Source organism: Magallana gigas, chromosome 7 (genome assembly GCF_963853765.1).
Source record: "Magallana gigas chromosome 7, xbMagGiga1.1, whole genome shotgun sequence".
Taxonomy (NCBI): Eukaryota; Metazoa; Mollusca; class Bivalvia; order Ostreida; family Ostreidae; genus Magallana; species Magallana gigas.
In genome coordinates this window covers 28,452,210-28,567,448 of record NC_088859.1, presented here as the reverse complement: position 1 = coordinate 28,567,448, position 115,239 = coordinate 28,452,210, and the positions used below count along the sequence as shown (strand labels likewise).

The window sequence follows — 115,239 nt, the reverse complement described above, 5'->3', positions numbered from 1 at the left end:
TTCAGTGAAAACGCATAAAATCAAAATATTTGCCAGATGGAGACTCATGCAGAAAAACACCAGCTACCATATTGATCATCTAAAACGTCTCCGGATTTTTTTTTTATATTATTTGAATGAAACTTGACTTTTGCAACACCGCTGTGCAGGCGAAGAAGAAACAGCAAATACAATGTAAATGTAGAAAAAAAAATGTGGCTAAATTTCATAATCTGGTAGTCAGTTTATCTGCTTATTTTACTGTTTCACATGTACTAGCTCATGAGGTATTTTTCATCTTAAAAGTCAAAAGTTGCTGATTCGAAGGTAAACGCGGAGATCAAACGCTCGGCTATTTATTTACGAGCAATTAACCCCTTATGAGACATAACGAATACCTATAAATCAATTAACCATTTCAAACAAGAAAAATTCTAGTAGACCAAAGAAAGTCGACGGTGCAATAAATGGTATATTGATAAACTTGTAAGTTTTATCAAAATCAAAAAAAAGTATTTCATTGTTCTCAATTTATGAAATTAAAATGAATAGAAGCTTCTATTCTTATTCATCCAGCTTATTTTCACGACTTTTAATTGTGTGAAAATATTAGTTATATAAAAATTCGGCCGGAACCTCAATTTTACAGAACTGTATTAATTTTGCTTATATATCAAAACCATACTTATAAATTAACCATTTGTGAAAACTTGATAGACATGGAAACTTCATTTTGCAAACATTAATCCGTGCACAATTGAAGCATATTGACGCCAAACAAATGGTTTATTGATGTAAAATATAACGTTACATTGAATGAAGGTCGTTCTTAGAATGTGACGACTAAAGCCAAACTTTATGTCCCATGTTTTAAATGTAATGTGGCATTTCCATGTAAATACTACTGTCTAGTAATAGTATTTCTTATATTAACGTATCTTGGGACACTCCACAAATTATATCTTCAATACTAGGGAAATAATCGATCAATTTATGACTCCATCAAATTTACTCTACATGTTTATGCCACATTATCAGCGATTCATTAATTGTAGCTTGTAATTATTCTATTTATTCCTGTATTTCCTATTTATTGAAATGTCCACAAAAATCTGTGTAGAAAAACCAATAAAAAGGGCGCGGTTTTCAAATAAGGTAATTAGTATCCAGCGTGCCATCACATTTAAGTCTACTTTGTATTCAGTTCTAAATTTGTTACTATCGAGCAAGTCTCGCACAGGTCTAATACGACCATAAATCTGGTGTTTTACGAGCTAAACAAAGTTTTTATGTGACTTAAATTCGTTACTTAACTCAATACAAGGTATTTATGCTTAATATCAATGAAGAATAAGTCCACCCTATTGTCATGTTATTTTGTAAACAACGACGAATTAAATTTTATATAACTTCACCCTACCAATTTAGAGATTAATGTGTCCGATTGATATGATTATTAGTTTATAAGTGCAACGACAACCTTCAATATTTAATAATTTATCTCTGAGCCAAACCCATTGTTGATTTCAGAAATCTATAAAGATCTAAGATGATCTATACCTAATAGCTCGATTAAATGACATCATCCATGATGAGATACGATGTGATGGTCGCAATTATAGTATTTTTATCGTAAAATATTTATAGAATGGACTGTATTGATAATTAATGGGCGCTGTAAAAGTTCTCGGGGGTAAATATGTTTACTGATATTGAAGAGTTCACATAAACGTCAAATGCAAAGCATTATATTTTTTATTCACTTTTAAAAGCGGTTAAAGAGGGAGTGTTTTTATTTTGGTTATTTTTTATTCATTTGTTGTTTTTTAGATTTTTTTTTGAAGGGACGGAATGTTTGTTTTTCGGATTTTTTTAGGGCTATATTTACTCCACTGTCTGGTTTCATTGTATAAGAAGACAATGCACATGTAATAACGAATTTAACTCCTATAAATAACTGTAAGTCTTGATGATGCAATTAATCATTACATGCGAATGTTTAAAGTTTATGTTCAATGCTTCATAACTTCCATATTTTAAAGTTGTTGCGCATTATAAATCAAGAATTTGGAAACAAATATAGTTTTACGTATACCGTATATGCAACCAATGAGTTGATAATTATATTAACGACCCGGCTTATCTGTTAATGTTCTATCAGTCAGTAGTCGTGAAAATTATTTCTATTGAATACATTTTCTTTAAAAATGTCTACAAAATTGACCTCCAAATCTTCATTTCGTATGCTTTTCATTTAGACTACCATTTTTCGGTTTGATTAAAATTAAATCAATTCCAGGTACAAGCTCAGTAATGTTAAAGGTCTTTGACTCCAGGTTCCAAAATCAATTAAACTACATCATATTATATTAGCTTTCTATCAGCGTCAACCATTGTAATGTAGAAACAGAAGCTATACCAATGTCCATTTTGTGGAAAAGCTGAATTAATGAGCTGTCACGCTTTCGAGTACATCGCACGTTCGATCTCGCACTAAAACATATTCTCAGTGACATCAAATCGGCTTGATAATTGATTTTCACGTAGTTTTCTGAATATTAAAATCAAATCATCCCCACAATATTATTGTAGGACAAAGGGCACTTCATCAATAAAACCCCAATCTGATTGTGTTTCTCCAAGACCAGTTTACGTCCGCTGTTAATCCGAGAAGGAATGCTTCGTAATATTCTTCCGCCAGATTTAGAGGGGTGATAACATGCCGAATGAAAAGCTGACAAAAGTTCGACAGAAGCAATAACACTAAAATAATCAATGTAAGCTTGGGGATGAAAATAATCCCCAACAATTATAACATTACCTTTATTGCCAGCCAATACATGTTTAACGACCCTCCCCGCTGATTGCAATGCAGGAATATTTTGGTTTCATGTTTTTGTTGGGGGTGATAATTGACACGTAATAGTCAAATCGTGTTGTTTTGCCTCATACATCAACGTTAAGGACTTAACATAGAAATAAAAGAAGTTGAAAGCCCGATGAATGTTGATTTTTGAGTTCACTTCCGGTCTTTACACACCAGTTTTCATTTTAAAAACGTGACTAAATTAAGACAGATCAATTTACATCAACTGCATATGGTCACTGGTTATTTGCAATTATTAAAAGCCTTTCAGCAGATTTAACTTATTCAGTGATGATTTGAACTTCATCTGCACCTAGTCTCAAGAACGTGAACATAATTTGATAAAATCTAAGTTTAAATCTATTACTGTAATGTTTTCTATAAGTAATGACAATATTGGCAAAGAGAGTGCTTACTAACTATATTTCTCATATTAAATATTTTGGGTTTTTTTTTTAATATAATTTATTTTTACGAGAACAGGATGCTATTCTAATATCTTTCATTTTATCTATATGTGTAACTTAATTATTTGATATAAAGTCCCAATGATAAGAGATATCATACGGGAGAAAACATGATAATGGATAGACAACCGTTGCAATGTCCCTATGGAGGACCAAGAACCAGCCGGAAATGTGTTTGCTTATTTTTTCTCTCATTTATAATCTTTAAAATCTATAGAAAGCCCTGAGCCATTCATCCAATTCTACTTTTTTAAAAGTCTAACAAACACTTCTTTTGTTAGGTCAAGTGACCTTGTTAGGTCAAGTGACCTTGAAAATTAGCGTGTCGAAACAACTCTGACAATTGTAGAGTAAAGACATAAAGTAAGGGTTTTTCCTGTTACAGATGAATTTAGGCAAAGAGGTATCAGTTGGAAGAAAGATACTAATTCGATTTTGAATATGTGGTATTTAGAGAGGTATGGAGAGAAATTTCATAAAATGATAAGAAAGAAAGGATGCAAGTGGCGTTGTTCAATAATCATAAAGTAAAGATGAAAGTCAGAAAAAAATTGTTTTGTTGAAATGTCATATTTTTTTCCTTTAAAAATATATTGCTCTTAAAATTTTATTTAAAAGCTTCATACTGTGTTGGATACTCGGTAGTGTCAATATTCAATGTCATTTTAAACTTTCAATTTAGTGTTTTTAAGAAAGATATTGCTCTACATGTTGTTAGGCTGTTTTGCACTGTGTACACACTCTATGTGAGCTTGGTTGGATATCTTTAATATCAATTTCATCATTGACGACTGGATATTTAAATATTTATATGGTTGGCTATTAAACTATCCAACTGATTTAGTTAAGCATAAAAGCATAATCATGAGTGACTTCTCCAAAGTTTTTTTTAAAGCAAGATAAACTGTAAAACTAAGTACTGGTATAAATAAGTGATAAATTAATCGAAAATTGTAAATTGCATGTAATGTTGAATTATATATTGAAAGAAAGAACCAGGCTGTTAGAAGCCTGTTTTTATTATATTAGATGTATAGAAATATGTACATTTTGACTTGCAATACACCGAAATTCAATACTTAGTTCATTAGGTCGCATTAAAAATACTAGTTTTGATAAAATAACTTATACTGAATAGGGAAAAGTTATGAATAGTGTATCTAAATATGTATGTATATTGTAACAATTATATTACTTACTGTAGACAAATGTAAATCGAATGCTGTAAGTATTTTTTTCTCCTGGCTGTACATTTGTAAATACGTTTATGATATATTTGCTTCGTTTTATAGTTTAATGTTCCATTGATGTTTATATACAGAATACTCTTCATTGATACAGGAAATAAAGAATATTTTGTCTTTAATTATTTTATTTCAGGCAAAAAAAAAACAAAAAAAGAAGAAAACAAATCAAAAAACCTCAGAATATACCTGTTGCACATACATGTTTTTTGGTTCGATTTGATAATGTAATTGTGCCAAAATTGTGTAAGATGTAAAGGTATTTTTTCAAATACATACTGTTGCTAATGTCTTAGGTGTGTGTTAATTAAAACCTTTTTTCACTAAATTGGGTAGTACCAATGAACTTAGAGTCGGTAAATGTCATCAGTTTCTAATTAAGCTTAGGTGGACTGTAAAAAAAAATCAAACAAATAGTCCATTTATTTGACCACCTGCTACACTCCCACAAGCTCAAAAAAGAAAGTTTCATAACTGTAACATTCTCAAGGCCGCTAAATGAACTAAGTACACTTCGATTTACTTTCAGTATAATATATGTTTATACATAACCTGTTGTCTTAGGTTAAACAACTGTATTGTGAACTTAATTTGTGTACAATTCTTTTTGTTTTGTTAGACCAATTAGTATTATATCTGAAAATAAATTTGCCGACAGCGTTCAATATCTAAGTTGGTAGAAAAGTTGTTACAAAACGCACGAAAAAAATAATGATTGATAAAAGAACGACACTCAAAAAATTAACTTAGGATAGACGAATACAACTTTGTTCAGTCTCTTTAAATCAACATAATTATGTATGAAAATGGTTATCCTCTTCGTTACTTTAACAATGACGCAACTTTATAGAAAGAAAAACGTAAAATGGCACTTTCACGATTTGTAGGACCTAAAACAAAGTTTAAATGATGAAAGATGAGAAAGAATTAATTATAAAGTATTTTGTTTACTAGAATTCTGTATTCACAAGCATGATTTTCTAATTTGCGTAACTCTGCCTATGTTAATATTCTGAATAGGCCTAAAAATCAGATTTTCTTTGTAAATCTTAAACTAAATTTTGAATAATTAAAACAATTGTATTTATTTAACACTCACTATTTTTATTACCATATGTTTGAACTGTTTTCCGTGGTTTTAATTATATTAACAACATATCATTTGTTGATTCAATCTACACTTGAAAACATCAGTAACTATTCCATAACTCTAGGATTAGATATATCTATCACAAACTCTCCATTTTAAAAGATAAGCCATTCCCTGTGAAATATTGATAACAAGGCTTATAAGTCTATGAAACACGTAAATGGACATCCCATTGTTATATTTGATTGGTTGATTCTTTTGCAGGAGATTTCTTGTAAAAGGAGCAGTGCATATACATATTTAATCTTATAAAACAAGTTCTTGAATTTAAGTGATTTATTCAACATATCTTAATTGTTCTTTTGTGTTGATATCGCCAAACTTTGTTCAAACTAAACGTCGGTCAACATTAAACTGAAGCTATAGCACAAATGAGAGTGGACACTCTCGATCGATGGGAAATCTGTACTACGTTTATACATACGCATAATATCGATGTTTTTCGAATTTCTATTGGCTGTTCAAAGTGTTATGCGTAGTATCTAAAATTTCGTGCTAAATGTCATTAAAATATTGTTTGAACTTCATCAAGATATCCTATAGTTTTTGTCAAATATCGTTGAAAATTTAGGAAAGCCAGAGCTTGAAAAGTAGGGAATTTTGTTAAGACGAAGATTTGTTTTGGCATGGTCTGAAGCCTTGTTCAACTTTTTGGGAGCTGATTCAGTTACGGTGCCTATTGGTGTTTTTATGGTTTTATTAGAATTGTTTCTGAAAAATACATGTCATACTTAAAGTTAGACCAACATTCATAATATTTCAGACATATTTGCATTTTCGGCCAGTGTTATGTGGATATGCTAATTTGGAAAAATGAATCAATAAAAGGAGAAAACACCAATCTGTAGTGCAAACACATCAGCACATTCGCATTTATTTGAAAATGCAAATGTAATAATTTAAATTCTTTGCAAGTAGTAAAGCACACACTTCGCTCATTCGACATACTACGTCTGCACTGAAGACCGAACCAAACATTGATTTTACAACGAATCTGATTGGCTAACGGGTACCAGCATCGTACGGTTCCAAGTTCTATCTACCAAGATAGACCAGCATCTGATAACGGGGTTTAGTTACTCGCAATGGATATACCGGCTGGGATTGCCCTCTGTTTTCTACTTGTAAGTACTTATTTTGAAGGCGTTTATTTCTACTCACCTGTTAATATATTGAAATAAATTTTGTTTTTCATGGAACTGATAAATATTTTGATGATTTTAAGGTCCATTTAACACTTTTATATTGCAGTTTGAACTTTAAGAATAGATAATTCGTCCATTTTGAGGCTGAAAACCTTGTTGAATGATTCAATGTACTGAATTTAAAATAACAAGTTACGTTTTATTACGTAAATATCAAAATAACAAGTTACGTTTTATTACGTAAATATCAAAAGAAATTAAGGGATCTATTCACATAGAAATTTTATTCTTTTTTAACATTGGCAAAGACTATTCTTTAAGGGTTTTTCACATTAATATGTTAAAGTATATTTTCTTTTTATACGATTTCTGCATGCATTCTGATTAATTATTTCTGTAAATTAAAGTGCAATCGCTTTGTCAAATATTAGTTAATACCGATATAGAAACTGTATTTTACGTAGGCTTTTAAGCTATAGAAGCTTCTGAACATAGAAAATAACACTAATTTCATTGATTATCCCACTGCAACTGAAATAGAATGGAAAAGGTGTGATATTTTTCATGCTGTATAGAATCATGAAAGGGCGATGACAACAAATGTGTAAATGTTTAAAATAACACAACCAAAGCAATGTCATCCGATAAGCTTGGGGCCTCTGGGGGTCAATGCTTTTCTGAAAAAAATCTCTTGCATTTTATTTCTTAATGTTCTTAATACCAAAATAAATTTCCTCGTTTGTTAATTATTACAAAGGTTAAACCTTTCAAAATTCAAATTTTTTTTTTTATTTCTAAATGAAATATTGTCGGTCCATTTCAAAAAATATTGGTTTAAGGTCCTTATCTTGTCGTTGCAACAAAAACACCAATCTAACACAAACTACAAACTCAAAATATCTTTGCTTCTCCTTTAAGTATTATTTTTGAATTGACTTTTTAGACAATGCTAGTGAAAATTCCTGAAGGCACAAAAACTGATACCAGAAAGAAGTTATTTAATTATAATACTTGTTAAACTTTAAAAAAAATGAAACATCCATAAAAACAATTAACCAAACTTTTTTTTTGTTATTACAGAAAGGAATCAACATTTGTGTAAACTTATTTGTATGTACTTGGTTAAGAATGCATGCGGATGGTTAAAAAACCTCTTTCATACATAAGTTAACTAAAACATATATTAACAGAAAAGCATAATCAATTTTGCTTTTCACCCTTTTTTCAATTTTATTAGCAAGATCGACCGATATTTCTTTTTATCTCAAGACAATTGAATAGAAAAGTTCATATTCAAAATTGACTGCTGCACGAGAAACGAAATTTGTTTGAGAAAGAAAAACCTTAATCGTTTGGCCAGTTAATGAAAACTCTGCGAAAATAAACTACGACACACTTTTACCTTACTAATATGACATTTCAAAGAGTTGAGCAGATTTTTCCAAACTGCACATTTTATAGACAAAATACAACTGTATGATGTTATAAATGGCGCTTGTTTATTTTGTTCGTGTTCTGTTTTATTTTCAACATCATTGTATGATATTTGAATATTCTGTATTCATCAACTTTTGTGCGTAGCGAATTGTTATATAAGATTTCATAGCAGAAGTTTTGTTCTTCTAATTTTGTCTATGTACATATCAGCAGTATATCCTTTTTTAAACTCTTTTTTTTTTTGCTTTTGCTTAGCTCTTCCTAACTTAATAATTGATTAATGATAACAGTTCTTCTATTTTAGTTTTCCCCTTTCATGTACAAATTCTAGTATACATTAATATTTATTTGCAATATATCAAGAATTATCAAACCGTCAAGCGAATATGAAATACAAAGAACCTTCAAATTTAACTATAACTTCGTCATTATGAAAACTTTCCAAAATATTCTCAAGATCAGGAATCCCAAACACCTGAAACTACTACATGTTCATGTGAGTTTATACATTGTAACATGTTCGATTCAACGTGATAACAAATAAGCAATATACTTTCATGATGTACCAGTTGTGTTGAATGAAATCAATAAAATCTTCTTTGAAATATAAGATAAAAATGGTCATAAATTAACAGAAAAAAAATACAATTGTACAAATTAGCTTTAAATGATTATAACACATTTGATAAATATTTTATATTTCAGTGGCAAAAATTGTCGTATAACATTTAAGTACTAAACAGGGAATAGTATTTGTAATATCCGTAAATATTTGATAGGATTCTACTTTAGAGAATTAGTTTACGGATGCAGGCATGGTTACAAATGATGGAAATAAAATCATAAAATCTTTCCGTTGAACACAAAGCTCTAGACCTTCTTCTTAAAGAGAGAAAACGTTATATGTTCAACACTCTCAGACATATTTCCTCACTTCTTGTAACCTAAGAGTTGTTCAGTTTTATACTCAAGTGCATTGCCTATAGCCAAGGTCTTTGCTGTTCTTTGATATGGAAAGGAACCTGTATATTGACCGTGGTTTGCGACGTTGACGATGATTCAGTTGTACATATGTATTTATTTTATAACAACACAAGAATTACAATTTGATGATGCGCGGTTTTTCAAATGTCTGTAATGTTATAGGTATGTAACGAATATTCCTGCTTGATTCGAACCAAGATGATCTACACATAGTAAGTCTGCTGACGTGGCCGCTGGTCTATAGACAAATAATATTTACACTTTTATCTATTTAGTTCCGATGACTCTTCATTGCTGATGAAGTATTGGAAAACTTCTTAAAAGAGAAATTCTTTTATTTTTGTAAAACACACGTATACGGATTTTAGGCTGTGCACAAAGAGTATAAAATGTCAACATAGGCCTACTTTCTTGAGATGGATATTTTTATTCCTTTTATGCAAATTTATTTTACCAATCCATACCTTTTGCAAAAATCATTCCACTGTACTTAGTCCTCCAATAGCTTTTTCTTTCTGCCCTCTTGTGAAGTATTGAATTGATTTCAGAAAATACTGAAACAAAATCAATACATACCCCTTAAATGTAAATATACATGAGATATAGTCTTTAGTATAAAAGGGTTCGATGGAATACACACATATTTTGTTAACAAACATCATTAAAATTCTAAATCTATACGCTCGAATCTTAAATGTTCGAAATTTACAAAATAAACTTTAATACATTTTCACTGTTTTTCAAAAAGAAAAATTCATATAAAATATTAATTTTTTTTTATTTCATTGAAAAATTGTTAACAATCAATGTTTCGTACTATCATTTCACTATGATACATCATTGGGAATCTCTCTCTCTCTCTCTCTCTCTCTCTCTCTCTCTCTCTCTCTCTCTCTCTCAAAATAAACTAACATTAAAAAAAGCAAACACAAAAGAAACTCATCGACGGTTCCCTGTAATACAATTTTCCGAACAGGAAGAAAGGTGTCAATTTATTTGACAACACCCATTTTTTGTTAGAACTCTTGTCGTATACGAACTAAATCCCTCTAACTAACCAGAGGCAATTGAACGGCGGCTGCTTGTCATACATTGATTTTAATATTGATAAATATTGAATAAAGAAAGGTGGTTCAGACATTACAGGAAATCAAAGTTCTACAGCCGATGTCTCCGAGGGTTCTGCAATTGATTCATCAACTACAGTTTTAGAAGTCGTTATTGATTTTGATTTTGCAAGCCGATGCAATTTAAAGCCGCCCCTGGTATTCATAAGTTCAAGTCATCTTCATTTTGAACAATTACATACAAATTTTTCTTTTTTTTTTCGTTTTGTTTTTGTGGGTTTTTTTGTTTGTTTGTTTGTTTGTTTGTTTGTTTGGGTTGAATCGTCAGGTTCAAAACAGTGCAGCCATTACAACCTATAAAAGAGGGTTGAATGGTCGTTGCCATTTTATACTATTTTGATCTCCTTGAGAAGAGAAGCTCTGTATAAAGACAATAATAGTTCATGGCTTAAAAAAATTTAACGAAGATTTGATGGGTATTTTGTTGAGGATCCAATCTTCATATAATCAAACTGAAATAAGAAGATCTACTATCCAAAAAGTGCAAAAACGTAGTCTGTTTGAGACTCGTTCTCTTTTATAACTCATCTGCAACAATTGGTATTTAATAAGACAGAGATAAAACCTTGTCTCGTCTCTTTAAAATATTAATGATGCAAAATAGTCATGCTGTAACATCATCTCATTGATATATTGACCATTTGTAAATTCGTTTGTTAAAAGAACAAAACACAAAGGGCATTGCTTGTTTTTGGGAGTTGATTTTAATCAACTCTCCTATGCAGTAACTCTGGCAAACCGAAAGTGAAACAGTGTTTGGACCTAAGCACAAATCATCACCGCTGACAAGACTTAGTTCTCGAAAATAATCGATAAATTCGCTGTAATGAATTCTGAAACACTGTTTTATTTATAAATACCGTGAAAATAGTCAGATTTTAAATAATAGGAACAATTTAAATATTTTTTGTAGTGGTATGTATTCCTACGCTAGAGATTACTATAGTCTCGTTCAACCAGACGATCGGTGGTTTTCGACAAGCAGAGAATCTCTCTTGCTTGTCGGAGATTAACGGAGATTAACGGAGAAAGACGAGCGTCTGGTTGAACGAAACTAGAGTCCAGAATTGCTTGGATCCATACAATTTTTCAGAAATATTTCGATTACTGATACATACATGTACCTTGATGGAATTAAGAGTATCTTTAAATAATTACACGTCATGATTCATATGAGTTTTATCGAAATTCTTTTCGGAAAAGTCCGAGTATTCATATTATAAAAAATGTGCGTTATTCAAATACATACATGTATAAGCAGAGACATAAATATTTACGTCTCTGGTATAAGAAACTACTTGTCATGCAAAATAACGTGTCGTTGATTCTAAAATAAATAATAATCGATAAAATCAAAAAATCAACTCCCGTCAGTACTTCAGTACTTTGATTTTTCTTCAATTTCATATCACTCTATGAAAATTGTTCCAGCTTATTTAGATGAATTATTTAAGCAATTAATGATATTAATACATGAAAGACATTTTAAAAGATAGTACCTGAAGATATGTAAATTGTATATATTGTTTATTTTTTATAGATATTTTCAACAGAGGCTTCAGGTAAGTTTCATTCTATGTCAATTCTAGTAAAACATTTATTTGATTTCCACAAAGCTAATTATTTAAAATCACACTTTTAAAAAAATATTTCAAAAGTATTGCATGTTTAATTTTTTATGTACTTCAACGAAACGTTATTGCTGACAGACGCTATAATGTTCAGTTTTATTTTGTTGTGAATCGCGCTTGCTGTCACCGATATCCAAACGTTCTGTAGGGAATACCACATTAAGCAAACCGGCAATTTGTTGATTGGCCACAAATGATTAGAGAAAAAAAGCAAGTAATGTGCTCCAAGTCCTCTGTTTATTGACTGTTTATGCATCAATAGACTTTTAAACTCTTGATAGTTAAGTCTTTACACTATAACAACGGATAGCATTGACATAGAATTGGTTGGGGACGAGAAGAAATAATTGGGGCAATCTTTTTTGCGAAGAAATCGGGAACAAAACGGTGTCAAATATGACGGAATTTCTTTACAAAATAGTCCACGATCAATTCTGGTCGATCAGCCAAAAACATTGCCTCAAAGCAAAATTCTATTTTAATGTGCGATAAGGATATTGCGTGGGGGTAGATTTGAAGTCGCATTTCCATAAAAGTTTCGATATATCTATTTTCACTGACGTACTGATATTTCAAAGAGAGAAAGACAAATTCTGTTTAGTCCAGGGGGAGAGAGATAAGACAAAATTGATAACGCAGTTCTTTGTCATCCAGTCATTCCTAAACCTATCGTCATAGATTAATTATTAGTCATATTTTATGACAATCGGCGCACATGATATGCGTACAGATGATTCCATGAATCCCTTTGCAAGAACAAAAGCAAGCGGGCAGTGTACTGCCTAATTACATGTTTTATTTAAATCACTTCAAGAATCTTCTTTAAGGTCCCCTTTAAAAATGTTCATTTGCACTCTCTCAACCGACTGCCGGAAAGTACCAGACAAGATTTTTACATGATTAAAGAATTTGATTACAATATCAATATTTCTTTTTAAAATTCAGTTGTTCATAGATAAATTTTTTTTATCTTAATTCATTTTGTAGTTCAAATTTGCACCTTTAAAAAAGCTTTTTTCCCAACTTACCAACCTAATGATTAAACAATGAGTTTGCAGAGGGCAAATAAACATTTTCAAAATATCCTTAAAATGAAAAACACCAGTTTACCTTCGTAAAAAGCTTACAATTCAGGCATGTTTATAGTGTTTACAACGTAATTCAATTTGAACCTGCTTATTCGTCACACAAACCATTCAATGATAACTCCAAATCTTTTTGGATTGGAAAGAGAATACATTTAATACTAATGCAAGAATATGATTCAAACATAAAAGCATCATGAATAAAAAAAAATCCCAACGTAACTTCATAATCAATATTGCCCATCTGAAAGCTATCCTGATTAAGATTTGTTTGTTTGTAAAACAAACTAAATATTCGCTGTTTGTATGCAATGGCAACTAATTATTGTTAATGATCGATGGTCGGATTAATCGATAACCAGGCTTCAGTGAGGGTTTGTTACCCTCTTCTTTCGACCTCTTGATTTGGTACTCTCTTTCTTCAAATGTGTATGATGTTCAGTGTAGTTTTTTGGTCACTGAATGCTATATGACGTCATTGGTCTTTTTTTCTTCTTTTTTCTCTTGTTAGTATTGTTGGACCAAAGAAATTCAAAAAAAATTGTCTGGATGACTATTTTCATTATGTAAAAGGTTCGCATGAAACCATTTCAATTTATTCTAAAGTTACTGGTTGGACATCTTCATGAATGCTTAATAAGTCTGAGTGCTCTTCACCAGTTATATGTGCACTGGTAAATACATATATTCATCGATCAAATTGTTAATGTTTGAGCTCAAACGGTAGTAGATTACGGTTGATACTTGGCAGTTTATATTTTGTTTCTTTAATTTCATATCTGAATTAAAAGCATCTGTTACGTAATGTCCCTTCAGAGGTATTCTATTGCAATGAAAAGAGAAGGGTCCTTGGTTCTGGTGTCCGCCAAGGTCTTTAGTCTCTTTTTCCTCTGCTAATTGATTATCGATTCCTAGAGGGTCATCAATAAACATTCGCACCAAAGTATTCTAATTATCCACCGATTGGATCTTAATTGAGCAATTTGAAAATATCATGTTTACTCTTTGTCCCATTTAGTGAGCAAATAGCTATATGGATCACGTAATATTTCCGAGCTCTTTCTTTTGCCTTGTTCGTTAGTTCAACATCAAAGATGTCTTGATTAGTTATATAGGCAGGTTTTTACGATAGAATGAAATCATTACCCTTGAAATGAGACGCGAGACCGTAGATGTCGGCCCTTATCTGTCATTCTAAGACATATTCTCAATTGAAGCAGTGAACCAATAAGCAAAGTATCTTATTTCAGTGTTATCCTTAATATACCGTTTTAACCTTATCTTAACACTTTGTAATGTTTCGGTATCATCTTTTGGGATACTGAATCATTCAAGTTGAACCAAATTATGAATTTTTAATGTAAGAAAGCAAAGACTGAAATCTCTTTTGAAACCGTTATAGCGGGTATCAATCACGATAATTGACACAAGGTTTGTAACGCTTTCAAAACATAGTTTTCAAGCGATTAAGTACCCACTAAAAATGTTACCAAGGTTAAAAATGCTTTGACGGTGCTGTCTGAAATTTAAACACAAACCCTAAATCAAGATTGATGATAGTGAATCGATATATAAATTTCATGAACAAAAGAACAAAATGATTGGCCTTATCTATTATAGAATATTTTGATCCGAAGAAGATGCCCCAACTATGTATAGTTCTTACTTTATCTTCCAGACCCAAAAGGATGTTTCAAAGAAAACAAACGACAAAGACATTTCAGCATCACACCAGGGGATTTTGTCCCAAATCAAATGACACCAGCAATATGTGCGTCAAAATGCGGGAGTTTTAAATTTAATTACTGTGCTGTTACGCAAGGTAATTAAATTATACTTTTTTTTCAATGGTACCTGTAATGTTTTACACACATCGCTAATGACTAATATCTCTTCATCATATATTTTTACCAAATAAAAAGAATAATTTTTTAAATATCACCATCTATCTAAAAAAAACCCTACATATATATCTTTAAAACTATCCAAATTGGTTCTTATCTTAACAGGGCAGTTTTGTTTTTGTGGCCATTCGCTTCCCCCTGCCTCAGAGCTGGATTCGGGGGCAGGTTGCTCCGATATGTGCCATGGGGATATGACATTAAAATGTGGGGGCATAGACCACGTTAATGTGTACAGTACATCTCCACCAATCGAAGGACTTGAGGTCACACCGAGTATTACTCAAATCGAGACAGGAAATGACGTTTCATTTACTCCCAGCTACGAATCCGCTGGAGAGGACCTTACGTTCCAACTTGATTTTGGCAATGACGGAGGTAAAACTGACAAGAATCAGACTAGTATGTGGTCCACGAAGTACTTTACACCAGGACTTTATCAAGTCACATTGTACGGGAACGATAATCAAAACTCTATTTTGGTAAGAAACGAAAAACTTCGGTTTTTTTAAATTTCAAAATCGTTTTCAATATATTTTTAAAAGAGTACGAGGGGTGTTCATTTGTGATATCATTATGAAAAATGCCTTCAAGTGTTATGTTGAAAGTCATTATTGTCGTTGCTTGTTTTATTTATAATGTCTATCTTTCGCATTGTCATAGGAGAAGCAAGCCACCACTGCAATATTAGTTGAAGCACGTCCACAAAATGTTTCACTGTCATGTCCTAACAATGCCGCTACATACGAGGACACTGTTTGTATTTTGGATGTGATGACTGGCACGAACTTAGAGCTTACAGTCAATATTGATGGAGCCCTGCACTCGAAGTTTTTCATTTCAGGTATATTGTCGATTCTATACTTTACTAAAACAATACAGTAATACTACATTTTCAGTACCGAATGACACTCAGATGCAATTAAGTTCCATTTTAAAAATCTTAGTCATTCAAAATATTATTTTTTGCCAATGTGTTGTAGTCGGTGTTGAATCTGTTTATACCCATTCTACTTGCGTATTGATTACACTATAGATCCTCCAATTTACACGGCGGGTCGCGCAATTGTCTCCATGTCATCCTCACTGTTGGCGGGGGAATCGACGGCTGATTACATTATAATGCCGGCAGCGGAAATCCAAGAGTCCGGGACACTGATAGGATTTGAGTATTATACAGACACACCAGGAGCCGTAGAATTCTATGTCAGTATTCTTTCATGTCTCTCTGTAAAATATATAGTCTCTGTTGTTAACTTCACAGCAACACACGTGTTTTTCAATTAACTCTTGATCTCTCTTCGGGGTTTCATTCATTCATTAATTATTTTGCAGATATTGCGACCATCGTGTCCAACTTACTGTTTCGATAAAAACGATTGCTCAGGAGGAACATGTGAAAATATCAATGAACGCACATGTTCAGCAGGTGTTCAGTTTTGTCCTGCGTCTGGGGCTTGTTGGGACTCGATAGCTCCTTCATGCGCGGCGCCAAATGCAAGATACGATGGCACACAGAGAACACCTTTAAACCTGGTGGCAACAGTTGCACACACTTTAGCAGCATCTCCGTTATATGACTATTTTGCTCTCGATCTTACAACCAATGACATCAATGTACAACCGGGTGACATTTTGGCATACAAAAGCACAGGAGGCGGAATTTTAAAATCTTTTGCATCGAACACATCCGAGTCTGATTTGAAAACCACAGATTTTAGCATAACAACAAATGCAGTTAATTTAGGATCTTCTAAGAGACATTTGTTGAGAGCTGTTGTATCAGCAGGTAGCATTGTTAAACTGCCATTTTTGTTCACGACATTCGGTACAAAAACTGTTGATATCACTTTGAAGAACACTGCTCTAGCGGTATCGGTGCCTTTGTCGGAGACAATAAATGTCATTGAAGGAATAGACATGTGTGCACTCGACGTTGTGGAGTATGCCGAAACGGGAAGTGTTCTCCAGATTCAAGTATTACAACACACAGGTAAGGATAAACCTATAAATGCATGAATAAATGGTCAGTTTGTCATTGCCTTATTCATCAATAAACCAGTTGTGTATTGACTTGTATAACCAATAGCCAGTTGGGCATTGCCTTTATTACTCAATAACTTATTCGGCACTACCTTCATCAATTTATTTTTATTTCAGGATCGAGCGTGACGTATTATTGGAATTATGGAGATGGTACAAGTAACAATGTGTCAACAATTCAACACACGTATACTTACAGTATTCCAGGGACTTATTTTCTGAACGTCACTTGTTCAAATGCATTAAGTTCTAAGTCAAACTACACCACGATCAAAATTGAAACTAAAATAAACAACCTTGTTTTGGCATCTTCTCCTGCAATCACTTCAGAAGTGACGTCGTTTACCCTTGGAATGACCACCGGATCTGACTATACATGCGCATGGAAGAAAAATGGAGTACTTTTTGCCATTACAACGGCCATCACAACGCCTCCAAATGGAAACTTCGACTACACATTCTCAGAGGATGGAACATACGAAATTCTTGTAACATGTGCAAACAATATTAACAGTGAGAGTAGTTCCATTACCTTGATTGCCCAGAGAAGAATTCAAGGCCTTGCTTTAGTCCGAACTGGGGCCCTTTTAAACAATCCCTACACTGTGGACTTCGTTTGGGCAGATGGAACCAATCCTCAATTTTTGCTTGAGTTCAATGGAGTAACACAGACCCTGACTGTTGACACATTTTCGAGGAGAGGATCGTCTTCTGTTTTACCTGCAGAGGCTTCACCGACATTCTTCCCATTTAATTTGACCGGTTACAATTTGGTTAGCAGTGAACAAATTACAGGGTTGTTTGGAATTGAATCTGAAATAACCAACCTTGCGATAAATTCGGACACTCCTATTAACCCAAGTTTAGGGTATGGAACTGTTGCTAAAAGTACAGTAGTGACTCTATCCATCGATGCCACTGGAGGAACAAACGTCAACATACAATGGGAACACACGGTTGATAGTTCACCACCAACAGTAACATCGCAATCCATAGCCTCTTGGACAACTCAAGTAACGAAGTCATTTACACTCTCCACTTTAGGAAACCACGAATTAAAAGTGACGGCTAGTAATGCATACTCCTCTTCTACCTCCACATTCAAGTATCTTGCTATTGCTCCCGTCAAGGACATTCAGTTCAAAACAATTGCTCCTGTTCTGTTTCTACCACCAGCAGACGTTGTTTTTGAGCTTGAACAAGTTCCAAGTGGAGATCCACCGAACGAAGCGACGATGATGATTGATTATGGGGACGGTCATTCGGACACGTTTCCATTTAGTTTGTCCAACACTTACTTATACTCATACAGGGAAGATGGGACGTTCACAGTTAGTGCCAACATTTCCAATGTCGTCAGTCACCAAATCGTAACTATAACAGTAGAAGTTGTGGAGTCAATAGTTGATCTCGTTATAGAACCCTATCCGCCACACGCCCCTCGTAATGATCCCGTAGACTTGAGAGTAAAAATGAAACGAGGAGGTACTGGCTCAAAACTTCAGCTTCGCTGGCAGTTTGAAACTGCTGGTGCTTGGACAACATTCCAAGATCGAACCGGTAAGATACTAGATTTTATATGCTTTGAACACGTAGCAAACCAATCTTCAAGGTATTTTTTATGCATTTTATTTCATATTTCTCTGATATGTGTTCAAGATGTGTGTAAATACATCTTTCGAAAAAGGCTTTTACAAGGCTATGACAGTATTATTTCAAATATACTTTGAATTATACATTTTTGGGAGTTGATTTTAATCAACTCTCCTATGCAGTTACTCAGACAAACCGAAAGTGAAACAGTGTTTGGACCTCAGCACAAATCATTGCTGCTGACAAGACTTAGTTCTTGAAAACAATTGATAAATTCGATGTAATGTATGCTAAAGCATTGTTTTTCAAAGAAACTTATTTATAAATACCTTGAAAATAGTAAGTTTTTAAATGGTACGAACAATTTAAATATTTTTTGTAGTCGTATGTATTCCTACGCCAGAGTTCAATATAGTCCGCTCGGTTGTCTCCGTAAATCCTTGTCGGGGATTTACGGTGTCAACCGAGCGTTTGATTGAACGAGACTAGAGTTCAATATTGCTTGGATCCATACAATGTTAGAGAAATATTTCTATTGCTGATACATAGTTTGATTAAATTAATTTTATCTTTAAATATTATTTAACATGATTCATATGGTGTTTTTTCGAAAGTCCAAAATTTCATATTATAAAAATGTGCGTAATTCAAATTAGAAACTATACATGTACTTGTCATGCAAAATAACATATCATTGATTTTAAAATAAATAAACATCGACAAAATCAACTCCCGTCAGTTCTTCAGTACTTTGATTTTTATTTGTAATTATGTTGTTACAATATCTCAGGTCCTGATAGTGTTAAATTAATGAAATAAACGTTTCAGGGTCCAGTCCCGATGGTTATGATTCACAATTCAACACGTATGGGACCATTGGTACCTATACTGTCACAGTGGAAGCAAAGAGTCTGCTACAAACGAAATCAGCAACTTACACAATCGTCTGCGAGGAAAAAGTTACCGGAAACTTTGATTTGACTTCAAATTTCCCACTAGATTTTGATATTTGTGAGTAAAACCATGCAAAAAATTTTTTTATCATTAAAGCAATTTTACATCACAGAGTATACATGCATTTGATTAGTGTTAAAACTGCGGCCACATTTTTTATTGTTTCTCTTGCCTGAATTGCAATTTTAACAAGTATTTTTAAATGTTTTCTTTCAAACAGTGCAGACAATAAGTTACACTCTGACTTATAATGATGTCATACCTACTAATGCAAAAATGAGGTACGAATATGGGAATGGTGATTCTTCTGGGGATATCGCCTTTCCAATCATAACCACAGGGAGTTCGGATCAAAAGGACCACACATATACTGAGCCTGGTCACTATTCCACTACACTCACTCTGTTTAACACAGTATCGTCTGTAACAAGAACCGTTATGGTAAATAGTGAACAGTACTGTATAGAGGAAAATATTCGCATCCACTTTATTTTCGCCCCTTTTGTCCTTGTTGTCAGCGTGCGAATTTAAGACTGGGGAAAATACACAATGTCTAAATATATCTATCTACATGTATATCTAAACAGAACTATATCTGGGTGAATTCAAAACGAGGCGAAACTGTTTGTAAGTGTAGATGGACGAAAATTACATGGGGCGAAAATAATACCGTATATAGTATTACTAAATGATGTAAATATTGTGATTTGTAACGGCCTAACCATAATGATTTTTTTTTTTAAAATAAAGCATTAAAAGTTTAGCATTTTTCATACTTTAATTATAGAGTGGGGTATATAAAAAGTTTTCGGGCTGTGACGCTGTTCTGAAATGGAAACCCATTGTACCTTTGAATGGGTCGGACCTGGACGGGTATGGTCCAGCCAAAAACATATTTCCACGTGACAGGCCATTGCGAGTACATATAACATGCACAACAGGTCAGTAGTTGGATGTTATAGAAATTGTTCAGTTGTGTGTTTATTTAAACAGTGTTTTCTTATATGTATTTAGCTTGGGTCTTACTTCCATTAAATTTATTTTACCTCACTTCAGGTACCCTAGTTTACTATGATGTTTTTGCACAAGGAACGGTAAACATGCTGTCATGCAACAAAACGGAAAAAACATTGTTCGAGCTGGACTTTTCCAACCTTGCGGTTAGCTTATCTATTCGTAAAAATATATTCTTTTTAAACATAAATGTAGAGCCTTTGTTGTTTGATGAGTATTGCAATATAAGTGAACGGTTAAACTTTATATTTCAGGCTGAACGTTATGATCTAACAATTAAAGCCATTAACCCAATCCATCAAGAATCAATTCGGAAATCCATCGAAATGCAGGACCCATGCAAAGACATCGTTATAGATGACGGGGGCCTAAAGACGTCCGCATACCAATGGAAGAAGTTCAACATTACATTAGGAATGATGGGCACTCAGACCTGTGTCCATATAGATTTTGGTGACGGATCCGTGGGTGAACTTTATGGAAACCAATCAATGTGCGATACCTTCACTGGACAGGCTCTGTATGTTGGACCTTTATCTACCATCACTGAAGTCAAGCATGAATACATGACCATGAACACGTACATTGTTTTTGCGAACGGATTTAACGCCTATTCCACCTGCTCGGCTAATTTCACTCATGTAATATCTGATGTGGATTGCTCACAGCCCAAAGTCAGCGTCAAAGATTTAAAGCCAGTCTTCTACTATCCACAGGAAGTTAAAAGAAGTAGTATGGTGAGGGCTGTTGGGGTAACAGATATATACTGCACTACCACGCTTGATAACATCAAGAAATGGACGGTGTACAACATAGATGAAAACACTGGGGAGGATTTACAAGAAATTGACGTCTCAAGTTTGCCATCTTACTCAACAGCAGAGTTAGCATTGCCTCCCCTGTTCTTAGATTACGGCTCCTACAGACTGAACTATAGATTAGAAATGGTATCGACGGGCTTTGTCAAAAACGAAAACTTTACTGCAACAGTTGATCACTATGTTCGAATCATTAAGAGCGACCTTATTGCGGTGGTATATTCCGGAGGAGTGAGTAAAATACAACGAGGATACGCCAAAATGATCACCATTGAGCCCGAGTTGTATTCATTTGATCCTGACGTGTCTGCTGGTTTACCCCAAGTATGTTTTTCTTTACTACTTTATACCCAGATAGACCAGTAGATATATTTTATGTTTGTTAAAACAATTACTACTTTTTAAAAATCCTGATAATCCTTGGCCTGGTTGAAATGGTGGATTAATAGTTCATGCCAAGGAATTTAGATTTATATACATGTACGTGTATATCGTCTTCAGCAGTATGTCTAGATCGTCGCCCATCACTGATACTAAAAGCAAAGTACAAATATTTCAAAAGTAACTTATTTCTTTATAGTTGTTCGATAACTTTACCTGGTGGTGTAGACGAAGCGACGAAACTCTCCCCGATCCCGACGTACTTTCTATGCCATACACAACCACAGAACTAGGTGCCAACCCTCCAGACAATGGCGGCTGCTTCCGCCAAGGTCCTGGTAAGATTGATACGAACAACGGGACGCTGAGTTTCGACACCGCCAACATGCAGATAAACCAGACATACATCTTCAAGATCCAAGTTCGAAAAGATGACAGGATGGCAGAAACAACAGCTGAATTGGAAATAGTTTCCGGTGATCCACCGGAACTAACTGTTAGGTAATTGTATATACAAATTGCAGCTACCTAGTGAATTTTTAAGAACTTCATTAATTCATTAATAGCCTTTTTTTCAAAATATACATCTTTGGAATTTGTCTACAATAACATATAAACACCGTATCTTTAAATTTTTATCATCTAGCTGTGGAACCGCTCTCTGCATTCCCCGATCTGGCGGACAACTTGTACGTCCATCAAGTCGATTGAGTCTGCTCAGCAGTTGCACAGGTTGTACGCTAAACACCCAGTTCCAATGGAAAATTTATCAAAGTAACTACCAGTGGACTTGGAAGGAGATTATAGAACTCCCTACATATGTTGATGGTATGTTACTTGTTAAAGCTTCTTGATTCATGTATAATTTAATGTCGTGAATGTACACTACACTGTCAGTGGAGTATAAAATATAGTAATTAACACTTCATGTATATTGGTATGCTGAAAAACTAACATTTTTGTAACGCACCCCCCCCCCCCAAACTATTAAAAAAAGAGAACCGTCTACGTGAAAATCTTCGCCTCGTCGATAATTAATTTACCAGCATGCCCAGTACATGTATATATTTTTTAAAGCTCCAATTTCGTATTATTTTATGTAATGGTACAACGATATGAAAAATATCAAAGAGATTTACAATCTTTGGCGATTGTCATTGTGCTATATCCGATAATTTTTTTTCTTGAAAGTGTGTGTATCTTTTATTTTAACTAATGCAATGATAATTTATATTTGTTCGAGAATGAGTTTTCTCTTTCAATCATCACACATTATGTTCAATTGTTGTTGTTTGGAATAATATATACTCATGCATGTGTTTGTTTGTTTTTTAATCATTCACCACTAACATACTCACATTGTGCATGCTTAATTATGTATAATCTGCTACATTTCAGGAGTGATTGGTAAGCGATTATTTGCATTTTTTAATAACTATTTGATTAGACTTTTACATCGTAACCAACATCCCAATTTTCCCGACTGTGATTTACACCTATATTCAAAACAACAATATCTCTCTCTCTCTCTCTCTCTCTCTCTCTCTCTCTCTCTCTCTCTCTCTCTCTCTCTCTCTCCAGGGGTTGAAGTAGCAGTTACTTTTGATCACGCGCTCGAGAGACAAAACTCTTAATTTTTAGCGAAATATTTTATTTAAGGAAACCTAGCAATTTAGATCTTTCTACTGAACTACATTAGTATGCACACATCAATAGAGAAGTTTGTTCACTGTAGTCAAACTAGTAGAACAAAACGACTGGTATTGTTATGATCCCCACAAAGCAGTCTTATTTTGTGGAATTCGAATTTTCCCTCCATAATTCCCATTGGATAATCGAACACACGTAATGTTATTTATACAACATAATTGCGCAATAATACTTTGCTGAGCAAAATTTATCTCAAAGTATTAGCATCTTTGAACAAAAACGTATACCTTTTCTATATCCAATATCTTCCGTTAAGACTCAGCTAATGAGAAATCTTCCACCATCTGGTTGCTAAGTCCTCATGTTATTTTAACGTGTTCGTTTTTTTTAAATATAATTCACTTTGTCGAGTTTTACTTGCCAATGCGCAAATCGTCCTTGGATACAGAACGTTTGGATGTTTCTCAGCAATTGATTTTCCCGTACTATTCAGTAATAATTAAAAAAAAATGGAAATAGAACTCGTATACTTTAAATTGCTTTTTGCTTAAATCTGATGGCAAAGATGGTTAAAATCGTTATCCTTCTTTTCATGAAAGGGGCCGTAATGAGTATTTTAAACATTATTCTATTCAGCTAATTACATTTTTTATCCCAAATTATTTTGTTTCCTTATTATATTGATGTACCTATCATTAATTAATAACAAATTTTACCTTATGCCTTTGTGAATAGAATATTTAACTGCTTGTTATACGTAAAATTATCTATGTTTTTCTTTTCAAAACCCCCAAACAATATACAACCATGTAGATGTAACATTCTAAACAACTATCCTAAATATCCACCAAAGAGGAAAATTCATATAGCAACTCTTTATGTCTTTTATTCATTGTTGTTAGCAAGTCAAGTTCCTTAAAATATTTTCTTAAACATTTTTTTTATTTCTGGAGTTTTCAAACATAGTACATGAAGAATGAACTCTTTTAAAGTTTTAATCGAATAGATGGTTTCAATCGAATGGATTAAAATTAATCATTTGTCAAGACTGACTTAGATTTTTTGTATTCTGGACTATCTTTGATATATTTGAAATTAACTTACAGTTCGGTTGTAATGCCAGAAATTAATATCATATTGTGTAAAATATATGCACAAACGGTAGAGTGTATTTGGCTTTTGTAGCGGTTTTATGCGCATTATAAAATAAATTCACCTTTGCACTTTATCAATGTTGAAAGATGTTTGATTAAAAGACCGTTATTATTCAATTATGGTATACACATACGTGTATCTACATTAAAAACACTATATTAATATAACTTGTAGGTGTGTATTCAAACAGCATAGCAATTAAAACGACCATGTTTGATTTGGATACAACTGTCAAGACGTACATGGTGGAACTGTACGCCAAGCGCGAAGACGGACAAGAAGCTAGGGCCTACATGAAGTTATTCTTGAATGACCCACCCCGTAACGGAACCTGTACCATTTCACCGTCCGTGGGAGTGGCCACGGAAGTCAACTTTCAGGTCACGTGTTCGGGATGGATTGACGAGGATGGCATAGAGTCGTATCGTGTTTATGGTAAATATTAACTCTTCAACATGCAGTGTATTCCTTATTTGGCTAGTTAAGGTAACATTTTTGTAGTATTTCGTTAATTTACTAAAATAATTTCCAAATGAGTCGGTGTTTCTTGAATTGTAAATTCGTGGGTAAGAGGTACCCACAAAAATTTTGGGTCCATTTAAAAATGATGATTCCAACGCTTATTCTCCATGAAATTGCTTACGTTTTTTGAATAAGTTAATGCAGGTTGTATACAGAGATTACTCGACTAGTTTGTTTTCCTTATTTCAGCTACCTTTAAGGATGACCCCCAGGAGAGGCAGGTGATATTCGGCAGCGTGTCGTCATACAGCGTCCAACTTCCGGTCGGCCCGGATTATGACAATCACAGTATGGAGATTTTTGTTCGTATTGCTGACGTATACGGCGCTGCAGTGGATTTCAGAATAGGAACTATACAGGTAAAATAAATAATCAATGTACACGTATACAGTCTTATTCTGTCTTTTTGGAATTACGAGTATCCCATGAACTGACCTCAATCTCGATTGTACATCTAAACTTGATGGTTCCGTTTGTATCTGAAAGTTTTATTTTAAAAAGTAATGAATGGCTCAGAAAAGAGCATTTAAGCAGTTTTATGTGAAAGTTTTTCTTTTTAAAAAAGTGCCGAAGAATATATTTGCGATATACATGTACACGGTGTACAAAATAATCCTTAAATCACATTTAACTAAGATTTTCTGTTTCATGTTAATTAGTGAAAGTAAACAATATTGATTCATTAGCTGTGTTCTATCAATGCATTGAAAATATTTGATCCTCACTAGTAAACTATGTAAACAGGCTTGGTACTTAATAAAAATAAATACTTTTATTGATAATGAAAAAGAACATTTAAAAAAAAAGCTCCCTAAATCAACTTTAATTACTAGATCGCTCTTTTTTATTAGGTGTTACCATTGTCTAAAGATGCAGTTGTCCAGCAACTGGTGTCCATGCAAGTGCAACTGAAAGACGAACTGGACCTAGCGTTAGCGAGAGCCGATCTCAGCCAAGTGAACGAGGTTGCTCTTATGTACGCTAGTCTGATCAACATGGCGAGTAAGAATGGATCTGCAGGTTATTATGCATGAGTAGTTTGCATCTTACTTTATCTAACGACATATATTCACTCATGTTATGCTAATTTGTTTATCTGTGTAAGAAATTACAGGTGCCAAGAATTCATATTCAGACTGACAATATTATTTGATGTTCGATCTGAGGTAAGGTTATGATATCCATACGCATGGGTTAAGAGGTTTGACAGAGTTATGCTGCATGGTTGATTGATACGAAAATGCAATATACCAGGTGCATGAATGAACTCTTACTATGATTATGTATTGAAAATATAACCCACATTTTATAGTCTGGTTTAAACATATTACTATTTTGAAGCATGTTGTTGGAAAAAATATGCACCCATTTCCCAAGTAGAAATGAAAATAAGACCTTTATACATTTATGCATGTGTTTGATTAGAAACCAAATTTCATACAAATTGTAGTGAAACGTATTATAACATAGATTCTTATAGTCAAATATCGTTGGCCTATAAGTCTGAAGCAAGAAATATTATATATCATCATTAAATCATATTTAGCGTAGATATATAAAAATACTTCAAATCAAATTTATATACAACTTGGATCGAAGTGTTTTGAATTCTTTGTATCTTTGAAAATCTATCTTTTAAATCAATCTGAAATAAACAGAAATATGATATGCTATCCTGCTTTCAATCAAAGTTATTCTTAGTTAGATGATTTTTTTTTAAACGGTTACTCAGATTTCGAATTCTCTATGCTTGGCAGAGTACGCAGGCGTGGATGTAGCCGGAACTCAAACAGCGACGGGGTTAGGTCCAGACTATACCAACCGACAGGACGCATTCGATAAGGTAAACTTCACGGGCTTTTATTGAAAATTAAAAAAAATTTGTGATAATTTTCATTTTTTTTTTTATAAATAAGCAATGTAAAATCATTGTTTTCAAGCAATTACAGGCATGTATATTAGAAAGTATGTTAGAAACGGGTACTCCGGCTTCTTCCTACCCCAATGACCCCCCATCGCGCTAACATCCGTGCCAACGAGAGATATTAATAGAAGTTGTAGAACTTGGTTATCAATCGTTGTAAAATAAATAAAGCTCATTTTCATTTTAAACTACCCGAAAAATTAACTATAATTTCTATCAATACTTCAATTTTGAAAAATATGTGTTGACAAAAAAAAACCCCGCATTAATGGTCATTGATGTAGATGTAATATTATAATTTGTCTCGCAGACTGGTACAACTTTTGAGAAAGAACTGAAATACCAAGCGGAAAGAGAAGTATATTCTCAGGTAAAATCTTTTAGGGTTACGAAACAACTTTTTTTTAACACAAAATAATCTTTTTACAAAAAAGTATTATAATCGTATTTTAAATGACAGAATATGTCTCAGTCGTAACTAAATATAAATGACATAATGAATCATTAACAAATACTAAAAAATTTTTTTTTTATATGTTCACTCATTAAATAGATAACGAACCAAATAGCAGATGCACTGCAAAGGGTCACCATAGCAACCCCTTCATCTATTGCCTTGACAGCGAGCACTTGTGCGGAAGTCACTAAATACACGGAAAACTGTGCCAGGAAATGTCAGGTAAAGATGACTGCATTTCCATGAAATAAATAATATATTTCGCTGAGGATCTTTAATGGATATCATACTGCTTTAATCATTTATTTAAAAATGTATAGTCAAAACAGTTTACCAACTTTCATTCGTGTGCGAGAAATTTTTGCGAGATTCGCGAGAGACTATTCGTTGCAAATTTTTCTCGCCGCGAACTGAGCTTGCCCATCAGGTGTAACAACAATACAGTTGTGGTTAAGGCTTGGTCGCTGAAATTAGTCGCCGCGACCGAGTTGAGCTCAGTATATTCGCAAAATAATTTCGTGAATAGAAGTTGGTTTACAGTATTTGTGTATATTAATGGGTATTTCCATGGTGCCCCTATTTTGGCTTATTGTAACGGTCAATGTGAAAATGCTTAAATTCATGGAAATCTTCCAAACTTATAAAGTATATTTCAAAAATCGGCAACATTTCAAGTGTGAAAACTATATGATAAATGTATGTACCTTACAATTTTCAATGGTCGAATTTTTGACCGACGAGAATAGCTTGCTGTACGGTATTTTAAAAAAATGTATGCATTTCTTCAATCAGGAAGGAATCAAAAATGTTACGATGAATATGATGAGCACTCTGGAATCTCAAGCTGACGAGATTCCCATTGAAGAGCTGACACTAGCGGCCAAGGGCATCGTTAACACGCTTTCCAACTTAATGGAGGTACTTGCAATAAGTTTCCGAATAAGTCATTTAATAATTCGTACTGAATATTTACCACTTAAACGGTATGAATAAATGATGAGAAAAATGTTGCGTTTAGTATTCCTTAATGTGTTCCAAGACAAATTACTATTAATCTAAATTGTTTATTGATATTTCAGGCGGGAAATGTCCATACTGAGTACCCGACAAATGGAGACATGGAATCCGTCATTCCGTACGCCCATTATGACACAGATTTGGAATCGATCGAAAAAGGTGATGGATACGTTTTCTAGTTTTTCTCCATTAAAACCAATATCTATAAACTTCCCATTTTTGTGTCATATTTTTTATATCTTGTGTATTTTTTTTATAACAAATTGTGTCTGGGCTTTTCACAGCTATTCCAGCCAATATACATAACCGCGATAGAGCAAATTATAAGTTGTTGGCCTACACAAATGAAGATTTCCAAGAAAGCACTGTAAGTCTTTCAGTAATGGTATACTAGATATTAACAATTGATTAAATTTTGACACTTTTTGAAGAATATCTTAATGCTCTAGTCTTTAAACTTAAATTAACAATTTATTTTGACTTGGTTGTGTAGACTGCAGGGGTACAAAACACAGCAGGCACGGTATACTCAAAGCTTAGAAAGATCTTCCAAAAGAGTTTGGTAGAAGGTGAAACACCTGTAAAGATATCCACAACATCCATTGTTCTTAGTTTCGAGAAGAACCGAGCGAGTTCGTTTTCCAATGCAACTATAGACATGGGAGATGGAAGTTTTCATATGCCCGACTGGTGTTCTCTCAAAGACACTTGCAATCCAAACGATACGGTTATTGTTCAAGTGAGTCAATATGTCCAACTTTATAAGTAAAAGAATATCGTCCCTTCTCTCTTTTAGCACCGCCTTCAATGAAAAGTATGTGTTTGGGTGTAAATTGATTATACTTTTCCACAATAAAAATTTTAGTCAATGTTTTACGGGTCAGTTGTTTGGTTTTTTTTCAGTCGTCATACTCCATCTATGCTCCCCACGCTTTTACTCCACAAGCAAAAGACCTGTCCCGCTACAGTGGATCTCTCAATATTGACCTGTACGATGCTAGTGACAGTCCAATCAAGGTGACGGAAGCCTCGGAACCGATCTCAATGATAGTCCCGTTGGACAGAAACATGCCCGTCCCTGGGGAAGAATACGTCGTTCCATTTATACCTGACAGAGACTGGGAGTACTTTTTCTACCACACAACTGAGATTAAATCTGCTCGAGCCGCTCTTCAGATCCGGTTCCGGTTGGAAGATCTCAACCAACAGTTTTTGGTGTTGGTCAAATTCGGTGACATTAAAAACATTTCAAAGGCGTTTGATCATGTTTGCATGATTCCAAGCAAAATGGAATACCAAGGTGTGCAACATTGATAAAGTACTTCTCTAATGATTTAAGTCTTGTTAAAAACAAAAACCATGGGAATGCATCAGTATGTATATAGCTTACTTTAGCACTCACTTGGCCTTCTTTTGTTTCAAAAAAGGGTTCTTTGGATCAGATGACACTGCAGATCCCTACACCTGTTTTGTCGGAAGTGACGTCGTTCAGGGTTACCAGGGTCAGGTGACAATCGGAGTGCGCCAGATGTCTAGTGTCGAACATGATTACTACATCACGAAATCACATGTTCCGCCAACGTTTCCAACCGGAAGTGGTACCTTTTCCACTAATTATACCATCCAAACCGTCAGTTCTACCTGCCGCTTCTTTAACGAGACAATAAAAGACTGGGACACAAGAGGCTGTGAGGTAGAGATGAACAAACTAATGCAATTCAGTTTTTAGCGATAGATTTGTCGTCCAATATTTATATCTAAATTGGATCTTTCAAACCCTACTTTGGAAAAGTTATAATCGTACATAAATACTAATATACATGTTTAAATTAGAATATATCTATTACCAATCCCCGTACAATTGCTGAAAATATATGGAATGTGTATGTATAAGAAAAATATTTGAACTCTATCTAGATATTTTATCTGCGGTTCAAAAACGGCACGTATATTTTTTCAAATCATGTATAAAAGATATATAGGAAAAATAAAAATTGATTTGCGTTTTGACTATGAACGTTTTTCACCAGCATCACATCTTTGATTTAAGAGCTTGGTATTCTATATTTCATGAAATACACTGTATTTCCCCTTGTTTATAATAACAATAATTTTTAAAAACCATTATAAATGTACTCACTAAGGTCGGGCCGTTGACAAACAAGAGGGGCATCCACTGTAAGTGTACCCACATGACCACGTTCGCCGGGGGCTGGGTCGTGGTACCCAACACCATCGACTGGAACTTTGTCTTCTCCAACATGGACTTCTTCAAGAACCCCACCCTGTACATCACTGAGATCGTGATATTTGTGGTGTACATCGTCACCGTCATCTGGGCCCGCTACAAGGATAAGAAGGACTTAGAAATGGTAGGTTATTATACATGTGTACTACGGTTTCATTAAAATGAAAGCAATGCGTCGTTTTACGCTTTGTTTGGAGAGAATTTCAAAAGAAAACTTTTGTATTATCTAGAGATTTCGATAGAATTCACCCATTAAGTTCTAAACAATAACAAATGAAATGAAACAATTAATAAATGACTCAAGATCGAGTTTTAAATAGATTGTGCCGCACTTATTTCACGCCTTTTGCATATTCTAATGACTTTAATTTGATTTGTTTTCGGTAGCTGGGACTGACTCCTTTGGCAGATAACAACAAGAAAGACAGATATTACTATGAAATAGTGGTTGTAACAGGAATGAGGCGCCACGCTGGCACGGACTCTAAGGTTCACCAATCACTTTTCCTCCTCTGTTGTTAGAACCATTTTAACAGGAGCTTGGACTTTAGGTAGTTGTGTCAAACAGCGATGTGCTCTTTGAAATAAACAAGACGTGTCTGGCTTTTGAGCTATGACTAAGTAATCTGTGTATATTTTACTTGAAACCAGCGTCATTTTTAACTTGTTTTGATGCAAGATCCCATACCTAAAGTCCAAGGTCTTGTTAAAATGTTTTTGGTTTGTTGCTGTATAAATATTTTTTTCTTCAGATTCAAATTCTTATGGTTTGGTTCTAAAATTGTTACATTAGTTAATTGTTTTTATGAGTTTTTTGGCACTTTTATTTATTCATCCATTTTTTGAGAGTTGATTTTAATCAACTCTCCTATGCAGTCACTCTGGCAAACCGAAAGTGAAACAGTGTTTGGACCTAAGCACAAATCATCACCGCTGACAAGTCTTAGTTCTTGAATATAATAGAAAAATTGGACGTAATGTATACTGAAGCATTGTTTTTCAAGGAAACTTATCTATAAACACTTTGAAAATAGTAAGATTTTATATAATACGAACAATTTGATATTTATGTAGTCTCATGTATTCCTACGCCAGAGTTTAATACAGTCTCGTTCAACCAAAAGCTCGGCTGTCTCCGTAAATCTCCGAAAACAGAGAGGCTCTCGTGCTTGTCGGAGATTAACGGAGACAGCTGAGCGTCTGGTTGAACGAGACTGGAGTTCAATATCAATAGTGCTTGGATCCATACAATTTTTAAAATTGTTTCGATTACTAATACATAGTTTGAAATCTATCGTTAAATATTACACAACATGATTCATATGGGGTTTCTCTAAATTTTGCCCGAAAAGTCTAATTAAAATTCATATTATAAAAAAGTGCGTAATTTAAATACAGACTAGAAACTAATTGCCACGCAAGATAAGTTGATTTTAAAATAAATGATAATCGATAAAATCAACTCCCGTCAGTAATTCAGTACTTTGATTTCCTAAGCTGATTACTTACATCTTACCTACATTATTTCGCTATTTTGTTATTAGAGAATACAGTAACGAATGTCCTCTAAAGTGAGTTTAGATAAAATATATACAAAGAATTTAAGAATACTTATACTTCTGTGTAGGTGAGTTTTATACTCTCTGGAGACGAGGATGAAACTGACGTCAGACTGTTCAGCGACGACAAGAGAAAGATTTTCAGAAGGGGTAGTGTTGATGGCTTTCTCATGGCTGTCCCAAGGTAAGCGAAAAAGAAATCAGTAAGTAGTAGAGTTTAGCCTTGAGTCAAAAAAACTAATGAGTTTAAGTTGCAATTATTCTGTTTCTTCATCAGACCTCTTGGAGCATTAAACTATCTTCATGTCTGGCACGACAATTCTGGAAAGGGGAAGTTCGCGTCATGGTATCTACGTAACGTTGTTGTTCGCGATGTCCAGACAGACCAGAAATACATATTCATCGCTAACAGGTGGTTTGCAGTTGAGGAGGACGACGGAATGGTACAGCAATATAGACTCTTTTGTATTTCTTGTGCATAAAATAGAATCTGTTCAGTAGATGGCACATGAAACCATGCCATTCATTTTTGTAGATTGATCGACTAATACCGGTAGCGGGCAAGGAACAAATGACTGAATTCAGCCATCTCTTCACGGAAAAAACAACAAAAAGCCTCAGCGATGGCCATCTGTGGTTTTCTGTCATAGCCAGACCCCCACAGAGCCGATTTACACGAGTCCAACGTGTTTCCTGTTGTCTCTGTCTCCTGTTTTTATCTATGCTGACAAATGCTATGTTCTATGAAAAAGGAGATTCGGAGCAAAATTCTTTTACATTTGGACCATTTGCTCTCTCACCGGAACAGGTAAAATCAATGTCGTTTATAAATGTACTTATGTCGTATCGTTAAAGCAGTGTATTATTTCTAATAAAGCCATTTAATATACCTTACAGATATACATTGGTGTTGTGAGCAATATCATAGTATTTCCGGTCAGTTTCCTGATTATTCTGATCTTCCGGAAATCTCGACCTCGAAACAAGCGGCCTTCTCGCGTGGCAAAAGCATTGAAGGAGGAGCAGTCAAAGCCTGCTGCGTCTGTCTTTGACGTTCATCCGACGTGGAAGAGCTCGGATGAACGATCTTGTTTGACTCCTTCTAAACTTCTTGAAGGAGGCCGGCCGGAAACTGCCATCACTCGTTCCGGAACTTCCTTGTCAGTAGTTGACTTTGCGGACGGCAACGGCAAGAAGAAAAAGAAGAAATCTTGGGATCTTCCGTGGGGTTTTGCCATTGTCGGCTGGATTCTACTTTGGGCCGCCACTCTTGTTTCTGCAGCATTTGTCACATTTTATGGCGTCATGTTCCAGGATGTCAAGTGCAAGAAGTGGATTACCTCAATGCTGATCTCATTCTTTACATCTATTTTCATAACACAGCCTCTAAAGGTAATTTCGAAAATCGTTTTCGTCTAGCTTTGCAGCGCCATTTTGCTAGAGGTTAAAAAACTTGTTCTTAGACTAAATGTCAACAACAGTCTACAGCTCAGATAAATTTCGATTTTTAAAAGTACTTGGATTCGGTAAGTATTCGGTTATCGCAATCATGTATATCCCAACTTTTCCCAAGGTACTGAAAAATATGTCTAATGAAACCATTTTCTTAATTTTTTTTCAATAATAACTCTGTTTATGAAAATTGTAGGTGATTCTGACAGCAATTTTCTTCTCACTGGTGATCAAAAACCCCGGCGGGGAGGAGGGTGAGGAGGACGAAGAAGACGAAGAAAAGCCACGTTTGGCGACAGACGAAGAATACCTTCACGATCAGGACAGCGGTAGATTAGATAATACAAATCTGCAATATTCCCTAATTAATGCCTTGAACTTTAAGAATAAATATTATTAGAAAAACGTATATACAAATATATCTGTCTTCAAAGCCCAAACATTGAATAAAGTTATAATATAAATATGAACATGAACATAGAATTGTTCTGAGAGATCATTTAAAATTAAGGTTAATCGCAATATTCTATTTTATTTTATTTCAGATGAAATTGCAAAGCCAAGAAAACCCGGCTACAAACCGCCAGATCCGCGCCTTTTGGAAAAAGCGCGGGAAGTTCGACTGAAGGAGATAAAGATGTGGGGTATTGTCCGGGAAATCCTATTCTACTCGTTTTTCCTGTGGATTCTGATGGTTATAAGCTACAGAAACCGTAGTTACATGTCTTATTACTACAAGGCCAGCCTTGAAAAGGTCTTCATAACGACCAACGACACAAAACACCATTTCCTGAAAGTAAGAAACCTGTTAAAAGATTGTATATGTATTAATAAATGTATGGAAATAAATGCATTTCATTTTTTGTCAAATTATAATTTTTAAGTTTTCATGTAACTAGTAAAGTAAGAAATTTTACAAGTTCTTTTTGTAAGAAGTAAAAAAAAGATTAAGCAATGCAAATCAAATATTCTCAGCATACTTACCAACATGCAATGGGATTTTTGTTCATATAAATTTCATACAAGAAGATCTAGCGTAATTTTTTTACGCTACATTTATAAAAACTGTGGGTGTTTTTTTCTTCAGATTAAGAACAAAGATGACTTCTGGGTTTGGGCTAAAAGTGGAATGGTAGACGGAATTCGTGCTGGAGTGTGGTACAATGACGGCCAGCCGCTATTCTTACGTGGCTACATCAATGATAAACAGTCAAGAATTATGGGATATGCTACCATGCGCCAACTCCGTGTACAAAAGGGTATTTAGATTTATTCTAAAGATTAAGCACAAAACTAATTCAAAAATATTTTTTTCTGTATGTTTTGGATTTGTTTAATGCATGTTTTTGGAAATGATTATAAAAAGCAATGAATTTATTGATAAATTTGACTTCCAGGGTCGTGTGATGTTCCCGAGGATATGCAGTCAATAATACACGAGTGCAATGACGATTACGATACGAGTATCCAAGACGAAGAGGATTATGGGGTAGGATGGAAACCAACTTACGAAAACGCAAGTTTCACCAATCAGCGCGAAGAATACAGATACACCACGGCAAACGTCTTGGATGGATACCCTTATATGGGCGACAGGGTTTGGTATAGTGGTGGCGGTTATACGGTTCGATTACGGGGAAATGCGACTGTTTTAAGGAACAAACTCATAGAGCTCGAGAAAGAAGGATGGGTCGATCGTTACACTCGTGCTATATTCGTGGAATTTACTGTTTACAATCCGGGTATTAATCTTTTTGGGATTGCCACTCTATTACTAGAAGTCAGTCCAAGCCAAGGCATTTTCCCTTCCTATCGATTTGAACCTGCAATGCTGCTACCTTACATGACAGATGTGATGCTTTTCCAGATTGCCTGTGAAATTGTCTACTTTGCCTTTACAGTTTTCTTCATCTTTCAACTTTTCAGAGGCCTCATAAAAGAAAAAATCAACTATTTGAAACAGTTCTGGAATCTGGTTGAAATTGGCATCTGTTCCATGTCGGTGACCGCCATTGTTATATACTTTTATCGCATGTTTGAGACCAGCCGACTAACGGAACGGTTCAAAGTTTCTCATGGCAACGAGTACATGAAGTTTCAGTACGTTGGAGCTTGGAGTGAGTTGTTCAGTTATATCATCGGATGGCTAGTCTTCTTTGCATCTCTAAAATTCTTGAAGCTTCTAAGATTCAACAAGCGAATGTCACTGTTGGCCTCTACGCTGAAGAATTCCTGCAGAGACTTAATGCACTTCAGCATAATATTTAACATTGTTTTCTTGGCATTCATCCAACTGTTTTATCTAGTCTATGCTGGGAGTCTCACTTCATTCAAGACTTTCATTACGGCTTGCGAATCTGGCCTCGTTATGATGATGGGCAAGTTCGAAATCTACGACATGAAAATGGTAGAGCCTGTGATGACGCAAATTTTCATCTTTGCCTATGTCGTCACAATCACTTTCATAGTGGTCAACATGCTGTTGTCAATCTTGAATGAGACATTCGGAGCGGTAAGATCGGACATCGCCAAACAGAACAACGAGTACGAGATTGTTGATTTCATGATGAACCGATTCAAACTTTGGACTGGACTCGGCACTCCTGACAGAGGCGTTCTGTCACCGGAAGACATGCGCGGTTATAACACGATCGAAGGCAAGATCGACTTATTCCCGGACCGAATTGACCAGTTACTGTCGTCTCTGTCACATATCTACAGTAAAGAGGAACGTCTTGATGCCCTTTTTGAAATGAATGCTGCAAAAAGACAAGGTCTGAAGTCGTCGTTTGGGAAAGTACCTCCTTCAAAAAGCCAAAGATACCAGAACATGCTACCAGCCGTTCACACAAACTATTGAGGGGGATGTTGACCGACCAAAAAAATTTAGAAATGAGCAGAAAGATATAGCCCTTGAACAGTTGAAATTTACTTTTTATTAATGTTTAGTTATACAGTATATAATTAAAAAATCGACAATGTTTTATACAAGCAGCTATGTGCAATATAACAATTATCAGAACCACGCCGTGAATATAATGCTAATGCCGCGAAAATTTATCAAGTCTTATTAAGTTCTATTAAGTCTAATCCGTTTGTTACTCGTACATTCCAGGTAATAATTTTTGATAACCTAAACACAAAGTCAGTTTCAGTATTTTTATAGTTTTCTATGCATGATTATGCCTATTGAAATGCAGAGCTTTAAACATATGCCGGTTGAAAATTAATTTTGTAATGTTGACATGAATTTGAAAACACAGTAACTCTGTATAGTATGTGTTTTAGTTATATAGATTAAAGGTTGAAGTTGACGTTTATATTCGTTATTTATTTGGTATATTGTTGATTGTTGTTGTAATAATTGGGTCATCATTCAGTCCCAATACAATATTAGTCGTTGCATGATACCTATCTTTACCTGATTATCATTGGAACAGCTGCTGTTTGATTCGATCGTATGATCCGGAAAATATTAGGGTCTTTTTTACTCCACAATAGAAAATTATAGTGAATGATAGCCAAATCGTTCCATATACATTGATGTCTTTACTGAATCTTTATTTCGGAGCATTTTATTGAGAACATTATTTGTTGAAAGAAACTAGCTAGACTAGTTTCAATTCATAGACTTCCATACTAGTCTTGTTTTTGTATTGGTTGCAAACACCACTTCGTATGCATTATTCGCCCAAGTTTTAATTGGCTAAATTGTATTTTATATAAATAGCAATTAGCAAAATGTCCTTTTCAAATATTTTTTGGGGAAAAATATGGAAAAGTCATACGTCATAGATTATTTTTTAGCGTGAAAAATAATTGCACTATTTTTATGTGCTCTGCATTTTTTAATTAAACAAAATGATCAAACTGCGCTAATTAAAAAGAAGTCCCATGTGTAAATCTTCCCATTAGTACAAAAACTAATGGTGTTTGTTGAATGCGGCTCAGGTACTTTGTAAATACTGGCAAAGCTTCCCAAAAGCATTGGCAATGAGGTTAGCATATCCAGCTCTATAATTAGATTTACATATTTTAAAATAGTCCATTTCTTTCATGAATATAATATCAGCTCGCTCATTCATCATAACATACATGTATTTACGTACAATCCTCTTGTTGGTGCCTTATTCAATTATTCACCGTTCCTACTTATTAATAGTGTATTGTTCTAAGGGGAAATTATGTACAGACAGACAACGAAGAGAGTGGGAAGTCGTAATTACCTTTACTATTGAATGTTTCGTTTATTTTTGATAAATGGTCATAAGTAATTGAAGATGAATACGATGTGGTAAATAGTAAAAATTATTTTTTTCTGCTCGATCTTGTTTTTGCTCTTTGTTTGGGGGGAGGGGGGGGGGTGATATATGAAAAATTCGATAATACAGCATATATCACATTATTGATGGGTCTATTCGCTGTGAGCAACTTTTTTTATTCGAGAATTGACCTCGTCGTATGGAAGTAGGATCACTTGTAAATTCTGTTTAAATAGAAAATGTAAGCAGCTTTTTAAAGAGAATATATTGGATCGCACGAGCTATCTTCAAGATCTGTCGCGACCCATTCGCTTCGCCATCAGTACGGCGTTTGAGTAGTATGTAACATGAACATTGGTTGCGTAGCATTAAGTAAAATAAATTAATTAAAAAGCTGACGCCTGCCAGTTTTGAGATTCTTGTATTATGATCTTACCCAGTCAACAACAGTAAAATGTTTCCGTTTTCAGAAAACGTTCAAAACATTTAAAATTCTTTTCAGAGAGTGTTAAAGCTGCTAAGTCCGATTTTTGGCTATTACAGTATCATATAATTTTTCTTTCAAAATAATTCTTTTAGAAAGTTATACACTTTCACGTATTTAAACCAGAAAAATCGGTCTCTTCTCAAGATCGAAATATTTGAAGTTAATAAATATAATTTGTGTATCGAAACACACACACAAAATAAAGTTAATGGATGTGTTTGCTTTCTTCCCTCGATTGTCTAGATTTATTTAGCCCGCATTTTATGCATCAATTGTAAATACATCAAACTTTAATTGATTTGTGGAAAAGGGAATACGGGTTTATTTGGATTCTTCAAAACGTTTTTTTAAAGCTTATTAGGTTTAGTGAATGCCAAAGTCGAAATACAATCGCATCCGCTTCGACTAAATTTTGGGCGTTTCTTAATAATAGCGAAATAACATGTTACCCTTTATTGCTTGGTACTAGTATATTGTTTTCCTATTGAAATATTACTGAAATTACCGGTAAAAGTACCGTATTGCCTATAATTATCCGCATAGTTTAACAAAATCATTGTTTTACAGCAGACATAATTATCAAACTTAATATCAAATTGGACCAAGCAGCTTTCATCATAGCACCAAGAATTTACGGGGGGAAGGGGTGCTTGATCACGTGATCAACTGTATTTATTTCCCCTTAACCTTTTTTTATTTGTCAATCAATTATGGATTTATAAAAGTAATGATAAAGTTATTAATCAAATGGTAAAGATAGGAGTTATATAGCATTGCTTGAAAATATATATGTACTTTGCCCCGCGGGACTTCTTTAAATTGGTATCTTAAAGATTTCTTTAAAATTGTCTTGAAACATATGACGTACGTGGCTGGTACTCGTGACATGTTTATCAACAAACCACATTATTTATTTCTAAGAGCAATTCATACCGTGAAATAAGTTTCCTTCACGGACAGACTTTTATTTCTCAATGTTTTGGTTCCGTGACACAATTCGATACCAAACAGTAGGCTTTTTTATGCATCTCCAGAAGTGGTCCTTAACCGATTTATTACCGCTTCTCCCTTTGTTCTTTTTTTTCCTACGTAGTGTTTTGTTTCCGATATATTTGATTATTTTGGAAGAATTGATGGTCATGTACTCCCCCGTTGGAACACAACATTACAGAAATGCAAGACGTCCATTTATTATCCAGAAATATGAATTATATTCCCTCATTCTGTCTGGTGAAGACGCAGTGTATAATTATCATAGCGCCACTTACTGGTGGCAGATTCGACCAACAATAACTGAAATGATTTCTTTGTCTGACTACGGGGCGCAGACATGTTTTGAATACGGTCTAGCAACTGTTGAACAATTGCAGATGATCATCAAAAGCTATTGTATGAAATTCACACAATACGTTTCACTTCGCCCTAACGAGCGCCCTTTTTCCCGGCATTTTATGATGCATAACTTAATTTTATGATTTTTTAAATTCATCTTCTATTTTTGGATCAAATAACCATAATTTATTTTTCGCTTGTCAAACCTTGTGACGTCATCACCGATGTCAAGACGACCCCTCGACCGGTACCGCACTTTTGTGCGTTAACCTCGCGTATATGCTAATTGCAGAGTGTTTACATGTACTGTGCAAGTCATATTCATTAATGATAGGGGTGAACATGCATACGACGAGAGCAGTGCCCCAGCTTCATCATTAGATCGCAGGGATTTGACTGTTGAACTCGTTAATACTCCATTCCTGAAGGATCTACAATCACACTCTATGTTTTCTTCGGGTCTTTGGCCAGGGGAAGAACAATCAATAAGTATTTGTTCTGGAAAATGTTTTTTGAAATTGTGATTTTGTGATTGATATTAGATATATTAAATGAAAATTGCTGCATTCCATCAAAGCGATATTTCATTGATTCTTGATATTACCATTTTTGCAACATATAAATCAGATATTTTGATTACGCGTTGGTGGCACTCGAGTTCGTGACCTCCTCCCACCATATGGTCAGGCGCTCCTATTAATTATTGGGCATTGTATTTCTGATTGGAATTAGCAGGGATGTGGAGTAGTTATCTACCAGTGAGGTAACTTCTGTGCGATTCATCAATGGGGGCACATTGCTTCTGGAGAGATCCGCATTACAACACACTATGGTGCTTGGAAAATTCGAACAACTCTTTTTTGGGCTGATTGAAAATGAAAAATGATACGAGTGCGGCCATATTTGAGGAAATTCTTTCTCGAATAAGACCGTTTGGTTATTTCCAAAAACGGTTATATTTTTTGACGTCGCTGATTCAAGTTTTTGTGACCACTGTTATTTTGTATGTGGATTTTGTTTACCTGAATGTGAAAAATAGTAAATGTACTCTTTCCTCGAGGATTTTACCTGACAATGTGACGAATATATCGACTCCCGGAGAAACCGAGAATCCCTGTGGGGGGAAATGGTTCAATCAATGGGAAGTACCAACGGTAAATTATGATATTTTATGATCGTTTTTGTCTGTTGGTATGCTAACTATTATATACAAGGCTTTACTATATTTATGCTATTGTGTAGTTTCTACAAAGTTGCAACGTTTTTAACTTAAAATCATCAGTGGTTTTTTTGTTGTGCATAAAAACAAAATGCGATACATTTACCACAAAGTTAAAAGTTTTGTTAAAATAAAATACTGTTTTAAGAATTATATTAAGAATTTGGAAAGTTTAGCGTAATTGTTATTATTACGTATCAAAATTCTTCCAGTCAAAAATCTACTCTCTTATACTCTGTGTACACCGAAAATGACCGCTATTGATAAACCCTCTGAATTAAATTTATTGATTATCCGATTCCCTCGTGGAAGTGAATCAGAATATACAGCCAATTTTAGTCCCAAGTCAAATCAAAAGATTTTCATACATGGCGTAATTGATGTAAATAAAGTCGCTGTAATGCGATGGATCTAAGGCTAGAACACCAACGCGTAAAAAACAAAGGAGGGCCAGGAGGAATAAATGCAAGGATAAAACTCCAAAGAGTCGGCGTTCAAAACAAAGCCTCGGGCAGGTACATTCGTAAAATTACCTTTTTGTTAACAACGGTTGTTTATCTGTTAACAGAATTACATTCAGTCTCATTCAGTCTATATCAATGGGAGACTTTGAAAGAGAAATGCAACAAAAAAAAGAGATTAACTTTTTAAAAAAAACCAGAGATTTTTTTTAAATTTCAAGAATGGATTTATTGATTCTACTACGCATAGATGCTTCTTATTTTCACGTGCACGTACCTCCGATCCAAATTATTTAGAGCTTGAAAGACTGAACAAGAACGATTATCTATGTCAAGTGCGAGTTACTAAGTGCGTCTAATTTGTACGGTATTATTTTACTTTCAAATTGACAGATTTTTGAGATTTTACATGTGGTAAGAATTATTAGTAAGTCAGGTTCATTACTCGCATCGATCATTCCTTCCTAAAATTTAGGAATATTTACATCTGGGTAAACTGTTGGAACAGTTTTTTTCCTGCGATATCCTCCTCTAATTTAACTTTCTATGATGCAACACACATGCAAGTCATAATCATTGCCATAGACATTTCCGAAGAAGGGTTAAACATTTTCAGATTCAGGTGCGAATTATCAAACTGGATTTGAAGAAAAAAGTACCGGTAATTTTTTTTATATCAAGATTTTTTGGCTTTGGTTCTGAACGCATAGAGCTAACACGTGTAAGCCGGACAGCGTAAAGAACAACCGAGGTGTATGTAGACGCGTATGCATTCATAATTGTATAAACAACTATAGGGTTGTTTCACAAACATCAATCGCTAATCACTTTAGTATGACCGCTCTGTAGTTTCCAGACAATCTCTGTTCAATGTCCAGTGCAGCTTTGTTTTCAAAGACACCAAAAAACCAAAAATGTATTAACTTCCGAATATTAGCATTCATTGCAATGTAAATACACAGTGTATTGCAAGAGTGAGAATTTCGTAAGCGGAATTTTTGTATAGTTAATCCTCCAGAAGGGAAAGGGTATGATATGAAATATAAGTATGCTTGGCAGGTTAATTATACTTCAAAAGAGGGGAGGGGGTTTGGAATCTGCTGCCGGACAGATCAGTGTGGTGGTGGTTGTGCTATGGTTATGTACGAAAGTCTCAAGGTGCAGAATGCATCATCAAAGCGAAAGAAGTGATACGTAATACCAGAAAGATCAAGGAATGCAATTAGTTTTGAACATAAAGCGAGGTTTTCTTCCAAGGATAGGAGAGAGAGAGAGAGAGAGAGAGAGAGAGAGAGAGAGAGAGAGAGAGAGAGAGAGAGAGGATGTTAATGTGAAATAATATGGCTCTGCTTTTATTCATCAAATTTTTTTGCTGTATAACTAAGGATGTCAAAGTTACATGTAGATGCAACTTGTCAATGTACCTTTTACCAAAAGAAATTACAATGGGACAGTGGCTATTGATCAGACTGAAATAATTATCACAAAAAGCATTATACACAGGTTAGACACAACACAATAATTATATATTGACGAGAACATAAGCAATGTTTTAGGCGAAAAGTACTTTATCCATGGATTGCTCTGAGCGTTTGTACTCTCATTGTTGTTCGTGTTCAGTATAGGTTTTGGCAACTCGTAAACCTCGCCCGTCGCCCCATAGAATGATGCTCTTAGTGCGATGACAGTTGTCAAACTATTTATAGTCAATCAACCAATGCATGCCGATGGTGCCTTTGCACCAAGCTCTCAACCATCTTTAAAAATGTTTTACCCGTGATCAAACCTTGTTGTCCTAATCTCAAAACTATATAACCTATTATATTATTTTGACCTCGAAGGTCAAAGGAAAAAAAAATACGTTATAGTCACGGTTCAAGGTCATTGGTGATATTTGAGGTCAATTTAATCTTTTCGTTGAATTTGTTAATTTTTGAATATGTCATGCATTTTGTATTCAACAACCACGGATGTCTTTATGTTTTCATTTTTCTTTTATTTCAACAGTGGATGATCGGTGAATTTGCCTCTGACAAGTTTACCTACATTTGGTTATGTCAGGGATGTGGAATTATCGCCGGTGCTGTAGTCAGTGGATTTTTATCAGACTTAGTAGGTCGGAAAACAGTTCTATATGTCAACCTGGTGATGATGAGTCTGGCTCAAGGAAGTCTCTGTATACTGGATGACTGGGTTCTTTTCCTTATTTCGCGGGGGCTCGTTGGAATATTCGCAGGTTAGTCCAACAAGCAATAATATACGTCTACTACAGTTGGTACAGCTGGATAAATTTTATAAATAATTTTCCACACTTTACTTTCTTCTGAAACTGGAAGGTGCATGATGACTATCTTTACGCGTGGCCATGACACAAAAGATGGGGTCTGTAAGTGCAGGCGTCGGGTTGTACGGATGTTTCCATTTTATCGTGTCTGAATCAGCGTTTTACCTTTCTTTCATAGGAGGCGTCATCATCCCCAGCTGTGTCCAGATGATAGAACACGTGGGTCAAAACTGGCGAGAACTATCTGTATGCTTTTGCGCGTGGGCATTGGGGATACCTCTTTTAATCCTGGAGGGACTCGTCACGCGTCATTGGCGCTGGCTAGGAATCGTGACGTCATTTACGTCGCTTCTGTCAATTGGTACATATTTGTGAGTACTACACATCTCAATCATGGCAAGTGTTACACGGTGTATATACACATACATATAACGCATACATCAACAGCTGACAGCTAACACTTGTACACTACTCGATCATGAGTCTTTGCATGTAACACTGGGTTGAAGGCAAAAGAACAAAGCCGCTCTGCAATGCATTTAACCCAGTGTAAGCAATCAAGTACAATTCATAAAAATCCTTTATAGTACTTTTAGTCTGATTAACGTTGCTGGGGTTGGAATGACATAAAAGAGCCGCTTTCTTTTGCTTTGTTAAACAGGCGTTACACATTAACCTCCGAATAATAACGGAAATAGCGCAGAGAGAAATCCAATTACTCCAATAACGCCTCCCCGCATGCAATGTTAGGCTATTTTATGCGAACGAAAAGGAAAAAATTATCTAATAAATGCCTACATTTTTCTATCCCTTAGAAATTGTACTGGAGGAGTAATCCCTATTATTTTGTTATGTTCGCATGGCGAAATGTTTCGAGCATTTTGCTATGTTACGAGACGAGAAGTGAACTAGGATATATGGGGGAGATAGGGCATTATCTGCATGTAAACGCCAGAAACGTGCGATTAAACGATCCAGACTTCGTATATTGGGATGAAAGGCTCATTAAAGGATTTAAACAAACGGTGTATCATTGATTTATTATGTTACATTGTTTCATCACTGCTAGGAAAGATAGTGTGTATTATACGGTTCGCACACATCTAAAAACCATTCCATCAAATTAAAACCACCCTATTTCCTAATTATTTACACGTCTAAAGTGGTAAATAAGACGCAAGTGTTAATAAAACTCACACACGCGTATCTTTTTGAAACGAGATTCAAAATGTTAAATTAATTCGTTTTTATCGTTTCTTTAATTAACTTTTGCTTTGAATGAGGATTGTTGAATCTCATAAAACACTATAAACTAGGAGTTATTCTTTTTAAATCTGACCTGAATATTGTGATCGTTGTCTTCCCCAGACAAAGAAGGTCCCTTACCGTACATAACATTTTTGTCAATTTGATCTATGTGAAGTTGATTATTCTTCGTGGTTTCATACAATTTTCTGACGAAGCTCCAAAAAAGTTCGATTTCTAATTTTCCACCAAAACTCGTGTTTCTTTATTTCGACAGCATATATCCTGAGAGCTTTAGATGGCACACCTGCAGAGAGAACTTTTCTAAAGCAGAGGCTTGCATTCGGGAAATTATTTCAGCAAATGCCACGTCACTTCCGGATTTCACCCAGCTCTACGACAGAGCAAAGCTTGCCGTCCTTAATTCAATGTACAGACGACCACGAACGTTCTTTGACTTGTTGCACACCAGAGAGAGAATCAAAACAACCATTGCTCTTGTGTCCATCTGGTAAGCTGTGGGTTTTACCTGCTAGTGAAATCTGAATGCAATTTTAAAAGCATTTTTCTACGTACAGCTTTGAAGTATAGCTAAATTTGCCTTGGAAAAAGACTTTTGCCTTTGTAAAACAAATTGAAGGTCAATTACTTAATTTCTCGGAGCAAACAAGGAATGGGGCATCTCTTTTTTGTATTTTTTTTTCAATAAGATCATCCAAACATTATTTTTTACCTTCAGCTGTGTCTAACAGCATTGGTCCATACGCTGTAACCAAATGCACGCTGATTGGTAGCCTAGGTTATTTCCTTTTTTAAAAATTAATCAAAATTCTTGAAATGCATTCTACGTCCAAACGTGTATAGTTGTATTTTTTAAAAATATATAAGTGTAATATCATAATATTACATTCCACCTTTAATTTAAAGCTTCTCCAAGTGAAAGACTAGTATTGAGCAGAAGCAGGCGTAAAAAAACCCAAACAAACAAAAAAACCCACCTCAAAGACAGTAGATGGCAAACAGTGAAACTCTTTATCTCTTTGTTATTGTACACAATATACATACAAGACAACCGCTATAAGCATGTGGTCGATTCTGAAAATAATGGACAATGACAGGTTTTTCATTATCAGAATTTCGAAGTGTAAACTGCTGACATCCTCAACAATAAGTCATCTATGTTCATCTAAACGGCACTGTAAATACCTCCTCAAAACTGCTGATGGAGAGGCTGTCAATCTCCGGATGCAATCTATTAACATTACTTATGACATTTCAGGGTGCTATGTCTCCTATGGCATGTTTATTATTCTTTCTCATACATCTTCATCTTGTTGTTGTATGCACAATTTCTGACAACGGTATCAATCTTGATAATTTGAAAGAAGGGGAGGGGTAGTAAATTTGAGTGCATCTTCTATTAATAAGTTACCAACTTCACTTCGACAATAGTTCTCTCTTTAAAGAGGTTTTTTATATATAAAAACGAACTAGTTTTCTTATTCTGTGGATTCACTAAAATAATTGTCATCATGGCAGGAACCTTACATTATTTTAAAATAGGACAACATTTAAAAGTAATATATCTGCGGATAATGCTGACTATTATCCGACAGTAGAATATTATTCTTTCAAATTTCGCATTTTTGTGGTTAGCAAATGAGAGTACCCCCCCCCCCCCAAAAAAAAGCAGCAATTTAACATGAAGTTATGAGGATCCGTTTTGTATGGTGGCATATCTCTGCCCCTTGTGTGCAAGTTATTTTTCTACTAATTATGTCGACATGCAAGATAAATATGTTGACATGCAAGATAGTTATGTCAACATGCAACATAACTATGTTGTTTTGACCCGTCTTTTTGCTATTTTTCCCTAGGTTGTTCACCTGTGCCGTCTACCGCTGTCTACATGAGAGGATGGTGGGTCAGATGTCCTCTAACGTCTATTTAGACACGATTCTGGTCTATCTATTAGACATCCCCCTCGTCTACTCCGCCATTGTTATCACTAGATGGTGAGTGATTTCATTCTTTGGTGAGCTTCAGTTCAATTAAAATGTCAAAGTTTGTTTCTCTGCAAGTTTATCTTCCAGTAAAGTGATAAAGAACATCTATTGGAAGACTGTGCATTATTTTGTGTATTTTTGTTGCTATCCCATTTATTTACATGTTTTATGACCTACAATCGTTTCTTATCTCTTACATTTGTTTTTTTTTTCATACACAATACATCATTTGTTTCTAATCCCTTATACATGTAAGGAATAAGGAATCATTCGTTGAGTATTATGAGGTGATCATTTTGGTCGTGGAGTGATTAAATCGATTAAACTAAAGCCCGAAGGGCTTTTTACATGATAGATTTGATCACTCCTCAACCGAAATTATCATTTCATAATATTCAAAGAATGATTCATCATTATATATATTTATAATTTTAATTTTTAGTAATTGTACTGTCATGTAGTAAATTTTGAAGTTACCGGGTGGCAGTAAATACAAAATTTACAACATGACAGTACAATTAAATATTTTAAAATAAATAAGTAATTCCCACTTGCGCCCCAATTATACGTCATTTGAATTTATTGGACTCTGCAGTACAAAATTGATACGTAGTGTTATCACAGACAAAGACACTTAAAAATTGTGAATATATGCATATCCTAGTATATCATCTATAATGTATTTTTAATCATATATTTTTTCTTATCACCATGCACATTTAAAGTGGTATAAAACACCTCCTTATTTTGAAACATATATATTTTGATGAAATGTTGTAAAATTCTACAAAAATTCTAAACCGTTAAAGGCGTTTTGATTGGAATGTACTTTTATTCACAGTAATATTGACAGGTGTCCCATACCACGCTATTTCTGATTTTTTGCAGTTAATTTGTTGCAAAAATATTTACGTATATGTACGTCAATCTCTTTAAAATTATCGGTACTGTTACTTGTTCTATTTGTCTCTGACCCTTGCTTTGCTGGTTTGTAATTTCTTTTCATTGTGTCACCTCTTTCCTGTTACATTTAACCGTAGCATTAACATTTGCCTCTAACGACTCTATTCTTGCTTCTCGACATTTGTACAGCATGCGTCTCTGATTTCAATCTTATTTGTCCAAATTTCTATAAGCATAGAATTTTGTCGAAGCATTGCGTTTATCAGCTGTATATATCCTCATTTACTCTCATCCCTGGGGGATTCTAGTTCGAACACTCACGAGTAGCTCTCTTAATGAATATCAACTGAAAACTAGTTTTTCTCGTTCGTGTGCCCTCTTGACTTATATAAACTTATGACAAAGATAAAATGAGGGCTCTTTGTTGCATTTCTTTCGTGCTTAGCAATTCTGCTAAAAGGCCGATGAACTTCGTCGATTTTTCCCTCCGATTAATTGTGTTTCCGAAAATAAAACCTTGCTGAGGATACGTTTAAGTAGGCTGTTTTAAGGGAACTCCGAGTGCAGAATACAATCTTTGCGGTCTTTTTTATATTTGCTGACTTCTCTTTCGTCATAAACTGCCAGCAATTGACTTAAATCTCCATTTTGGCATCTGTCAATGGGATTGACATATCACCCAAAGCAAGCAGTATTGGTCCCTAGCTGGATGTAAAACTAGAAGCATTCCAACGGATTCGCTTACTCAGAAGGAATAAAGGAGATTTTTGTTCATTTCGGAAACGTGACAAAACTAGTTGGCGTTTTGTTTCGCCTTTTTTGTTGATTTCATATTTTTGAATCAGTAGATTAAGGAGTTAGATTTCAGGGATCTGCTGTCAGTATCTGTTGCTCGTTCTAATTGCTTACGACCCACAAGTCTGGCAAATCTCTAACGAATTAATGGCAGATCTTTGTATTTTCGCGCAATGTTAAAGTATCAAAGAGATAGTTCTGTTGATTTTCTTTAAGAGATTCCCTTTCGGCTTATATTTATGTTGAATGAAATGTGTTAGACCTTTCTAGAAAGTGAGTCAATGATAAAAGAATGATGAACGAATGATACGCTGTCGGCTTCAGACTATTACAACACACGAATTTCTTTGTGAAGCTTAGTTTGATTAATGGTGTTTTAATGAAATGCACAAGGTATTTCTGCATACTCAAATTACGTGTTGTAAAAAAATGTCTATCATAACATGGCCACCGACGATGATTTAAAAAAAAAAATCTGTCTTTTGCACTACACAACAAATCTTGTTTCGAAATCATATTTGTAACTATCGACTGGTATATAAGATGTGCATAAAAAATCGAAACCCTTTTTCCAAAAAACCCCCCAAAACCAGTACCTGGGTACCTCAGGTTTTGGTTTGGTTTTTTTTTTTAGATAAACTGTAATGGCCGAGTGTAGTTTTCAAAATGGCTGCCTTCTTTTCAGCATAGGCCGTCGTTGGTGCCTGTTTCTTTATGCAGTGTCCTGTGCTTTCACTCTTAGTTGCATCCTTGTTATCAACCTCACCAAAGCCATGAACACCCAAGTGGACATGATGTTAGGAATTACCATATTTGGAAAATTTGGCGTGACGTCAACGATTGTGCTGATTTTATTGGTTACTCTGGAAGTGTATCCTACCTCCATACGGTGAGAACGACTGATAAATGTGTATTGATAGATGTATAGCAAGGATTAACACCTTCACAGGAATACTTATGGACAGGATTGTGCCGACGTCATTTCTCAAAATTGTCTTTTACTGTTATTTTTTATATATCTAACCTATACCTTTATTCGAGAATTACATAAATATCAGACACGTTGCATTATTTTTCAAGTGGAGAGGCACATTTTCTTGTACCTTTGGGGTTTTTTTTTATATGATAATATAAAAAAGGTACATTGTCAAAACATCCCCAACCCAATACCTGTTGCATCGAGCCTGAATTAATGTAACGACTCTGTGGGAATTATGAAAAATTGTCACGCAATCGTAAATCGATTTTCGACTCTAAACAGTAAACATGCATACGAAGTAGTTTGATAAAAGACATGTATAAAGTAAAAATTAGGAGAATGGGGGGTGGGGGTGAAGTACCCGTTAATACATTCTGAATTATATTTAGTAAGTGTTTAACCATTTCTTGTTGCAGATGTATGGGCTTTGCCGTTGGTCTTTCGTCCGGTGTCATAGGACTCTGTGTTGGTCGTGTCCTATATATGGAATTCTTTCATGTAATTACTGAAAATGTTTTATATTTATTTTAAGCTTGTTTTTTTTATGATGTGTTTGAGTTTTTATGCAATAGATAGGATTTTGTCTATCTAATTTTCCGATTGATCTTTGCAGAAAGTCCATTTTTCTTACCCGTATATTTGTTACGCCGTGTTAATGGGGGCCGTCGGCTGCACGTGCTTGTTGTTTCCGGAAACGTCGGGTAAACCATTGCCCGACCTTGTCAGGAGCAGGCACAGGATGATCAGCATGAAGGAAGTGACGCGACTGTCGAGCGCGTGGGATGCACCTTGATGACGTCATTAGAAATATAGTTGGCAAAGTTATTTAAAAAGTAAGAAAATGTAGTAATCAGTGATAAATATACAGATTTTCACCAAAGATTATATTGGTGAATGAAAGTTGTTCGTTAGTTTATTGTTCATATTTCATGCAATAACGTCGTCATTGTTTACAGGGCTTACCCAAAAGTCTTTGTATTTGGATTCTTGTTGGTTCTTGGTTCACGCACTGTGGCATTTCATGGCCAGATGCTGGAATTTTGGAGTGGAAAATAGGAACTTGTTTTCAATGAAGATGTTTGAAGGATAGATTTATCGACTGTAATCAATTTGGATATCTTTTGTATTTTGAAAAAAAAAACTATATTGCAATAAATTGAACATTATACCTTGTTATTAGATTTGTGTGTTATCTATTTATCCCACCCTTTCCATATCTTGAAAAAATAAGGATGATTTAATAAAGTATATATCATAACTTGGTGAAAAGATTAAGAATGCTTTAAAAAAAGCAATACATCTTAAGGAGTGGCCATCTTTGCAAAACATGTAAATACCTTAAGATTAAATTGGACACCTCCATGTTTTGACGTACTATTTTATCGAAATAAACTATAAAATCAAGTGTAATTTTATAAATAGTTTCTTTCATTTAAATGTCACATACCAGGGTAGCGCAGTGGGGTTTAGAGGGTTCACTGCGAATCACTACGTCAGGAGATCGAATTCCGCAGGGTTGAAATTGTTACCTTTCCAAAAAGTTTTAAAACGTATTTTTTGGGGTAAATATTGTAAAATTTTAAAATCCTAAACCGATGAAAGTGTTTTAATTATAATGCATATGTATAATGTCAAAATCCTCAGTTTGTGTGTATAAGCAGTCGTTACATGGGCCTATGGGCCACATCGCTGACCTGAGCAACATATGACATAATTAGATCAGCTACATGAAGTCATATCCAAAATATTGGGACAAATGAGTGAGTAAAACAGATCCTGTATTAAAAGATTTTCAAAATTTTCTACAGATGTTCTTATGTTGAGCCCCTTTTGTAAGTAGATGATTTCATAGTTATATCACATATTTAGCATTGTCATTCTCAAAAAGTGTTCATATAAACATAAACCTTCATCAAACTTTGAACCCCTTGTGTGGCCCAAGAATTATCCAGGGCCACAGTCTAAACAAATGATATAATATTATATACTATTATACCCCCCCCCCCATCCCATTATAGTCTCATCCTTTTTATTTGATTTTTAAAGATTTTTCTCTATATCTATTACACAACCAGAGGATGCTTCCACACAAGTTACAGCTTTTCTTGCCAACTGGTTTTTGAGAAGAAAATTTTAAAAGATTTTTCTCTATTAGTTCTATGTAAAATTTGATCCCCCATTTTGGCTCCACCCTACCCCCGGGGATCATTGTTTGAATAAACTTGAATCTACACTACCTAAGGATTCTTTCACACACGTTTCAGCTTTTCTGGCCAATTGGTTTTTGAGAAGAATATTTTTAAAGATTTACTCAAAATATTCCTATGTAAATATTCGACCCCCATTGTGACCCAACCATACCTCCCCCCCCCCCCCCCCCCCCCCGGGGGATCATGATTTGAACAAACTTGAATCTACACCACCAGAGGATGCTTCCACACAAGTTTCAGCTTTGCTGGCCGATTGGTTTTTGGAAAGATTTTTTAAAGATACCAACAAATTTTTAATAATTCTTAATTATCTCCCTTTGAAAGAGGGCGTGGCCCTTCATTTGAACAGACTTGAATTCCCTTCACCTACGGATGCGTTGTGCCAAATTTGGTTGAAATTGGCCCTGAGGATCTCGAGGAGAAGTCGAAAATGAAAAAGTGTCCAGACGGACGCCTGACAAACAGTGATCAGAAAAGCTCACTTGAGCTTTCAGCTAAGGTGAGCCAAAAAGCAATGAAGAAAATAGGATAAATTAGCAGTTACAAATTTTAGTTCAAAACTTATTTTTAACTTCTTCGCTGGTAAGGAATTCATCTGTCTTATAATTGCACCTTTGTAACATATGCTAAGGACTACTTTTATGTATAAGCCAACATTTTCCAAACAGGTAAATTATTTCCACTAGTTTGTTGACTTAACGATAGACTTGCATACATGTAAGAATTTAAACCACAGGACTCCGTTGCCTACAAATTCTAGTTATAATGAAAACAAACGTACTTTTGAAACATTTCTATATATTTCAGATGGTTCTTATTTTCGTTCTATGCACCTCCTTTATGATTGCCTGCATGTCATGGTTTTGGCACACTTGAAACAATCATATGCAAGTTCGTTTCAATATATATTTCACAAATGCTAGCTCCAATTTTCTTATTATAATTCAAAAAATGTATATTTTAGCGTAAAATTAGATTCCCTCCTTCAACCAGGGGTATAAAGCAAAGTAGCTACAGTAAATTATCTTTAAACTTGTTCATTCTAGCTTATTTATATCAATTTTCAAAATTATGCCTCTATTTTCTTATTTACTTCTTAATTATATCAATTTTAAATATATTAAGCAAAAATTCCGCATGGTCCTTCATCTTAAAATCGAAGGTCACTTTGTGCGAAGTCATCTTTAAATAGGTCCTTTGCACGATTCGGATCCCAATCAATATGGAATTTAATGTAACAGATAAGCAGACAAACTCACATACAATAAAGTCTTCAATCAGAAAAGTTAACCAAGCATTTGGGTAAGAAGCGCTGAAAAAAGGAAAAGACACATATTTTGTTTTCACTGTTTATTGACTGGGATTTGGTGTGAGGTGATAGTAATGGAATTGATGTCAAGACAACTATCAGAGAACAACTCGACTGATGTTACAGTAAAAAGAAATTACAAATCTTAAGTTTATGGTAAACAGTTTTTTTTTCCAAAACATTTTTGGACAAACAATATTTTTTTAAATACATATGTTCACAAGTATTTTTTTAAACATGTACCTGTAGGAATTAGAATATTTAAATATGCAATATCAAATTTAATACAATTTCAATAAATTACTAATAAAAACAAACTATATTTTAACATTTAATCATCATTTGATTTCAATACAATACCAAATTAAAAAAAAAATCTAGAGTTCTTTAAAGAAAAAGGTTGAAGTGAAAGTATCAATTACAACAAAATCAGAAGTTTAACCTTTTTTAATAATGCCTTTTTGGAGAAAAAAAATAAACCAAAACATGAAATGGAGGATGAATCTTTGAAATTTTAATAATCGTTTGACTAGACAATGATATATAGATATTTCAACCTGAATATGGATGCAATATTTGCAAAACAATACTCCAGCCACAGTATCTGGATATTACCTAATATGCATAACCTGACGCCAAGAGAATGAAGTGCATAGGGTAAATTACAGGATTATTATTCCTACTTTTATATGTCTTGAACACAGACAGGTGTCCCCATGGTGATTGACAGGGGGCGGGGCAGAGATCGGATTCTAACTGCTGACAAAGATGTCACATTATTAAATATTGATATCCATTAAATATGAATTATAATAATTATATCTGAGATCAATTTCTGTCATGTTTGGGGACATATTGGTCTTGCATATTGACCAAAAACACATTTATGTGCTGCATCTTGAAACTGCATGCTGTGTGATTATAATTCCATTCTACAGTGCAATTTTTAAAAAGACATTTACAATTCATTGTTTGAAAAAATACATTGTATTGTCCACCAAAAGAAAAATCTGCATAAACAGTGATTCTTATGGTATAGGGTATTATCATTTGTTAAAATAAAAAAAATCAAGAATTATATAAATCAAAATACTGCCTTATTAGTACAAACTAGGATCATTAATTTCTAAAGTGGATTATTATTGTGTACACTATTCGGTAAGAATTAAGGTGGTATGGGACATCTATCAATATTAATGTGGATTAAAGTACATTATAATTAAAATACTTTCACCGGTTTAGAATTTTTAATTTTTACAATATTTAACCAAAAAAATACATTTAAAGATTTTTGGAAAAATACAAATTTTAAAATCCCCAGTGGGATACGAACTCATGACTTCGTAGTGATCCCTTTATTGTTTATTTCGATAAATAATAAGTCACATCATGGAGGTGTCCCATACCACCTTATGGAACATTGACTTGAGTCACAATGATATTCATGATTTTGTAGATTACCCTTACATCTATAAATTTCAGTAAGTTCTTATATCATTTTTTGCACTGCCACAAGTCACAGTTTACCACCAAAATATAGTACTGATTGCCAAGATTCCAAAGATTTGCATAGTGAATGTTTCAGCTTCATAAAGCTATACAATGATTAATTTGAAAATTGCATTCACATCTTTCACTTTCAATCTAAATAATGATCTTTCAGACTTAACATGGTTTCTCCATTACATGATTCAAGTACTGTAGTATTTTAAATGTATTCAATTCTACATTTTCAAAGAATCATGTGCAACAAGAGCAGACTTTTTCCCCAATATGGACTAATAATTAAAAATAAAAACTTTACAAAAAAAATATATAACTGATTAATTTATCAATTAAATGTGTTCATAAATACATAATGTTTCTGTATTTTAACAAAGCTTTTCAGGCTTCTTGCAATTCTATATTCAATGATTTATTTATCTATTTAGGCTACACTAATTTAATTTCCTATTCGTTGAACACCTGATGAAAAAAGTATGAGTGGGAGAACGACAGAATAATAAAAATATTATTTTTCGTTGGCAAAATGCTTAGGTGCTTTATAAATAAATTTGAGCAGAGGATTACATTATTTCTACCTTTTTCTGATTTATATATTAAAACAGTTTAAAATATGAAAAATAGAGTGCAAATAAATAGAACAGGATTTCTTAGATGCAAGAAATTAAAAATATTATTTCTATAGGTCTGACGAGCAAGAAATTAAATTGATGTGGCTTTATTCATATCTGGAAAATAAAATGCATTTGTTGCATATGATTCTTTCAAAATGTTCTTGTTGTGACTGAACTTGGTGATCATGAGTAACAAAACACCCTGGAAGACAAGAATCCGTTAGTACAATACTAGTGATCAAATAAATACTAAGGTTTTCTGTCTTAAATAATACATGTAGACAATGAATACTTATATACATGGTGCAGAGAGGGATAATACATGTAGTATATGTAAGAGGGTGTGAGGTGAAAATAAATATTACATGTGTTTACAACAAACAAGGTTATTTATAGAAATATGGACTGTATGGGGATTTTATAAAAATAGAACAGTTGACAAATGAAGCATTTCAATCTAGTGATATTTTCCAATGATATGAAGAATATAATATGTTTGTTCAGCGACAATAAAATATAGAAGTTTCCGTATTGCATTATCGTTTAGGTATGCTCAGCACACTTTTTTTTTTCTCTTTTCAAGGATCAAAACAACACACAAATAAATTTCTAAATACTAAACAACAAGGAAAATGTTACATAGGAATTTTTTTTTTTTTCTTTTTTTTTCTTGTGTTAAAAAACAATTGATCAGATGTTCCTTACACCATAACACAATGGTTTTCCAAGAATCATTTTAACCATTTCCTTTAAAAATAGTTCCATCATTTCTAATAAATACAATAGATGTATTTTCCAAAAAAAAGTTGTTGTATTTTAACTTCAATATATATACAGAGTATCTTTTCAATGATATTTCTTAAATAATCTCAGTATAAAAAGATGGTAGAAATCAAAGTCATTCTTGGCCTTATGATTTAAACATTCAACTCACACTATCAATATACTTATATATAAGGATCTTTTTGTTTCTTATGAGCACATTACTTTAATCACAAATACAGTTATACACAGTAACTGCGTTATTCAACATGTTCAACATGCATTTGTTATCTTTTGACCTTGGTGTTACACAATACTTTCATTTTGAATGTATAATGACCATTTGTCATATTTTTTCACTCAATATCAGACATTCTTATGCATAAACTTTCAAGTATGTACATATTTCCTGTTAGCTAGCAGTACACTCATTCTGTTAAATTACACTCTCTTCTTGTTTTCATTTCAGACAGTTATTAAAATATCTAGTATTTATTTGGCAACGTGTGTATGTATCTCTCGGACAACTACAGTAAAGGAAGAGAAGATTCAACAAAATACAGGATAAACAAGAGTTTCATTTTAAAAACCAAAAATATATATAAATAGTTTTAACTGGATTTGTAAATGAAACTAAGAATCAACATACAAAAATGCTATTTATTTCCAACCAAAAAAAAAAAAAAATTGAAGTAAACGGAAACTGTAAACATTTAACAAACAAATGTAAAACATAGTCAAGTATAGGGTATGACTTTGAAATGGTAAATAATAAAATTCGTAAAACACAAGTTCACAGTCATAAATATATATATATATTTTTTTCAACATTTTCTAATTGACTTACTTAATCAAAAATAATAAAAATCTATACTAAGTTCCTGATTTTTAATTTATTTTAGTTTAATAGAATTACTAATCCTGTTGGATATCAAACATTTCCCGTCGCTAGTGCGTGTAAGATTCTGGTCCAAAGGTCCTTCCGACAAGATTTGGACCTCCGTAGACTCTGCAGCAGTTCCTGGAACTGAACCAGACCTCCGGGAGTAAGGCAGAAGGCGTTCCTAGCACTGCAGATGGTGCTCACAAAGTCGTCATAATCCGACTGGTTTATGTGATGAATTTTTTGATGGGCACATTGATTAAACCTAAGGGGGAAAAAGCCATTTACTTTATCATTCTGATCAAACGCTTGCATAGGGGTGCAACCAATCGTCAGTTGATAGAATGAAAAGCAAACTGTTTTAATGATAAGGTCTAATACTTTGATAAGGCATATGATTGGTCTTTAATATGTTTACAAATATATCATGATGACTGCAGGATAATGATTATAATAAAAACAAACTACATAAATCTCTAAAAAATTATCAATATGAATTAATGTATAATTCATATTGGATGTTCATTTTTAGTTTACAATGATTATGGTATAAAACTTGTAGCATTATTTGGCTACTCACATGTTCAGGCATTTTTGAATGAGAGGGTTGAGGATGTTTGATCTCATGTGATTCTGGACAACGACAGGATTACTTCTTGCCAGGACATGGGCCGCTTCGATCGCTATGTCATACAGCACAAAGGGACTGACCACCGCATTTACTGCACTCGCACAGAACTGCTGCAGATAATTTATTCCTACAAAACAAAAATTAAGAAAATGAGAGTGTTTCACATGATTCTGTTACATCTACTTTTAACAAAGATGCTTTGAAGGACATACATTTTTTTTCCCTTACCTAATTTCACAGCAATGCCGAGAAGCCATTTAACGTCTTCTCCATAAGGTGGATTGCGAGCATATTTAGTCTGTGGTCTATCATCATGAACTCTTCTTGATAAGGTCTCCAAAGCCAGCATTCCTACTCTGAAGGAAGCCATGAGATAATTCAACTGAGTCTCGTTGTCTAGATGACTGGGTCCATGATGACCCTGTGTTGACCCTTGTTGAGGTGGGCTGGGGGAATTAGAAGATACCTCCACCAAAGCTTCCGCTTGGTGTATTGGCTGTTGGGGAGCCCCTCCAGCTGAGGATGATGGGGGGCACTGAATGGGGGTGATCTGGCAATGTGAATGTTGGGGAAACACCTGAACTGCTGTACCCAGGGGCCGGAACTGTGGAGGATTTGCAGAGTAGACATTGGGAGCTTGTTGTAGCTGAAGATTGTTAAAAGGGGGTTGGGTTTGGTATGGGAAGGTGACATATGGATGATGAACATTGTGGCCATGGATGGGGATATGTTGTTGGGTAAACTGTTGACCAAATGGAGAAAGCTGCTGGACGTAACCTATATGCTGGACCAGTGCTTGATGAGGTAGCTGGTGGTGATTGGCGGGTGGAATTGTGTAGGACAAAACCATGGGTTGGGCTAGGGTGGGATTAGCATGGGACACGACCTGATTAGACACTTGATGATTTGAAGATGATGACATGGGAAGAACTTGGAGTCCCAGGGGACTCTGTCTCTCTGTCGCCAAGGATGAGGAGTTTGAATTGTCACTGTCAAGCTCCGCCTGATGAGAATGGTTTCGAGATACATTAGAAGCTTCGTTCGTTTTGGCAGCCTCTTCAGATAACTCGAACCACTGCCTGGCCACATCAAACAGGACCTCTGGATAGACTCCTCCCCCTTTGGCTGCACTCTCCACAGCCAGGCAGGCCCTCTCCAGCATGTCTCTGCTCTGTTCCTTACACTGGAAGATAGCTCTTTGGACCTCAGAGGGGTTGAGGGCCTGGGCATGCGGGAGGCAGGAGAGAGCTAGGTCAGCTGCAGCCCTCACCATGGCTGGATCCCTGCCTCTTGAAGCCTTATCTGCCAATGAGGCAACTTCTGGGGGTGTCAGGTGGCCTTCCCATGTGTCAATCAAGATATTTATGGCAATGCTTCCAATGTCTATGGCTTGGCCTGAAAAGAGCATTATTATTGCGAGTTATTACAAAACATGTCTTTGCTGTGGCATACACACTGCCCTAGCAAGTATTTTGAATAATAGCATATTGGCCACCAGTTGTATTTAACCACATACCTGTGATCCAAGAAACATGTGAAGAATAGGTCCTGGACAACCAGTTTGGAGAGACACAATTGTTCAGACCCAAGGCATACACACCAATCTGGAATGCACAGATGTGTAGGTTGCGATGGGGTCCAGTAGTTGTGTTTGTGTTGGTGGGCTGTGTAAACAATGAGGTGGAACTATTCCCTCCTGCCTTCCCCAGTACTGTCTTGGACAGCTCAAACATGAAATGTGCGATGGCTTCACTTGGCTGGTTAGGCACTGTTGGCATCATCCTACTTTTACCTTTGAACCTATCACAAATAAAACATTGTGAATTTTAAAGACTTGTCTGATTACCAGTATGTGCTTGAAGCTTGCCAACATTTCTATCTAAAAATACAGAAAAAATAAACAGTCATAGGTAAAGATATGGGAATCACTAACCTAGTATTTTTAACATTAGGTGTACTGCTCCTAGATTCTAAACACAATGGTTGAGACCTGGGACGTGGGGCAGGCATCATATCTGGTGGACTACAGGACAAAATAATCAGATTTTTGAGAATCAAACATCAAGAATGGCATACTCTTAATATCTCCAAAAATTTTTTTGTAAGGATCTGATATTATAGAATACCTATCATTGTCCCTCATTTTAGCCCGTAGGTCCTTCTCCCCCGAGCTGCTGGAACCCAGGGAGTCACTGTCAGCACTACTACCACAGTCACTGCCGGGGCCCTGATGCTTACTCCACGTCCTTCGGATTAGTGTGGGGGAGTTGTCACTGGACGTTGTTTCTGGAGCACTGCTATCAATACTGGCCATACCTGAAAATTTTTAGTTTCTTTACTGAAATTGTCCAATCAATCAAAACTAATCAAATGCCTAATCATATACATGTATTAATCATCTTCTTTCTTTTCAAAAGTAACCAGGTATTCATTCATATATTCTTTTATTGAACCATTTGATTTGAAAAGCACATAAACCATAATCTTTTAAAAGTACTTTTTTCCATAGAAGGTCTTTTCAGTTGAAAAAAAATTTTGCCTCATGATTTGAAAACACAATTGAAGGTAATAATGAATATATGAAAATTTCACTATATTTCCTTACCTTGTGAGGGTTTCTTTTTCTGAGCCATACATCTCAGCTTAGCCTCTAGAGCTCTCACTTCATCTTCTTCTTCTACAGCAGAGCTATCTGTATCTTTTCCACTACAAAAATAAAAGGAAATCATCTTAAAAAATATTTGCACATCAATTCCAATGCGTTGTCGACTACTCACTGGTATTATGAGTTTTAAGAAATATCTACACAATTAATTCAAAATCGAACACAACAAGATAACATTAATAAGAACCACCATTTCACCAACATACATTTAACAAGCACCTTGACATACTTGCGTAACAGAAACAACAAGGATCGACACATACCTGTTATACCTGAGGGGATAAGTGATCTTTGGCCTTGCCCCAACAGCTGTTCGGTTGGGGGCTGGGTTTACGTCACTAGCTGTAAGGACAGCGGGCTGGGCACTTGCACCACCACTGGGGGCGCTACTCCCTGCCCTGGAGGAACCAGGTGGTTCAGCTACCCCACCACAAGCCGGGGGATTAGGGGAGGTACCTGCATTACCACTGGCAGTGCTGCTGGCATGAGATGAAGAGGTTTTCACTCCTAAATAGTTAACTAGACTAGGTGCTTTGTACAATTGATGAACTTCCTTATCCAGCAATCTATCCATGATCTGTAAAAATTTTTAAAATAATTCAATCAATATGATTCCATGAAAACCAACTATTTTAAATACTTTCAATATAGCACTATCATGTAGTACTCCTGCTTTAATATTAATGAGTATCACTGAACAGTTTTATGAGCATTACCTTGCTAAGTTTAATTGGATCATCCTTGTAATGCACTAGCATGGCTATAGCCAGTTCTCCTCTCTGTCGCCTGGTACTCTCACACAACAGGGGATGTTCAGCTTCTGAGACATTGGCCTTTAATCCTAATAACAAAACAATAAAATATGTATAAGTACAAAACAATAGTCTAGTAAGATTTGTTTTGGGAATACTAGCGTAGTTATCTTATAATGCTTAGCTAATAGACTTCTTTTCAGCAACTAAACAAAACTGGCATTTACTTTAAGACTATTCCTGTAAAATTGAACAATTAAAGAACAAAACACAAAATCTTGTTAGTTCTATACCTAATGCTGCTACGGCTCCATCAAATCCTAGCTTCTCATCAATACTGGTTCTAACCGTGATCTGTACTGATCTACTGGGAGGGCGGCTACTGGAACTACCCACAGGGAACACTGCAAACAATTCAACATTTAAACTCTCTCAATTCAGAGGTAAAAAATTGTTCAAGATATCAATTAATCACTTTGAATAACTATGGCATAAATTTTCTTGCAAGAAAGCATTTCATAACTTCAAAAAATGTCAGTTAACCAATAAAAAATTGTCAATGTATGCCAAAAAAGAAAAGATTTGTTATTAAAGATCAACTTGAAGCTTTCCAAACATTATATTTTTCCTATAGATAATCTTTCTAATTTCATATCGTTGAATTCTTGAATTTATTTTAAGCTGCTTGATAAAAAAAATTGCAAAAATAATGATGAAATTCAATCGACAAAACTGATGGGGAAAGCAAATACTTTTAGTCTCTATGTATATTGTATGAGAAAGGCATATAGTCACCTGGTAAACAGAGGGAATCAAAAATAAAGGTGGCTAGCGTGAGAGGGAGAAGTGCATCACCACGGGTCTTAAACGATCCGTCACGGAGCTCCTCTGCCTTCTCACGTAAAACAGCCAGCTCTGCAGGCCCCAGTGGAATCTTTTTCATTAGGTTCAATATCTCCGACTCCTGATAAGCTAGTTTTACCTACATTTATGAATTAAGTTAAATCAGCAATCAATAACCTTTTCATAATTTGAAATTTACATTTTCAATGCATTTCATTATGTAAATGCATCTGCGTAATTAAAAATTTTCCATTCAAAGGAAAATAAACCAACTATAATGATTCTGTGTTTTATTCAAATTGATTTTGCATGAAAGTAGGTTTTTGTGATACAGGAAATTATCAAATTTGCATTAAGACTGTCATGAAATTAAACAATTCATACTGGTTCTAAAGATTATTCTAAATGCATTGCAAGGCTAAGGAAGAAGTAATCACTGACTGCAGTTCAATTTACCTCAAGAGCTTTGCTTGATGCTGGGGGTCTTGGCATTTCTAAACCAAACATTCCAACTTTAAAAGCTAAGTGGTGGCACTCTGTTTCCTCTGCTAAAACACTGCATAGAAAGGCTGCTTTCGACAAAGTGGAACTTGCCAGCAAACTAATACTGGTTAAGACTTTCTTCTTCTTTCCTGAAGCATTTTAAAAAAAAGAATAATTTATTTCAATAGAAATTATTTATGAAAATTGTAAAAATTTTTACGAATAATTATACAAATTTTACCTTTCAATGATGGAAGATTAGCAGTTTCAGCCAACAGGTCTGGTGGGTTACTTAGGAGTTCTTCGGCTAACTTCTGAGCTAGTCGACAAGCATCTCTAGTGTGACCATGTGCATGGAGAGCCTCAGCTCGGGAGAATAAGATCTGCACAAGATTTCAAAATCAATGCTGGTACAGACTTTGTATACAAGGTTTTCAAAACAATTACGATATAAAAAAAAGCCTGGATATGTCTGTTCATCCATGTGCTACTAATTAGTAATTATCAATTAACAATTTCATGCATGTCTTTTTTTAACTTTGATTTTTTAGGATAGTTTAAATTAAGAATAGTTCTATAAGTCAGAATTAATAAAAAAAACTTACATCTTGCATGGAGTTGAGATCTTTAACACCAGCAAACAGATTGGGCTCATCCGACTTTTCAGTTTTACTCTTGGGAGGTTCGGGTATTTTGGGATTGTTGAAGTAATAAATCTGATAATCATCCAGTGGATGGAGAACATCCATGTTTTCGGCCCTGTGGGATTGGGCATTAACCTCCTCTATCATCTGTCTTTCACCATCTTCAAACCCAAACATTCCAATGTTCATTCCATCAGCACCTCCCTCTGCTCCATCAAACACTTCATCCAGATTACTTCCACTGCGAGAAAGAACACCATTATTTGATCGTTCAAGCCCAAAACTGCTGGATATAAGTTCAGGGGCATAGTTTCTCAAGTCATGACCATCTAAAGAATTACTCCTGCTGTTGACCTCTTTCATTTCTGATCCCGAATCCGAATCTCCTCTGAATAAAGAACTACTGCGTTCTGGTTCACAAAACCCTTCTGACCCTGAACTGATTGCACCATCGTTCATGATAGAGTCTCTCTGACTAGCATGGTTATTATTTCTTCTCATGTTTGAATATTCCTGAGCGTCTTGAAGCATACAGTGAGCTTGGGCTAGAGTTGTCTTGTTATCTGTACTGATGATTGTGTCGAAGCAAACAGGCATGGCTTGAATCCGGGAAGGTTTTTTGGTGTCCTTTTCACTGTGTTTGTTAAATATGTACTGAACTATACAGGATCCTTCCTTCTCTGAGTATGTAACTCCAGGAATTGGATAGTCCGTCCACTCTAAATTACAGGCTTCAATGCTTGGCTTGAACCCTACAAAGTTTTCCAAGTCATTCTTCTTCATTCCGGTGTTGGATGCTCCATTTACTGAAGATCTAGCCTTTTTCACTTTTTCAATGGTGGAAATATGCCACTCTCTGAACTTGACCACCAAGTCATCTCTCTGTATTGGTGATAGTTTTGGATTTAAAGCAGACAATCTCCACAGTGTAACGATTTCATCACAGAGACTGGAGGCAGCATGCTGTGTGGCATTAGCTCCTGATCCTCCATTTCCCCTCCCTATATTGTTATTGTTGTTATTTGTGACTTTTGTCGTGAACCACCAAAGTAAAATCTACAAAAATGAAATTAAAACAAACCAAATCAATTTAAAATTTTTAAGTTTTTTCATAAATTACATAAATGACAACCTATATTTAATCCAATATGTCAACATTTTTTTCATTCATTAGCATAAGTATCTTCTTATAAGATTTTTTTAAAAATCTTAAGACTAGGTAATGCACTACAATAACCTTATACTCTTTTTCTTGCAAAGAATTTTACTCATAAATTGATTGTCATTAGACACACTGTAAAAGACTAACCTGTTCACACTGCAGCACTTCGTCAGTGATAATTTCCAGTAAACGGACGGCATTGCTGTCATTACGCCTCAGCATTTCCCTTACGATAGAAAGCAGGTTCCACATTCCTTCTGGTTCCCGGCCACGTAGTGGGCGGAGCAGACTCTGCCACTCAGCAGCTGCAGGTGGAGCCGTTGCAGACAGGTAATTGACATCGCTGTAAATATTTACAGATACTTTTGATTTTGAGCATTTGGTCAACTGTTAATAACTCAGATAGATGGACAAACAGAAAACAATGTTTCTCAGGGTTTCAAGGGGGTTAAATAATTTTATTTACTAAATCACAAAGAAGTACAATGTATATATGTTGTAAACTTTCAAATATTTTCAGCTGCATGTGTAAGCTGATCTTAAATATACATTGTAAAACCTTTTCCCCTGCAGACAAGGTTACTTGAAAATCGACAATTTCCAATAAAATTTACATAAAAAATTAAAGTCAGTGCTAAAGTAAATTGTAACCATCTGAAGCTATGCGTAAATGATACATGATACTATGTTTGCATACTGAAAATCCCAACCTTTAATGCTGTTATTAACAATTTGATGCCACAGTGACCTATTTTTTGGATTATGACACACCTTTCACCAACATACATCAACATATAAGAATTCATAGAGAAAGGTCTTCTATTCAATACTGTGCAATCTGTATCTGCATTAAGTTTTACAGGAAAACCACAGTGCCCTTTCTAGTGATGTGAAACCCCCTCCCCTCCATGATTCATTTGCTGATTAGGTATGATTGTTCTAATTCTCACATTATGAAAGATACCACAATTACATGATAAAAAAGTTGGACTGGAAAGGCCAAAATCATAGTACGGCACGTCAAAAGATATGCAATTACTGTAGATTCCTTATTTTACGCTAGTACTTAATTCCGCGATTCAACCGTTTTCCATCAAATCGCGAGAACAAAAAATCGTGAAAGCCGAATTTTATCATATAGCTTCATGTAGTTTACATATGTTCGAAAAATAAAAGCTAGATTTTAAATTTCGCGAGATGTGCGTCTTGCGATTTTATGCAGATATTTATTCCTCATGTTTAAATAGCAATCTACAGTAATCATTGATTTTACATGTAATTGAAAGACTATTCAGTCCCAATACCTCCTGGCTTTATGGTTCAAAATATATGTGTATACGATCATGTAAATATTTCACCTGAAAACAATTGGAGATGGGACACAGAATTTGACCAGGGTCTTTTTCACATTTTCATGCAGAGCTGACTCATCCAGACACCAGGATGTTTGTTCATTGGCAGATGGCCCCGCTGTTGGGTCTGTGGAAATACATGTAATGGTGTCAGTTAGGAAAAATACAGGTCAAGCAGTCACATGATGATGTAATTCAAGAGCTTCCTACCAATTTCCTTTGGATATTAAACACTTAATAAAATTCTACATATTTGCTCTTATAAATACAAACTTTAGTATCCTTACAACGTTAGTCATAACATGTACTTCAGAAACACTTATCATTCTATCTGCACAAGCAAAAACACTTCACAAGTCAACACCATTTCTTTTACTAAAATATGATAGATTTGCAGATTTTGCAGTAAAATTCATGAAATGTTTTGAAGTTGTATGAACATTCTCAAGTTATGGGATTAAGAATACAAGGCATAATAAATATGCAATACATATAAAAAAAAAAAAAGTACATTCAGAGGCTGAATTCCAGGATACTAAAATAAATTGAACATACAAAATGTTTGGTAATTTATTCAGAGTCAACATACCTGGTGCTCCACAAACTGTGTTCATAGCATTTTCCTGGGAAGACAAGAGCTCATCAAGCAGTCTCTGGGCTGTTGGCAAAATCTGTAGGACAGAGAAATGATTACCTGTACAGAAATCACATCTCAAAACTGATTTTATCATTGATTGAGAATTTTGTTTCATATTGATTCCATATGAAAATAATACATGTAAGTCACCCTTAAAGACAGTTAGACTTGATAATATATACATAAACAACTTGTCACTAAGTTTTTATTGTATGTATACAATACATTGTATTTGTTACATTAATGGTCTTGGCATGGTCTTATGTGTTTTGAGATCTAACCTGCTGTGGTAATTCACTAATCAGGTACTGGGCGAATTTCTGTAGCTGGTCCCTGTGAAGTCTGGAGAGGGACTCTGATACAGGTGCTCTTAGTTTCACTGAGGTTGCCTTTAATTTAAGTTAAACACATATCAAAATTTGTTAAAAATATAAAGCTCAAATCTCTAGAATTTTTCTTTCACTATGTTACTTAATATTCATGAAAAAACGGAGAGGATGACTTAGTAGTACATGTACTAGTAAACAATTCTTTTGGTTTGTTAAAGAATGCATAATGAATGTTGTTGATTTGGGACATAATGATTCTCATCCTCTTTTTTTTTTTAACTATGCATTAAATAGCCATTTCAAATGCACAGCATGCAGCAATTACCAATGGATGACATAATATATGTCCACCTGTTGACAATAGCTGTCCTTACCTGGTGAATTCTGTAAAGACAGAGTGCCACAACGTGTGAACACCATGAAGGCTGACTGTTACAGGTACATGTACAAGAAGAAATTCTCCTGCGATCAAACACGACGGCCACATTGAAGTTCCCCTTTGCTTGCTGTAAGCCTTGGGGAGGGATCACGGAGGCACTCAGGTGGAATCCTGCCATTTGAGGAATAATTAATATTTTACAAAGCATTCTAATACATTACATCAAATATTTCTCCAAACTCTGCATGGTTCAACTTTAACAATAAACAAGCAAATATATCATATGACAAAAACATTATGCATACCAATTTGTAAAACTTCTTTGACTGATTTTGTTTTGTACAGGTGCTCTCCTTTCTGAAATTCATCAGCACTGCCATTGGCCAAACAGGAATACAGCCTTAGAGAGAAGACCACAATAAGTATCTCACAATAGAAAAAAAGCATATATTTTTCTCTAGATATTCAATCATTCAACAACAGTTTTGTTAGTTCAAATGTGTTAAGTACTGTAAATCATCAGTTGGTTAGGAAAAAATTCCTATTATAATCAATACCAATCAATAGAAAATAACTAGAAATTCTCTTTTCATGATCTAAACTATTGATTTTACCTAATGTCCTCTTCATTTTCAGGAAAGCTCCAAAATGCAATCCTGAGCTGTAGCTGTTCAGGAATGGGCTGTGGGAAGTGTTCCACTACTTCAAAAGGTATATGACAAGCTACAGCCTTGGAGGCTAGCTCTACCAGAGAAGACACAGCCCCAGCTGAAAAACAAATCAATTTTAATGAGAGCAACACCTGTATACTAAGGAATATACCTTAAATTCTTTCTAATCAGTAATCTCACAGATCACTCACTCTCTCTCTCTCTCTCTCTCTCTCTCTCTCTCTCTCTCTCTCTGTAATTTACTGATAGTGTGGGGTATATAAAATCATTAGTTTTTTTCTGTTGAAAATCACCTTAGTTATGCTATGCCAACCTTGTGCAACATGAAGTTTTTGTTTATACTTTACAGCTTGAAACAACATCTTTTTTTCTTACGAATGATAAATGTGTGAATGTTTTAACTCAAAACAAATTACTTCAAAACAAAAATCACAGTACACATGTCACATGATAAAAAAAAATATCTCCTTAATTTCTGACATCTTAAACAAACCACAGGCCACTGAAGAATCTGTTAAAATACAGAGACATTTCTGTTGCTTGAAGGACACATAGAATGATACAGAAAATAATAAAAAGTTCTAACAAACAACACAAAAAAAGCCAACATTGACCTGTAAAATGTTTACCAACTGAGCTTGCACGTTCAACTTTTTCAAGGAACGGTCTTTAACTTAGTGGCCTGGTGGTCATAATAAAGATTTTTTGTTTTTTAGAAATTAATCTATCTTCAATTTAAATGGCTTTGACCAAGTGGGAGCAGTAACACTATGAAATATTTTTTCTTATTTCTTAATTACATTACTTACTTTCTAAAATTGAATTTTACTATTTTTTAGTGTGACTAGATTTTTTTTCAAAAATTATATATACATATTCCACTGATGCTTAAATGATTAATCTAATATTTTTTACCGTAATAGTACGTAATACAGAGTAAAGGTTGGATATAGAAGTATTTTTAAGCCTGCATCAGATTGTTCTGTTTCGCAACTAACTTCTGTAGCCTAAAGGGCATAAATAACCTATAAAAACTTGCTGTCTAATCTCTTTCATCAGGAACAGCTTTGTACATTTGTCTGTTGAATAATTTTAAAGTACATTTAAATATCTAAAAAAAGAAAAGGATTAAAAAAAAACATTCAGGGTGGTGAAGGTGTCACTATATGTATGAAAAAAAAATTAAAATTTTAATTACAAGTTACAACTATTTTTTGATACATTAATATGAAGATATCTTACATTAATCTTATGTAGATTTGAAGCACTTTGTAGATCTAGAGAGAGGCCCTTAAACTGTTTGCAAACTTTTGGAAAACAAATGCTGTTAATTTGTTAAAAGTCCAGTTATCTTTTTTTTTCTTCAAAATCACAACTTGACACTTGTAAAACCGTTTAAAATTCTTTTGTTTCAATTCACCAATCAGTTGTGAATATTCAATCATTGATGGGAGGCAGCAAGGGAGGGATATCTTTTGTTTTTTAATAATTAAAATAAATGGTTTTTGTAATATAAGACACTCCACTATCTTCTTCTCATTACAAAGTATTAAAGAATTGCTTAAAGGGGGGCTTATATTCCACTCATCCATTTTTCTTTTTATCATTTGATAACTCTCAATATGTGCTAGGCATTGCTGGTCACAAATCTTGGGTTTTGCTTTTAAGCCTTTTATAGACAAGAAGTCTCCTGTATATGACACAAGATGATTTCATATGATGAAAATTTTTTTCTGAATTCTAGAAAAGTTATAACAAAATCACTGATATACTCTAACTGTCCAAAGTTCCTGCTTTCACCCCTTTTTGCTTCATATTTTGATAATCTTATATACCAATGTGATCAAACTACGTTCATCCACTAGAATGAAAAAAGTCTTGATTTTCTGTTTTGAAATGCCCCCTCTACCGCTTCAGGTTTCAATACACAATCAAAAATAGAAAGTATACGGGAATTTTACATTACAGTAGACATGAAAATTACCTGAATGAAAATATTGAAAAATTGTGCAAGGTGTCCCAAGTGCTTCCGAATGGAGAAAAGATAAAAACATTCCCCATTTTAAATCTCCATCAGAAATTTGATTTCGATCATATTAATTTCTCCTGGTAAAAATATATGAAGTTTTAATGAGGAAATCTTTGAATTTTTCCTATGAATCGATTTCAATTGTACTTTTTTGAGAGGTATTCTCATTAAAATTTGTGACTGAATCAGTATACTGGAACAGACTTTAGTATTTTACTGATATCAATAGTTTGTCAGCTTAAATCACTGCAGGAAAAAAACTCTTTCGCCAGTTTTCTTTTTGTTCAAATTAGTTTCAATTCAATCATGGTTCTCATTGCTAAATTCTGTTTCAGAAATTTTAATCAAGACATATTGATTTTGAATTCACTGGAAGAAAAATTTCACATCAAATGTTAAACATAAGAGCTATCCTTGGCTAACAGCTCTGCTAAAACAGGAAATGCAGTTTGAAACAGTCTGAAGATGGGTTTCAACTTTCATGCAATGTTATCGTAGAGAGGCTGCACATAGCCTACATTACCTCCATGTACGCATGTTTCTTGTGTATTAATTCATTAGCTTTGTCGAAACTGTACAAGTCATTTGTCATATTGATTATATACTTTTGAGAAAATTAATAATAGTTAATGTGATAAAAAATAAAAAGGTCGGCTACAAAAACACAGCTTACACCACACTGAGGTGAATCACCTCACTCCAAGATTGTTGACCTTTTGAGAGTCCCTTCACTCATTTACAAGTCAACAAAGGCGCCTACTTTGTTGATTGGAAAAATAATTCATTTTTCACTTGAAACAGAAGAAATCGGTATCCATAATCCGGTGTTTCCGGCAAACTTACCCTGTTGTTTATTATTGGTCGCTTGCCCACCATTTTGTCTTTTCCAACCCCTCCAATTGTTACAAAGACTTTCAGGCTCGCTTATCCAGGAACAGAGTGAATCCTCCTCAAATCGCTCACTATCTTCAAAAGAAAACCTATCGTTCTCATTTTCCCAATCAAACATAAAGTCCATTATCTCGGCTCGCCTGCGATCTTCAAGTCTGAACGACTCCGAGCTTTTTGTTCCGTCAGCTGCTTTACGACAAAGGTTTTAAACCTTTTTTTATCGATTTGCAACAAGCATTTTCATGGAAAATGATCTAAGTTCACGTTTAGTATATCTCTGCATTGTAAATCTTTACATAGCAGAAGACAAAACGACTAATTTTTGGTCAAATTTAGCCTAATTAGTCGTCTGACTCCTTCGACTGCCTGCACAACAATAACAATTTTGTCGGGAGTACTCGGTAGTATTCGTGAATCATCGTTTTCCTCCGGTCAGAGGAAGCGGAAGTCCTTTTCTAAAATCTAGCGATCAAGGTAAACATCAGTGCATGATAGTAAGGTGGCAATCCATTCTGAATCGGTTCAATCTTTGAATAAATGAAGATGTTTGATATATTATTTTCATGAGTAAACTTTATTCTACGTTACTATTTTTATATTTCGGCTTTTTATATGGCCAATAAGCTACGATGCAGGTTATTTGATGCAGCCGGAATTGTAAACTCCATATATATTCAACTGAAACGTCTGTTTTGGCATAAAACATAAACACATTTAGTTATACAAAGACTAAAGAGTTCTGTAAAGGGTATTGTAACAATTTCAAGTGCAGTCAATGAACTTAGTGTTCTTGTTACTACCACATCTGCCCATTGCTTTAGTACAACTTATACATAAACGTTTGGACCAATAGAGTCCCTTTGTAAAATTTTCACAATGCTAAAATATGTACATATATAAAATATATATCATATTTTCTTGTATTTTGTAGATGGCCCCTCGTAAAGGGAAGAAGGAACAGGCAGAACAAATTGTTCTTGGCCCCCAAGTAAAAGAGGGTGAAAATGTTTTTGGAGTGGCTCACATTTTTGCCAGCTTCAATGATACATTTGTACATGTCACCGATTTGTCTGGAAAGTAAGTAATCTAAGATTGTTGTTCAGCCACGATAAAAGAAATGTTTCTTCATATATTATGTTTAATGTGAACAGCTACATAAAATGTTTAAGAATTCTTTTTCCATCATGTATTTGATTTGATTTAGATACATAGCTTGATTTACCTACATAGCTTTATTTACCTACCTAAAGTAGGTTTATTTAGCTATATTTACATTCCACATATTTTTTGCTTGTGAAGTGTGTTGAAAGCGGCTAAGCTACGGCAGATATAACACTAATGCACACAGGGTACTCAAAGGTTAAAATGATGAGTTTTATTATGACGTCACAAACGCTGTTAACTGCAACGTCACAATTGAAAATCAAAGTTCACGCTTGCTGCTGTTACTGTGGCTCTCCCATTAATATGAACTTAACCTTAGGATAAGATAGGAATTTTAAGGTATAAATCACATTTGCAGACAAGGCATGAAGTTAGAAAAATGTGAATATAAGCATTAAATCATGATTTTTTGAAGTATACAGTCTCATAACTGCAGCGATGTTTGCATGCAAATTTTCATAAGGCCTAACAAAAAAATACGTTTGTTTCCGCTTTCCAGACCGACCATAACTTAAACCCACCGACCCAAAAAAAGTTTTTTTTGTAAATTTCCGTTTTTATCCGTTTTTTATTAAAATTTCTTTTTTATCTGATTTAAAAATTTATTGTGTCCTCTAAATTTAAGTCATAAAAACGCTTATAAAACTTATTTAGATGTCATCAGTGTTGTGTAGATGTGTGTTATTTACAAATGGCAGCACATATCGTGCCAGCTGAGCTCGAGAAATGTTCCCACCAGCCTGTGAAAAAGTTCATCAGATCATTTTCCTCTGGGCTTTCATTAAGTCAAATATATGATGACAACCACGGAAATCATTCCTGTAGTAATGACAACAAATACTTGGGGTTTTTTTTATGTTACCCAGTTTAATAGATAAATGGTTTAATATGCACAATTGAACAGATGGAGAGGGGGAAAAAAAAAAAAAAAAGCCTACCTACCAACCCTAATTTTTTTCAGTCTGAAAGCGAAAACAAACCTATTTTTTTTGTTAGGCCTAATGTGCCATTAAACAAAAAAGTATAATTGAGTATCTAAATAAACCTACTTCAGGTAGGTAAATAAAGCTATGTAGGTAAATGAAGTTACGGGTCTAAATTAAGTGAGTAAACTGAACCTGATACTGTAGATTCCTTATTTTACGCGAGTACTTAACTCCGCGATTCAACGGTTTTCCATCAAATCGCGATTGCCAAAATTTTATCATAGTTTCATGTAGTTTACATATGTCTGAAAATAAAAAGCGAGATTTTAAAATTCATGACAGGCTTCTCGCGATTTTACATGGATATTAATTCCTCGCGTTTAATTAGGAATTTTTAGTACAGTAATTAATAAATGACAATTTCATTGAAATTTCATACTTTCCAGAGAAACCATTGCACGTATCACTGGTGGTATGAAGGTCAAGGCAGACAGAGATGAAGCTTCTCCATACGCTGCTATGTTGGCTGCTCAGGATGTCGCAGAGAAGTGCAAGACCTTGGGAATCACTGCTCTCCACATCAAACTGAGGGCTACTGGAGGAAACAGGTAAATTATTGGAAGAATTTCAAGTTGAGGGTAGATGAGCTTTTAAAATAACTTTCAATCAAACTTTGATATAAATGCCTTCAGGATTATTTAAAACACAAAGCATTAGTTTCATTTTGATTGGGATACTTTTTGTAACTGCTAATGGTTAAGGTGGTAAATATTCATGAAATCAAACAAAATTGTTTAAATTATGAGCAGTGAGAACAATATGTACTTAACGTGAAAAACAAAATTTTAAATTTCTAAAACATAAGAGAAATATGAACTTGGTTGATCACACCAGATTTCATCACAAACCAACTAAGTTCATTTTCTTGTAAAAGTTGAAATGCAATATTGTTGTTTATCTCTTATATTTTATGTTTAATCAAGATGGATCATTAGCAGCTAATAAACTTCTGTGATACACATGGCTTAAAAGCATCTAACGAACCATAAGTCTTGCAATGATTACATCAGTGACGTCTGTCATTAAAAGTTCTGTAGACCACATGTAGTTGTTAATATCACAAGTTATCATTTGTTTATACATGTTATTGTGTGAGGTATAACCATATCAATAAATTTGAAGACGCTTTGAAAAATTCTATCTACCATTCTACATTACCTAAATATTACCGACAAATAATATGTTTCACAACTGTCTTTATTTTTTTTCCATTTGCATAAACAGGATTTATGTTCTCAAAGTTATCTCTACAAAATGCAATATAAAAGCCTCGTTACACAAATGAAATGCCTTCTCATTAAATTGAGGACTCACTCATGTTGTTTTTCAAGCTGTTGATTTGTTTGCATACACAATGTATTGTTGATAAATTAATTGTTCATGTAGAAGTATAAATTCCTTTAATAAGATTTTAACATGATTGTGAAACATTTGTTGAATTGCCAGTAAGGTAATATTGTGAGGTGTTGAATTATTGGAATGTGTAATTTACTTACAGGACCAAGACCCCAGGACCTGGAGCACAGTCTGCTCTGAGAGCCTTGGCCCGTTCAGGAATGAAGATTGGAAGAATTGGTATGTAACACTGATATATATTTTCAAAGGTACACTATTAGTTATGCAGGTCCAATCAAGGGTATATACAGGGATTTACCCTGGGTTGTATTCCATATACACGTATGGAATACAACCTGGGGTAAATCCCCGTACACCCTCGATTGGATAACAAATTTATTTTCTATGTTATACAAATTTTGAAATCATATCGTTTTGCCAGTGCTTTGCAACTTTAATTGAAATGGTGCTGAAAATCATTCATTCGTACCAATAGAATGTTAAGATATAGGGATTTTGACAAATTACATGTATTTATTCATTTACTTTATTGAACGTTACATTATTTTGCGCAAAGATCTATAGGTGCACTTGTTTAAAACAAATTGCATTCTGACGTCACATTTTATTTACACCCGAATTCAGCAGGTGGTACGTAAAATTTACACTTGGCTTATTAACCAATCAGATCTCACGTTAAAAGCGACATAGGAAATTAATGTTTTAATACTGTGGAAGACGATATTTGTAATAAATTAAATCTGTGAAAGCAGTCATGTCATTTAAATTTACCTGAAACTTGATGTGGAATTTATTTTTTCATAAGTGATTTTTCAACATTTATTGGGCTAATATAGAATATAAAATTTTTACTCATTCTTGATCTGCTGATCTCAATACAAATGTGACAAGGTGGTTCAAATGTTTTCTACAGTGTAATATATCATAAAAATGGTTATTTTTATTAAATGAAAAAGTATATTATTTCAAAGGGATACCTCATATTATAACATTGTTGTGTAAACTTTTAGTTCTAATTTAAACATTATATTACCAAACAGTAGATACAAAATAAGGAAAGATCTTAATTAATGAGTTTTAATGTGCAGTTTTGTTAAATCTGTTAAAATAAAAGATATTGAAGGCTGTCTGCAAGTCAAAAATGATTGCAAAATGATTTTATACTTTGTACCTTGAGTAAAAAGTATGCGTTAAAGCTGAACAAAACTTGTAAAGACATTGGCTGCCATGTTTGCCTTTCTTTGCTCCTAACGGAACTACCAAGACCTCTGATTTCATCACTGTTGGAAGTTAGTTGTTTATCTTTCTTTGGCATTGTTACTCAGTCATAACAAAGTTATGATCATCTTTCCAAGTCAAGGGTTTCTGATCCGCTCTGCTCTACATAAACCCTCGACTGAAAAGGCAGAGTTTGACGGGTTTAGAAACCTCGCACGCTGGTTGTTGTCATACAAGTTTGCATGATTCAATAAGAAAGGTTGTTTTAATAATGATGTTAATTGTGAATTGATCAATGTTGAACCGTTGTCAAATAAATTTGAGACGGAATAGTAAGTATTTGACTAGGGTTGGATACCGGTACACGGTACCAATACCGTACCGAATAGTTGCTTTAAAAATACCGGTAAAATACCGTTTCATTTAATACCGGTACTAATAACGGTATTTCTGTACCTTGAAACTTTTTTATACATTTAAAATGATTTTAAAAAACAATTTAAGACTCGCTAAAATCGAATTCTCCGCGTATTAAAAGGATAGGCTAATTAACGAAATATGTGCTTTATCATTCTTAGTACAATACTTGATTCGACTGCCAATACTTTAATAAATCAATAAATGATTTAAAAAGAAAAGTTAAATACATTTACAATAATAGTGTTTAAATTTTATTCTGACAGTAAATGTAAATTAAAGACAATATAGCGCAAAGGTTTTTTTTAATTTATTTCCATTCTATTTTCTGATGTTTCGTCAATTAGTGCAACCAAACAATGGCTGGCAACCGGGTAAAGCGCTCGGCTGTCTAGTCTCATTTCAGTAGGAAATCAGATGGTGGTGTTTGCAACCATTGTCAGTTATTTTGCCTGGGAAAAGGGGGAAACACCAGTAACTTTACTAAACATTTAAGAATCAGATTCAGTTTATTTGTTTGTAAATCTTTTATTAAAAGATTGAAGCATAAACATAGTTTGTAAACTCGTATGTTATTGTAAATATGATACTATCTTTATAAATTATAACACTGAAAGATCAAAAACACATTTATTGAAGAAGAAAAAAAATCATCATTCTCATTTTTTAAGGTCTAGTACCGTATCGTTAAAAATACCGTATCGTTTCAAAAATACCGGTATGGTATCGTACCGTTTCATCCTTAACGGTATCCAACCCTATATTTGACTTACTGATATGGTTTTTAGTCCGAGTGAATCCATATTTTCTACGAATTTGATTTTGTTCATGGGAGCAGCCATATTGCTATACTGTTTCTGTTTATAAAGCATTCTCTGATTGGTCAGAACAAGAGGTCACAAAGGTTTAAAAATGAGTACTCTCACTAGATGGCCTAATGTGTTGTCATCATAGTGGACAGTGCATATCCATATAGCTATCAAACAAATAATGCATGTGTGGCAAAAATTTTTTTAGAGTTTATAACAACACAAGGAAAACTATATGTCAATCATATGAAGGAAAAAAGTAAAATGGCATATGCCTATTATTAATTGTAATTTGCTTTTAGCTGAAGAAATTGTGCTTAAAGAAAATTGTTTAAAAATGTAATATAACATGTTAAATTACCACAAGGTCATCCACTATATGCAACCGATTTAGAATATTGATGGTACATGTATTAAGCAGGAAGCTTGTGCATCACCAGTCACAAGCAATTTTTTCAATGAAGTGAAGTGATGGTGATGACATATCTAGAATTGACTGATCATAGCCCCAACTCATTTGCACTGTACAATTGTATTCGAAAATTCAGAAGTTGTTTTGTGGCTAATGGCCTTAATCAATGTAATCAAAGTTAACAGAATTGTACATGAAAATATTTTGATTTTTCAGAGGATGTGACCCCAATTCCATCAGACAGTACTCGCAGAAAGGGAGGTCGTCGTGGTCGTCGTTTGTAAACTTACAAAATAAAACATGTACAAGTGGTAAATCTACCTTGTTGTGATTAGAAATCTCAAGATATCAGATTGGAAGGGGACTAACACATGTTAGAATGGCAATGAAATGGTCTTTTGGTTAGTTACATATGTTTTTGGGAAGAAAAAAAAGTAACAGATGACCAGGAGGTGCCAACATACATGCAGCGCATAAGTCGCACAGTGCTATGAGGGTGTGCGAGATCATGAAAATGAGGTTGCAAGTGTGCTTTGCGTTACGAGAATTATGTATTTAGATTCATTTGAATCGCTAAAAAATTGCACATAGAAGACAATAGCGAAAACCCGATTTAAATAGGTGCACAGATTAATATTTGACGTTGAATTAATGTCTGTTACAAAGTTGTGTAAAAATTGAAGAATCACTTGAACGTCATAGTAGCCTTCCTTGGATACATTGAGGAACAATGATTACTATGATGGGTTTACTAGAGCTGCAGAAATTGCTCGTATTTCGCTTATTTCTGGACGAATTTCGCAGTCCAAACACATTTTAGAATGGCAATTGAATGCTCTTTCGGTTGGTCACATTTATTTTTAGTTAGGAAGAAAGAAACACATGATCAGGCGTTGCCGACGTACACGAAGCGCCTTAGTCACGCAGCGCTAGGAGGCTGTGCGGGATCGTTTCTGTGCATGCACAGAACAAGGCGCATCCACTAAAACGAGTCAGTAACATGGGCAGCACATAAGCGGGTAGGGGTGGGAGTCAAAATATATAACTCAGTATGTAGATAAAGCTGAGAAAAATGAGATACACGGACACTACTCATTTCCGAGGCTGAAAATAGGGTTGGGAGTATGCTTTTCTTACTGCGTTGATTGCGTTAGGATAATTGTGCATTTAGATTCATTGGACTTGCTAGAAAATTGCGCACAGAACACATCAGCGAGAACCAGGCTCAAATCGGTGCACAAATAAATATTTGGCGTTGAATTTAAGTCCATTACTAAGAGGTATAAAAATAGAAGAATCACTTGAACGTTATAGTAGCCTCCCTTGGATACATGGAGGAACAGTGGTTACTATGATGTGTTTATTAGCGATACAGAAATTGCTCGTATTTCACTTATTTCTGGACGAATTTCGCAGTTCGAACATATTTTAGAATTGCAACTGAATGCTGTTTTGGTTGGTCACAAAATATACAACTCAATATCAAAATAAAGCTGGGATAAATGAGATACGCGGACAATCTTCACCTTTCCGGGGCCGAAAATAGGGTTGGGATTGTGCGTATTTTACAGCGTTAATTGCGTAAGGATCATAAGTATTTAGAGTCGAAATATACAATTAATTTTTGGGTAGCAAGACATATATTGAGCACTGTAATCATGCAGCGCTAGGAGGCTGTAAAGGATCATAGTGCTGCATGCAGAGTACAAGATGCATGGTCTCGAATTTGGCCAAATTTTATTCTTCAAATTTTAATTTAATGGTTTACATTGCTTTAGCAATGCATTTCTAATGATCAACCAAAATTTGAGTGTTGTTCGTAAAAGTAAAAGCAAGATACAAATATCAGTTCTTTTCTGTGTAAACAAGGCTCATGCCTTGTTTTTGTTAATATTGGTACAAATACCCGTTAAAGTTCTTTTTCAAGCTGATATTTCTATCTAATATGTTTTGATACATAAATAGACAATTCCTAGTTTTTGTCACATTCATTTTAGGTCTTGACATGTAATATTCAAAATATAAACAAAAACATTACCCGAGCTTTGTTTACTTAAAAGAAAATTGTGAGCTCTGTATCTCGCTTACAATTTGACGACTGACCCTCAAAATTTGATTGATTATTAAAAATGTTTTACTGGAGCATTGTAAACATTAAATGCATAAAATTAATTTATGACCAAAATCGTAACAATGTCCCTTTAAACAAGAATAGAATTCCAGGGTCCCCCGCCGGTCAAGCAGTATACTAGTATCGAGTCTATCGACCAAGGCTGATTTAGGAACTTGACCAAGGTATTAGTGGTATAAACATTTGGTATAAATTTAATGAAAATCCGTCAAAATTTGTAGGCATGAGAGCGCTTACAAGGTCAATTTTTCGATAAAACGGAGTCATTATTGTGGTCAAAGTCCCATAACTCCAACAAAAAGTATCGACTAACGCTGATTTTCGAACTTGACAAAGGTATTAGTGGTATAAACATTTGGTATAAATTTAAAGAAAATCCGTCAAAATTTGTAGGCATAAGAGCGCTTACAAGGTCAATTTTTCGATAAAACGGAGTCATGATTGTGGTCAAAGTCCCATAACGCCAACAAAAAGTATCGACTAATGCTGATTTTCGAACTTGACCAAGGTAATAGTGGTATAAACATTTGGTATAAATTTAAAGAAAATCCGTCAAAATTTGTAGGCATGAGAGCGCTTACAAGGTCAATTTTTCGATAAAACGGAGTCATGATTGTGGTCAAAGTCTTATAACGCCAACAAAAAGTATCGACTAATGCTGATTTTCGAACTTGACCAAGGTAATAGTGGTATAAACATTTGGTATAAATTTAATGAAAATCCGTCAAAATTTGTAGGCATGAGAGCGCTTACAAGGTCAATTTTTCGATAAAACGGAGTCATTACTGCGGTCAAAGTCACATAACTCCAACAAAAAGGATCGACCAATGCTGATTTTCGAACTTGACCAAGGTTATAGTGATATAAGCATTTGGTATAAATATAATGAAAATCCGTCAAAATTTGTAGGCATGAGAGCGCTTACAAAAAAGTGTGACGGATGGACCCACAGACACACGGACCCACAGACCCACGGACACACGGACGGACGGACGCCCGGCATTTCTATGTCCCCGCTCCGCGTTGCGGCGGGGGACAACAAACTTTACAATTCAAATTTACAGGTACCAAAATTTTGCAAAAAAGCAACGGAATATCGTAGACTGAACAAATTTTAAAATTAAATAATCCTTTATTGATGATTAAATCCACTGCAGTAAAATACATCACAAACTATTTAGAATTTAGAATAATGTTCATCTGAAAGTTACACCAATATTAAAACTTGCCAATGTTGTATACTTAGTATAATAGGAACTTGAAGTTGTATAATACAAAGAGCACAGTTTTGGGAAAACTATAAATGGTATACAGTTGTTCACCAATGAAGGGCACTCAGGCGGCATATACTTAAAAAAATATAACATCATGATTATAAAAAATAATTAATGAAATATAAACAAATTAAGTACACATATATCTATTGCACAATTTTTAAATCAAAGGAGATGGCACTAATTACAATGTAAAAGTAAATGAAGTACAGGAAAAAATGTGCTGGTTGAATTTTTAAAAAAATTGTAAATCTTGTTTGAAAGGGTATAATTATGATAAGCTTAAATTTAGAAAAAAACTGTTCCAACACAAACAGACATTAAATTATAGAATATAATGAGGTTATAAATTTACTCTGAAGGGAAGATAACTATTATAATAATAAATGTGGAATGTAGCTGCATTTAGTACTCTATATACAAAATATACCTCTTGTTTTTGTAATTTCATGGGCATACAATGAAGTTGCTCCAGACAATAACAATAAAGGCATGAGTTACTTCCCCCAAGCTTGATGCAAACATCCTCAATTTGGTGCTAACAACAGAAACTTAATTAATTTGGCTTTTAACTTTCATCATTATCTTTTCATCGCAATAATGATACAATCTTTAACCAATACACTTTGCTCAATTATACATGTATATTAAAAATTATGGTTTTATGAAACAATGCACAAACAACTTGATACACATACAACAATTTTAGCACTGTAATTATACATGTACATGTATATTAAAATTATAGCTTAATGAAACAATGCACAAAAAATTTGATACATGTAAAATGAAAAAAACAAAACAAAGCTGAATATCAATTTTAAAAAATGAAAAATAAATTTACAATATCATTCTGTTTCGACAAGATTTGTGCATTACAGTTTTTGGCACCATTATCAAAACTAATAGTAGATCATGATATAAGTACTGAATGTGGTATTAAATGAGCTCTGCTCAGTCACAATACATGTACCGGTAGTACTACTTGTAGCTAAACTGGATAGTATAAAACTGCTCTCTGAGTGATTGTAAATGAGCCAAAAACATAGAGTCCAATGATATAAGTACACCTACAAGTAGATATATAAATACAAACTATAAAATGATGATCTGCCATTTAACAATCGGTAATTGTACCAACATGTATCTTAAAACTCATGCTGTCTACAGTAAATTATATAGCAAGGCACCTATATATTAAACTTATCACAGCAGGGGGTTGAATTCAATTTCTTTTTTTTTAACAACATCTGGGGAACTGAATTCAACTTATCACATAAAGAAGTTGCATTTTGACAACTTAATTGTCATCACAAACGAGAGTTGTATTCGACTTTTATGTGTTGAACTCCTGGAAACTCGGGGGTAAGTTCTTCTGAAACAAAAAATACAAGATAAACCAAACTGTTTATTAAAAAAAAAATCTTTTATTATTTAAAAATTACTTCTACTTTCCAGATTATAGATGTCTGCATACTTAATATATAAACAAGGGGGGAAAAAAGATGTAAAACTGAACACCCATACCCTGTAAAAGCTTGCAGCCCTCCTGGACTGTTGAACTAACTGTCAACTCTGGTATGTCTGCTACTTGTAAATGTTTCAGTACATTTTTCTGCAAAAAATTCATATAGCCAATAAGGCACAAAAAACAATTTTCATAAGTCTGGAATGCATTTTACAAAAGAACTTGCAACAAAGTCATAAATATTTTCAGTATCATGGAGTGATCTTTGATGAACAAAATTAATATAAAACCATTTATTTACTTAAGGAATGAATTCAATATTTATTTGTTTTATACGATATAAAATGGTTTGGGGCAGTTAACGCTTTATAAACTGTAAAGCGGTTTATAAAAAAGCATAAACTGTTTCAAACCATTTTATATCGTATAAAACTAATAAATATTGAATTCATTGCTTATAATTTAATTTTTTTTCTCTTCATTGTAGATAAAAACGGTCATTTGACCTTTAAAATGACATAAAATTGTACAAAATTCAAACGTAACGTCAGGCGTATTGAGACTTTTTTAATTTAGTCTTACTATGACGAAGGCAACATTTTTTATACGATATAAAATCATTTTTTAGCCAATCAAAAAGCGCGTTACAACCAGAATTAAATTATAACTATTTCGATTTCCACTGTAATTATATATTACAGCCAATAGAATAAAACATTGATTAGTTTGTGATTAATAAGCATTCAATAATTTGGTCAAAAGTTGCATATTCTTTTGTAAAACACTGCCCTGGTTTGTAACTGCCTATAATGATGATGCACAATGCATTAGGTACAGTGTATAAACTTTTATTTTACTTCATATTTTCTACTAGCTCATACGATAATTCTTGAACAAGTCATATTTATATTTTTTTTTTACACATATATACATGTACATGTATGTGCATTGGCTGCAAGTCCATGAATTTTTGTTTACAAAATGATGTTCTCTGTTTGTGTCAAGAAATTTAAAATCTGTCATGTGACAAGCAATCATTTGTATATTTACCTGTAGGTGTATTAGAACAATTTATAACAAGTCCAGTTTCATTAGCATTAATTAAACTAAATTGTCAATCCATTCCTGAGCTGAATACTTTGGGTACCGTAGTAACATGCCTATAAGTCAAGACTTAGTTATCAGAAACTTTCAAAAGTTACCACTTACTGGAAAACCTGCAAACACGATCTTGGCCTCTCTGCTCTTGAAATCCACTATTAACTCAGTTATGCCCTAGAAAACAGAAACTTGATTATTATGATCAATTGACTTCTAGTTTTTCTCTGACAAGATGCTTTTTGAATTATTTTTAAAGTAACAGTCTCGTTTGCTGAGAAATTTTAATACTTTTGTACCAACATGGTCTTTAAACTCAAAGATGAAATTATAATTTTTGAAAAATCAATTTTAGGTCATATGTGATGAATCAGATAAATTAATTGTAGCTAAGATGTTGGTACCCACATAGAAAGGAGACAAAATTTAATGCAGTGTATGCATTTAGAAAACTTGGTGAAACTTGTACTCTACAAATGGTTTAAATTACCAGTACACATATCTTAGAAATTTGAATGTCTGTATGTATGTTTACCTGGATTGCAGTATAATCTAATGCAGACACATGACTACAGTCCAACACAACGGAATTATTCTTGCCATCTGGAAAGAGTCAAAGATCAGACAAATGTTATTAATCTTTCTGGCATTTATTTTCAATTGGTTCCTACTTAAAAAGGTATCAACAACATTCCAATTCCCAATCTTCACTCATAAATATTGTTTTTGGAATTATAGTCTTAAAAAAGCAATGAAAGTTGCAGCTAAAACTACATAATTTTAGTACATAATTTGACATAATGCACTCATTTTAATATCTTTAAAATTTTATAAGGGAACAATATTTGTGTATCTCATAAAGAGTTATCTTTCTTAGCAAAGAGATCAAGTTCCTTAATGGGAAATGCTATATCAAAGCTTTTGGGTTTTTTCTTTTACCTGCTTCATTTGCCTCTAAGACACACTCCTGTAAATACTCGACAGCAGGAAATAGCAATCCTTGGTCTAATTTCACAACCTTTACACCACCAGGTTCTACCTTTAAATCACGGAAAAGCAGGTTTTTACACATCTATGTCAGAATACCAACAGTCTAACTATTCCAGACATCCCCCCAACCCTGTTCAATTATAGTGTTTATCATCGTCGGAAACCCACGGTCGGTCTCGCTTCTCTTACATCGTTGGAAACCCACGATCAGTCTCGTTTCTCTTACCTCGAGGTAAGAGAAGTGAGACCGACCATGAGTTTTCGATGATGAGTGTTTATTTGTGTGAGACAATACTAATAAGGGTACGTAGTAAGTGAAGTACTAATCTGTTTTAAATGCATTTTAAAAATTCTGACACATTCATCCAAAAAGCTGATTCATATATTATATATACTGTATGCAGAGACTGTTTTATTGTCGCCCTCGTTGTCAGCAGGCGAATTTAAGACTGGGCGAATTCCAATGTCTCAAGTTATATCCCTCTTTAAAACAACTGGGCAAATTCAAGACGGGGCAAAACTGTTTGCAAATGTAGAAGGGCGAAAAATACACAGGGCGAAAATAACCCTGTATACAGTAATGAAGATGATTTTAAAAGTAAATTTTGCTACAAAATATTCTCACCTTTATTTTTGGCCTTGCAGATGGATACAAAAGAATGATCATAGAGACACCTATACCAATCAATATACCATACTGAAAGATAAAGCATGCAAACCATGCAAGGTTACAACCACGTAAAAATTCTGAAGATCGAGTCTTTAATAATCTAATAAGAAATCGGATCATTACATTGCCATATGTTTTATATTTGTGGAAATGATATGCATGTACATATGTCAAGTACCTTACATGAACAGATCAAAGGATCTAACTCTTATTCAATTCAATTATACTGTAGATTCCTTTTTTTTACTCTAGTACTTTATTGCGTGATTTCGCTGTTTTTATCAAATCTTGACTAAATAAAATCATGAGCACCAAACTTTTGTTAAAATTTCACATGGTTCACCACAGTCAGAAATACATGTATATAAGGGATGTCTTAAAATCTGCTAAGGGTGCTTCACTTGATTTTATGTGGATTATAATTTCTTCTGTCTCCCTAAATAAGAACACAGTTTACAGGAATTGCTCTTGTAATATAAATTTGAATGAAAGAAAGGATAAAAGAGAGAGAAATCATTAAGACATGCCAGTAATCAAATGATAAATATAATGATCCTTTGATACTAGTAAACTGACTACAAAAATGGATAGCATTGTAAACTTTAATACCTAAATTTATGATTTCAAGATCATACTGGTGAATGCATATACATGTATCAGTACTTTAACTTTTATTCTGGTTGACTTTATCTCATGATTTAATAGAGAAAATTAATTCCTGGTGACTAAGATGTAGATTATCTTGAAAATAATATATTTGAGTCAATTGCTGACTGGTTTGCGGCAAGAAATATTTGCGACGACAAGGTCTAGCTAACTTCAAGAAAGTTTCTTGCACGCATATAAAAGTTGGTTTACAGTAGATGTTTTTAAATGTTCGATATACATGTACTTGAAGGTGAATGTCAGTCAATCAGAAGAATTTCATGATTGACAAAGCTTATCATCACACTCTATGAAATGAGACTTCTCAAATGAATGCATGTGTTAACATGTACATCAATAACGATTCCAGGTGGTGTTTGCTTGGATATGTAATGTCTTACCTCCATTCCGACTCCGAGACAGGAGAGGAAGGTTATGAATAAAGGAATTAAGTCTATTTCTGAAAGAAAGATGAATGATGGTTAGTTTATATACAATCCATAACCCATTCTGTTTTGAAATCCTAGGGGCCTATTTTTGTGGATTGTCAATTTTTCACAGATTTACGGAGGTGTAATTTTGTGGACTTACTTGAATAATTAATTAAATTATACTGTGTTTCACAATTTGCTAAGGATGTATGAAGGCACAAAATCTACTGAAAATTAAGCTACCATAAATTCTAATGATTCCATACTAACTGCAACATATTCCAGCTGTTATAATTCAGACTAGGCTCAATATCATTTCAGAGTAGAGTAAATGATTAAACATCAAGTATTTTAAAATCTTGGCTCAAAGTTGTGTCATGCATAGGGAACTGAACCCTTTTAAAGTGAACCCAGCTCTCCTCTTAAAAATATGTCACTCGACAGAACACTTTTGATCCCTGTAAACTTACTGTTAGTTTTCCATAGTTTCTTCACAACCATCACATCCACCATTTGTATCACAGAAAAGATAATCACAGCAGACAGAGCTGATTTAGGAATGTAGTAAAACAAAGGCGTGAGTGTGAACAGGGCCAGCACAATCAGAACACCTGTAACAAAATAGGTGAGGAGGTCATACCTGTACAGAAAATTGGGATCAATATCTATCTACCTGTACTATGAATTGGTAAAATTTATTGCTATATAGATGGATATCGTGAATGAGACGACCGTACATTGTATCTAAAAACAAGATGTGTTAATAAAACAGATGTGGCTGCCCAGGTTGCAATACTGAAAAACAACTATTTCACTAGGACAAGGTTCCGAATGAACAGGCAAAGAATTCTCCAGATATAAAGCATAAAATATCTTTCTATATACATTCAGAGTGATTATACCTGTGTGATTAATAACCACTAATTAAATAAGCAACCTATCATCATGGATACTTTGGTCATACTCAAGTTTTACATTTTGTAGTTAATGAAATAAATAAAATGACAACTGCTTGATGAAATTCTTAGTTGCTCCTTGGATGGTGAGAAGTTTATTCTTTGTACAAAACTCTATCTCTTCCTTACAAGTTAATCAATGCACAATTAGTCATGTTTCATTCAAAATTGTCAAGAAAACATAGTTTAACCTGACAAAATCATCAGCAAAATCAGATAAAAATTAAAATGTCTGAATATCAATGGCAAAGTATGATAATGAAGTCTACAGGAGAAATCAACAAACCTGTGAATATGCCTGATGCTGGAGTTTTCACCCCACTCTGAGAGTTTACAGCAGTTCTGAAAAATTGATATAGCTCATTAATAATAGATTTACCATGTATAATATAACTGTATTCACGAAATTTTGTCTCTGTTTTATTTTTACTCTCATTGTCAATGGGTTGATTTAAAAATGGCTAATTTACCTTGAGAAGCTCCCAGTCACTGGGTAAGACCCAACAAAACAGCTGATGATATTGGCAAAACCTATGGAGTTATATATATTAACAATGTTAAAAGAAATTTTAAAAATAATGCTGCTTATGCATATTTATACCAAAAACAATTTACCAAAGATTTGCTTCCTGATTTGTTGAAAGATTCCATAAAGTGAAAATTACATGTACCTGCATGTGAATTCAGGAGATAAACAAGGACCATACATGCGTACCAGTACCATTATATTGCAGATATTTGTACAGATTGACTTGCGATTACTTTCACAATAGACATCTGATTATGAAAAGAGTGAAACACTTGTATTTTTTAAAATACTGTAAACCAACATTTATTCGCTGCGACATTATTTCGTGATTTACTTCCAATAATTTGGTTCGCGACCAAGCCTTATCCAGACCCGTATTTTGTTATAACAACCATATGACAAGGACTGGTTCGCGGTGAGAAATATTCGCGACGACGAGGCTCTTGCAAACTTTGCGAAAATTTTTGGCACGCGAATAAAAGTTGGTTTGCAGTATGAGATTTCATTATTTCAAATATATTACCTATTGCAATGAGTTCTTGACTTGGGTATATTTTGTAGTGATTCTGTCGAGCTGCATAAAAAAGGACAAATAGTTTAGTTTGATAGTAATTAAGCACAATTATCAAAATTGAGAGTACATGTTCCAAGTAATGGATATACTTGTAGGCATCAATAAATCAGATTCTATAAAATGTTGTTAATATCGATTTTGTCTATTCTTACCGAATGCCTTCCCAATGGCTATGAGCTCTACAAGCCCAAGTAGAGGAACAATTCCAAAACCTGCACCAATATCCTAGAAAATAATCATAAAGCCTCAAATATAAACATGCATCAGTCAGTTTAATTAAGAAATAAACAGCAATTTAAAAAGTTCACCGGCATATGAACTTGGTTGGTCATGTGATCAAAAATCCTGTGAAGCCAAAAGGGCTTCTCGGTAGACTTGATTACGTACCAACCAACTTCATATCCCGGTGAACTTTTTAACATTGCTGTTTATTACTTATATTTATGTTTGAAAAAGACAAATCGTCCAGAACTGTTAAAGTTACCGAGAATTTAAGTTTACAATAATCCAAGCGATAAGACTGTGCTATGATCATTGTGATGTCCTTAAAAAGTTCATACCGAATTGAACATTTTTGCTATTCTATAGGTTCATATAAGGAAACATATTTGCAGATGTAAATATCAGGAAAAGTCTTCCTCTCTTATACTGCTTTCTTTTCAGCAGAAAGTACCAAAAACATAATACCTTCAATTAGCTACTGACCCCAGTCCATTGAAAATCTTAAACATGAGCCTGTAGATATTTTTAATAGGTGCTGCTTACTGAGAATATGGTTGAAGCTGTTATTGTGATGTTGTCTTTGGTGTAGGAGAAATCTGGAGGCTTGAAATCTGGCAGCCCGGGCTTCAGATGCCCAGTGATGGACAGTGTGTTGTTTTGGCCCTGACTAATCAAAATGGCTGCCACACCAGAGGCTGAGATTACAACAATGGCATTGGAAGCTAAAATGAAAACACAAATCAAATATTCTCTAAAATTACTATTTATATGAATAAACATGCCAAAATTGAGGTTTCTAACTTCTCTGGTTAAATCATTGATCTTGAATAATGTATTCACTGTATAATATACTCATTTGTAATGATTTCACTAAAAGTTAATCAGAACTTAACTTTTTTCAGATGTATATGTTTTAAAAAAGATTTCTCTTATTATGTTTTAAAGGGCAAAAAACCCCAGTAATTTACCTGAACTGAAATGACCACAGTAACATTATGAATTAAACAAACACCTGTGCCAATCAGCCATATAAGGTACCGACAGAACCTCACACAGCGATTGGGTCCTGGCCCATCCAGGTCATCGTTCCAGTTGATAGTTCGAAGTTTCTACAACCCACAAAAATTCAGTTTATCTATATGCCATTTGTTTCAGTTATTAAGACTGATGCAACCTGGGGTAAAAGTAAAATTTGTATATTTTTTTTGGTTTCTTAATGATTATCAATTCGTTTCTTTCCATTAAAATTTACTTTTATACTGATAAAATCCAAATTGATAAAAGACTAGTTACCAACTAATAGCTCTAATGAATTGGGTATTTTTTTTTATTAAGGCTGTCTATGAAAATTTTGTACAAGAATATATCAACAAAATTTTCAAACCAATTAGAAGTGCTGTTTTATCATTAATATCAATTGATAAATGTAATTGTCAGCTCCTCACCTTGAGCACGTAGAGCAGGGCTAGGCATACCAATCCCATGACTAAATCCCATATCCTGTAAGATAAAATCCCAACTTCTAAATCCCGATATCTTAGAGACTTTAAAATACAGTAGAACAGAAAACTCAGGAAAACACAAACATAATTGTTAAAAATTATTTGCATCATTAACTCACTTGGTCTCTGGAATCTTTTTGCAAGTTTCATACACCATTTCTGGGAAATCTCTTGGAATATGAGTTAAACCTAAAATCCCCTTAATAAAACAAAGATTGTTAAATTTTAAGAATAATTTTTTTTTCATTTAAGTACTAATAAGGGATGAATATTTAATGGATTATCAAGCTAGCACAAAAAAAAAGGATCAAGTTTTTTTCTGTTTATCGATTAAAGAGATCCAAAGAGGCAATGAATCTTTAAACATAAAATTTTAAAAATCAAAATTGTCTTTCTAAGATAATTGATCTCTAAAATTCTCTAACTCTTTTTTATAATTATCGATAATTAAAAAAAAAAAATAAACCCTTTACGGAAACTGTCTTGGGAAAAATGTTATTTTAATTCACAAAAGTTTTTTAAACACATGTATCTAAGAATAAGATTTCATTACCTTCACTTGGCCAAAACCGATAGTGATGGCAGCTGCCGACGTAAATGCATTGATCACGGGGTAAGAGATGAAGTTCACTAATATACCTATTAAAAACAATAAAGAAATTCACATGAATCATATTTCAGATACTATCTTGATAAGAAATTCATTAGATATTGATAGAAAACATTTTTTCTATTGCAGATACAAAAAGGCACATCAGTATGATATTATTAAATTTTATAATAAAAAAAATTATTTTTTTTCTTTGAATTTAAAATAGCCCAGTCTCTTCTCAACTAATAACATGACCAAAAAATCAATTGTTCTTGACATATACAGTCATTAAATGGTACCTAAGTTAAGAAGGCCTAATAAGAGTTGTACACAACCAGTGATGAGACAGAGAACAATGGCGTATGTGGCGTCCTCCTCAATCGGGGAAGTGGCGAAGGTGGCGGTCATGAGAGACATGATGGCGGTCGGTCCTAGTGTGATGTCCTTGGCTGTTCCAAGAAAACAGTACACAAAGCATCCCATGAAAGCCGAATACAAGCCATACTGTAAAGGAAAAAAAAATGAAAATTGCACTTGAACAGCTGATCTAATACAAAACTCGGTCTTAATATTTAAAAGTTTCGGAAGTATCTTTTTATAAAAGGGGATCATTTTCTTTACATGTATTAAAAAAATACAAAAAGGTCAAAGTTCAAGGTCAAGCTTACTTTGATAAAGTATTTTGTAAAATTGAACCGTTTCAAATGGTTTCAAATTGCTTGGAAGTATATAAATGCCAAATGAAATTTGGATTATCTAATTTAGTCACCTAATCTAATAACCTAATATGTACAAATAAACCTAAAATTCAAGAAATTATTGTCTAAAATCTACCATAACAAGAAATATTTTTAAAAAATAAATAACCCTGAAGTGACAATATTGAAAAGGGTCAACCTTTTAATAAAGTACTGAACACATACCAGTAAGTAAAGGATGCAAAGAAAAACCGAAACTTTTGTAATTTGACCTTTCACCTTTGACCTGATGACTAAATTAAATCAAAAGGAGTTCTCTACTTTGAAAAGGGGCATCAGTATATCAACTATGATACTATCAAACAAAGGTTTCTTGAAGTATTGAGTGGATACTTGATAACACTCAGTCTATAGGTTGATGTCCAGAGTAGTTTGACCTTTGACCTAGTGACCTTTAATTCACTACAAAAATTTACTCCCTAGAGGACACCAAATGCTATAGCTAAGCATTAAATTTAATGTATATCAAGCAATGAGTTAAAATAATATTGATCAGATCAACATAATTTTTAAGAAAGAATCATGATAAAAGAACTCTGCTTTGACCTTAACCATTTCTATATAAACTGAGTTCAAGACCACTGCTTCCACTTTACACATTATTCATGGTCATGATAGAAGACTGACTGATCGCTATAGATTTTCAATGAGAGTCCTTGGCTAGTTTACAATGAAATGCTGATTTCATTGTATATCTACCTGAGGTGGTAAATCAGCAATTTTAGCATAAGCCAGTCCCTGAGGAATCACTGTCAGTCCCACAGTCAATCCAGCAATCAGGTCACACTGTAAGGCTTGCAGACTGAAAACAAAACAGAGTACATTGCTTAAAGGGGCATGGTCACGATTTTGGTCAAATTCCATTGTATGGTTTTTTATTATTTACAATGATTTAAGAATGTATATCAAATGATCCAGTGAAATTTGAGAGTCAGTCGTAGAGTTATGAGTAAGATACAAGGCTCACAACTCTTTGTCATGTAAACAAGGCTTGTGCCCTGTTTTTGTTTACATAGGTTCAATATACAAGTAAAAGTTGTTTTTTTTAAGCTGATTTTTTTATCTCTTATTCATTTTAAGCATGAATAAACAGTTTGTAATGTTTAACACATTCATTTTAGGTCTAAAACTGGAATTTTCACCTCAACATTCAAAATGTAAACAAAAAGCATCATTTACATAGCAAAGAATTGCAAGCTCTGAAACTTGCTTAAAACTCAACAAATGATACTCACATTTTGGTTACCTATTAAAAATGCCCTACTGAAGCATTGTAAACATTAAAATCGGAAAAATAATTTTTGCCCCTTTAACCCAATAACCTCAACACAAAGGGCCCATAGTAAATATAACCCAACACAGAGCTATATGTATTTCATTAACCCTAATTCTTTGTTATTGTCATGTCAAATTCTCAGCACTCAAGAGCTTTTGTGTAACTTTAATTCAATTATCAAATGCCAGCTGATTTCTAGCTCATATGATCTGATATCAGCTATCATCTTAAACTTAAAATAAAATTCTTGCCAGCGAATAGTTTAAAAGTCAAGACGCTCATGGGCTTCCAGTAGAAGCTTTGATGTAAATATTGCATTTCTGGTGCAGTGGTTCATAAAAAGAAGAGTTTTTAAAAATCAACCCTATTTTCATTGTTTCATGATTATCTCGATCCCCTTTGAAAAGGGTTTGCCATTAACATTCATGTTTTATAATTTACTTCTTATAACAAAAAAAAAAGATTCTTGTTGTACCAACTTTGGTTAAATTTGGCCCAGTGGATTTAGAGAAGAAGTAAAAAATATGAAAGTTGACAGACAAACGAACAGACGGATGGATGACGGACAACAAGTGAATAGAAAAGCTCAATTGAACTTTCGGTTCAGGTGAGCTAAAAATGAAATACAAAAGTACTGAAATCTTTTGTTGCAGTTCTATTTTTCCCTTAAAACAAATCTTCCAATCTAAATTTAAAAAATGATAAAAAAAACTTTTCACTTATTAAGGGAAACCATTTATCAAATTTTTAAATTTAAACTGATGCAACAAATAAAATAAGTTAATTAATTCTCATTTTAAAAGTTCAGTAAGCAGATTGATGCAATATTTTTTAGAGGCCATGCACTTAGATGTTAATTAGATAATTTGTATTATTTTGAAATACAAATCACTTTTCCCAGCAAATAAAATTGCATGTTATCACTAGAACAAAAGCGATCACTAGGTATTATGTAATTGTGTTTCTAAGGGAAAAAAAACCTTATTGCTATACTTTCTCATTTTCTAATCACCCTTAACTATCATATGTATTTAAAAATAACAATTAAAACACTGACATAAATGATTTAAAACTTTTTTCCTTTATGAGTAACATGAAAAACAAGTCCGGATAAAGGGAACCATCTATACATTGATAAAAATTCACAAATACAACTGTCATGGTATGCAATTGAAGTTTTCATTAAAAAAAAAAAAAAACCCTAATGTTTTTTTAATATCTTTTTTATTTTTTCTTTAGATTCCAAATAATTTATCCCTTGTGTTTGATGAGGTTTTTTTTCAAAGTTTAATTTTATATAATATTTTAAAATATTAAATTTATACACAATAAGAAGTTTATGAAAGAATTCTTTAATTACTATGATATTTAAAAAACCCCACCAATTGTCTATAAAAAAAACTAATCCAAATCTAAAATTCAGACAAAGTAATTCCATTTCAATCTCAAAATACCTGTAATTTGGAAGCCATTTAGTAATTGGAAGTTTAGTTTTCAGATTCTCCTTGCTACAGCAGGCATTGATCTGCTTCTTGGCCGCTCTCTTGACCACCACAGTAAATCCCATTATGCTCTCTTCTTCTTCCGTCTCTCTCTCGTGCGATGGAGGTAGTGCGCTGGAGCTCAGGCCTCCTTCTTCCCCAGTGTAGTTTGAACCTGCTCGTTTCCTGGGCTGGTTCCCCAGAAGTGGTTCTCGTTCCCCTGAGTCGCGACTCATGGCTCGGTTCTGCTGTCATCCTTTTATACAAGCAGACAGAAATGATTAATTTATGGGGCCAGGTTAAGGAGACAGTATTTCCCTCCTCTGAGGAGGAGTGATAATAGCATGCACTAGAATATCCACATCAATGCAGGAATCCTATCATTGCGGTGACTTGCAGAAGTGCAGCTTACCTGTGATTAAAATAATTTACTAAAAAATCATATTACCACTGCAGTATTCTACCACTAAATAATGAATTATTTAATTATGCTTAATTTTCTCGTAAGTCTTGTGTTCAGGATGCACTTTTTCTGCTCTTTTTTTTTCAAATCGGGGATGCATAACACAAAGAGGTCCAAATTTTATTGCCCATTTCTGGCAACTAGCTGTATCATGATGTCATGATACATGTGCCACTGGATTGCTAAGGTTTACACTTACATTAAAATCTATTTACCGTAGTATTTACAGGTTAGCCAAAGGCTTAATAGTCTTTCTTTTTTCTCCTTTTATATAACAAATTAATAAAAAAATTATCGAAAATTACAAAACTACAATAGATCCTTTAAAGTTTCATAAAATTGCAGCAGATATATATATGCAGTTTCGGTATCACGTCGTCCTTACATAATATATTACCTCCATTAAGTTTGTTTAGTGCCAAGATCCTTACAACCTGGAATATTCCTTGTACATGTATTCAGATATACCAATTTCAATTCTGTGATTTTTTTTTGTCAGTAAAACATATTATACATACAAATATGAGGTAATGATCATTCTGCACCCTAAAAATGTTTGACACAAAAACCAAAGAGCTAGGTTTTATATTAACTTATTAAATAAATATCTTAACTATGAACCCTATGATATCATACAACCACCAGTGTCTGTATATACAGCATGGATAACAAACTTTGACATTTCAAATTTATTTTGTAAACTCAAAATCTTTTTAGGCTTTATCATATGATTGGGTAGGCACACATGAATAAATAAATGACAAAATGCTGGTTACATTGGCTAAACAGGAAAAAGTATATATAAGAAAAGAGAATGGTTCAATTGAATTCAACAGTCAAGGAAGTTTAAATCTGAGATGTTTTTTTTCGTTTTGTGCAAATTAAATGAATGCATTCATCTAAATTCATCAAAAAGATTTCCTTCTCGATGTAGTGCAGCATAGATATACGCATTTCATAAAAACCAATCTTTTTAAACCAGGAACCAGTGCAAATAGTGTTAAATCTGGAAATTTTCATTGCATCCTCTGTTTGTCTTAGTACTTAGTTTTCACAGCAATTTTTCTTCACACTTTTTACCTATTATTTCTCTTAACCAATTATTTCTCTTTCTAAGTTCTATTTCTTAACACCTGAAATGGCACTGATGGTAAAGGCTCTTCTTCAATGGGATAACGATACATATTTCTACCTTTATCTTTGGGGCGGTCAAAATCTTATCACCCAAAGATAGTTTCTTGAACGCTCTTCAAATCTGAATGTGTGCTTTGCGGTTGGATAGAAACACAGTTTCTTTCATCTTGACGTTTATTCTGCATGTTGATATTTACGACTTATTTACTATATTATCAAACTCTTAAGATGCTTTTGATGTCTTGAAAGACCCACTTTTTTTTATCAAATCAAAACCAGAAAATATAGTTCTAAGAACAGTATTTCAATATCAAGTATGTGTTCCATAAAATCTGCTTTGAACATTCAAAACTCAACAAGCCTAAATATATATTTGTGTCAAATCGATAAACATTTCAACCAGATTATTTCCAGATTATTAACAATTTATTACTGTATTTACAACAACAAATTCAATCTGTTCTTGAAGAAGAATTGTCACGAAAAATTTATGTAAATCTAAAGAGTTCTCTAAAGCAAATTGATAATATATATATATATATGTTATCAAACATAAACTGTATAACAGTATAAGGCAAAGATTTAGGCCGATTTAGTTTTTAAAAATGAAAATTTAAATATTATTGTTTGGTTTTTTTACAGTTGCATGCCAATAGGTTGTTCCATCTGATTTTACTAATTCTAAATTAAGTAAGACACAAGGTCAATAAAGACAGTATCAATAAACTCATGTACTTTTACAAGCTGACCTTTTACTCAAATGGGGGGGGGGGGGTCAGTTCTTATGCACTTTATACACTGATTTACCCCTTTTTTTAAAGCAGGTGCATAAAGAGGATAGAAATTTGTGTCAAGTTTTTCCCTCGCTAAGTATTATATCATCAGGCATGCAATAAGAACATGTACCTGTGGATTTTTACCATATATATAAATATCCACCCCCTTCAAAAAAAAAAAAAATATTGCTCTAATTAGATGTCAGACTGACAGGGAGATTGGAAGATTAAATGTAGCCAGTACGTAAGTTTCCTGTAATTCAATTAAATGAGGACAGAATGTGTACATGCATGTACCATATATTTTTTCTCAAAGTGCATGCAGTTTGCTTTACCTTGACCTTATGACTTTGAGATAATTACCGTAAACTACGTAGTTTTAAATAAAATATAAAGAGCTCTACCAATGTCTTTTATCATCAATTGGTAATTTTGTTACCTATATAGTGTTTACTGTATATTGATTATGACTATACTTGTAAAGCATATTGTTTTATTTATATGCTTTGTTGTGTTTACGTAAGAATATATATATCTATGACTATATTCTTTTTCTAATAATTAGTATGTCATGCATTCTTTTTTTCAAACTCAAAAATTCACTAATAAAAATTATGTAATGGATTTAAACTTTAATTATGACTAAATTAACATGACATTTTTCACTCATGTAAAATTGGGCAGAAAAAAATTTACAGTTTAATCCATATGACTGTGCCGCAAATTTGCCCCAATTGTTTGTAGCAAATTTGCAGCAAACTCTCCCCAAATTTGATCTGTAAATCTAATACATGAAACGTTATAGTACATGAATTTACACTTCGATCATATATTCTTTTAGATTTTACCTTCAAATTATCCTTATATAAACATAATTGATAAGCTACATGCAGTCTTAAAAGTAATTATTTTTATTCCTTGATCTTTTTGCCGATGATCAATGTGTGAGCTTTCAGAGTTTGGCATAAAATCAATTTGAAATATCATAATCGTATATATTAAATGTAACATATTGTACATATGTATGTAAAAGGAACTTCAATTCACCAGGTGGTCGACCCTTGGTCACCTTCTTTACCCCTTACAATGGGCAGTGCATGAACTTTACCCATGTTTACCATGACAAAATAAATCAATATAAGATCATGATAACTAATAGTGCAAAGGAACTCGTTTCTTTTAACTTCTGAAAATCAAACAATATGAGATTGAAGAGGATTTACAGTACTTTAATATTATTTTCTAAAAATTTTGTTCCCTGTACTTAAAATTAATTCCCCGTTTTATTTCTTGTGAGTATAAATGCATTGTGCTCTGTACTTTAAGAGGAAAAAGCAATAACAAACAAAACACCTATTATAAGTACATTGTGAATGGGTGATTATGTGTGTCGAATAGATCATCTGATACAGGTAAGCCTAGCATTCAACTGTTCAACGACAGAAATTTAATGAGTGGTATCTTTGTTAGATTTTATGTCTTATTGTATATAGACTTATAAATTGTTCTATACTGCGATATTAATTTAGCACAAATGCTCTCGACACACAATAAACAACTCAAAAATACAAACACAGCAACATACCCATCCAAAAGAAAAGATGATCAAAGTGCGATCATTCGGAACTCCTCTAAAACGAAAATGAAAGTAGAAATTTAGCGCACGATGTCGACAGCCAAACATCAACATGGATAAACTTTTTACCTTTCTAAGATGCCTTACTTTATTATCTCATTTTCAAGACTCCTCGTGTAAAAATGTTCTGTTGATTGTTGGTAAGTAAAATATGAAAGATGATTCTATAATTAATACACGCAAACACCATAACAGCAGGCGCTTAAATTGTTACATACAACAGCTGTACAACAGCTTTACAGTATAGGCTTATAAAAAGTTATTTACTGTAAAACACAATGTTATTGTTTGTAGTAAGTAAGCCTATTGTATTGTAACCCGTCAGTTCTCGAAACAAGCGCCTGTGTTATTGATGTCTGTTTTGTCGAAGTCTATATAAAAATAAACTATACAAATGGTTCTTTGTATTATATATATCAGGATATTATATAATAAACTGGCAACTATATGTGGACTTAATGTTATGTAGTTGTAATGTAACGTTATGCATTTTTTAATCGACAGGTGATGATGCTGGATTTGAGACACAAGTTTACAACAACAGCATCTGTAAAACTCCTTTTCTTAACAAACTGGGATCTCATAGTCTTGTTTTCACGCATGCATATGCTTCAGTCAGCAGCTGCTCACCTAGCAGGTAAAGAAATCTATTCAATCTTGATCCAATGTTACAGTTTGAAATTTTTGTTTAGAAATGGAATATAGATAAATTTATAAATTTGGAATTTAGCTTATAGTTATTATAGTAAGTAGTAGTTCCTCTCTTCCGAAGATTTAACGAGGCCGAGTACAGAACGAGTACGCACGCTTTCGCGCAGCGTTTCATTTGTATTGTGACGTCATCTTTTTGCTTGGTTGACGCCGCGGCGTGATAGTTTCAACTGCAGATATTCAACGAAAATTGTTGAAAATATCTCGTTTGATGCGTAAAAATAATGTTATATTGTGGAATAAACATAAATGTCTCGAAGTATTTATAAGCTATATTTGGGCTCGGGTCGAAAACGTGAAGAGCAAGCCTAGCCCTCTGTCATGTTTTCTTAAGCCGCCTAAATATAGCTCAATTCATATATTTCAAGACAGTAACCATGTATTTATATTAATGACCCTTAATATGTGATGTTATATAGATTTTTTTATTACTTAAATATGTCTGAATGTTTTAATAATACTTTATATATCACCTTTCCGCCTTTGTCAAGTAGTCATTATCTGACGAATCTGGGAAATTGGGCATGCAAAAATCAACTTTGATAAGACCCCTGGAACAAACCAGGAGGTAAAAGGTTTTTTTTATTTGACCATTTGATGCCTTTTAGCAATAACTTTAATATGTAGAACAGAAAAAGAAATCCCTAGGGCAGAAGTTTTGAAAAAATGTAAAAAAAAAATTCGCAAAATTGATACATTTCAAGCAAAATCCCATAGGGTCCTATGTTAAAGATTAACAAACTTTGAGATGACCCCCTCAACAAACGGTGTGGTAAATGTCTTATTTTTTAATCTTAAAATAATAATTTTCTCAGTAGAAATTCATGTAAAAAGTTTTAACCAAAAATCTAGGGCAGAACAAATTAGACCCGGCCTCGTTAATTATTCCATCAATAATTTTCAGTCTCAATGAATCTTGCTGAGATTTACATGTGAGCTCATATCAGGGGAAAGAATCAGGGATGTTGATATTTGAGAGAAAAGATCATTTAAGAGAGGAGCTCAAGTAGTGTGATTCTGGCTCCATATAGCTCAGTTCGTAGAGAACACCTAGCTGACTAGAGATTCAGGGGGCCCAGGTTCAAATCCCTGTTTGGTCCGTCATTTTGTCTCTTATCCTGTTATGTATAAATTTATTAAGGATAATTGATTTTAATTTTGAAACTCTCACTATTGACATCAACAGATCCACCATATTGTCTGGACTGCCCCAGCATCAGAATGGAATGTATGGCCTCCATCAGGATGTTCATCATTTCATGTCATTTGATGGAGTTCGCAGTCTTCCCAATCTCTTACACCAAGCAAACATTAAAACAGGTAACTGTGAGATTCATCACCAAAATCATAGCTACCACTTTTCTGTTCCACACCAAATACTTCAAGAAGTAAATACATGATTAACAATTGACAGGCGTAATCTTTCTATTGTATTGAACTGGTATCATCAAGTTTTACCGTCCGGTTCGGGATCCGGAACGTGGAATTCCGGATAAATGAGACAAATAAACGCAGAAAATAAATCTGTTTCCAAATAAAATTGTCCATAAACTGAAGCCTCTGGTTATCTGGCGTCTGGATATGTAAAGTTGATACAAAAAATATGCATCTGCAAAGTGGCAGTACCATAGAAATCTTAATGTGTAAAACATAGATTTTTTTTATTTCTGGATAGGTTTCTACAGAAAAACATTTTCTTTGGTTCTTAACTGATTTAACAAATATGAATTAATGCATGATCCTTTTAATTATTTTCTACTTTTATTTATAGGTATAATAGGGAAGAAGCATGTAGGACCTAAGTCAGTTTATTCATTTGACTTTGAAGAAACTGAAGAGAACAATTCAATTCTGCAAGTTGGGAGAAACATCACTCGCATCAAACAACTTGTGAACAAGTTTCTTACTCTTTACAAGACCAGGTTATAGTACAAATACAATATATACTCTGTTACAAAAACTTGCAACTTTCAAGGGAGGTAATTTTAAGAGAGCAATGATTACCTTTGACTTTTGTCAATCTCAATGTCGATTAAACAGACTGTGTCGTCCTGGAAAGAAATTTTAAAAAATTGAATACAATTCAATGACTGTGGAAAATTTAAATGAATGGCCAATTTTCATAGATTTATTCAATGTTTTTGAGAATACTTTTCATGGATTGACATTTATGAATAATGAATTTTAATTAAAAGATTGTTTAATATTCATTTGACCATTTTGTAATTTTTTGAAAAAAAAATGAAATGCGCTTTACATTGAACACTAAATTCAAACTAGATTTGTGTACTTATAAGTACATTGGTGGAATATCAAATGATTTGATAAATATACATTTTTCAGTCCCTTTTTCCTGTATGTTGGGTTCCATGACCCCCACAGATGTGGGCACAGCCATCCCCAGTACGGGGCCTTTTGTGAAAAGTTTGGAGACAATTCCAGTGCAGAAATGGGTCATATACCAGACTGGACCCCTGTGCATTATGACCCCCAGTCTGTCAAGGTGCCATATTTCATTCCCGACACCCCAGAGGCCAGAAAGGACATTGCTGCTCAGTACACAACAATCAGCAGACTAGATCAAGGTGATATACACAGAAAGTAGAGCATTTACAAAAGAACTTTTAAAAAATAACTGAAAATCAAATGTACTAGTAAAATAAACTCAAAGTGTTTGAAATAGCTGTTGTAAATGAATATAGATTTTGCGCAATGACAACCATTCCTTTAGGCAACTTTAGCGTATGTTCTTCTGTAAAAGGCAGTCATGAGGCAGATGCTCAGCAGAGCAGGCACTTGAAAGTGCTCACTAAAATTTGCTTTAGACAGAAAAGGGAGGCACTCACAAGTATAGTACCTGCTCTGCTGAACAGGCCTTGAAGGGACATGTTGATTAAAGGGAGATCATTTAGCACATTTTTTCTTTTTTTTTTTTATTTCATCAGTGAATAAATTGACTTTAATTTCAGGCATAGGATTGGTATTAGGGGAGCTAGAGAAACATGGTGTATTACAGGACACCCTGGTGATGTACACGTCGGACAATGGAGTCCCTTTCCCCAGCGGTAGGACCAACCTGTATGATCCAGGAATGTCCGAGCCCTTTCTAGTGTCCTCCCCTTACCATAAGGCCAGCTGGGGAAAGGTAAGGTTATTCAGTGGTGATATAAATATGCTGTATAAAAGTTCTCCTTTGCTGGAAACTATGTAACCATCTCTATGACAGTTTCTGAAATTACATTTTATTTGCCGATATGAGCTGTATAGTTGCATCATGAAAATGCATGTACATTAAGATTGAAAAGAGCAAATCTAAAGCTACATGTATGTATATCGGTATATATTACTAGTACTTGACACACCAAGACAGGTTATTTTAATATCTCCAACCTGTCAGAGTTCATATTCTTTGTAATACAAGTAGTTTACAAACTGAGCAATAAAAGTCACATTGGGGTGTCTTCAAATTTGTGTAATATCATGAATAAATGTAAAATAATCTGCCATTATGTATGAAAATATGAAATTTATATTTCAGAGGAGCAGTGCCATGACTAGTTTATTGGATATTTTGCCAACAGTTTTAGACTGGTTCAAAGTGCCATACCCAGAGTACAAACTTCTGAAACACCCTGTACAACTCACAGGAAAATCTGTTCTGCCATTGTTAGAATATGAGGATGCAGCAGAATCAAGGGATACGGTGTATGCAAGCCATAATCTACATGAAATCACCATGTATTACCCAATGAGAGTAATTCGTACAAAGCAGTACAAACTCATTCATAATTTAAACTTTCTAATGCCATTTCCTATTGACCAAGACTTCTATGTTTCTCCAACATTCCAAGATATTCTGAATCGCAGCAAATCTGGAGAGCCAACTCATTGGTCGAAATCTTTATACAGCTATTATTACCGAGATGTATGGGAGCTGTACGATATTATGAACGATCCACAGGAGAAAATTAATCTTTGGGCAGAGCCTTCACATCGAAAGATCCTAGAGGCCTTAAAAAACAAACTTTTTCATTGGCAGAATGTAACCTCTGACCCCTGGATTTGCTCACCTAAAGGTGTGCTGGAAGATAAAGGCTTGTACAGTAGCAACCCCCAGTGTTTACCACTGTACAATGGATTGGATCCTAACTGAACAAGAATCTCACATTACTGAAGAATCTTTTTATTGTTGTACGTTTATTTTTTACTATATCTTGCATGTACTTTAACTGGATGTTTTGCATTTAAACTATTTTTTACATGAAGGAAAAAAGAAATGATATATATTTACCTGTTCATTGTATAAACATGCATGCATAAGTTATTCAGGATTGAAACAAAGTTTATAAGGTCTGACATGAAAATTTATTTTTGATTCATTTATACATGTACTATAAATGTTTATAATAAATATATAAACATGTAATAAATAAATCATAAGTTTAATTTGATACATTTATTCATTCAGATCGCATATTCCACATATTTATAAATATAAAAGAAATATCAAAATATATATGTAGTTTCTAGTATTCTCTCATATACAAAATAAATCAACCTTTCCTACTTTGATCACAACCTTACAATTGGCGCTGTGGCTCATTATTGCTGTTCATGTTACAGGAAATGTATGGATGTATGTTGTATATCACTTCTCAAAAATATCCTTATACAACGTACTCCACCATTATACTTTCGTTACTGGCAATCAAATAACGACAATGATTTAACTTGATACCACAACAAGATTTCAAATATAAAAGTTGAAAGTTTTCAGTTATTTCATCATCATAAAAATCCCTCTTCAAGTTTCACATCTTTAAGGTATAATTGAATCCTGTTCAATGCAGTGCAAGAAAACAGCAAAATCTGCCGTATCTTTGAACAGGATGAAAGTTTCTGCTGTATTTATTGAAAGGTGAGAATGGACATTTTTTTTAGGGGGGGGGGGGGGCTATTTGTCCACTGACTGGGGGACTTTGCCTACATAGTTCATCACTGCCATCTGTAGGACCTGGGCCCTCTGCATTTCCTCCTCCCTGATGTTGTTGACCTCTGCCTCCCGGGCCTTCAGTCTTCTCTTTAAACTCTCAATCTCAGTCTCCTTCTCTTCTAGAATTTCTCGGTGCCTCAAAAGTTGTTCTGCAATAAATTTAATAATAACACAACTGGTAAAAAAGAAACTGGGCTGATAATTGTAAATAAATAAAGATTCATTAAAAATATTTTTTTCAAAGTCAGAAAAAAACCCATAGAGCTACAGAAGACTAACTTAAAGACCAATTCATATTTTAGGTTTTAAAATCAAAGTAGTTATAAAAAAACATCTTACTTAAAGAGAAGCTGTCCCTATCAATTCTTACCTGACATTTTTCTGTCAGAGTCCCCCAGCTTTTCCCGTAGCTCTGTCTGGAGTTTCCTCTCCGCCTCAAGTTTGTTGACAGTCTGGTTCAGTTCTATTCTCACCTTTCCTACCTCTGACAGAGAAATGCTGTTCTTTTCTGCTAATTGCTGAAACAGAAAACGGGGAAATGAGCTTATATTCACATTGCATGGATGCACTTTTGCTTGTATTTCTTCACATTTGTGCATTTTAAAGTTGGGTCATTTTGAATTCCTAAGGTGAAAACTTGGCAATCATCTTGGAATATGGCTGTAAAGTTATTGGTATGTTTACTGGAATCCTTTTGGGATAATATCAAATGTGTGTCCTGGTCTTCAAGATCCAGTATACAGGCTTGCATTATCAGTGACTTTTATTAAAAAGAACATATGCACATATATCAAATCATTTAATATTTAGAGTGACCATTAGTTCATATTCATACCTCATTGGCTTCTTCCACCCTCTTCTTTGCGTTCTCGAGTTCTAGCACTAGTGAGCTGACTTTGGACTGGAGTTCACTGATGGTTGATGACTGCTGGTTACATCGACTTTGTACCTCATCCTTCAGTGTCATACTGACCCGTAACTTCTCCTCCATCTGCCTGTACCGATTCTCCTAAAAGAATAGTTTCACATGAAGTAAATAATCAGGCCCCGCCATCACCAACTTTCCTCAAGTCAATACTCAGCCTCAAGTCTGAGTTTTTACCTCAAATTCAGGCACTTTTCATTTAAGGATTTGAGATGAGGACTGAGTTGAGTGATTTTAAAAAATTTTGTGATGGCGGGGCCAGTTTCCTTAGTGTTTCACTGCAGTATTGGATAATGTTTGTTAAATTCTTCAGTTAAATTTTTCTTTGCAATAATGTATCTATTTCCTAATTTCATTTTAGCAAATAAATATGAACTACTGTGTGACAGTGGACCACACTTACATGTAACATAAACGTTCTTGCAAAAATACATCATACATGTATAAATACATGCTAGTTCTGAATCCTCTATACCTCATCTGCCTGAATCTTCTGTTTGGCCAGTGACAGCTGTTCCTCATGCTGAATCTTCTCCACCATGTTGCTGTTTTTCAGGCGACTGATATCTTCCTCTAGTTCCAAGCGAGACATCTCGAGACGCTGAATTCTCTCCCTTAGAGTAGTCTCTGTCTCCTCACTTTCCTGTCGTACTCGAGCCACCTAAATGTTCATAAAAATCCAAATTAATCATGAAGTTAATAAAAACACAGAACTTTTAACACATTTATCCTTTTTTGAAGAAAAAAATGATAGTTACTTCCTACCCTCATAATTTAAAAGTTTTTAGACATGAAACAGTACCTCTTTATGTCTGAGTTGCTCTGCTTCTTTCATCTCATCTCTATGTCGACTTTTCTCTTGCTGTATTCGGTCTGAAATAAGACAGATTATTTATCAAACTTACACTATATTTGTACAACCTGCATGTTGATAGATTCACATCTATCATGAAACATCATCAAGAACTAGGAGTATAGTACAGATCAGAACATTTGTTCCCATCCATCATTAAGTTTACACACATGTAAATAATAGTAACATATGATACTTAATTCTCCATACCATCAAAGTGTGACCCTTTGAGCTTCGTTTCAGCTTGCAGGTGAGTGATTTGTTCCTTGAGTTCGAATATCTGCTCCTGTTGCATGCGACATTTCCTGTCCAGATCCTCGACCTTGGTCTCCAGCTGTATGTTCTTGTCGTGGGCCTCCGACAGCTCCTTGTACAGCTTGGCTTCTAGTTTAGCTCTTTCCTGAAAGGGATTCAGAAATATTTATACTTTATAATATAATGGATTTTTTTTAGATTTTGTACAGCCTTAAACAAAATTGAGCTCCCTTACAACCAGTGGACACAGACATGGAAATTCAGCCAGGCGATAAAACTAAAATATGGCACTTTATTATAAGTTCTTTAGCTTTTTGATTTTTTTTTATCTACATGCGGTACAGAGTGACAATATGTATCTTTACAGGTAATTTTATTGGCGAGAGGGAGTCTTTTTTTCAACTTACAAAAAGTCTTAATCCTAAGTACATGTATTTCTTATTTGGACAGCAAAATATTAGTACAGGTACATATTTTTGGTGAGAAAAAGAAAACCCCAACATTCTACTGGGCACTTTTAAATCACCTGATGGTCCCGCCGAATTTCTTCCTGGTGCTCAGATACTTTGATGGTCAGCTCCTGCTTAAGCTTGGCGATCAGCATATTTCCATCATTGACCTTCTGCTCTGTGAGGGCAAGTTCTGACTCTGTCATAGCCAACCTTGGTAATGAAAGAAAAATGTGAAAAATATTTGCATAAAGTACCGGTACAACAACTTAATGATTTGCCATGGGGTCTAATCTTATAATAAACTCATCAAAAATTCTGTGCCAGTAATTGCTACAGTTCAATGCCGCTAAAAAGGGAATTTTAAAATCAAACAATGGAAAATTTACTTTGCAGCCAAAGAGTTGAATGTAGCCTTCCTTTCTTCCAGTGCATTTTGTAGTTGGTCAACTTTTGTGGTTGTTGATCTAAAGAAAAGATTGTTTGCAAATAAAATATGAAATGTGTATAAAAATGAATGTACCGGTATATCCCATTTATCTCAATGATACTGTTCACTTTTAGCTCCCATTACTAATTTTAGTTCTTGGGTCATACCTTTTAGATCTCCTCATTAGGTCCTCTTGCTTATCTATGGTGTCCATTAATTCACTTATCTTTAGATATACAACAAATTTAATGTATTACTCATTTGATATCGTATTTGGTAGAATGAAGTTAAAAATTGAGAACGATCGATTAACTGGTGTATATACCTGTAATACATGTATATATACCTCTTATTGAAAAACATACATTTTTACCAGCTACTGTAGATTCCTTAATTTACGCGAGTATTTAATGCTATGTTCCACTGTTTTGCATCAAATTACGAGAATATAAAACCGCAAGCTCCGAATTGTTATCATATTTCATTAAGTTTACATCTGTCCAAAAAAATAAAAGCAAAATTTTAAAATCCATGAGATGTGCATCTCGAGATTTTGCATGGATGTCACGTCTCGAGATTTTGAATGGATGTACAGTCCTATCGTTTAATAAGGAATCTAGAGTATATGGACATTAAAACCAGTGTACAGGAAACATTATATATCTTGTTTCCAACTCACCTCCAACTTCTTATCGTGCTCAATCTGTTTCATGTGTTTTGCCATGACTGTTAGTTTGGATTTATGGTCATCATTCAATAGTGCCCTGTCCTCATTCTGACTGAGAGCCAAGTCTGAAAATATTTATATTTTGTTGAATTTGATAGTAGATTGTGCTTGTAAAATGTTTATAATCTATTGTTGTAATTCTCCATACTAATATAATTTAATTGCTGTAATACAAAGGAAAAATAAATGACTTTATATTATTGTCTAATATTGTGTTGATGTAGAAACCTACTGAATATAGTGAAAAAGAAAGAGAAAGCTAAGTAAAGGAATCTATATTAAGAAAATGACCCTCTTTACTATTTCATACATTTAAGTACAGAGGGTTCTGCTTAATCTGATAGTCTGTTTGTCAGGCAAAAATTATCAGATTAACCGATTATCAGATAAACCAATTTAGCGTTTTTGTGGTATTTAATTTTGGTATAGAATAAAATACAACTTGTTTCAATACATAATTTATCAACAAAAAGATATAATCTGTTTTTCAATAGTTTATAATGAAAAAATTTACAAGAATGTACAAGAATGTTTAAATACAGAAAATACAGTATCACTTCATATTCTGTGGATACAGTACATGTATATCATTGTTGGAAACCCATGGTCAGTCTCGCTTCTCTTAAGGTAAGAGAAGCATCACTGAATGTAGGTTTCCAAAAATGACAATATTTGTATTATGTACATAAATAGATAGAACATTTTGTAAGAAATATTCAAACTGCTTTTATAAACAATTCTTACCAATGGACTTTAAGATGTCTCCTGGAATGTTATTTCCAGCCAATTCCAATCTACAAATCGTTTTGTTTGTTTTCAACATTTCCAGAATAGCTCGTCCTCCTAACAATCCGACACTGTTCCAGCGCAAATCTAAAACAAAAATAACTAGTGTTTTCATCACATGATCATGTGACCTTTTTTTATCATAAGAAATAAAATTGTCATCTACGTTAAGGCTGCATTCAAAAATATATATATCAAACTGTTTTAAATAATACATTATATTAAAGATAAAATTTATGAATGACATGTTTCATATAATATATGTTTTTGAAAGATCTACCAATATTTCGGTAAGTTTATATATTCCAGTTCATGTTTTAAATGTGCTCCTACCCAAAGCTCTTAGTGTGTGGTTTCTCTTTAATGCTGCGGCTAGTTCAACAGCCCCATCATGGCTGATCTGGTTATTTCTGAGATCCAGAGCTTGTAACGCATTATTAGATCCCACACCATCACAAAACATGGCAAAAGAGTTATCTAACATTCCAAAGGCATTCCACTCCAAGCATAAACTGAGAAAAAAAATATGCATAAGATGAATGCCCTACTGTAGCGATTATGGTAGTCTTTCTTTTTAACTTAAGCATAAAAAGCCTATCATGGAATGCTTAACAACCTAAAACAAGAAAAAGTTTCTACATTCAAGCGATTTACATATCAAATATAACTTAGCATAAAAATATCCACTTTGTTGGTTTTTCCAATGAATATTAACTTTTAATTCATAAGTCTATCACATCACTATTTATTTGCTTTGTTTCTCTAGTCACTGGTCTTATTATCAATAGTTACTTATTTGCATTAATTAATTAGTTACATTGATTACCTGCCTTTATCACCAGTAACTTGCCTAATTTACTTACTTGCATCGCTATCATAAGATACTTGGATAGCTAAAACAATACACAGGTACTTGCCTTGCTATCAAGAGATACTTACCTTGCTATAGTGTGATTATGTCTGAGCATTTTCCCCACAGCTTCCACTCCACTTCCTCGAATGTTATTGCCCTGTATGAAGAGAACAGATAATCTGAACAAAACAATAACTAAACAGATACTAGGTAATCAATTTTCTTGATTTTTTTGTACCTTAACAACTAAAAAAAATATCCTTATCTTAAGTAACTGTTGTTAATAATTCCAAAGAAGGAAATTCTCAGTTCAGCTTTAATGATATTATATTTAATGAAACTGAAATAACATTCTGGAAAATTGATACTAACCTTCAAATCAAGAAATTTACAATAAGAATTTGTGACAAGGCCGTGGCAAAGACCTTTCACTGCTGCAAAAGAAAGAGTAATGAATTAATACCACAGTTGATTTTATTTAATCTAAACGTTAAAAAAAAAAAATAATTAAACCCTGTCATAAAATATCACAGAATAGATATAAATGAGTGGTTTTTCATGATAGAGGCAAATTTCAACAAAAATATAAACCTACCATCTTCACTTAACATGCAGTCAGCAAATTTGATTTCAACGAAGGTTCGGTCAGTTGCAATAACCTTGCCCAGAACATGGCAAGTCTTTGGGGAAAGACTATTGGTGGAGAGATTTAACACAGTTTTGCCCCGTTTTAGCGTAGATTCAAAACTGAAAATAAATTCTCAATTTCAAATCCAGAAATAAAAAATGTTCTGTGTATTATTAATTTGACAGTCTAAACTGTTTCTCGGTAAAGCTATTTACTATATAAAAATGAAACTGCTCTGTGAAATATATATCTTTTGTAATAATAAACATAATTTTTAGAAAAAGTCGTAGCTCATTGGCTAGCTATGATGACCACAACAGCGTTTAACAACGATGGAAACACTGTACTAAGTGTATTTAAATTACTGTCAATTCAAGGCAGATGAATGAATCCTACTATGTTTTTTCTTGCTTGAGGGAAAAGTAAAATACCTCTTGAGGTAGCTGAGGACACATTCTTGAGGTTCAACATGGTTGTCTTTACAGAGCCTAGCGTAAGTGTATCTGAACTCCTCCATTGCTTACAACCTCTCTTCTTGTAAAGTTGAAACTTCAATCTGAAAGAATACAAACAAGATAAGAGGAAGTTGCACTTAAGATAAATATGATTTTTAAAATCAGATGTTTCCTATCTTCCAGGTGTATGTGAAATAGTTATTTGGCACATATGATATATCAACCTTGTAATGTTTGTTGAACATCTAAGCATTTAATATTCCTTAACCTAACTTAAAGTAAATAAAGTAGCATCTAAATGTTCATGGATACCTTAGGGTTTTTCATCTTTATAAAATGATTAAATTGATTGCCATGGTCACTTTAAATAGGCTTCCGAAAGCAGGATATCCCTAAACATTTGGTTTCCAATTTTTCTTTTATGTACATTCATTTTTGACCTTGTGGTATCTGTTTGGTCCTTCCAATCAAATGCAAGATGTCTATAGGGGTCAAATAAAAAAAAAATTTGATCTCAGGACTTAGACATTTTAGGATTCAAATGTTGCAGGACCTGGATGTTTTTAACTTTCTGAGCTTAAATATAACCGGAATACCTCGCACAATTTTCAACGTTATCATCTGGACTTGCTGCAATTAATACAAAATCCCCGCAGACATCACATTTTTAGCCGTTTATTGAAACCTGATAGGCTACTGGGGGTATTTCAACTGAAAAATCTTGGAAATTGTTCATACTTTTAAATGAAAATCGTTTGAACCCTGAGATATTTATATATATATTGAATAATGAAGCAAAATGTGAATCGAGGATATCTAGGGACAGAGTATGGGCGACTTTAAAGAAATGTATTTTGGGCCATGCAAAAATATGTGCATCTATTAAAGTTTTTGATTCTCAACACTAAATTCACATTTCTAGTATAAATTGATCTATTTCATAGTTTAAAACAAAACTTAGACTGAAAATAATATGAATTAATCTGAAGTATGCTCGTAAATAAACATTCAACAGTAACTAAATTTTGTGTATTTATAAAATTAAACACTATCTATTACATTCATGCTGTATATAGTTGTAAACAAATCCCCGGTTAATGTTGGTTTTATTTCATGATTACTGTAAATGTCACAATTTAAAATCTGAGAATGTGTCGAAACATGTTCACTTTCTAAAAAAAAAATGTTTGTCGCAGTGCAAATACTTTTTTTTTTAATTATATGAATATAACTTCTTAATTTGATTTGCAATTGTATGTTAAAATTTAATCTTACCTTGTTTCACACAGTTATTAGGATTTTTCACATTTTTTATTTCAAAACAAAAGCAAATCCACCATTTTTAAACATTCGTGTTACCGCGGGACTTTCTTATTTTCATTACAAAAGAGCTTTATTGAGGATTTTTGATCCCGATGAAAATAAAAGCCTATAGGCACTAAACCTATTCGTTTGGTCATTTCATTATTATCGTAAACACATTATAATTAAAAAAAATATCCAATTCCAAATAAGACCCATATAATATACAGGCTACTGCAGATACAATCATAAGCATTGCGCTTGACTTTAAATATGTATTTTATAATATAACGTTAAGCGGTTTTTTTTGTTTGTTTGTTTGTTTGTTTGTGTTTTTTTTACATATCTAAGATCAAAACATTCTAAACATGCAAAAAAATTACATATTGCAACTAATGCAATATCTATATAATAATTATGTGATTTTCCAATAATGATAAATACATGTATATCATGCGCGGATCGGAGGGGGGGTTGTTATATCATAATTTCTTAATTATAGTAACATTACCGAAAAAAACATGTATGCATTGCACCCCCTGGTACTCAAATATCTTCGGACCTCCTTCAGCTTGCGAGAAATAAAATCTCTCGATCCGCGCATGATTTTAATATTTTAATGCAATGTAAGAAGAACTATCATGATTCGTTGTTTCAATTATTTTGAGCCACATACAGGCACTTGTTTCCGTAATAAAAAAAAAAGTTCAATCTATACTATACAGACACAGCTAGATGCTTGATGACAAAAGACACCCCCCCCCCCCCCCGATTTAGACGGAACAGTTGAATCTCCATTTTGATTAAAATTCTTATAAATTCTTATTAATTTTAAATATGAAATATTCATATTTTGCTTCAATTTTAAATATCTTAAGAAGATGGGTGAATAAGGCGTGTAAAGTGCCTATTTGGGGATGGATAAGATACTATAAAATTAAAATATAATCGAATCTCATAATTTCTTTCTAAATTATTGAAAACAATGGATATTGACCATAACATCGATTTATAACATTTTAATATGTTAAATATTACGAATAGGTTGATTTAAACTGGCGTATAAGTGTTTAAAAAACTCCAATTAGTGTCATTTTTAGAACTTCAATGCCTTTTCTTTTAAAGAGTGGGTCTGGGCTCCATAATTTTTTCATAGTCAGTATAAGGTTTAAAGGAAATCAAACCGATTTCAATCAACAAAAACGTGGAGAGATGACCCACTATACTTTAAAAATGTTATTTAGTAATGTATCCCAACAATTGAACGTTAATTTTAGAGTAATACTACAAGTCCGTTAACTCGTGATTGAAGTTGCATTTAGTTTGTTGTGACTGAAGTGGCTCAGTGGTTAGAGCACCAGGCAGTAGGTTAGATTATACAGCTAGGTTGTGGGTTCGATACCACCAAAGCTTTAGAATTATTTTTTTTCTTATCGTTTGTTGAAATATTCAGTTAGAAATTGTGCTTCTAGTATATTTGGTTGGAAAAAAATTAATTTGAAATTGTTTTTTACGACAAACCCAAATGGGCATTTGCGCTATATTGTTCCCCCATTTAAAACCATAATCAACCTGCATTTCCTATTTTTATATACAGTAATCAATTCTTTTCTTTTAATTTTTAGATAATTGGAAAGGGACACGGTGTGCATAACTTTTAGGGAATTTCTATCAAACGAAGAGACAACTAATATATGGGGGTCTCAATTCAATTCAATTTCAATTCTTTATTCACTCAAGACCAGTTCACTGGTATTTGAGGTTCAAACACAGAACACAAACACAGTCAAGGATCACATGTACAGTAGGAGTAATAATGATGAATAATGATCTAAATATGTGGGATGGAACTCGGAAGGGGTGGATGGGGTCCTGTCCTCAAACCGCTGTGTTTACAGGGTGTTATTATACCGTAGGATGTCCTTTTATTACGGAAGCATTGCCTGTGATTTTGATGTATTTTCTTATAATTTTCTGATATCACAAATTCGAAAATGTTCCCATACTTTGAAATCGAGTTTTTGATGTCAAAACTATATGATAATTATGATATCACGAATTCGAACACATGCAATTCCTGGATATCAACTTTAATTCTTGATATTAAAATGATTTCCTTATATCAAAAAATCTATTTCATGTCACTTTTTATTGTCAAGAATATTCTGGGTTTTTTTTTTATATCAAAAACTCGAATTGTTGATATCAAGATTTATATAACTATTTCAAAAATATTTGATTAAGGTATGATTATTAAATAATTGATATAATTTGTCAATGTCACATCACATTTCCTTCATATTCAGTTCTGATTTCTAGTTTAGATTAACTCGTGGTTCTTCTTATTCTTTCTGTTGTTACATTTTATACTATATTTTGTAGTCGTAACTTGACCAAAATATTATGATCGGGATCGTAATGCCAATCTTGGTTAATAAAAGGGGTTCACAAAAGGGACACTTTTACGTTGGCCGGTGCAGGATGGCCAGTGGGACGGCCCTTGTGGCTAGAAGGCTTCGTGACGCTCAAGAAACTCAATGTCTTGGTATGAAATGCAATAAGTTCTAGTTTATGTTATTAATCACCTTATGTCACGAGACTTGTGACAGGTTATTGCGAAACTTTTTCAGAGGTTGCGATAATCACATTCCATATATGACAGGTATACTTGTGCATATCACGGGTTAGTTAGGTGTTTCTATATTTATAGCGGTTATAACAATAAAGTGAGTAAAGTGGAGGAAATATCATTCGATCTGGTGCAAAATGTAGCAAGACCATATGGTATTTCCCCCTTTTTGATCCCCAAATACATGTACAACGCTGCAGATGGGGTAGTATTTTGTTGAGTTTTCCAAAAACAACGTTATAAACAGCTGCAGTATTCATTTATTTTGTATATTTATTTGAAGAAAAAAAAATTACATGTATGAAGTATAAGGACATACTTCGAAAAAATATTTAAGTATTTAAGAGAGATAACTGTGTCACACTACTCCTACTAAGAAAATAAGGAATTTCCTCCCTTTCATAAAAAAATATTTTGTTTTATTAGATCTATCCGAATGCGACCTAACTAAGGTCCCTGATGCGGTCTACATGATGCTGAAGTCGGTTACCGTACACAAGTGTACAATGGCAAACAATTTGCTAAGAAAGATTCCTCCAAAATTCCCCTCCAATTTCAAACAGCTCAAGGGTAATCTTGTGTTCATATATCAGAATAGTATTTATTTTCCTATTTCTATAAAATAAAGTATTGATTTTATCTGTTTAAATGAAATCCACCATGAAATGAAAATACTAGAATTTGCCGACGTGACCGCACGTGTTTTCAACGTGTCATAGCCGGACAGTTTTTGCAAAAATAATTGTTTCTTATAAAAACGATGGGAAAAAAATCAGAAACTTTTTTATAAGCATGGCCATGAATTATGTTATAATGCGAAAATTATGTCTTATTTTTATCATCATTAGAGCTAGATTTAAGTGGAAACAAATTGAACCAGTTTCCAGCAGACATGCACGTGATGCAGGGTATCCAGGTGCTGAATCTCTCCGGAAATGGTCTGGAGAGTGTCCCACCCTTTGTGTACTCACTTCCAAATCTCCAGGAACTACATCTGCAGAATAATTGCCTTATGGGTAAGAAACTAAGAGTCAATTGCATTAAATCAAGCATTTCGAAGGTTTTTACAATTATAGAAGCGTGCATAAATTTTTAGTTTAAAGTGACCCTTTTTACAGGGAAATATAAATGTTTCTTTCTGTTCTAGGTATTGAAGTGAGTCGACTTGAGGATATCGATGGTTTAGGTCACGTGAATTTACAAAACAATCCCATATCAGACGATCTGAAATCTCAGTTACAGTCCTGTAAATTTACAGTGTTGCTAGGCAACGATGCAGTATCTTAGCTTTATCAAGAGATGTCATGTTTTTCTGCATTTTCATTGTTTCGTTGTGTCAGTGAGGCATATTGTTCTATATTTTTCGCTACAATATCCATAAACTTAATTTATTACATATTTTGAACTGTTGCAACGATATATATACATTTTTCATATGGATTGTTTATACATGTTTATAAGTGTACATATTTTACAATTTGGAATAAAATATATGTGCGTGCACCTGAAATCTTCGTTTAATGTTTTCTGATATAAAATGTATACGCGTATTTATATTGTTCGGAACTTGCACATTATCACGTTTGGAGGGGAGGGGATCTTGATCCACTTTCAATAATCACATTCCGTCAAAAAAAAAAAGGGGGGGGGGGTGTCGGCGTGTTGGACAACTACTGACAGGTTTCAAGCGGATATTACATGTTCTTACTCATACGAGGGCAGTTGTAGGCAGTTAGGATCATGGACAGCT

The 115,239-nt window shown here is 33.8% G+C and overlaps 8 protein-coding genes across 19 annotated transcripts; 5 read left to right on the top strand and 3 right to left on the bottom strand.

The window, feature by feature from the left end:
- Positions 1 to 6,625: 6,625 nt before the first annotated feature.
- Positions 6,626 to 37,112, top strand: LOC105320325 (polycystin family receptor for egg jelly). 3 transcript variants are annotated; one of them, XM_066066186.1, is made up of 37 exons: positions 6,626 to 6,830; positions 11,940 to 11,961; positions 14,794 to 14,937; positions 15,125 to 15,498; positions 15,680 to 15,860; positions 16,053 to 16,222; positions 16,352 to 17,009; positions 17,177 to 18,619; positions 19,481 to 19,663; positions 19,827 to 20,047; positions 20,394 to 20,547; positions 20,663 to 20,766; positions 20,875 to 21,762; positions 22,019 to 22,320; positions 22,466 to 22,647; positions 24,799 to 25,059; positions 25,336 to 25,505; positions 25,998 to 26,148; positions 26,904 to 26,989; positions 27,381 to 27,440; positions 27,624 to 27,749; positions 28,320 to 28,445; positions 28,607 to 28,703; positions 28,829 to 28,911; positions 29,038 to 29,283; positions 29,448 to 29,844; positions 29,972 to 30,237; positions 30,689 to 30,916; positions 31,180 to 31,281; positions 32,420 to 32,535; positions 32,629 to 32,794; positions 32,887 to 33,159; positions 33,249 to 33,743; positions 34,000 to 34,132; positions 34,349 to 34,599; positions 34,891 to 35,062; positions 35,201 to 37,112. In XM_066066186.1, exons 1-37 carry the CDS (start codon positions 6,792 to 6,794, stop codon positions 36,661 to 36,663), a joined length of 10,533 nt encoding a protein of 3,510 aa, XP_065922258.1. In that variant the 5' UTR covers positions 6,626 to 6,791; the 3' UTR covers positions 36,664 to 37,112. The 3 variants fall into 3 exon arrangements, with proteins under 3 accessions (XP_065922258.1, XP_034312456.2, XP_065922259.1); XM_034456565.2 differs by having other exon boundaries at positions 6,627 to 6,830; positions 25,998 to 26,166; XM_066066187.1 differs by lacking the exon at positions 11,940 to 11,961 and having other exon boundaries at positions 6,807 to 6,830; positions 25,998 to 26,166.
- Positions 37,113 to 40,025: 2,913 nt separating this feature from the next.
- On the top strand, positions 40,026 to 50,950 carry LOC105339854 (solute carrier family 22 member 4). Of its 6 annotated transcripts, none has more exons than XM_066066197.1 (9): positions 40,039 to 41,038; positions 43,572 to 43,800; positions 44,027 to 44,219; positions 45,371 to 45,604; positions 46,971 to 47,108; positions 49,540 to 49,686; positions 50,193 to 50,274; positions 50,390 to 50,609; positions 50,733 to 50,950. In XM_066066197.1, the coding sequence occupies exons 1-8, from the start codon at positions 40,760 to 40,762 to the stop codon at positions 50,567 to 50,569; spliced, it is 1,482 nt and encodes a 493-aa protein (XP_065922269.1). In that variant the 5' UTR covers positions 40,039 to 40,759; the 3' UTR covers positions 50,570 to 50,609; positions 50,733 to 50,950. The 6 variants fall into 6 exon arrangements, with proteins under 6 accessions (XP_065922271.1, XP_065922273.1, XP_065922272.1 ...); XM_034456576.2 differs by having other exon boundaries at positions 40,061 to 41,038; positions 49,483 to 49,686; XM_066066198.1 differs by lacking the exon at positions 40,039 to 41,038 and adding an exon at positions 41,510 to 41,618 and having other exon boundaries at positions 49,483 to 49,686.
- Positions 50,951 to 53,773: 2,823 nt separating this feature from the next.
- Positions 53,774 to 70,710, bottom strand: LOC105339836 (zinc finger SWIM domain-containing protein 8). Its single transcript, XM_011445600.4, has 22 exons — positions 70,478 to 70,710; positions 67,549 to 67,702; positions 67,240 to 67,334; positions 66,930 to 67,105; positions 66,508 to 66,615; positions 66,179 to 66,260; positions 65,596 to 65,716; positions 64,385 to 64,580; positions 63,037 to 64,131; positions 62,673 to 62,814; positions 62,405 to 62,580; positions 61,901 to 62,087; positions 61,399 to 61,509; positions 61,070 to 61,194; positions 60,617 to 60,930; positions 60,294 to 60,394; positions 59,815 to 60,004; positions 59,622 to 59,711; positions 59,205 to 59,488; positions 57,917 to 59,083; positions 57,638 to 57,815; positions 53,774 to 57,322 (listed from the first exon to the last, which is right to left on the bottom strand). The coding sequence occupies exons 1-22, from the start codon at positions 70,650 to 70,652 to the stop codon at positions 57,106 to 57,108; spliced, it is 5,484 nt and encodes a 1,827-aa protein (XP_011443902.3). The 5' UTR covers positions 70,653 to 70,710; the 3' UTR covers positions 53,774 to 57,105.
- Positions 70,711 to 70,859: 149 nt separating this feature from the next.
- LOC105323905 (small ribosomal subunit protein uS11) lies at positions 70,860 to 77,203 on the top strand. 2 transcript variants are annotated; one of them, XM_034456593.2, is made up of 5 exons: positions 70,860 to 70,999; positions 71,457 to 71,602; positions 73,062 to 73,223; positions 74,174 to 74,250; positions 77,104 to 77,203. In XM_034456593.2, the coding sequence occupies exons 2-5, from the start codon at positions 71,457 to 71,459 to the stop codon at positions 77,169 to 77,171; spliced, it is 453 nt and encodes a 150-aa protein (XP_034312484.1). In that variant the 5' UTR covers positions 70,860 to 70,999; the 3' UTR covers positions 77,172 to 77,203. The 2 variants fall into 2 exon arrangements, with proteins under 2 accessions (XP_034312484.1, XP_034312483.1); XM_034456592.2 differs by having other exon boundaries at positions 70,998 to 71,019.
- A 4,300-nt stretch (positions 77,204 to 81,503) lies between these two features.
- Positions 81,504 to 97,493, bottom strand: LOC105339840 (sodium-independent sulfate anion transporter). Of its 2 annotated transcripts, none has more exons than XM_011445606.4 (21): positions 97,443 to 97,493; positions 93,458 to 93,740; positions 91,427 to 91,529; positions 90,269 to 90,473; positions 89,931 to 90,016; positions 89,497 to 89,576; positions 89,321 to 89,375; positions 88,888 to 88,984; positions 88,419 to 88,597; positions 87,806 to 87,878; positions 87,603 to 87,653; positions 87,021 to 87,081; positions 86,837 to 86,892; positions 86,065 to 86,205; positions 85,565 to 85,623; positions 84,474 to 84,545; positions 83,798 to 83,897; positions 83,394 to 83,461; positions 82,970 to 83,035; positions 81,820 to 81,907; positions 81,504 to 81,667 (listed from the first exon to the last, which is right to left on the bottom strand). In XM_011445606.4, exons 2-21 carry the CDS (start codon positions 93,718 to 93,720, stop codon positions 81,603 to 81,605), a joined length of 1,968 nt encoding a protein of 655 aa, XP_011443908.3. In that variant the 5' UTR covers positions 93,721 to 93,740; positions 97,443 to 97,493; the 3' UTR covers positions 81,504 to 81,602. The 2 variants fall into 2 exon arrangements, with proteins under 2 accessions (XP_011443908.3, XP_011443911.3); XM_011445609.4 differs by having other exon boundaries at positions 81,504 to 81,664.
- Positions 96,062 to 102,490, top strand: LOC105339838 (N-sulphoglucosamine sulphohydrolase). 2 transcript variants are annotated; one of them, XM_034456575.2, is made up of 7 exons: positions 96,062 to 96,101; positions 97,998 to 98,130; positions 99,391 to 99,524; positions 99,976 to 100,126; positions 100,548 to 100,789; positions 101,174 to 101,349; positions 101,743 to 102,490. In XM_034456575.2, the coding sequence occupies exons 3-7, from the start codon at positions 99,431 to 99,433 to the stop codon at positions 102,355 to 102,357; spliced, it is 1,278 nt and encodes a 425-aa protein (XP_034312466.2). In that variant the 5' UTR covers positions 96,062 to 96,101; positions 97,998 to 98,130; positions 99,391 to 99,430; the 3' UTR covers positions 102,358 to 102,490. The 2 variants fall into 2 exon arrangements, with proteins under 2 accessions (XP_034312466.2, XP_034312464.2); XM_034456573.2 differs by lacking the exon at positions 96,062 to 96,101 and adding an exon at positions 97,476 to 97,633.
- Positions 102,491 to 103,147: 657 nt separating this feature from the next.
- Positions 103,148 to 110,949, bottom strand: LOC105339841 (leucine-rich repeat-containing protein 45). The gene is made up of 17 exons (XM_011445610.4): positions 110,834 to 110,949; positions 109,535 to 109,659; positions 109,071 to 109,222; positions 108,848 to 108,909; positions 108,562 to 108,632; positions 107,956 to 108,134; positions 107,581 to 107,709; positions 106,789 to 106,901; positions 106,277 to 106,335; positions 106,069 to 106,146; positions 105,757 to 105,892; positions 105,186 to 105,375; positions 104,925 to 104,995; positions 104,598 to 104,783; positions 104,033 to 104,206; positions 103,568 to 103,715; positions 103,148 to 103,346 (listed from the first exon to the last, which is right to left on the bottom strand). The coding sequence occupies exons 2-17, from the start codon at positions 109,618 to 109,620 to the stop codon at positions 103,159 to 103,161; spliced, it is 2,022 nt and encodes a 673-aa protein (XP_011443912.3). The 5' UTR covers positions 109,621 to 109,659; positions 110,834 to 110,949; the 3' UTR covers positions 103,148 to 103,158.
- A 2,322-nt stretch (positions 110,950 to 113,271) lies between these two features.
- Positions 113,272 to 114,999, top strand: LOC105339842 (leucine-rich repeat-containing protein 20). Of its 2 annotated transcripts, none has more exons than XM_011445612.4 (4): positions 113,272 to 113,405; positions 113,916 to 114,059; positions 114,338 to 114,505; positions 114,637 to 114,999. In XM_011445612.4, the coding sequence occupies exons 1-4, from the start codon at positions 113,279 to 113,281 to the stop codon at positions 114,774 to 114,776; spliced, it is 579 nt and encodes a 192-aa protein (XP_011443914.4). In that variant the 5' UTR covers positions 113,272 to 113,278; the 3' UTR covers positions 114,777 to 114,999. The 2 variants fall into 2 exon arrangements, with proteins under 2 accessions (XP_011443914.4, XP_011443915.3); XM_011445613.4 differs by having other exon boundaries at positions 113,397 to 113,522.
- The last annotated feature ends 240 nt before the right edge of the window (positions 115,000 to 115,239 follow it).

Bases quoted from the DNA above. Each gene is read 5' to 3' on its own strand.
- LOC105339840 (XM_011445606.4), bottom strand. From the start codon at position 93,720: ATGAGTCGCGACTCAGGGGAACGAGAACCACTTCTGGGGAACCAGCCC. The intron at 89,376-89,496 runs GTGAGTTAATGA...TTTATCTTACAG, and splicing joins AAAAAGATTCCAGAGACCAA to GATATGGGATTTAGTCATGG. The intron at 85,624-86,064 runs GTAAGTTTACAG...TCTTTCTTTCAG, and splicing joins GAAACTATGGAAAACTAACA to AAATAGACTTAATTCCTTTA.
- LOC105339854 (XM_034456576.2), top strand. From the start codon at position 40,760: ATGAAAAATGATACGAGTGCGGCCATATTTGAGGAAATTCTTTCTCGA. The intron at 44,220-45,370 runs GTGAGTACTACA...TTATTTCGACAG, and splicing joins CTGTCAATTGGTACATATTT to CATATATCCTGAGAGCTTTA. The intron at 49,687-50,192 runs GTGAGAACGACT...TTCTTGTTGCAG, and splicing joins GTGTATCCTACCTCCATACG to ATGTATGGGCTTTGCCGTTG.
- LOC105320325 (XM_034456565.2), top strand. From the start codon at position 6,792: ATGGATATACCGGCTGGGATTGCCCTCTGTTTTCTACTT. The intron at 11,962-14,793 runs GTAAGTTTCATT...TTTATCTTCCAG, and splicing joins ATTTTCAACAGAGGCTTCAG to ACCCAAAAGGATGTTTCAAA. The intron at 25,506-25,997 runs GTAAAATAAATA...CTTTTTTATTAG, and splicing joins TCAGAATAGGAACTATACAG to GTGTTACCATTGTCTAAAGA.
- LOC105339836 (XM_011445600.4), bottom strand. From the start codon at position 70,652: ATGGACTTTATGTTTGATTGGGAAAATGAGAACGATAGGTTTTCTTTT. The intron at 67,703-70,477 runs GTAAGTTTGCCG...TTTGTTTTTCAG, and splicing joins GACCAATAATAAACAACAGG to CTGGGGCTGTGTCTTCTCTG. The intron at 57,816-57,916 runs GTAAGGGAAAAA...TTTGTTTTGTAG, and splicing joins CGGCATTGCTGTGAAATTAG to GAATAAATTATCTGCAGCAG.
- LOC105339841 (XM_011445610.4), bottom strand. From the start codon at position 109,620: ATGGAGGAGTTCAGATACACTTACGCTAGGCTCTGTAAAGACAACCAT. The intron at 105,376-105,756 runs GTGATTTAAAAG...AATCCCTTTCAG, and splicing joins AAATTCGGCGGGACCATCAG to GAAAGAGCTAAACTAGAAGC. The intron at 103,347-103,567 runs GTAAGAATTGAT...AATTTATTGCAG, and splicing joins CTCTGACAGAAAAATGTCAG to AACAACTTTTGAGGCACCGA.
- LOC105339838 (XM_034456573.2), top strand. From the start codon at position 97,546: ATGGATAAACTTTTTACCTTTCTAAGATGCCTTACTTTATTATCTCAT. The intron at 100,127-100,547 runs GTTATAGTACAA...TACATTTTTCAG, and splicing joins CTTACTCTTTACAAGACCAG to TCCCTTTTTCCTGTATGTTG. The intron at 101,350-101,742 runs GTAAGGTTATTC...TTTATATTTCAG, and splicing joins ATAAGGCCAGCTGGGGAAAG to AGGAGCAGTGCCATGACTAG.
- LOC105323905 (XM_034456592.2), top strand. The intron at 73,224-74,173 runs GTAAATTATTGG...ATTTACTTACAG, and splicing joins AGGGCTACTGGAGGAAACAG to GACCAAGACCCCAGGACCTG. The intron at 74,251-77,103 runs GTATGTAACACT...TTGATTTTTCAG, and splicing joins AATGAAGATTGGAAGAATTG to AGGATGTGACCCCAATTCCA.
- LOC105339842 (XM_011445612.4), top strand. From the start codon at position 113,279: ATGCCAATCTTGGTTAATAAAAGGGGTTCACAAAAGGGACACTTTTAC. The intron at 114,060-114,337 runs GTAATCTTGTGT...TATCATCATTAG, and splicing joins CAATTTCAAACAGCTCAAGG to AGCTAGATTTAAGTGGAAAC. The intron at 114,506-114,636 runs GTAAGAAACTAA...TTTCTGTTCTAG, and splicing joins GCAGAATAATTGCCTTATGG to GTATTGAAGTGAGTCGACTT.